The sequence below is a fragment of the Oncorhynchus keta genome, chromosome 2, assembly GCF_023373465.1.
Source record: "Oncorhynchus keta strain PuntledgeMale-10-30-2019 chromosome 2, Oket_V2, whole genome shotgun sequence".
Lineage (NCBI taxonomy): Eukaryota > Metazoa > Chordata > Actinopteri > Salmoniformes > Salmonidae > Oncorhynchus > Oncorhynchus keta.
Genome location: NC_068422.1, coordinates 11,861,386 through 11,965,779, shown reverse-complemented (window position 1 = coordinate 11,965,779; position 104,394 = coordinate 11,861,386). Strand labels below are relative to the sequence as shown.

At 47.6% G+C, this 104,394-nt stretch overlaps 3 protein-coding genes, 1 long non-coding RNA gene and 1 pseudogene across 5 annotated transcripts; 2 read left to right on the top strand and 3 right to left on the bottom strand.

The window, feature by feature from the left end:
• The first annotated feature begins 8,866 nt into the window (after window positions 1-8,866).
• Window positions 8,867-24,389, top strand: LOC118377720 (uncharacterized protein C16orf52 homolog B-like). 2 transcript variants are annotated; one of them, XM_052471920.1, is made up of 3 exons: window positions 8,867-9,724; window positions 21,576-21,788; window positions 22,761-24,389. In XM_052471920.1, the coding sequence occupies exons 1-3, from the start codon at window positions 9,610-9,612 to the stop codon at window positions 22,943-22,945; spliced, it is 513 nt and encodes a 170-aa protein (XP_052327880.1). In that variant the 5' UTR covers window positions 8,867-9,609; the 3' UTR covers window positions 22,946-24,389. The 2 variants fall into 2 exon arrangements, with proteins under 2 accessions (XP_052327880.1, XP_052327882.1); XM_052471922.1 differs by having other exon boundaries at window positions 8,870-9,715.
• An 8,852-nt stretch (window positions 24,390-33,241) lies between these two features.
• LOC118377724 (transmembrane protein 235-like) lies at window positions 33,242-46,770 on the bottom strand. Its single transcript, XM_035764670.2, has 4 exons — window positions 46,516-46,770; window positions 46,281-46,341; window positions 45,984-46,121; window positions 33,242-33,602 (listed from the first exon to the last, which is right to left on the bottom strand). Exons 2-4 carry the CDS (start codon window positions 46,291-46,293, stop codon window positions 33,406-33,408), a joined length of 348 nt encoding a protein of 115 aa, XP_035620563.1. The 5' UTR covers window positions 46,294-46,341; window positions 46,516-46,770; the 3' UTR covers window positions 33,242-33,405.
• On the top strand, window positions 46,637-47,947 carry LOC118377725 (uncharacterized). The gene is made up of 3 exons (XR_004824309.2): window positions 46,637-46,782; window positions 46,931-47,064; window positions 47,401-47,947. It is a non-coding gene; the product is annotated as an uncharacterized LOC118377725 (long non-coding RNA).
• Window positions 47,948-48,044: 97 nt separating this feature from the next.
• birc5a (baculoviral IAP repeat containing 5a) lies at window positions 48,045-51,210 on the bottom strand. Its single transcript, XM_035764668.2, has 4 exons — window positions 50,790-51,210; window positions 50,459-50,568; window positions 49,119-49,236; window positions 48,045-48,272 (listed from the first exon to the last, which is right to left on the bottom strand). The coding sequence occupies exons 1-4, from the start codon at window positions 50,895-50,897 to the stop codon at window positions 48,180-48,182; spliced, it is 429 nt and encodes a 142-aa protein (XP_035620561.1). The 5' UTR covers window positions 50,898-51,210; the 3' UTR covers window positions 48,045-48,179.
• A 9,732-nt stretch (window positions 51,211-60,942) lies between these two features.
• On the bottom strand, window positions 60,943-81,764 carry LOC118377723 (fascin-2-like; annotated as a pseudogene).
• Window positions 81,765-104,394: the final 22,630 nt, after the last annotated feature.

Sequence of the window (104,394 nt, the reverse complement as noted above, 5' to 3'; positions counted from 1 at the left end):
AAAGAAGCAATAAAACTGACCTTCAAAACAAATAGTCTATCAGGAACATCGGCAATTGTGGGTTCAATTACAGGCTCAAAATGGCCAGAAACAAAGACCTTTCTTCTGAAACTCATCAGTCAATTCTTGTTCTGAGAAATGAAGGATTTTCCACGCAAGAAATTGCCAAGAAACTGAAGATCTCGTACAACGCTGTGTACTACTCCCTTCACAGAACAGCGCAAACTAGCTCTAAGCAGAATAGAAAGAGGAGTGGAAGGCCCCGGTGCACAACTGAGTAAGAGGACAAGTACATTAGAGTGTCTAGTTTGAGAAACAGACGCCTCACAAGTCCTCAACTGGCAGCTTCATGAAATAGTACCTGCAAAACACCCGTCTCAATGTCACACACACACACACAAACAGTGAAGAGGCGACTCCGGGATGCTGGCCTTCTGGGCAGAGTTGCAAAGAAAAAGACATATCTCAGACTGGCCAATAAAAATAAAAGATTAAGATGGGCAAAAGAACACAAACACTGAACAGAGGAACTCTGCCTAGAAGGCCATGTTGAAGTTGAGATTGGTGTTTTGTGGCTACTATTTAATGATGCTTCCAGTTGAGGGCTTGTGGGCCGACCGGGCTCTCCTCCAGGTACAACGACAGCGGCGGACAAACATCTGGGCAGAAGTTATGCCGACCTCCTCTTCTTGCTCGGGAAAGAGCGGGACCTGATACCCCAGGGAACACTCAGATGGCGATAGGCCCGTGGCAGAGCAGGGAAGGGTGTTGCGGGCGTATTCCACACACACAAGCTGCTGGCTCCAGGTGGTGGGGTTGGCGGAGACCAGGCAGCATAGAGTAGTCTCGAGGTCCAGGTTGGTTTGCTCCGACTGGCCGTTGGACAGGGGATGGAACCCAGAGGCAGGCTGCCCGACGACCCAATGAGGGTGCAGAACACCTTCCAGAACCGGGACGAGAACTCAGGATCCCGGTCGGAGACCATGTCCACGGGTAATCCATGGATCCAGAAGAGGTGCTGCAACATGAGCTGGGCCGTCTCCTTGGCCGAGGGTAGTTTGGGGAGAGGAATGAAGTGGGTGGCTTTGGAAAACTAGTCGATCGCAGTCAGGACGGCAGTGTTTCCCTCAGACGGGGGAGACCCGTGACGAAATCCAGGGATATGTGGGACCAGGGATGGTGAGGGCAGGCAGAGGTTGAAAAATACCAGCCGAAGCTTGCCGAGGAGTCTTGTTCTGAGCACAGACCGTGCAGACTGTGAAAAACTCAGGACTTTAAATGGCCTCACAAACCGCGGACCCAGCTTCTGGCAGGGCAGGCGAAGGGGCAGGTGTCGGGTCGAGAGCCAGACCCGATCAACCTGGTGCAAATACCGGGGCCGCACTGCGGTGACGGTCTGCACCAACTTTCTGGTGCAGCATGGCACGCTGAAGATGGACATGAGCAGCGTCCCATGTCTCCTCCTCACACTGGAACCAGTCGTCCACCATAGGAGCCTCGGTCTGACTCTGATGCCAAGGAACCAGAACCGACTGATAACCAAATACACACTGGAAGGGGGTGAGGTTTGTGGAAGAGTGGCGGAGCGAGTTCTGGGCCATCTCTGCCCAGGGCATGAACGCTGCCCACTCCCCCGGCCGGTCCTAGCAATAAGACCTCAGAAACCTACCCACATCCTGGTTATCTCTCTCCACCTGCCCTTTACTCTCGGGGTGAAAACCTGAGGTAAGGCTAACCGAGATCCCCAGACGTTCCATGAACGTCTTCCAGACCCTTGAAGTGAACTGGGGAGACCTCGATCAGACACTATATCCTCAGGCACCCTGTAGTGCCGGAAGACGTGTGTAAACAAGGCCTCCGCAGTCTGTAGAGCCATAGGGAGACCAGGCAGAGGGAGGAGACGGCAGGATTTAGAGAAACGATCCACAAGGATAGTGGTGTTTCCCTGTGAAGGAGGAAGATCAGTCAGGAATTCCACTGACAGGTGCGACCATGGCCGTTGTGGAACGGGTAAGGCTTGTAACTTCGGGGCGGCAGGGTAGCCTAGTGGTTAGAGCGTTTGACTAGTAACTGAAAGATTGCAAGTTCAAATCCCCGAGCTGACAAATCTGTCGTTCTGCCCCTGAACAGGCAGTTAACCCACTGTTCCTAGGCCGTCATTGAAAATAAGAATTTGTTCTTAACCTGATGACGGGGTAGGGTTCCCTTTTGGGAACGACCCCTCCCACGTTCAGCTGGAACGGTGGCGCATGGAATGCAAAAATATTCTTAGAACTATTTAACCTCCACACATTAACAAGTCCAATAGCTCAAATGAAAGATAAACACCTTGTTCATCCAGCCAGCAAGTCAGATTTCTAAAATGTTTTACGGCGAAAACATAGCACATATTTATGTCAAACCACCACCAAAGACCACCAAAATAATTCACTAACCTTTTGAAAATCTTCATCAGATGACAGTAATAGGACATGTTACACAGTACATTTATGTTTTTTTCAATAATATGCTATTTATATCCATAAATCTCTGTTTACAATGAATCGATGTTCAAAAAATGCTACTCAAATGTCCGGAGAAATGATGATAGCTCCGGCAGATAACGTCAGATAACAAGCAATACACATCATAAACTTTAACTAAATATACATATTCTACATATAGATAGAAAGATACACTTCTTCTTAATGCAACCGCTGTGTTACATTTATTTTTAACGTTACCGAATTCGTTCACTAGGCTATAATATGAGACGGCGCTCACACATTAGCATTATGTCTCCTCTATGTTGGACTCCACAGAAACACAAAAATAACCACATAAATATTCCCTTACCTTTGATGTTCTTCGATCATAAGCCGTGGAAGTAGTCATACTTACCAAAAACTGCGTTTGGTTTTCAAGTCTGTGTCTTTGGGCTATCAAACACGACAAATTCCGTCTGAAATGCAGCCAAAATTCTAGTGGATGCGCATCAAAACTTCAAAATTGCATATTATATGTCGACGAAACTGGTCAAACTAAGTGCAGAATCAAGCTTTAGCATGTTCGGAACATGGAAAACAATCCTTAGCTCGAACAGACAAACAGACATCTTTTGGTCAACCCTGGAAGAAAGAGAGCTCTGGACCCGACGCGCGCATCAAAGTGCCTGTATTTTCGCGTGACCTGAAGGTTTCAGCCCGCCAAAAGTGGAGGGAGCATGCGATTCTCACAATGACAGGCCCCACTGAAAGCAGACATCACGCTGAATAGATAGAAACTGTTCCCAGATCTGTAGCTGGTTGGGAAGGGTGGGGGCGATGACGTCAAAGTTGGCCCAACTTTCATGATGACAAGAGAGAGTTTGGGAGAATGGCTGCCCTGAGAGTTCTGCTTTACATACAGACATAATTTGAACGGTTTTAGAAGCTTTAGAGTGTTTTCTATTCAATTATAATTATTATATGCATATATTAGCAATTTTGGACAGATTTTCTTTCTGTTTACTATGGGCACGCAATTCCTCCAAAGGGGGCAGTAGTCAGCCCTATCTTTAACAGGTTTTAACTGACTTGCCTAGTAAAATAAAGGTAAAAGAAAAAAGAAAAAAATAACTTACCTCTGGGCAGGTGTCTAGGAGCATTGCACTGGGTGCACACCGAGCAGGAGGTAACATAAACCCTCATATCCTTAGCTAAATTAGGCCACCAGTACCTCTCACTAAGACAGAGCACCGTCCGACCGATACCATGATGACCAGAGGAGGGTGAAGTATGGGCCCAATAGATTAGCTGGTCGAGGGCAGCAGATGGAACGTACAGACGCCCAGCCAGACATTGAAGGGGAGCGGGCTCTGTACGCAACGCCTGCTCAATGTCCACGTCCAGCTCCCACACTACCGGTGCCACCAGGCAAGAGGCCGGGAGTATGGGAGTGGGATACATGGGCCGCTCCTCCGTGTCATACAGCCGGGACAATGTGTCTGCCTTAATGTTCTGAGAGCCTGGTCTGTATGAAAGGGTAAATACAAAATGGGGGAAAAACTTGGCCCACCTTGCCTGGCGAGGGTTCAGTCTCCTCGCCACCCGGATGTACTCCAGATGATGGTGGTCAGTCCAGATGAGAAAAGGGTTTTTAGCCCACTCAAGCCAATGTCTCCACGCCTTCAAGGCCTTGACGACAGCCAACAAGCTCCCGGTCCCCTACATCATAGTTTCGCTCTGCCGGGCTGAGCTTCTTCGAGAAGAAGGCACAGGGGTGGAGCTTCGGTGGCATGCTGAGAGAGCACCACTCCTATCCCAGCCTCGGACGCATCCACCTCCACTATGGACGCCAAAGAGGGATCCGGATGGGACAGCATGGGAGCTCAGGTGACTAAAAGCCCTGTCCGCCTCATCTGACCACTGCAAGCGCACCGGGCCCCCCTTCAGCAGTGAGGGGGGGCCCCGACCAAAACCCAGGATAAACCTCCAGTAGTAGTTGGCAAACCCTAAGGACCGCTGCACCTCCTTTACCGTGGTGGGAATCGGCCAATTACGCACGGTTGCAATGCGGTCACTCTCCATCTCTACCCCTGACGTGGAAATGGGATACCCTAGGAAGGAGACGGACTGTTGGAAGAACAGGCATTTCTCAGCCTTGACGTACAGGTCATGCTCTAACGGGCGACCAAGCACTCTGCGCACCAGGGACACATGCTCAGCGCGTGTAGCGGAGTATATCAAAATGTCATCAATATACACCACTACACCCTTCCCGTGCAGGTCCCTGAAAATCTTGTCTACAAAGGCTTGGAAGACTGAGGGCGCATTCATCAACCAGTACGGCATGACAAGGTACTCATAGTGCCCAGAGGTGGCACTGAAAGCCGTATTCCACTCCTCTCCCTCTCGGATACGCACCAGGTTGTAAGAGCTCCTGAGATCTAGTTTGGTGAAGAAGCGTGCCCGGTGCATTGACTCTATCGCTGTAACTATGAGCGGTAGCGGGTAACAATACCTCACCGTGATCTGATTCAGACCCTGATAGTCAATACACGGGCGCAGACCCCCCTCCTTCTTCTTCACAAAAAATACATTTGAGGAGGTGGGTGAAGTGGAGGACCGAATGTACCCCTGACGCAGGGATTCGGAGACATATGTTTCCATAGCCTCCATCTCCGCTTGTGAGAGGGGATACACATGACCCCTGGGAAGTGCAGCATCTACCAGGAGGTCTATCGCACAATCGCCCCGTCTATGCAGTGGTAATTGAGTCGCCTTCTTTTTAGAGAAGGCGAGAGCCAAATTGGCATATTCAGGGGGAATGCGCATGGTCAAGACCTGGTCTGGACTCTCCACCGTTGTAGCACCAATGGAAACCCCTAAACACATACCTGAGCACTCTCGTGACCACCCAGTGAGAGCCCTCTGTGGCCAAAAAACAGTGGGGTTATGAAAAGCTAACCAGGGTAGGCCCAGCACCACGGGAAACGCAGGAGAGTCAATGAGGAAGAGACTAATTCTCTCCGTATGACCCGTCTGCGTCACCATACCCAACGGAGCGGTGAACTCCCTAATTATCCCTGGCCCTAATGGTCAAATATCTAAGGCATTAATGGGGAACTATTATGAGCTAACATTCAATCAATGAAATTCCCAGCCGAGCCTGAATCTACGAGCGCCTTATGCTGGGAATACGGAGAAAAATCAGGAAAAGTGACAGACACAAACATGTGTGAAACAGAGGGCTCTGGGAGAGAATGGTGCCGGCTCACCTGGGGTGACACCAGAGCGCCCTGCCTGCTACCTCGATTGCCAGAGGAACCAACCCGGCACCGACCGGCAGTGTGACCTCTGCGGCCACAGATGGTGCACGAGCGGGAACCCCCTCCGGTCTCCCTGCGCACCGCCCCTCCCAGCTCCATAGGTATCGGAGAGGGGGTGCGGGAGGATGGAACCACCAGACCCTGATCTGGACGTCCACGAGTAGCCAGCAGGTTGTCCAGCCAGATAAACAGGTCCACCAGCTGGTCGAACGTGAGGTTGGTGTCTCTGCAGGCCAGCTCCCGATGGACGTCCTCGCTCAGACTGCAACAACAATGTTCGATCAGGGCCCTGTCGCTCCATTCTGCGCCGGCAGCCAGGGTCCTAATCTTCAGGGCCAACTCCTGGGTGCTCTTCGTCTCCTGCCTCAGATGGTAGAGGCGCTCACCCGCCGCTCTACCCTCGGGTAGGTCGAAGACTGGGTGAACTCCTCAAACTTGTCCAACGCCGCATCTCCCTCTCTCCATGCGGCGTTGGCCCACTCCAGGGCTCTCCCGGTGATGTTCGAGATGAGGGCAGACACACTCTCACGATCCGATGGAGTCGATAAAGGTTTAATTGCAGTAAAAACCCCTGGCAGTTCGAAGCCCTCCCATCATACTCCTGGGCCAAGGAGAGACGGATCCCACTGGGTTCAGGTGGGAAAGAGGCGCTCAAGAGAGACCCCGGTTGTGCTGGTGGAGGCGCTGGAAGAACTCCCCGTCTCTCCCAGCAGTCCATTGTCTGGACAACGCGATCCATGGCAACACCAAGATGGTGAAGCATAACTGCATGCTCCTGGATGCGCTCTTCCACCTCAATGGCCGGGGTACCCTCTCCTGCTGACTCCATAGTATGGTCGGAGATTCTGTAATGTGGTGCGTGCTGGTGGCAGGGAAGTCAGGCGCAGGAGAATGTACTTGGAAAAAACGGAGCTGTTTAATAAACATCAAAACCTCCAAAACCTCCAAAGTATACAAAAATAACAAATAGAGGGTGCAAAACCCATCGCACACCAGAATTAACAATAAACACCTACAATAAACACCTACACAACCATCTCCGACAAGGACATGAGGGGAAACAGAGGGTTAAATACACAAGATGTAATTGATGGGATTGGAACCAGGTGTGTAGGAAGACAAGACAAAACAAAAATGAAAAATTGATCAATGATGGCTAGAAGGTCGGTGACATCGACCACCGAACACCGCCCGAAAAAGGAGAGGGACCGACTGTCGTGACACATTTCCTGGCATCAAAATTGGAATTCCCCTCCATGACATCCATGTGCTCCACTGCCACTTTTCATATCTATGGTAACCGTGTACACAAACTTTTGAAAAAAGGTTATTATCATGAAATTTGCTTGTCATGGTGGTAATGACAAAATACTTAGAGATGACTTTATTTTGGGTTTTAAAAAAATCAAATGGTTTATGCACATCTAATATGTATATAGTTTCCATTTATTTGACTCTTTTTTTTAAACAGCTACATTAAATATTTTGTAATTAAGACTCAAGACTTTTGTAAGTGTAATACATTAAAAAAAAGTCAAAAGTCTGCGTGTGAGACAGGACAAAAACAGTGCAAAACGGTGACATCCAGACATGAAACGCTTTAGAAAAAAAAATCTAAAAACATTTTGAAAGCTGAAAATGAGAGTTTAACGTTATTTTAGTAAATAATTAATGGATGTGAAATAAACAAATCTAAATGAAAATTTTATCTTAAAATTCGAACCCCGAGACACATGTTTTACAAACATACATTGTCTACGTGTGCTTTGTTGTCGGTAGCTAGGTTTCAATCCAATTGGCAACAGGTTTTCATGCGAATATTCAAAAAAATCCGCATAAAAACAATATGCGCATTTTCCCACCAGAGATGTTTCTATCAAATTTACTTGTTGCAGATAAAATAATGTGTGCGATGACATAGTGTACATAAAATAACTTTTGTGGTTAAATACCAATGCACCGAATAAAATATACAAGTTAAATTGGTTTCCATCATATTTTCAACTCTACTGATGGTTTTCCCACCGAAACATATTGCTTTATATAGCGAATGTGCCCACTCTGGTATTGGCAGTGTGCTCTAGCAAACAGCTCGCAAATACAGTGCGGGCAGGCCAGCCTACATTATGAGATTATTATAGACAAAAGAGTGAGAATTTTTATTTGTCAAAGAGCAACCACCAGAATAAGACCCTCTGTATTTATTGGAAAGGAGCATCAAGCTCATCACTTTGCACTTTCAACACCCTCTGAAGCCATCATAATGCATTTAATCTGTATCCTAATAAACAGCATGCTTTCCCGATGAGTTGTTGTGGGGTGACTGCATAAAATGTAATCGTGTGAACAAATTTACTTCTATATGATGGTTATTATATTAATATTTCTGTGCACGACATATATCGCATAATTAATTTTACATAGACAAAAAGATCCCACATTGTCTAGCGTATTTTGTTTTGTCGTAATTTGAACAGTTTACCGAAAAATGTTCTGTTTCCATCAGGCCTGTCATGACATGTTTTATCCGACATGTCGGCTACTTCACGCGCATGAAAAGGTTGGAAACCTGGTTAGTATAGCAGAAATATGAGGCAGAGATTTAGGGCGCGTTCGAGCAGATCACTTTTGTCAATTTGCATTATATAAAACATTTCGACTGTAAGTTTCTGCAATTGCTCTTTACAAACTTCATCCTGCAACCCATCACCTGCATTGTGGGAGGCTCTATTGTCAACCAATCATTTTGAGTGTTTTTGTTTGGCCCAACTTTACCACAAATCATGTCCAGCCAACAGTGAATGAATCAATGTGATTGAGGCTCTGTCTCACTAATTAATTGTATATTGTACACAGATATAATTTCAGTTTGTGAGTAGGTGTTGGAGACACGTTTTTTTTCTCGAAATTATAAAGAAAACCTTGGAAACACTGTCATGCTGATCTGAGCCTTGTTGTTGGAAAACCACATTAGTGTCCCCCTCCGTCCCTCCTCGACTTCCGCCGACATTCAGTTGCTTCAGCCTTACTACTCAAACGCGCCCAAAAACGTGGTTCTCTATTTGACAGAGTTGTACAGAATCTCGCGAGAGTTGACGTCTGCTAAAAATACTTGAGTGAACAACGATGTTTTTTTAACCACTGTTTCCTACCTCGAATGCATTAATCTGACGGGCATTTCACGAAGGATAAATAACGGTATTTCTATTGAAGGGAATATTGGCATATTATATGAAATTAGACAATTGCTCTCAAGATATGTATTTTCTGGAATTTGTTTGCAGCGAATAAATCTCAGATGGAGAAGAGAAAGGAACACAGGAAATAAGCGGTACAGTGTGCACGCTTGCAAGAATATATTTAATGTCCTAATAACGGCGAAATAGTCGCAAAACTTTTGAATTTTCCTTCCATTACTTTTTCAAATATATTTTTCCTCCTACACCATAAGCTACCAGGTTGCAATACTGGGCGAATATGGGTGGAACAGCGGGCGTTCATAGCCAGGGCCATGGTCGATATTTATAAGTCAATGGGAAGGCAGTTTGCAAAGGCAACTTTTCACATAACGGAAACGGCTTTGCATAACTCCTACACCAGGACTGCTGCGTACGCGCCGTAAAGATGAGAGGCTTTGCCCTTCTCCCCCAAGAGGACAACGACAATGCTTCCACAGGGCAAGACCAAAACATTGATATTGGACGTTGAAATCCATGCCTGAGTCTCTTCAGACCTATTTTCCTTTGTAGGGCGAGATAAAGGAGTCTTTCCTCATTGACTCAATGTAAAGGAGAAGAGAAGAGAGCATCCACGTCTGAGAAATGGATAAACTCACCGTCATATCAGGATGCCTCTTTCTAGCGGCAGATATCTTTGCCATCGCCAGTATTGCTAATCCAGACTGGATCAACACCGGAGATGCAACTGGTAAGTTAGGTGAGGGCATTTAACTTAATTCATATATTTCCACACGTTATCTGTCTAGTGTCTATCATCTGGCTGTAGGCTGCTACAGCTGGCTGTCACCCTGTGTGGCCCCGAAGGGGCTTTGTTGACAATGATCAATAATGTGCATTATAAACCGGGTGGTTCATCACAGAATGCTGATTGACTGACAGCTGTGGTATATCAGACCGCATACCACGGGTATGACAAAACATTTATTTTTACTGCTGTAATTACATTGGCAACCAGTTTATAATAGCAATAAGGTACCTTGGAGGTTTGTGTTAAATGGCAAACATACCATGGATAAGGCCTGTATCCAGGCACTCTGCAATGCGTAGCCATAGTATATTGGCCATATACCACACCCCCCCCAGGCCTTATTGCTTAATCAACCTCTTTGACACACTATTCTTCTAGGATTTCAGTTCACGTAACCCAACGTTTTTGAATCATTCTCTTTCCACTCTACTGCATCAGCCACACAACACCACCACCCTCTTCCAAATATAACACTTTGGCATTCTGGTGACCTTTCTCTTGAGCTTCAGAATCTTATAATGTGGCATCATCAAAGAACTTCTACATGATCTGTTACACTTTATACAAGCAGTCCTGCCCTCTTTCTCCCCACATCCACCCCATCCCTCCAAAATACAGTGAGCTACTTTGGCATTCTCTCTCGCTCTCGTCCTCTCGGGGCTTGGCCTCTTGGGGCTTGTCCTCAAACCACCAATCATCATCCTCCACAGCTGGTGATAATTGAACTGCCCTCTACTGTTTCACCCCAACATCCCCTGATACCCCATGTCCCTTCAAGGCATATAAGCTACCCTGTACCAGCTACAAACTCACCTCCCTGATACCCCATGTCCCTTCAAGGCATATAAGCTACCCTGTACCAGCTACAAACTCACCTCCCTGATACCCCATGTCCCTTCAAGGCATATAAACTACCCTGTACCAGCTACAAACTCACCTCCCTGATACCCCATGTCCCTTCAAGGCATATAAGCTACCCTGTACCAGCTACAAACTCACCTCCCTGATACCCCATGTCCCTTCAAGGCATATAAGCTACCCTGTACTAGCTATCAAACTCACCTCCCTGATACCCCATGTCCCTTCAAGGCATATAAGCTACCCTGTACTAGCTACAAACTCACCTCCCTGATACCCCATGTCCCTTCAAGGCATATAAGCTACCCTGTACCAGCTACAAACTCACCTCCCTGATACCCCATGTCCCTTCAAGGCATATAAACTACCCTGTACCAGCTACAAACTCACCTCCCTGATACCCCATGTCCCTTCAAGGCATATAAGCTACCCTGTACTAGCTACAAACTCACCTCCCTGATACCCCATGTCCCTTCAAGGCATATAAGCTACCCTGTACTAGCTATCAATTCACCTCCCTGATACCCCATGTCCCTTCAAGGCATATAAGCTACCCTGTACCAGCTACAAACTCACCTCCCTGATACCCCATGTCCCTTCAAGGCATATAAGCTACCCTGTACTAGCTATCAATTCACCTCCCGAGTGGTGCAGTGGTCAAAGAGCAGGGTGACTGTTGACAAATAGTGTGTCAGACTCAGTGGTGAAGTGAGGGCCACATTTCCGGCTATGCGCTTGGAGGTCTGTTCAGCTTTGCACTCACTCTCTGTATGTTTTATGCATCTGACACAGACATACTGGGGCATTTGTATTTAATCTACAGTATCCAGCCTGAGGACATGGTCAAATTAAGTGCAACAGTAAAGGCTACGACTAAACGATAGGTCACTTAGAATGAGCTAATGCCTTTTAGATACATCTGTAGCCAGCAGATTGTAGTTCCATGCTGTGGCCTACTGCATAAACAACCGGGATAGGTGACATTTTCCCCTTGTAATTGTGAGGTAGGTGCCAGGATGGAAAAGCTAATTTATGAGTCCTATGTTTAGATTTTAATGGTCTCATTTGTGATCATTCTTTTCTTTTTTTATACAAAGAATGAAAACATAGGAGAGACCAAACCAGACATGACATCCCACAAGTCCTCTCTAGCCCCTGGCCACCAACATCACAGACTAACCCCTGGCCACCAACGTCACACTCTAACCCCTGGCCACCAACGTCACACACTAACCCCTGGCCACCAACGTCACACACTAACCCCTGGCCAACAACGTCACACACTAACCCCTGGCCACCAACGTCACACGCTAACCCCTGGCCACCAACGTCACACGCTAACCCCTGGCCACCAACGTCACACGCTAACCCCTGGCCACCAACGTCACACGCTAACCCCTGGCCACCAACGTCACACGCTAACCCCTGGCCACCAACGTCACACACTAACCCCTGGCCACCAACGTCACACACTAACCCCTGGCCAACAACGTCACACACTAACCCCTGGCCAACAACGTCACACACTAACCCCTGGCCACCAACGTCACACACTAACCCCTGGCCACCAACGTCACACACTAACCCCTGGCCAACAACGTCACACACTAACCCCTGGCCAACAACGTCACACACTAACCCCTGGCCACCAACGTCACACACTAACCCCTGGCCACCAACGTCACACACTAACCCCTGGCCACCAACGTCACACACTAACCCCTGGCCACCAACGTCACACACTAACCCCTGGCCACCAACGTCACACACTAACCCCTGGCCACCAACATCACAGACTAACCCCTGACCACCATCATCACACACTAACCCCTGGCCACCAACGTCACACGCTAACCCCTGGCCACCAACGTCACACGCTAACCCCTGGCCACCAACGTCACACGCTAACCCCTGGCCACCAACGTCACACGCTAACCCCTGGCCACCAACGTCACACGCTAACCCCTGGCCACCAACGTCACACGCTAACCCCTGGCCACCAACGTCACACGCTAACCCCTGGCCACCAACGTCACACACTAACCCCTGGCCACCAACGTCACACACTAACCCCTGGCCACCAACGTCACACACTAACCCCTGGCCAACAATGTCACTTAATAAATCTAAGGTGACATGATTCTAATCATGTTATAACTCTTATTATATGCTCAGCACTTTGAGAATGAATGGGAACCTGAAAATGTACATATTAATGACAATTTATAGCCTCCATTACACTGTTACAGCACAGTCCAGGAGCGTTCAGGTAGAACATACCTCCATTACACTGTTACAGCACAGTCCAGGAGCGTTCAGGTAGAACATACCTCCATTACACTGTTACAGCACAGTCCAGGAGCGTTCAGGTAGAACATACCTCCATTACACTGTTACAGCACAGTCCAGGAGCGTTCAGGTAGAACATACCTCCATTACACTGTTACAGCACAGTCCAGGAGCGTTCAGGTAGAACATACCTCCATTACACTGTTACAGCACAGTCCAGGAGCGTTCAGGTAGAACATACCTCCATTACACTGTTACAGCACAGTCCAGGAGCGTTCAGGTAGAACATACCTCCATTACACTGTTACAGCACAGTCCAGGAGCGTTCAGGTAGAACATACCTCCATTACACTGTTACAGCACAGTCCAGGAGCGTTCAGGTAGAACATACCTCCATTACACTGTTACAGCACAGTCCAGGAGCGTTCAGGTAGAACATACCTCCATTACACTGTTACAGCACAGTCCAGGAGCGTTCAGGTAGAACATACCTCCATTACACTGTTACAGCACAGTCCAGGAGCGTTCAGGTAGAACATACCTCCATTACACTGTTACAGCACAGTCCAGGAGCGTTCAGGTAGAACATACCTCCATTACACTGTTACAGCACAGTCCAGGAGCGTTCAGGTAGAACATACCTCCATTACACTGTTACAGCACAGTCCAGGAGCGTTCAGGTAGAACATACCTCCATTACACTGTTACAGCACAGTCCAGGAGCGTTCAGGTAGAACATACCTCCATTACACTGTTACAGCACAGTCCAGGAGCGTTCAGGTAGAACATACCTCCATTACACTGTTACAGCACAGTCCAGGAGCGTTCAGGTAGAACATACCTCCATTACACTGTTACAGCACAGTCCAGGAGCGTTCAGGTAGAACATACCTCCATTACACTGTTACAGCACAGTCCAGGAGCGTTCAGGTAGAACATACCTCCATTACACTGTTACAGCACAGTCCAGGAGCGTTCAGGTAGAACATACCTCCATTACACTGTTACAGCACAGTCCAGGAGCGTTCAGGTAGAACATACCTCCATTACACTGTTACAGCACAGTCCAGGAGCGTTCAGGTAGAACATACCTCCATTACACTGTTACAGCACAGTCCAGGAGCGTTCAGGTAGAACATACCTCCATTACACTGTTACAGCACAGTCCAGGAGCGTTCAGGTAGAACATACCTCCATTACACTGTTACAGCACAGTCCAGGAGCGTTCAGGTAGAACATACCTCCATTACACTGTTACAGCACAGTCCAGGAGCGTTCAGGTAGAACATACCTCCATTACACTGTTACAGCACAGTCCAGGAGCGTTCAGGTAGAACATACCTCCATTACACTGTTACAGCACAGTCCAGGAGCGTTCAGGTAGAACATACCTCCATTACACTGTTACAGCACAGTCCAGGAGCGTTCAGGTAGAACATACCTCCATTACACTGTTACAGCACAGTCCAGGAGCGTTCAGGTAGAACATACCTCCATTACACTGTTACAGCACAGTCCAGGAGCGTTCAGGTAGAACATACCTCCATTACACTGTTACAGCACAGTCCAGGAGCGTTCAGGTAGAACATACCTCCATTACACTGTTACAGCACAGTCCAGGAGCGTTCAGGTAGAACATACCTCCATTACACTGTTACAGCACAGTCCAGGAGCGTTCAGGTAGAACATACCTCCATTACACTGTTACAGCACAGTCCAGGAGCGTTCAGGTAGAACATACCTCCATTACACTGTTACAGCACAGTCCAGGAGCGTTCAGGTAGAACATACCTCCATTACACTGTTACAGCACAGTCCAGGAGCGTTCAGGTAGAACATACCTCCATTACACTGTTACAGCACAGTCCAGGAGCGTTCAGGTAGAACATACCTCCATTACACTGTTACAGCACAGTCCAGGAGCGTTCAGGTAGAACATACCTCCATTACACTGTTACAGCACAGTCCAGGAGCGTTCAGGTAGAACATACCTCCATTACACTGTTACAGCACAGTCCAGGAGCGTTCAGGTAGAACATACCTCCATTACACTGTTACAGCACAGTCCAGGAGCGTTCAGGTAGAACATACCTCCATTACACTGTTACAGCACAGTCCAGGAGCGTTCAGGTAGAACATACCTCCATTACACTGTTACAGCACAGTCCAGGAGCGTTCAGGTAGAACATACCTCCATTACACTGTTACAGCACAGTCCAGGAGCGTTCAGGTAGAACATACCTCCATTACACTGTTACAGCACAGTCCAGGAGCGTTCAGGTAGAACATACCTCCATTACACTGTTACAGCACAGTCCAGGAGCGTTCAGGTAGAACATACCTCCATTACACTGTTACAGCACAGTCCAGGAGCGTTCAGGTAGAACATACCTCCATTACACTGTTACAGCACAGTCCAGGAGCGTTCAGGTAGAACATACCTCCATTACACTGTTACAGCACAGTCCAGGAGCGTTCAGGTAGAACATACCTCCATTACACTGTTACAGCACAGTCCAGGAGCGTTCAGGTAGAACATACCTCCATTACACTGTTACAGCACAGTCCAGGAGCGTTCAGGTAGAACATACCTCCATTACACTGTTACAGCACAGTCCAGGAGCGTTCAGGTAGAACATACCTCCATTACACTGTTACAGCACAGTCCAGGAGCGTTCAGGTAGAACATACCTCCATTACACTGTTACAGCACAGTCCAGGAGCGTTCAGGTAGAACATACCTCCATTACACTGTTACAGCACAGTCCAGGAGCGTTCAGGTAGAACATACCTCCATTACACTGTTACAGCACAGTCCAGGAGCGTTCAGGTAGAACATACCTCCATTACACTGTTACAGCACAGTCCAGGAGCGTTCAGGCAGAACATACCTCCATTACACTGTTACAGCACAGTCCAGGAGCGTTCGGGTAAAACATACCTCCATTACACTGTTACAGCACAGTCCAGGAGCGTTCGGGTAGAACATACCTCCATTACACTGTTACAGCACAGTCCAGGAGCGTTCGGGTAGAACATACCTCCATTACACTGTTACAGCACAGTCCAGGAGCGTTCGGGTAGAACATACCTCCATTACACTGTTACAGCACAGTCCAGGAGCGTTCGGGTAGAACATACCTCCATTACACTGTTACAGCACAGTCCAGGAGCGTTCAGGTAGAACATACCTCCATTACACTGTTACAGCACAGTCCAGGAGCGTTCAGGTAGAACATACCTCCATTACACTGTTACAGCACAGTCCAGGAGCGTTCAGGTAGAACATACCTCCATTACACTGTTACAGCACAGTCCAGGAGCGTTCAGGTAGAACATACCTCCATTACACTGTTACAGCACAGTCCAGGAGCGTTCAGGTAGAACATACCTCCATTACACTGTTACAGCACAGTCCAGGAGCGTTCAGGTAGAACATACCTCCATTACACTGTTACAGCACAGTCCAGGAGCGTTCAGGTAGAACATACCTCCATTACACTGTTACAGCACAGTCCAGGAGCGTTCAGGTAGAACATACCTCCATTACACTGTTACAGCACAGTCCAGGAGCGTTCAGGTAGAACATACCTCCATTACACTGTTACAGCACAGTCCAGGAGCGTTCAGGTAGAACATACCTCCATTACACTGTTACAGCACAGTCCAGGAGCGTTCAGGTAGAACATACCTCCATTACACTGTTACAGCACAGTCCAGGAGCGTTCAGGTAGAACATACCTCCATTACACTGTTACAGCACAGTCCAGGAGCGTTCAGGTAGAACATACCTCCATTACACTGTTACAGCACAGTCCAGGAGCGTTCAGGTAGAACATACCTCCATTACACTGTTACAGCACAGTCCAGGAGCGTTCAGGTAGAACATACCTCCATTACACTGTTACAGCACAGTCCAGGAGCGTTCAGGTAGAACATACCTCCATTACACTGTTACAGCACAGTCCAGGAGCGTTCAGGTAGAACATACCTCCATTACACTGTTACAGCACAGTCCAGGAGCGTTCAGGTAGAACATACCTCCATTACACTGTTACAGCACAGTCCAGGAGCGTTCAGGTAGAACATACCTCCATTACACTGTTACAGCACAGTCCAGGAGCGTTCAGGTAGAACATACCTCCATTACACTGTTACAGCACAGTCCAGGAGCGTTCAGGTAGAACATACCTCCATTACACTGTTACAGCACAGTCCAGCAGCGTTCAGGTAGAACATACCTCCATTACACTGTTACAGCACAGTCCAGGAGCGTTCGCGTAGAACATACATCCATTACACTGTTACAGCACAGTCCAGGAGCGTTCGGGTAGAACATACCTCCATTACACTGTTACAGCACAGTCCAGGAGCGTTCGGGTAGAACATACCTCCATTACACTGTTACAGCACAGTCCAGGAGCGTTCGGGTAGAACATACCTCCATTACACTGTTACAGCACAGTCCAGGAGCGTTCGGGTAGAACATACCTCCATTACACTGTTACAGCACAGTCCAGGAGCGTTCGGGTAGAACATACCTCCATTACACTGTTACAGCACAGTCCAGGAGCGTTCGGGTAGAACATACCTCCATTACACTGTTACAGCACAGTCCAGGAGCGTTCGGGTAGAACATACCTCCATTACACTGTTACAGCACAGTCCAGGAGCGTTCGGGTAGAACATACCTCCATTACACTGTTACAGCACAGTCCAGGAGCGTTCGGGTAGAACATACCTCCATTACACTGTTACAGCACAGTCCAGGAGCGTTCAGGTAGAACATATCATACAAAGAAGGAACAGAAACAGGCTTGAGGTCCACCCATATTGTGTTTTCAGTCATTACTAGCCAGACTTCCCTTGTGAGACTTCCCCTCATCCCATACAGAGAAGGTATGAAATCAAGCAGGGTTAAAAGCCTTTTGTTCCAGCCTAATAGTAATTACCAGGTGGAGAGAAGCATTGCTTGTAAATGGTAATGTGTGGAGTCTTTCCTGATGAGGTCTGCTGGGAGGGAGAATTCTTTCAGATGAAGCACTCACAGCTTAATTATCAAGGAAATTGTCTTGACTGGAAGGCCCTGTTTGTGTATCTGAAGTCCAACATATTGTTTTGTCCAAGTGAAATACATAAATGCTTAGACCTACACTCTTAGAATAAAGGTTTCCAAAAATATTATTCGGCCGTCCCGATAGGAGAACCCCTTTTGGTTCCAGGGAGAAACCTTTTGGGTTCTGTGTATAACCCTCTATGAAAAGGGTTCCACATAGAACTCAAAAGGTTTCTACCTGGAACCAAAAATGGGTTCTTCAAACGGTTGTCCTATGGGGACAACTGAAGAACCATTTTAGGTTCTAGAACGGCACCTTTTTTTCCTACAAGTGTAGTTATTCCTGCAAATGAAGTTAACTTGCAGGTCTAACTTATGCTCTTTCTTATGGTATCAGTATTTTGGCAGCACCAGATGATGCTTATTGCTTACAGATAAACAGATGTTGACAATGACTCCATCAGATTGGCAGATGTTGTTATAAACACAAATGTCTCTTTCACCACCTCAAGTTTAGCCTGGAAAGGAATCATTATGGTTTATTTGTTTACAGCAAACCTCTCTTGTAGTTATCCAGGATGTGAAGCTTTATAAAAGTTTATAGAGGTGTGTGTGTCTTAGACAAGCTAATTTCCTGCTTGTTACGCAGGTATTCTGTAGTCGGAAACAGCAGGGGACTGACTGGGGCTGCATGGGGAAGTGTTTACTAACTACAGACATTGGCATACACACACACACACACACACACACACACACACACACACACACACACACACACACACACACACACACACACACACACACACACACACACACACACACACACACACACACACACACACACACACACACACACACACACACACACACACACACACACACACACACACACACACACACACACACACACACACACACACACACACACACTCTCTGTCTTGACGCCCTGGCTATTAGACAAGCTTGATGTCTGATGTGTTACACACTTAAAACAGCTGCTGAACAGTCCCACGAATTAGAAATGTCCCCCAAGAGTCCCATTGAACAAAAAGTACAATTTACACCAATGACAAGTTATGGACTGGGTGTGTAAGCTTGCTTAATAAGAGAGGGAAATATTGTGTTATGATAGGATATACTATGTCACTCTTTTTAACGTTTTATCAGTATTTTTGATTCTTTGACAGTGGCATATGTGACATATTCTTCTGAGGCAGGACCTTTTCATAAAGGATATGAAGTGGTTGGGATGTGAAGTCCTGGTAGCTTATGCCTATTTCTGTTGTGCTCTTCACTTAGATAAAATAATGTATAACGAATGAACAGGATATCCTGTGTAGAAAATGGAGGGGCTCAGAGATCATGGAATCAACATAGTATGCATGCAGTATGTTACACTTCAGTGTGCTCTCTCGCTGCAGACTCATACAACCATTCATAGGTATGCTACCTCATAGTTGACACATCTATCCTACTGTATATCTATCTAAACTGTTGAAGGGGTATAACCTCAAAATAATCAGCTGAAGTAAGTAAACCCTGTTGAAGGGATGTTTTCCACTGAGATCTGTCTGGTACTATAATATGATATGTATCAGAGTTGGTAGCATAACTTTCTACCATTAATTTGTGATTCTGGTAATTGGGAAGCAAATTTGATCACTATAATGGATGAGGAAACAGGACACAGCAGTTTGGTTTTGTTATGAGTATTATATTAGGGTGCCATGTCAATAGCCACGACATAACAGCTTTGATCAGCATTAGATCCACATACAGTAGGTCTATATGTGGCTTCAAATCAAAGGAATCCTGAGTGGCGCATCGGTCTAAGTCAGTGCTAGAGGCGTACCTACAGACCTGGGTGTGATCCCGGGCAAGATCACAACCGGCCATGATCGGGGGTTCCATAGGGCAGCGCACAATTGGCCCAGCGTTATCCGGGTTAGGGGAGGGCCATCATTGTAAATAAGAATTTGTTCTTAGCTGACTTGCCTAGTTAAATAAAGGATAAATAAAGGGGGCTGGTGGCACCTTAGTTGGGGAGGACAGGCTCATAGTAATGGTTGAGGCAACAGGGATCTGGATCCGGGAAGGGGTTGAATGTCTTGCTGCAAACAAGAAGCTTAATCTTGACATGTAGCCACTGAGCGAGCAAGTTGGCAAACCACATTCATAGCTGGATATAATTTATTTGACTGATCTTACATTTCTTATAGTTATACTTAACTTATAGTTATGAGCAGTGTGATAGCCCGCAGCCCCTGCAAGTCGGTGGTGCCCCCAACCCTAAAAAATTAAAACAGTAAAAATCATAACATCGGTATTTTGAAATACCCAGTATACAGTATATCTCACAAGCCTTGCCCACTGTTCGTCTCTCCTCTCTGTCTCCAGCCTCTGGAAGACACAACGTGCTGGCTCAGGGATAACTCCTCATCTCCTGAGAGAGAAATGGAAGAAAGGGGTCGGAGGATTTAATTTCACATTTCTCTCATTCAAATCTATACCGTTGAATTGTCCTTTGTAGCTGGATGGATGAGGGGGTTGAGTGTATCTGAGTTGGCACGTTCTGTGTTGGGTTAGGGAGGGTGGGGTTCATATATGCTCTTATTGTTGTTGGAAGAGTTATGTGTTCAGCAGGCCTAGCTTGCTGACTTAATTGGACCCAGCAGGCTTTGGGGCAGGAGAGGGGAGGTTCTTTGACAGTGAGTGACTTTCTGATGTGAATTCTTATCTTCTCCCTCTCTCCTTTATCTCATCTCTCTCTGTGGTTTCAGAGGCTCTGGGTCCCCCCTCTGCTTTCGTTATCCTTCCATCCCTCTTTCTCTCTCCCCCTCTTCCCTCCAGCTCTCTTCCTCTCTCTGGTGTCAGGGGCTCTGTTCCTGAGCCATCCAAGTCTTACGTCATTGATTGATTCCTCAGGGACCCCTGCCATTGGTCCAGGGCCTAAGAGTCCCACTCTTCAGCCTTGTTACCATACCAACCTTCCTTGAGCTCTACTTTGTGTGGTCACAGGGCACTGGAAGTGGAATCCAGTGTCACCAGGGAGGTCATTAGTCCAGATGTGATGTAATGCAGTGATGCCTCATACAGATCTTAGCTTTTCTAATGGTGATACCGTCACAAGTTGGGGGATATTTTAGAACTGATGCAATCTACTGCTCTGGGTTAAGTTTCTTCTAATAAAACAAGGTGTACAGAAAATGAAAAGATTCTGCTGAAAAGTGACACATGTTGTTGTGGTGTGTGAGAGCACAGTTGACCTGAACAGTGAGAGTATGCTCTGTGTGATGAAAGATATTCTTCCTCCGTGGGTGTATGTGATCAAGCACTCTGTCTGTAGCAGTGCAGGCTGCTGAGGGGAGAACGGCTCATAATGATGGCAGGAACGGAGCGAAAGGAATGGCATCAAACACATGGAAACCATGTGTTTAATGTATTTGATAATATTCTACCTATTCCACTCCAACCATCCCCAATTAAGGTGCCACCAACTTCCTGTGTTCTGTAGATGCTCTGACAGTGGGACTGCTGCTGTGTGGGATCTAACCCTGACTGATCTATCTCTTCTCTCTCCTTCTCCTGTCTCTCTAGGTTCCCTGACGGTAGGCCTGGTGCGGCAGTGCCAGACCATCCACGGTCGTGAATGGACCTGTATCCCCCCGCGGCTGCCCCCTGAGTGGGTCACCACCCTCTTCTTCATTATCCTGGGCATCATCTCCCTCACGGTGACCTGCGGCCTGTTGGTGGCATCACACTGGCACCGCGAGGCCACTCGTTACGCCCGCTGGATCGCCTTCACTGGGAGTACGTTTCATTTGGACTTATGTAACGGTTATTTAACCAGACAGGCCAATGGGGAACCAGTTCTCGTTTACAGTGACGGCCTGGACAAGAGACCAAGACTGCAATACGATAAATACAGAAACATGGCCAACACTGTCACCATTTAAGTCATGACTGGGGCCAGACAGACTCCTGTTAATCCCCTATTCTGGCTAAAGTAGTACAGTAGACTAGGGAATAGGCTGTGATTTGAGGGAAAGCCATTAGTTACAGCGTTGAAGCACCTTGAAATTCTTGTTATGTCACTAATGGATGTTAGCAAATTGATTTGAGTAAGCCGAGATGAATGTCACTTTGGTTTCATTTTAGTAAAAGCTTTTGTGTGGTAACTGTGTGGGCGGCAGGTAGCCTAGCGGTTAAGAGTGTTGGCCAGTAACGGAAACGTCGCTTGTTTCACATCTCCATGCCGAATAGGTGAAAAATCTGTTGATGTGCCATTGAGCAAGGCACTTAACCCTAATTGCTCCTGTAAGTCACTCTGGATAAGAGCGTCTGCTAAATGGCCTAAATGTTCAAATGGAACTGTGCTGAGTGGCTCCTTGAACACCTAGAGTAAATGGGGTTGCTATGAGTGGAGCTAAAACCAGGAGGAGGGATTTTTAGTGGTCCAAGGGATATGACGGAATAACATTCCTTTGTTATTATTATAATTCCAGAGGTCATTTTATCCTAATCATTATTGGGCTAGAATTACCTATTGAGGTATAATAATACCCAAGTAATGACAATTTAATATGACAATGTAAATTGATTTATTTTCAGCTCTGTCAGGTTTCCACGACGATGAAAACGCAAATATAGAATTTAGCCTGAGATCATGTTGCTGCCTACTCTTTAAATGTTGTAAGATATATTGCTCCCTAAATATGTTGTACTGTGAATAGTGTTTTTAAGAAGACTGTTTCTAAACTTTGTTTCCTCTCTCCTCCATAGTGATCCTGCTCTGTATGGCAGCTCTTATATTTCCTATAGGATTTTACATCGATGAGGTCGGGGGACAACCTTATAAACTACCCAACAACACAGTGGTGGGGTCCTCATATGTACTCTTTGTCCTGTCTATATTTTTCACTATAGTGGGACTACTGTTTGCAGGGAAGGTCTGCTTGCCTGGGTGACATATCGGGCACTTTGGTTTTTCTAAACATTCTTGCGCTTAGAGAAATGCCTTTGTAGAAGCATTTGCTAGGCCTGACATTTGAAATTGCCCAGCTGGAAGGGAAGAAGACGAACTGTGAGAACCACTCTTTCTCTCTGACGTACCTTTGGATGACAGGAATCTACGGCACCTAGCTCTGGGTCAATAGGACAGGTAGTAGGCACTAGTCTGTCTGTGTTCATAGATCTTGGAGGAATGGACACCTATCCAGCCCCCTCACAGATCAGTGAACACAGAAGTGTCCTTCCACAAATAGAGTGCCTTTCTGGGTAGTGTAACTTTCTTATTTCACCAAATTTGAACATTCTGTCAAAGAGCACATGTTAACTTCATAACAAATATGATTTCCCCATCTCCTCCTTTTGATATTTTATTTTTATTTCAGGAATAGTTTAACCATATTAAAACGAGAGTTCAGTTCACATAACTGGTTGACATGAGAGACAAATGTAAATGTAAATGAATCACTAATCACATGAGATCAATAATAATTTCCAGAGATTATGTTGTCAAGGCAACAAATTATATTACAATGATGGTGAAAACTTTGGGAAATTTGAAGGTTAAGTCGGTTAAAATCTTCAAGTCGGACAAACATGACGTGGGACATGCCAAAATTGGCATTTTCAGAGAAAACGACAAATGTATTTTAATGTAAAACACACTACTTTTGGATTTTTTAAATGTTTAGTTAGAGTGTAGATTTGTGATCCAATTGTTAAATTGAGTGTTTTATCAAAATGTGCACACAATGTCACCAGGACATAAAAGGCACTTTCTTCATGGATCGACCCAGAAGGGGGAGTGGCTAGAGCCTTAAACTGACATGAATCATCAGGACAGGGAAGACTGTCACCCATGGCCATGACAACAGAAAGTCAAGTCACTCCGCCCCATAAGAAGCACAGTGGTAGAAAGGCTGAAGCCGGCAATAAGAATGATGAAGCCATCATTTTGTAGATTATGCATATATGGTTGGAAGTTGAGTTAGACCTCAGAGCTATTGTCTTGGGTCCTATGAGTGGAGCTGGCCTCTAGATTCATGATGAAACTATGAAAAGCAGGAAGTCTGTTGGATCACATGATGATGGAAAACAATTAGAACTAATTCAATACAATTGTAAAGTATTTCATGAAAGAGTAAAAGTATTTATTTGTTTTCATGAATGCATTATTTTCCCAAGATGGAGCATTTATAGTACTTTTTTATGGTCAATGCACTGTATCATGGAATTCCTACATGTCTGTTTTCTTCGCTTTTACGTCTGTCAATTTGTTCTCATGACTGGCTGACTTGCTCATGTAGGCTACATAGACAGCATGGCTGTTGTTTGAGGAAGCACTGTGATATACATGAACTACTCTGGAAAACCATCTCATTAAAAGTTACACAACATGACAAATGATCCAATCTATTAATTTAGACTGGGGAGAACATTCTGTATCATATAAGCAACTACAGAGAACAAAAATCTAAACGCAACAATATCATGCAGCACCACTCATCTCCTTTGCATAGAGTTGATCAGGCTGTTGATTGTGGGCTGTGGAATGTTGTCCCACTCCTCTTCAATGGAAGCTGAAGTTGGCAGGAACTGGAACGCGCTGTCGTACATGCCGATCCAGAGCATCCCACACATGCTCAATGGGTGACATGTCTGGTGAGTCTGCAGGCCATGGAAGAACTGGGACATTTTCAGCTTCCAGGAATTGTGTACAGATCCTTGCGACATGGAGCCGTGCGTTACCATGCTGTAACAACCAGGGAGCAGGTTTTGAACCCTCAACATTCTAGCCGAAGTTCAGCATGCTATCGACCTTGCCCAAATGTATTAATTGGGGTTGGGGCCGATTGTGACGAAAAACACTTTATCAATTGGAATCTTTAACATGTGGAAAGGGGAAAAAGTATTATTATTTGTTTTTCACAAGCGTAGCAGGATGGGCTCTTAGCTGAACAATAGACTATTCAACCTTTACTAAAGAATTGTCTGATAGCCGAGCTAGGTGTGAACCTCCCCAACGTGCAACAAATCATTTGTATCTATCTTTCCACATCTACCTACACACGGTTAATGTTATAAAAATATATATCTATATTTATATATTGGTCATGGCTCCCGAGTGGCGCAGCGGTCTAAGGCACTGCATCTCGGTGCAAGAGGCTTTACTACAGTCCCTGGTTTGAATTCAGGCTGTATCAGTGCCATAGGGCTGTGCACAGTTGACCCAGCATCATCCGGGTTTGGCCGGGGTAGGCCTTCATTGTAAATAAGAATTTGTTCTTACCTGACTTGCCAAGTCAAAGGTTAAATTTAAAAGACAACTGGCGGCAACCACAGCTAAATAGCCCAGTACTGTACTGCCGACCGTCAAGTTGCACATCACCATATTTTCCATTCCATCCTAATGGAAACCCAGAGGGTTTTTCTTGGAATAGAACAAACATAATATTGATCAAATGAATTAAGCAAGTACCAGTCAAATTTTGGACGCACCTACTCATTCCAGGATTTTTATTTTTTATTTTTACTACTTCTACATTGTAGAATAATAGTGAAAACATCACAACTATGAAATAACACAGGCCTCCCGCGTGCCCTGCATTCTGTAGTACAGACATGGCCTGCTCTCCGTTATGTAAGGAATTAGGCACTTTCCCATGTCTACTACAGTATAGATTGTAGCCTGCACAGTAGCCTAATAAACAAATAAACACATTTCATTAATAAAATAATGATAAAAAATACTCTTTCAAAATGCAGATGTAGATTTAGTTATGGACTCATAACGAATTACTGTGGGAATAAATATCACTGATTTATAGAAATATTGGAACAAAGTTGTCTAATGAGGGCAAACCATTTAGAATCCTCCAATCCTGTAGCCTACTCCCGACCGTCACGTTGTACAGCGTCATATTTTCCATTCCATCCTAATGGAAACTCTGGGGGTTTAGTTTTTTGTTTATCTCTGAATAGAGACACAATAATATTAATCAAATTAATTAAGCCAAATTTCTTAAAATCAATACTATATACTGTGTTATTACAAAAAAAAATGGTAAATTCTCTGGTAATGCCAATACGGAATACAATCAAATGCTTCTCAAAGATGCCCTCTGGTGGTCAAACTAGCAATTACTTGCAGTAACAGAAGAAATGGATGACAATGAAATTACTTGCCACAGTATGCTGTGGCAGCATGCAAGGTGTGCTGCAGTATGACGCAATTTTTAAATGAGGAACCACTGTATCTCTGCATTGAAATTGCCATCACCAGTAACCGAAAGGTTGCGTGATCGAATCCCTGAGCTGACCAGGTAAAAATCAGTCGTTCTGCCCCTGAATAAGGCAGTTAACCCACTGTTCCTAGGCCGTCATTGTAAACAATAATTTGTTCTTAACTGACTTGCCTAGTTAAAAAAAGTTGAAATAAAAAAATGCAATTGTGTTCGTTGTCGGTAGCTTATGCCTGCCCATATCATAACCCCACCGCCACCAAAGGGGACTCTGTTCACAACGTTGACATGCCCGGTACAGTTGAAATCCCATAACATTTTCACATGGAAATAACTTTTGATTTCTGTGCTGTAGCCTACAGTAGCCAGGCATACATTACATGACACTTTTAATAAAGCTTTTACATGATGACATTAATGAATGATTTATCTACTTGGTCTGTAACACCAGGGGTGTTACTGTAAATTGCATTGTATTGTGTTGTATGATGCAAGAAACCACTTTACAAAATAAAAGTCATTATTATTACCATATAAAAAAATAGACAATATAGGCTACCCCTCTGCCTATTGGCTTATTTGCACATTCAAGCTTGTCTCAAAATACAACACTGCCACTTTTAATTAAGACATAAACTTTTTACCGGACTGTCTTTTCAAAGCCCATTTGAAATGTAGCCTACACTTCTTTGTGCTCTTGTAGGAAGCAGTAACTCCCCATTGCTGACCTATACTTATCTAAAACTGGGCTAATAACTCGCTAACTAGCAAAGAAGATCAACAAATGTGCACAGGCTTGGCACTGATCTGAAAGAGGCATTCACTCGCGGGTGATTGAAAGACAACTAGTAAACTACCCCTGCCAGTAGAATTCTACTCCGTTGCGCTCTGGCTCTGCCTACAACAAAATCCCAGACTCAATCCTGAAAATTTAGATCTGTTTTGGTTTGTTGCATTGAAAAAGGATTGATATAATGTTGAATGATCACAGAAGAAACGTTGATCTATATAGTGCAAGTTAAAGGGGTGAACTCAGTGAAGTTCAATCTCTTGCATGGCATTTCTTCTGTACTGCAGTCCTGGAGGAGGTGCGTGGTCGCGCATACCTGCAGTTTAGAAGGAACATTGGTCATGATCCCGAACTGCAGCTTCCCTGAGATGGTTTCTGACAGTTTGTTCAGAAATTCTTTGTTTGTGCAAACCCACAGTTTCATCAGGTGTCATGCTCCCTCAAAACATGAGACATCTATGGCATTGTGTTGTGTTACAAAACTGCACACTTACAGAGTGGTCTTTTATTGTCCCCAGCACAAGGTGCACCTCTGTAATGATCATGCTGTTTAAAACTTCTTAGGGCTGCAATCCCATTAACGGGATGATATGACAACAGCCAGTGAAAGTGCAGGGCACCAAATTCAAAACAACAGAATCTCATAATTAAAATTCCTCAAACATACATGTATTTTATACCGTTTTAAAGGTAATCTTGTTGTTAATCCCACCACAGTGTCCGATTTCAAATAGGCTTTACAGCGAAAGCACCACAAAGAAAAACACAGACATTTTTCCAGCCAAAGAGAGTCTCAAAAAGCACAAATAGAGATAAAATTAATCACTAACCTTTGATGATCTTCATCAGATGACACTCATAGGACTTCATGTTACACAATACATGTATGTTTTGTTTGATAAAGTTCATATTTATCTAAAAAAATCAGAGTTTACATTGGCACGTTACATTCATGTAACGATTGTTGTCTTCCTCTTGTGAGGAGGAGTAGGAAATATCGGACCAATATGCAGCGTGGTAAGTGTTCGTCATATTTATTACACTGAACACAGGAAACAAACGAACAAGCGAATAAAGAAAAACCGAAACAGTCCCGAATGGTGAAAAACACTGAAACGGAAAATAACCACCCACAAACAAGAGTGGGAAAATAGGCTACTTAAGTATGGTTCTCAATCAGAGACAACGATTGACAGCTGCCTCTGGTTGGGAACCATACCAGGCCAAACACATAGAAATATAAACACAAGAACAAAACATAGAATGCCCACCCCAACTCACGCCCTGACCAACCTAAAATAGAAACATACAAAACGAACTAAGGTCAGGACGTGACAGTTCACTAGTTCCAAAAACATCCAGTGATTTTGCATAGCCACATAAATTCAACAGAAATACTCATCATAAATGTAGATGATAATAAAAGTTATACACATGGAATTATAGATTTACCTCTCCTTAATGCAACTGCTGTGTCAGATTTCAAAAATACTTTACGGAAAAAGAAAACCATGCAATAATCTGAGATGGCGCTCAGAAAAATAATAAAATTAGGCGCCATGTTGGAGTCAACAAAAACCAGAAATCACATTATAAATATTCCCTTACCTTTGATGATCTTCATCAGAATGCACCCCTAGGAATCACAGTTCCACAATAAATGCTTGATTTGTTCGATAATGTCCGTTATTTATGTCCAAGTAGCTACTTTTGTTAGGGCGTTAGGTACACATATCCAAATGCTTGTGCAGGTCGAGTGGGATGCGCGTGCAGGTCGATGTGGAATGCGCATGACCAGGAAATTGCTCTCTGCCAGTAACCTGACTTATTCAGCTCTTATTCAGTCCCACAACACAGTAGATGTCACGTTCTGACCTTAGTTCCTTTGATTTGTCTTTGTTTTAGTATGGTCAGGGCGTGAGTTGGGTGGGTTGTCTATGTTCCGTTTTCTATGTTGTGTTCGCGTTTGGCCTGTTATGGTTCTCAATCAGAGGCAGGTGTCGTTAGTTGTCTCTGATTGAGAATCATACTTAGGTAGCCTTTTCCCACTTGTGTTTCGTGGGTGTTTATTTTCTGTGTCTGTGTGTTCCACATGGAACTGTTTCGGTTGGTTATTTCACGTGTCGTTTATTATTTTGTTTCAGTGTTCGCTTGTTTTAATAAAGAGCATGAACACGTACCACGCTGCGCATTGGTCCTCCGATCCTTACTACTCCTCCTCATCGGAGGAGGAGGAAGATAACCGTTACAGTAGAAGCTTCATTCAAGTTTCTAAAGACGGTTGACATCTGGTGGAAGCCTAGGAAGTGCAACTTCATTCATATCCCACTGTGAATTCAATAGGGCCTGGGTTGAAAATTGACCAGCCTCAGATTTCTCACTTCCTGTTTGGATTTCTTCTCATGTTTTTGCCTGCCATATGAGTTCTGTTATACTCACAGACATCATTCAAACAGTTTTAGAAACACCAGAGTGTTTTCTATCCAATACTAATAATAATGTGCAAATGTTAGCAAGTGAGACTGAGGAGCAGGCCGTTTACTCTGTGCACCTCTGGGCACCTTTCATCCAAGCTACTCAATACTGCCCCTGCAGCCATAAGAAGTTTTCCGTTTATTGATATGCCACACTTGTCAGATAGATGGATTATCTTGGCAAAGGAGAAATGCACAAATCAGTGCCAACATGTTGTGTTTTATTACAAAGTAAAAAGTAGGCTATGCTCTGTTGTTTTGGATATTATTTACCAAAAAGGTGGCAAAAAACCCTGGACAACTTCACAGAACAAGCACAATAAATGTTACCATGGATACCAGAAAGAAAATTGGTTTGTTGTGTGTTTTTTACATTTTGGTACCACACAGCATGTTGAGCAGCAAATCACAGCTCACAGCCAGCAACTGGCAGGCAGGGACACAGTTGGGCTGCTGACAAGGTCACCTCTCTCTCCCACTGGCCCATTGTTGATAAAGGTCAAGCAGCAGTCAGCACCCCCCCACACACACACACACACACACACACACACACAACAACCACTGCGATTGCCAGTCCTGTGGAACAACCACTGCTATTGTCAGTCCTGTGGAACAACCACTGCTATTGTCAGCCCCGTGAAACAACCACTGTTATTGTCAGCCCTGTGAAACAACCACTGCTATTGTCATCCCTGTGAAACAACCACTGCTATTGTCATCCCTGTGGAACAACCACTGCTATTGTCATCCCTGTGGAACAACCACTGCCATTGTCATCCCTGTGGAACAACCACTGCTATTGTCATCCCTGTGGAACAACCACTGCTATTGTCAGCCCTGTGGAACAACCACTGCTATTGTCAGTCCTGTGGAACAACCACTGCTATTGACATCCCTGTGGAACAACCACTGCTATTGTCATCCCTGTGGAACAACCACTGCTATTGACATCCCTGTGGAACAACCACTGCTATTGTCATCCCTGTGGAACAACCACTGCCATTGTCATCCCTGTGGAACAACCACTGCCATTGTCATCCCTGTGGAACAACCACTGCCATTGTCATCCCTGTGGAACAACCACTGCCATTGCCATCCCTGTGGAACAACCACTGCCATTGTCATCCCTGTGGAACAACCACTGCCATTGTCATCCCTGTGGAACAACCACTGCTATTGTCATCCCTGTGGAACAACCACTGCTATTGTCATCCCTGTGGAACAACCACTGCTATTGTCATCCCTGTGGAACAACCACTGCCATTGTCATCCCTGTGGAACAACCACTGCCATTGTCATCCCTGTGGAACAACCACTGCTATTGTCATCCCTGTGGAACAACCACTGCCATTGTCATCCCTGTGGAACACTTAAAGCTTGTGTATATAGGCTGATGTGTCCTTGCCCAAGTTTCAATCTGATTGCTGTTTGTCAGCTATGCACCTTTTTTAAAGCAATTTTATTTCAGATTCCGCGGAGACCACATTCATGGTAAACGTGGCATGTCTGCTCAATGAGAAATTACCTTTTAAATGTCAAGTGTGCTATAACACAGATATACACTACCTTTCAAAAGTTTGGGGTCACTTAGAAATGTCCTTGTTTTCCATGAAAACATACATGAAATTAGTTGCAAAATGAATAGGAAATATATTCAAGACATTGACAAGGTTATAAATAATGATTTTTAATTGAAATAATAATTGTGTCCTTTGCCTTCGTCAAATAATTCTCAATTTGCAGCAATTACAGCCTTGCAGACCTTTGGCATTCCAGTTGTCAATTTGTTGAGATAATCTGAAGAGATTTCACTCCATGCTTCCCGAAGCACCTCCCACAAATTGGATTGGCTTGATGGGTACTTCTTACTTACCATACGGTCAAGCTGCTCCCACAACAGCTCAATAGGGTTGAGATCCGGTGACTGTGTGCTGGCCACTCCATTATAGACAGAATACCAGCTGACTGCTTCTTCCCTAAATAGTTATTGCATAGTTTGGAGCTGTGCTTTGGGTCATTGGCCTGTTGTAGGAGGAAATTGGCTCCAATTAAGTGCAGTCCACAAGGTATGGCATGGCGTTACAAAATGGAGTGATAGCATTCCTTCTTCAATATCCCTTTTACCCTGTACAAATCTCCCACTTTACCACCACCAAAGCACCCCCAGACCATCACATTTCCTCCACCATGCTTGACAGATGGTGTCAAGCACTCATCCAGCGTAATGTCATTTTTTCTGCGTCTCACAAATGTTCTTCTTTGTGATCCGAACTCCTCAAACTTAGATTCATCTGTCCATAACACTTTTTTCCAATCTTCCTCTGTCCAGTGTCTGTGTTCTTTTGCCCATCTTAATATTTTATTTTTATTCGCCAGTCTAGGATATGGCTTTTTCTTTGCAACTCTGCGTAGAAGGCCAACATCCCGGAGTCGCTTCTTTACTGTTGATGTTGAGACTGGTGATTTGCGGGTACTATTTAATGAAGCTGCCAGTTGAGGACTTGTGAGGTGTCTGTTTCTCAAACTAGACACTCCAATGTACTTTTCCTCTTGCTCAGTTGTGCACCGGGGCCTCTCACTCCTCTTTCTATTCTGTTTAGACAGTTTGCACTGTTCTGTGAAGGGAGTAATACACAGCGTTGTACGAGATCTTCAGTTTCGTGGCAAATACAAAGTGTAATTTTTAAGAAAAAAAATAGGTAGTAGGTAAACAATAGATAAGTAAATAAATAATTAACGTGGAAATGTGGAGAACAAGAATAGTCTGATAAGTTTCAGAAGAAAGTTTCTGGACATTTTGAGCCTGTAATCGAACCCACAAATGCTGATGCTCCAGATACTCAACTACTCAAAAGGCCAGTATTATTGCTTCTTTAATTAGCACAACAGTTTTCATCTGTGCTAACATAATTACAAAATAGTTTTCTAATGATCAATTAGCCTTTTAAAATTATAAACCTGGATTAGCTAACACAACATGCCATTGGAACACAGGAGTGATGGTGGCTGATGATGGGCCTCTGTTCGCCTATGTAGATATTCCATTAAAAAATGTGCCATTTCCAGCTACAATAGTCATTTACAACATTAACGATGTCTACATTGTATTTCTGATCAATTTGATGTTATTTTACTGGACAATTGTTTTTCCTTTTCTTTCAAAAACAAGGACATATCTAAGTGACCTCAAACGTTTGAACGGTAGTGTACTGCTGATTGGATTTAATCCAGGCCCTCGCCTTTTCATTTTCTCTTATGCGGGTGGATGTTGTGGTTTCCACAGTAATAACTGACCGTAACAAAGTAACATAAAGGGTCTTTAGTTCTTGCCTCTTTCATCATCAGGTGAACATTAACGTCCACTGACATGTCCACTTCATTGCTCTCAGCTACTTTCAATGTGCAGATCAGTGCAGATGAAGGACAGGGAGCCTCTTCAGACTATTGAGATGCACCTTCAGTCTGCTCTGGGCATTTCTACTATGGTTTTTGCTTTGAGGACATCTATTAATATAGCCCTTCACTTGCCAATGTTCTAAAATGCAACCCTGTGATAGCTAACAGCCATTCAGACTGATGTGGTTGAGGCCAGTAATTCTGGTGTTTCATTTCTCATCCTACATTATAGGACCACAATAAGCCATTTCATATTTGAGGGCCTTTGCCAATTGAAATGTAGTAACTTATCAGACCACAAGATGGCATTAAATGAGAGCTGTTTTACCCACAGACTATAAACCACATACTGCATTTAAGATGAATAAATATGTAATTAAGAACTTTATTTCTCCATAGGGAAATTCAATTGTGGTGCCAGAGACGAGCGCATAAAAATAATTAGAAAATTGAAGGTACAGTTCTTGTGACACTTCTGTAGGGCCTGGCTCTTGGGTTGCCGTGGCCCGGTGAGCCGCTCAGGAGGGCGGGGTGGGCAGCCAGCAGCAGGCCAGTGAGGACCTCCAGGCAGAAGGACAGCCAGGCCCAGGGACCAGCTCGAATGAAGTGCTGGCCACCCGGGCCAGACGCTCGGCCCCCACCAGACTCTCTGTCTCTGCCAGTGCCTGCTCGGAGTTGCTGATGTACAGGCCGACACCGGAGAGGGTCAGGACACCTGAGGAAACACACAAACCATAAATAAACACACACACCAGCTGGGAGTAATTGATGTAGCTGGGGCTCACTTTGAAGCATGTCAGCAACACCAGCTGGGAGTAGTTGATGCTCACTTTGAAGCTTTTCAGCAACACCAGCTGGGAGTAAGTTGACTGAGAACACAACCTGGGGAATAGTTACAGGGGAGAGAAGATGAATGAGCCAATTGTAAACTGGGGATGATTAGGTGGCCATGATGGTATGAAGGCCAGATTGGAAATTTAGCCAGGACACCAGGGTTAACACCCCTACTGTTACAATAAGTTCCATGGGATCTTTAGTAACCACGGAGTCATTTAACCCGTTGAACATCCCAGTCGAAAGACAGCGCCCTACACAGGGTAATGTCCCAAATCACTACCCTGGGGAATTGGGATATTTTTTTTTAGACCAGAGGAAAGGGTGCCTCCTACTGGCCCTCCAACACCACTTCCAGCAGCATCTGGCCTCCCATCCAGAGACTGACCAGGACCAACCCTGCTTCGCTTCAGAAGCAAGCCAGCAGTGGGATGCAGGGTGGTATGCTGCTGACAACATGTCAGCAAGCTCTTTGTTAAGTGTTGCAGTGATTTCACTTGCTGTAGTAACATGTTTATAGTGTTGAGTCATTACTTAACTTTTCTAGGGTAGGGGGCAGCATTCGGAATTTTGGATGAAAAGCGTGCCCAAATTAAACTGCCTGCTACTCAGGCCCAGAAGATATGATATGCATATAATTGGTAGATTTGGATAGAAAACAGTCTAACGTTTCCAAGACTGTTAAAATAGTGTCTGTGAGTATAACAGAATCCATTCAGGGAGTAGGATTTTGTTTTGTTTTTGTAGTTTTCTATTCAATGCCATTACAGTATCCATTGACTTAGGAATCAAATTGCAGTTCCTATGCCTTCCACTAGATGTCAACAGTCTTTAGAAATTGTTTCAGGCTTGTATTCTGAAAAATGAGGGAGTAAGGACAGTCTGAATGAGTGGACCCTGCCGTGTCACAGAGCTTCTTCATGCGCGCGACCGAGAGAGTGCATTTCTGGTTTATCTTTTATATTGATGACGTTATTGTCCGGTTGAAATATTATCGATTATTTAGGCTAAAAACAACCTGAGGATTGAATATAAACATCGTTTGACATGTTTCTGTGAACTTTACGGATACAATTTGGATTTTTTTTGTCTGCCTGTTGTAACTGCGTTTGAGCCTGTGGATTACTGAAGAAAACACGCAAACAAAAACAGAGGTTTTTGGATATAAAAGAGAGACTTTATCAAACAAAAAGAACATTTTTCTGAGTGCAACCATATGAAGATCATCAAAGGTAAGTGATTCATTTTATCTCTATTTCTGACTTGTGCAACTCTTCTTCTTGGCTGGTTACTGTTTGTAACTGTTTGTAATGTCTGCTGGGCGATGTTCTCAAATAATCTTAAAGTATGCTTTTGCCGTAAAGCATTTTAAGAATCTGACACCGTGGTTGGATTCACAAGAAGTTAATATTTAAACCTATGTCAAATGCTTGTATGTTTTCTGAATTTTTATAATGAGTATTTCTGTATTTGAATTTGGCGCGCTGCAATCTCACTGGATGTTGGCCAGGTGGGACGCTAGCGTCCCACATACCCTAGTGAGGTTAAAGCCAGAGGCATGTCATTAGTAAAAATTGAAAAAAGTAAGGGGCCTAGACAGCTGCCCTGTGGAATTCCTGATTCTACCCTCTGTGTTCTGTTAGACAGGTAACTCTTTATCCATAATATAGCAGGGGGGTGTAAAACCATAACACATTTTTTTCCATCAGCAGATTATGATCGATATTGTCAAAAGCAGCACTGAAGTCTAACAAAACAGCTCCCACAATCTTTTTATCATACATTTCTCTAAGCCAATCATCAGTCATTTGTGTAAGTGAAGTGCTTGTTGATAGTCCTTCCCTATAAGCCTACTGAAAGTCTGTTAGGATTTTACCTGGTTAAACACCATTTTTTCCCAAAGGTTTACTAAGGGTTGGTAACAGACTGATTTGTCTGATATTTGAGCCATTAAAGGGGGCTTTAATATTCTTGGGTATCAGCATTACTTTTCCCCCCCTCCAGGCCTGAGGGCACACACACACGTTCTATTAGGCTTAGATTGAAGACATGGCAAATAGGAGTGGCAATATTGTCCACTATTATCTTCAGTAATTTTCCATCCAAGTTGTCAGACCCCGGTGGCCTGTCATTGTTGATAGACAACAATACTTTTTTCACCTCTTCCACAATGCTTGTCATTCATAATTCGATCAGTTATACTTAGATGTGTAGTGTCAGCATGTTGCTGGCATGTCATGCCTATGTTTGCTAATATTGCCAATGAAAACATACATTTAAAGCTTTTTACTATTGGTATTTTGGTATTTGTATTTTATTAGGATCCCCATTAGCTGTTGCAAAAGCAGCAGCTACTCTTCCTGGGGTCCACACAAAACATGAAACATAATACAGAATGACATAATACAGAACATCAATAGACAAGAACAGCTCAAAGACAAAACTACATTAAAAAATGCAAAGGCACACGTAGCCTGCATATCAATGTATACACACAACTATCTAGGTCAAATAGGGGAGAGGCGTTGTGACACGAGTTGTTGCTTTATCCGTTTTTTGAAACCAGGTTTGCTGTTTATTTTAGCAATATGAGATGGAAGGAAGTTCCATGCAATTATAGCTCTATATAATACTGTGCGTTTTCTTGAATTGGTTCTGGATTTGGGGACTGACACCCCTGGTGTCATGTCTGCTGGGATTGGTGTGTGAATTGACAATGCAAACAATTTGGGATTAACAACACATTCATGTTTCTTATAAAAAGAAGAAGTTATGCAGTCAGACTCTCCTCAACTCTTAGCCTAGAGAGACTGGCATGCATAGTATTTATATCAGCCCTCTGATTACTATCATTCTTTATGTCAATTATCTTTGTTTCATAGTATAGTTTCTTATTTTAATTCTTGTGATTTCTCAATTTGCAATAAATTTGCAAATCGGTTGTGAGACCAGACTTATTTGCCATTCCTTTTTTCTCATCCCTCTCAACCATAACATTTTTCAATTCCTCATCAATCCATGGGAATTTAACAGTTTTTACAGTCATTGCATTAATGGGTGCATGCTTATTAGTAACTGGAATAAGCAATTTCATAAATGTGTCAAGTGCAGCATCTGGCTGCTCCTTATTACACACCACAAAACAACAAATATTTAAATCAACAACACTTCTTGTATGACCTCCTATACACTATATTAGGCACAGCCTTTAGAACTTTTCTTGAGTGGGCAGCTTGATGATAGCCAGTCAATATTGAAATCACCCACAAAATATACATCTTTTGATATCACATACATTATCAAGCACTTCACACGTTATCCAGATACTGACAGTTAGTACTTGGTGGTCTATAGCAGCTTCCCACCAGAATGGACTTTAGGTGAGGCAGATGCATCTGTAGCCATATTACTTCAACAGTATTTAAAGAGATCCTCTCTAATCTGTACAGGTATGTGGTCTGGAGTATATAAACAGCAACAGCTCCACCATTGCCATTTCTGTATTTTCTGTAGATGTTATAATCAGTACAGGAGCATCATAGCAAAAACTGACAATGGCCAATATCTTCTACCCACAGACCATCAGGCTGCTAAATAGCCACCACTAGTCAGCTATGCGCTCCTCCCTCCCTCCCCCACTTCTCCCCCTATGGACATTCCCCCCCCCCGCACCATCAACAGTCAAATCTTACCTGCTGCTCCCCCTATGGACATTCCCCCCCGCACCATCAACGGTCAAACCTTACCTTACCTGCCGCTCCCCCTATGGACATTCCCCCCCGCACCATCAACTGTCAAATCTTACCTGCCGCTCCCCCTATGGACATTCCCCCGCACCATCAACGGTCAAACCTTACCTGCCGCTCCCCCTATGGACATTCCCCCTGCACCATCAACGGTCAAATCTTACCTGCTGCTCCCCCTATGGACATTCCCCCCCCGCACCATCAACGGTCAAACCTTACCTTACCTGCCGCTCCCCCTATGGACATTCCCCCCCGCACCATCAACGGTCAAACCTTACCAGCTGCTCCCCCTATGGACATTCCCCCCCGCACCACCAACGGTCAAACCTTACCTGCTGCTCCCCCTATGGATATTCTCTCTCTTGCTGTCCTCCGTAACAGACCTTTACTCTGCCCCCCACTCCAACAACAATCATCACTGCTGCAGTTCTTAATATGTATATTACTTAATTAAGATTTTGTTTTATTGGACTTGGTCCCCACACCCCCCTCAATGGTCATGCTGCTCCCCCTATGGTCATTACCCCACCCCCTCAATCAATCAATACAATTTATTTATAGAGCCCTTTTACAACAGCAGTTGTCACAAAGTGCTTATACAGAAACTGAGCCTAAAACCCCAAACAGCAAGCAATGCAGATGTAGAGGCATAGTGGATAGGAACAACTCCCTGGAAAGGTAGGAACCTAGGAAGAAACCTGGAGAGGAACCAGGCTCTAAGGGGTGGCCAGTCCTCTTCTGGCTATGTCAGGTGAAGATTATAAGAGTACACAGATCTTAAGGCCAAATTGTTCTTCAGGATATCCATAGAAGACCAGCAGGGTCAACTAATAATCAGTGGTTGTAGAGTCAAATCAAATCAAATGTAGCCTTTCGTACATCAGCTGATATCTCAAAGTGCTGTACAGAAACCCAGCCTAAAACCCCAAACAGCAAGCAATGCAGGTGTTGAAGCACGTTGGCTAGGAAAAACTCCCTAGAAAGGCCAAAAACCTAGAGAGGAACCAGGCTATGAGGGGTGGCCAGTCCTCTTCTGGCTGTGCCGGGTGGAGATTATAACAGAACATGGCCAAGATGTTCAAATGTTCATAGATGACAAGCATGGTCAAATAATAGGTCTGGGACAGGTGGCACATCCGGTGAACAGGTCAGGATTCCATAGCCGCAGGCAGAACAGTTGAAACTGGAGCAGCAGCACAGCCAGGTGGACTGGGGACAACAAGAAGTCATCATGCCAGGTAGTCCTGAGGCATGGTCCTACGGTAGAGGGCGATTTTGGTTTGAGATCAGCACCTCGGGAGTTGATGTCAGTTGGCTTTTCATAGCTGAGCATTCAGAGGTTGAGACAGCATGCGTGTGGGAGGGTCCAGTGAACAGGTCAAGATTCCACGGCCGCAGGCAGAACAGCAGAAACTGGGTCAGCAGCACGACTAGGTGGACTAGGGACCGCGAGGGGTCATCAGGCCAAGTAGTCCTGAGGCATGGTCAACAGTCTTTACTCTGCCTACACCCCAAAGGACAGTACTTTATTAATTACTGCTACAGTTGTGTATAGTGCCATTTCTATAGTTTTGTTTATTATTTCACTAGTCCTGCATGTTGGAGCTCGAAGCCTAAGGTTTCACTGTACCCTGCAATCACAACTGCAACCCTGTACATATGACTATTAAACACTGAATCTGACACACACTAACAGTAAGGCATTGCTAATATACCAAATGTGCACACAAGGAGTTGGAGAGGGAGATGAAACATTCTGGTTCACATAAGCACAAAGTATGTACACGCTCTTATACCGTACACCTGGCTTGGAGAGCACTTTACAGGATCCCTTCAATGAAGGATAAAGATGTCACAGCCACTTAGACAGCATCTTACACATAAAAGCTTAGGCTCAAAAAATACAGCCAAGGAAAGAGGAGCCTTTTGATGTTGCATTGTGTTTAATCTTTAATGTAACTCTAGGCAGACTAGACATGAATACAACAGCAAAACTATAAAACCCACATATCAGAATGAGAGAAACAAGATGTAGACTGACGCAGGCCCCATCGGATGACATCAAAGTTTAAGAGCTCTCAGAGTCCCATTATGTTGCCATGGACAAACTGGTCTTTGGTTCCGGCTGAGAGGACTAGGCAAAGTCAATAAACTAGAACATTTTTGTATCCGGCTCCCTGCACCAAGCAGCCCAAATCACCACATATTGCTGGCAGGGGGGCTAGGTGAGGGTTGTTTTTCTTTATCCCTATATCACTCAAAGGTGTCATGAGCAGAGAGACAGGAGGAGTGGAAGGGGTGTGTGCTTGTAATTACACAGATGGTTTATTCACACAGGACTGAAATATTAAAGTGATCAGAATTACTACCCAAGAGGAGAAATACCCAGACAGCACCACAGGGAGATGGTGGAGATGATTTTGGGCGGAGATGTTAGAGACAACGATGTTCGTTAGCAGAAATGAACAGGACTTTCAAATAAACAAGTACTGGATATTCCCTGTTGACAATGAAACCGAATGACAGAGACTCATCTCATAGTTCTTGATTACTGATGAGGTGGTCGCTCAGGCGTTTATACCTACCGAAGCATCATCCAGATGGGTGCTACACTTTTAGTGGTGGATGTTCCAGTCTACCTAGCTGTGCACTTCAGAGACAGCCTGACGAAGAGCTCCGGGCAGGCCTGTCTGACTGATGCTTCTCCCTACCTGGCTGGACCATCAACGCCTCCACTCAAGCTTCTACTGTCCTGAACTACATCATCATCTAGCTGTGGAAGTCCATCTCTTCAAATGCCAACTCCATTAATTAATTTTTGTTTGTTTTTTATAGCGATTGAGACTCTGTAGCGCAATTTAAAATAAACCTATTATTACCACACTGCTGTAAAAGTACTTTGGCTCAGTCTGACCCTGAGCCCCTCTCGGAGCCCCTCTCTGACTCTTCCTGAGGGGATTGAAAAGACCTTTGTGTCATGTGGCACTCGCCCTCTTAGCCCTAATTTGATGTGATTTATTTATTTAACCAGGCAAGTCAGTTAATAACGAACTCTTATTTACAATGACGGCCTACCAAAAGGCAGAAGGCTGTGTGGACTGAGATTGGGATTAAAAATTTAAAATAAATATAGGACAAAACACACATCACAACAAGAGAGACAACACAACACTACATAAAGAGAGGCCTAAGACAACAACATAGCAAGGCAGCAACACATAACAACACAGCATGGTAGCAACACAAAACATGGTACAAACATTATTGGGCACAGACAACAGCACAAAGGGCAAGAAGGTAGAGACAACAATACATCACACAAAGCAGCCCCAACTGTCAGTAAGAGTGTCCACGATTGAGCCTTTGAATGAAGAGATTGAGATAAAACTGTCCAGTTTAAGTGTTTGTTGCAGCTCGTTCCAGTCGCTAGCTGCTGCAGTGAACTGAAAAGAGGAGCGACCCAGGGATGTGTGTGCTTTTGGGACTTAAGCTCTAAGCTCACACTAAGGGTTGTGTTTATTTCTGGTTTTTATTAAGCCCAAGGAATTTGTTAAATTGAGCATTTGGCAGAAGGTACAACACCCTCACACATACACAAAGAGACACGTTTTCCAGTAAATTGAAATTTACAAGAAAACATGCTTGATTGAGGAATTGAAGATCAAATCAAAGATGAGAATGACAGGGAGAAGACAGAAGAGCGATATAAAGAGAGAACTCAAAGAGCGACATAAAGAGAAAAGACAGAAGAGCGATATAAAGAGAGAAGACAGAAGAGCGATACAAAGAGAGAAGACAGAAGAGCGATATAAAGAGAGAAGACAAAGAGCGATATAAAGAGAGAAGACAAAGAGCGATATAAAGAGAGAAGACAAAGAGCGATATAAAGAGAGAAGACAAAGAGCGATATAAAGAGAGAAGACAAAGAGCGATATAAAGAGAGAAGACAGAAGAGCGATATGAAGCGAGCGAGAAGACAGAAAAGCGATATAAAGCGAGCGAGAGAGAAGACAGAAAAGCGATATGAAGCGAGCGAGAAGACAGAAAAGCGATATAAAGCGTGCGAGAGAAGACAGAAGAGCGATATGAAGCGAGCGAGAAGACAGAAAAGCGATATAAAGCGAGTGAGAAGACAGAAGAGTGATATAAAGCGTGCGAGAAGACAGAAGAGCAATATGAAGCGAGCGAGAAGACAGAAAAGCGATATAAAGCGAGCGAGAGAGAAGACAGAAAAGCGATATGAAGCGGGCGAGAGAAGACAGATGAGCGAAATGAAGTGAGAGAAGGCACCACACAATAGTGTAACACGGAGAGTGACCACAGCTGAGAAAGAAAGACACACGGCACAAAGACAAACCAAATTCACAGAGATAGAAAGTCAAATCAAATTCCAGCCTTGATCCCATTTCGCCATGTGCTGTTGATTAGGGCTAAAGGCATGAACATTTTGTTAACTCTGTTCTCTTGCATCACAAGGGTTTCTTTATCAGGGTTATTCCAGGCCTGACTGGGAGGGTCACAGGGTGAGAAGGGCAGCAGTAGGGAGGGACACGTCATAGAGTTAGAATTAGTAGAATCTAGAATGTCCGGTCCACTAATTCTAAGGCAACGCACATTGGTCAGGAGCTGAGCATTAGACGGGCTGTAGCCGCTGCATTGGTCATTCTTAATTGGAAAAAAACAGTACACAGCGCTCTACCTCAAGTCACTATTCTTTGAAAGGTAAGGAATCCTTGTAACACAGTCCATTAACAATGAATAGGACATTTTCCAGAGTGATGTCCAATTAATTTATGTTCAACTCAGGTTGTATTTACACAGGCAGCTCAATCTGATATTTTGCCCCGATGACTGGTCAAAGATCAGATCTGATTGGCCAAAAGATCAGATCTGGTTGGTCAAAAAAACAATTAGTGGTAAAAGTGAAGGTCTTTACAACTCCAGCTCCCAGTACCTCTCCATAAAGATAATAAACAATGTACTGTTCGTTCTCTCTCTCTCTCTCTCTCTCTCTCTCTCTCTCTCTCTCTCTCTCTCTCTCTCTCTCTCTCTCTCTCTCTCTCTCTCTCTCTCTCTCTCTCTCTCTCTCTCTCTCTCTCTCTCTCTCTCTCTCTCTCTCTCTCTCTCTCTCTCCTCTCTCTCTCTCTCTCTCTCTCTCTCTCTCTCTCTCTCTCTCTCTCTCTCTCTCTCTCTCTCTCCCTCCCTCCCTCCCTCCATACCCTGATCTCTCCATCTCTCTCGCCATCCCCTCAACTCTCCATGTTTTGGGACACTGTAAAGTCCATGGAGAATAAGAACACACCTCCTCCCAGCTGCTCACTGCAGTGAGGCTAGGAAACACTGTCACCACCGATAAATAAATCCACGATAATTGAGAATTTCATTAAGCATTTCTCTACGGCTGGACAATGCTTTCCATCTGGCTACGCCAACAGCTCTGCACACCCGCAGCAACTCGCCCAAGCCCTCCGCCCCCCACACTTCTCCTTCACCCAAGTCGAGACAGCTGATGTTCTGACAATCTGGACCCTCTCTTTCTAAAATTATTCGGCGCCATTGTTGCAACCCCTATTACAAGTCTGTTCAATTTCTCTTTCGTATCATCTGTGATTCCTAAAGATTGTAAAGTGGCCGCGGTCATCACCCTCTTCAAAGGGGGAGACACTCTAGACCCAAACTGTTACAGACCGATATCCATCCTGCCCTGCATTTCTAAAGGTTTTCAAACGCCATGTTAACAAACAGATCACCGACCATTTTGAATCGCACCGTACCTTCTCCGCTATGCAATCCGGTTTCCGAGCTGGTCATGGGTGCACCTCAGCCACATTAATGGTCCTAAACGATATCATAACCGCCATCGATAAAAGACAGTACTGTGCAGCCGAATTCGTCGACCTGGCCAAGGCTTTCCACTCGGTCAATCACCGCATTCTTATTGGTAGACTCAGCAGCCTTGGTTTCTCTAATGACTGCCTTGCCTGGTTCACCAACTACTTCTCAGATAGAGTTCAGTGGGGGGGCTGTTGTCCGGACCTCTGGCAGTCTCTATGGGGGTGCCACAGGGTTCAATTCTCGGGCCGACTCTTTTCTCTGTATATATCAATGATGTCGCTCTTGCTGCTGGTGATTCTCTGATTTACCTCTACGCAGACGACACCATTCTGTATACTTCTGGCCCTTCTTTGGACACTGTGTTAACAAACCTCCAAACAAGCTTCAATGCCATACAACACTCCTTCTGTGGCCTCCAACTTCTCTTAAATGCTAGTAAAACTAAATGCATGCTCTTCAACCGATCCCTGCCCGCACCGCCCGCCCGACTAGCATCACTACTCTGGACGGTTCTGACTTAGAATATGTGGACTATAAATACCTAGGTGTCTGGCGAGACTATAAACTCTCCTTCCAGACTCACATTAAGCATCTCCAATCCAAAATTTAATCTAGAATTGGGCTTCCTATTTCGCAACAAAGCCTCCTTCACTCATGCTGCCAAACATACCCTCGTAAAACTGACTATCCTACCGATCCTTGACTTCGGCGATGTCATTTACAAAATAGACTCCAACACTTTCCTCAGCAACTTGGATGCAGTCTATCACAGTGTTCGTATAATTTAATTATTCCAATATGTTTTCATTAATTGAATTTACTTAGTCTATTTTATGAGAATTTGTAAGATTCTTATTTGCATAAAATAGACAGAGACCAGTCTTATCAAAAATAGATAATAGTATTTATTCTCGGAGCTCGCTGCCATGTAACCACGAACAACAGTTTATATACAAAATATGACGTCACAGGTCATAAAATGTTCAAAAGTTTATTTGAGATAACTTCAGAAGGTTTTTTTATCCATCACCCTTCAGCAGACAGTTCCAGCTAATGGAAAACCTAAGAAAACACACAATGTCTTATCTAAACATTCCAGTGCTAAGTTGAGTCAGTTCAACCATAGGTTAATTACCCTTTCTGCTTACTTAAAAAAAACACTTCCAATCTTCTCCAACCTTGCTGGAATGGTATTTATTTAATTACCCCCTGTTTCAGGCTCCACAATCCCTCACTTATGAATTCATATTGTTAATCAGATATAATAAAACAGAGTATACATTTACTTAGTTACAGTTCTATTTGAAATGGGGATATTGTTTAGTCATTTATTCATAAAATTCCTAACACACAGTGCCATCCATTTTGTCACCAAAGCCCCATATACCTCACACCACTGCGACCTGTATGTATGCTCTCGTTGACTGGTCCTCGCTGCATATTTCGTCGCCAACCTACTGGCTCCAGGTCATCTAAAACTCTGCCTTATCTCAGCTCACCATAGCAACACCCACCCGTAGCACGCGCTCAAGCAGGAATATTTCACTGGTCAGTCCCAAAGCCAATACCTCCTTTGGCCACCTTTCCTTCCAGTTCTTTGCTGCCAATGACTGGAACGAATTGCAAAAATCACTCAAGTTGGAGACTTATCTCTCTCTCTCACTAACTTTAAGCATCAGCTGTCAGAGCAGCTTACCAATCGCTGCAGCTGTACACAGCCCATCTGTAAATAGCCCACCCAACTACCTCATCCCCATATTTATGTTTGTTTTTCTGCACACCAGCATTTTTTTTCTCTGCACACCACTTTTGCACACCAGTATTTCTACTTGCACTTCCTCATCTGCACATCTATCACTCCAGTGTTAATTGCTAAACTGTAATTACTTCGCCACTATGGCCTATTTATTGCCTTACCTCATTTTCACACACTGTACACAGATTTTATATTGTGTTATTGACTGTACATGTGTTTATCCCATGTGTAGCTATGTTGTTGTTGTTGTTTATGTCTCAGTGTCACACTTGGCCAGGTCGCAGTTGTAAATGAGAACTTGTTCTCAACTGGCCTACGTGGTTAAATAAAGGTGAAATAAATAAAATCTCATCTCTCCAACTCTCTCTCTGTCTATATACCCTCATCTCTCAATTCTCTCTCTTGCTCCCTCTCTCACCAGGGTTACTGAAGTTGGCCTACAAGGGGAGACTGGAGTTGGGCTATTGGGGTACTGGGGGAGTTGGGCTACCGCAGGTACTGGAGTGGGGCTACCGGGAGTAGTGAGGGACTGGAGTGGGGTACTGGAGGGGGGCTACCAGGGGTAGTAGAGGTGGGCTTCCACGGGTTAGTGAGGCACTGGAGTGGGGTACTGGAGGGGGGCTACCGGGGGTAGTGGGGGACTGGAGTTGGGCTGTTGGGAGTAGTGGAGGACTGGAGTTGGTTAACGCTGCTTTAAGAGGCTATATGGATGGTAGTACGCTGCATAGGAGTGCATTTTGGACTTGGGCCTGTAGGTGTTAGGTAGCCTTCCCCTTATCCCAGATCTACTTGTGTGCCATAATGTCAACTTCTTGTCATGCCAAACATGACAATAAGTAACAAGGAGTTGGCATGGCAGAACTAAAGACTTGGTGTTTGGGCCCTAAGACCGAGAGATAATGATGATGATGAAGGCCACACTTACTGCAGAAGAAGAGATAGGAGACGGTGCTAGTGAGGAAGGCGGGGCCCCAGGGCAGAGAACTGATCAAGCCACAGATTCCTCCAAACAGTAGAAGGACCAGGCTAAGAGGGAGCAAGACCACACTCACACTGTGCATGTCTGGTGAAACAGACACACAACATTCCAACTATAGGAGCATACTAGACACACAGATAGAGGTTTCATAAATAACATAATCAATTCAAAATGTCCCAAATAACAATAGCTGTTAGTGTTTTATTTTACAATGGTTAAGGTGATAATGGACAGGTAACTCACTCAACATGTGCATCGCAGTTTCGGAGTAGCTGGAGGAGTTCAATGTGAAACACCTTTTGACCTGGAAAGATGGATAATTCATTATTCCGTTTTCATTGTGACCATAAAACTGTCTTGCTACAGGAAAGATGTCGGATAACAAATAGGCCTAGCCTGCCTTATACTATAAAGTCATCCAACTAAGCAAGGCATTGGTTTCAAATGACAAAATACACACGCATCGGAATACACATACCTTCGTAAATTAACTTTACATCAATCAGGCAGGATGAAATTGGAATCCAAAACCTCTGTATTGGTCTGGTTGGTTCTGTTCACCTTAATAATGTACCAGTAGTCGCTCCCAATCGCTGCCGCCTGGAACGCAAAACTGAGCATACCGAAGATGCCCGCAGTGATCACCAGAGAACAACTTCATCCTGCCTGATTGATGTAAGGTATTTTTTGCTCCGAGATAAAAACACGTGCGCCGCTATTCAACTCCCCACGGATATAGGGACAGGTAACGCCCTATTTCTACACTATTTATGTTGTTGACGAGAGGGGTGAATGCCCGTAAAAGGCTAAAGTAATTCAGATTATATTGAAGTTAGTAAAATATCACAACTAATCAAAATCTCCGCTGGGAATCTTTATTCCCATATCTCCAGGATGACGTTCTTTCACGGTGTATCTTGTTCACCGCTCAAGAGCTTTAACAACGTTACGAGGATGAGGCGTGAAGCAGAATTGACCACTACCGTTGAGGAATAACATTTCCAAGCAGCGGCAGAGTACATAGCAGGTGGGTCCTCTTATTTTATGGGTTCCAGGCGTACAAGTGTCTCTCCCTTTTGTGGGATTCTGTGTTATATTATAGCCATTACCATATATATGATTAAATATTATTTGATGTTGGTTGTGTGAGGTATCTGCATTTGTGCACTGGAGCATCATTATGAGATTAAACAACTGCTTGCTTCTTGCCTGTTTGTGTGTGTGACAAGAACTGAGTAACATGGTGTGACCTGCATGTTGCAAAACTGTAGATAACAGCCCAGCAGATGCTTTGTCCTTGTGTTAGTATGTAACAATATTGAGCACATGGTGTGACTTGCTGTATCTTACAAATTTGTGATAGGGAGGGGTGGTCATCACGAGGTTTAACTGAGATGGAAAAATACTGAACATCACAATAGCAGGAACTGAGCAACTGTTATAACTTGGCTGCGATACCAGAACAGTAAGAATCTATACATCGACGGAGGGAGGACTCCATGAAGCGCCAAGAGGCGGGGACCCGCCTGAGCGCCTGCAATAGGCTGAGCAAGTTTAAACAACGCCCAGCCTCTGTGATAGGCCAACAGACGGGTTGGAACTATGTCCATCACAGTATAAGAACACTGTTTACATACATACATCCTGTCAGTTCTCTGTTCTGCCCTGCGTGGTATTACAGTGAGTGAAAGTTGCATTTGCCATTTATTACTTAGCTAATAAAAACGTATAACAATGAGTCACCGATTGTATACTATTTATCCTGATACCAGATTCGAATTTACACAACTAACACTTTACGCATGGCCATTATGGACAACTGGTGTCAAACAAATATTACAGCGACGTGTAGAGTGTTTGCCTTTCATGCCAGAAACCCAGGCTAGCTTCCCTACCCCACCATTCACTATAATATGCTAGCAGGTTTACCAGTAGATTCTCACATACCCAGTTTATATGTTCAATCAAATTAACACAATACATGACAAATAGATCACAAGAGTCAAATTGGGAAATAAAATATTTATTGGTAAAAACACCTAGCTAATGCAGACAGACAGAATATGTACATTAGGCTACTGCACTACCAGTGATTACTCCAGAGCAGAACATTTATAAAGTACTCAAACAGGTCCCTCCACATCACTCTTCATCCATGGCAGTCTTGATGATCTCACCTCTTCTGCTTTTTGCCGCCTCCTCAAACTTAGTGATGGCCTCAATGCAATACTTTTTCTGTGATAGGAAAATAGAAGCCATTTCAATCTGGTATATTCATAATTATCCACACACACATCTTAGAGATACAGTATGCCTATATTTTCCACTTAAGAGTCCTATATTTATAGGACACATTTGATCACCTGATGGATTGTCAGCACTAGTAGAGACCTGGGATGGAGTGTTTGATCTGCAGCAAAACCTGGCTTAATGTACTCCTATTAGTTTTAATACACAACACTGCATCAAAAGGTTGGTCAGTCTTCACTAAAGTCCTGGAGATCACTTCATTACTCCCCCTTTGTTTACAAAGCTCTACTATACAAGCTTCTGACTTACCTAACTTTGTTGTTAAAGTATAAAAAAGTGATACCAAACCCGTTCACAGGTTTGGTTAACTCTTGAAATTCCTCAGGTCTCCACCAAACTAGGTAAATCCACTTTTAGTTTAATGCTCCACCTTTTTGGATCAATTACAAAATTCACTACATTTGGATTCCCTGGTACCACTAGGGCAGTTTAAAACCAAGATGAGAAATTAGTTCACAGGTGTGCAATTGTTTTGATTGACTTTAATAAATATTTATGATGTCTGATGTTCTAATGTAATGCATTTCTTATTGTATCTTGTAGTTTTATCTTTTATTTTAGGTCCTCTGAGCACCATTAAAAAGGAGACCCTGGTCTCAATTGGGATCCCCTGATTAAATAAAAGTTTATAAAATATGTAATTGTTGATATTCTTGTTCTACCCATATACAGTAAATCACACAATAGGAGGAGCACTAAACCTACTTAGTTATCAATATTGGCAATAGGTATAATTGTTACGGGGATTTCCAAAGACTTAGCTCAACTTACAATGTGGAATTTCTGCTTCTCTTTCTGGAGTTTGAGGAACTCTTCCACAGTCAGGTCATTCACACTCTTCTTCAGGGAGATGAAGTTGCAGCTGGGTGAATGAGACGTATGCTCCTTCCTGAAACAAGAGTCATGCCATGAGGAGAACACTAGCAAGGGATCAATAGAAAAAACAATACTAAATTGTATCCTATTTCTAGTGTAGCAATTGAGGAGGTACAGCCAGATCTGAGCTTGAACTAGCCTCCGCTCCCAGTCTTCACTCACTGGGCAGAGGCTAGACATTCACGACCCATAGCCTGATTCATTATCTGGCGGTAGTGTGTCCAGATTTCTAGCACCTGAAACATGCAAAGATGTAAATACATGTATGCATCAGGTGATATTTTGTCTAAAATAAAGAAACTACTAGACAACCAGTAGAGTTCAAATTTTATTTTTAATCAACATTGTCTCGCAGAGGTCCTAAAAAGGACCCTTTTCAAATTATTGTATTGCTATATATCAGATGGTATGTTAGTGTTACCGAGTGATCACCGGCTGATGAATCAGGCTTAACAAGCAACCTTGTAGTTACACACAGACCTCTTCAGAGTATGTAGCTAGCTATCCCAATAATGTTTGCTTAATGAGCATAGTCGGGGTTCAAGGACCTTGTTATTTTCAGAGGTAAACTGGCTCTGGCAGACATTTTTAGCAGTTCATGTGCAATGCAATGTGTTGAATTTATTTAACATGGATGCTTATTATGGTAACAGAAAAATAGTGCAGTGTTTAATGACAACTGTTTTTAAGAACCGGTATTGCTGAAAGACCAATAAACTAAACTGCAATACGGTCCTAGAAACATACAACCCTTCACATTCATCTGAAAATGTAAAATATACACTGTTTTAACTGTCCTTATCACAGTTGTAGCCATAGATAATGAGAGGCCTCTAGTGACCAAAAGGTTGTTTTAACATGGGCAGCGTCATTGGGGTCTTGCACCATTTTAATGTAATCCTTCGGTTCCACGCAAGTGTTCGGTGCACGCTAGATGGCTAATTAGTAAAGGCGGTCACCTCTTTCTTCCGCCTGGGGTCTGAAAGCGCTGCGATGGACATATGGCCCCGTGGAAACGCTAACCCTAAAAGGTGCATAGTAATTTAACCGTTTATTTTCGGAAAATAACCTCTCGCTTATATGAACGATAACTACGTTCCTTATGTTTTTTCAGACCGAAAAGTAAGTAGCGTCTATGCATGTTGTAGTAACTAGCTTAAACACTTACCACGCGAGCCTACAATTAACCAATATAGGCTTCTTTAGCCATGATCATTGTCTTACAACTAACTCACTCTGGGTCATCATCTGGCTCCCAGCCCTCCAGTTCTTTGAGACAGAAGAAGCACTTGGCTATGTCCGGGCTGTTCTCTGTTGGTGTGTGGATGAATCCAGCTTTGGCCATCTGGAATGCACAGCAACAAACTTAATCGTGGTAACGTTTTCGCTAGTAGATTAGACCAGAGTGAAACAATTGCATACGTATAATTTAGTGTAACCTAACTGGGAAAAGTGAATCACCAACTAATGGACAACTTTGTGTAGTTAGCTAGCTACTACGTGCATTTCTGAAAGTCATGGCCGAGCTAGCAAACGTTAGCCAGTTTGTTTCGCTAACTAACTTACGTTCTCTGGAGTGCACGCGCAGCCCTCTTCGAACGGCCACCCCACGTAGGTATTCAATCTGGTTTCATAAAAGTACATTTTCGTATGGTCTTCACTAAAGGGATCCATAACGCGTTCAACTAATAGTTTAAAATAGCTAGCAAAAATGTCACAATAGCAGCAAACGAAAATGTTTTTGAAATTTCGGCGGACGTTTGCCTGCGATGTTTTGATTGGTGGGTGGCTAGTAGCGTCATGACATTATACGTCGGTCTTGGTGCTTGGGTAATGTAGTTTTGGACACTGATTTGTCAGAAACAACGTTCGCTTTTTTTGTATCCGTCAATAACTGGCTGATGCATTTCAAGCAAGCTACAGCGCCGAAACTACCTTCAGATAGTTATTATGGGCATAACTTTGTAGCAAATAAATTACTTGAAAGCGTCGTACTGTTTACCGATTATTCCTTGGTTCTGGACAGTTATTATTACAGCTAACAGTGATGTGCTGTTGAGACTTTGGCTGAGTTCGATGTCTTTCGACGGATACAGCTGCTAAAGTGATCTGGGCTGGAGCAGATGTGTTGATTTGTACTGGGTGCGACGAGCTGTATGTCTTCAACACACGAGCTGAAACTGACGGTAGGCTGAATCTCAAACCTTACACTTCGCCCACTTCAATTTACTAAAGGAGATTAAACGACAAGGAACTGATTATTAATGAACGCTGTTTACTCACAGGTGAATAGCAGGTGAACTGATTATGATAAACACAGATGAATAGGAGGTAATACAATTAACGGATTATTTATTAACACTGACACGAGTAGCAGCAGGTAAACATGACAAGGAACTGAGTATTGATGAACACTGAGGTGAACAGCAGGTGAACTGAGTATTGATGAACACTGAGGTGAACAGCAGGTGAACGGAGTATTGATGAACACAAATTTATTTATATAGCCCTTCGTACATCAGCTGATATCTCAAAGTGCTGTACAGAAACCCAGCCTAAAACCCCAAACAGCAAGCAATGCAGGTGTAGAAGCACGTGAACAGCAGGTGAACGGAGTATTGATGAACACTGAGGTGAACAGCAGGTTAACTGAGTATTGATGAACACTGAGGTGAACAGCAGGTGATCTGAGTATTAATGAAAACTGAAGTTGTAGTAAGGGTTTGAACATGGCTGTCAGCTGTATGTGATATTCTTAATGGACAAGAAACACTCCTCTTTGGTTGGTTCTTGTCTGTGTTATTCTGTGCTGTCCTTCAGTTCCTTAGTCCAGTGGATCATTTGGTGCGGAGTGAGGACAAGCAGTGTGTCTGTGCTGTCTGTGAGAGTGGTGGGGTGTACTGTGTCAATCTACCAACTCTGCACCCCAGGTATGAACCTCTTCATTTGAACTACTCAGACTGACCATTGTGACGGCCCTGAATTTTTCTGAACCGTCTCAGTGCAGCTCCTTCCAATAGGGCGCTTTCCCTTTAATTCCCAATTAAATAGCCAGTATCAGCTGCGCAAAAGTGGGGTTGTGATGGAGACGTGACTGCGGATGTGTTCAACCCTCAGTTCCCCTATTCTGTTTGTTTTGTTGCCGTTAAACGTGTGTTTTGTAGCCTAAGAGAGTTTACCCAGGATCGGATCCACTCTTTGCGTCCGTGGACTACACCTCTCCGTGGCCTTTCTCCGCTGGAGATCTATTGGCGGATTGGATTGTCTGACTGACCGACTGACTACAACCTTTTTGTATACGGTATTTCATTTGTTTTGATGTGAGGTGTACTGTGATGATTTATGTAGTTAGTTGTAGTTGAGGACTTAGTAAGAGTTGATACGCTTTAAAGTTCTGTGGTAAAATTATTGTTATATTGCTTGTATGTTTAGTACTGGGTTTACGCTACACTGAATGAACGGACAAACATCGCGTGACAAAAGTCACTTGAGTTCACTGAACTCCTTTACCAGGCTGGACTCTTTTTAGGCCCGAGGTACAGGACATTTCTGGAGGAACCAGAACTCATTGTGATATTATTATATGTTTGTGTAATCATTGTTGTTGCTAATCCAACCCACGCAACAGAATATAGTTGTTTTTGAAGTTCTTTCCAATGTTTTAAGGGTTTATGAAAAGTTTATTTCCATCCTGACTTTTACATAAGTCCTTTGTAGTGGTGTAGACTTGACGGACCAGATGGGACTCATTCCCACCCAAACTAAAAGGAGAAACCAATGTTTTCTCTGGTAGGCACAACCTACCTGGCACCCCTATAAATAATAACCTCAAGTCACAACTGTTACACCATGCAAAAATGAAATGTATATTTGATAAACCTCTCCCCCTTGTTATCTCTCCTTAGGTCTCCCACTCCCCCAGCTGACCAGTCCCCTGGCCCTGCTCTATTCAAAATGTTGTCTAATTTGCTGGCAGCCAGACACAAGGGTGTGTGTTCTCTGATCGAGGTGGAGGGTCCGTCTCCCTGCGAGATGCAGTCGGGGGTTCATTTTCTATAACGCTGCTGACCAACGGAAACTGACTGGAGTTTAGTCTGCCTGTCATTACTGTTGGTCACCATGATGACTCAGAGGAAAATGACAGCGCAGGAGTGGTCATGCAACCTGTGTTGGCTTGCGTTTACAGCAGCGATACACCAACATCTTCAACAACAACCACCATTTTCATCATTATCATCATCCTCACCTGGTGTTGGCCATTTTCTCCTGGAGCCTCTCCTCTTCAAGCTCCTCTTCGGCGTCGAAGCTGCCCTCATCAACTCCCCTATGATCCTTTGCAGCCTGCTTAATGGGCGTCTCTGCTCCCTCCCCTTACGTCTTCCGGGATGACCAGGCCTCCGTGTCAGAGTACTACACAGCCCGGAGCAGCCAATCACTTTTATTGTAACCTTAGCCAGGACAAATGGTGGTCCACAGTGTTTGGTATCATTGGGCGACAGGGCAGGGTGGTGCTGGTCAGGACCTATGAGGAGATGGCGTATGGGAGGAGTAAGGTAGCAAGCTTCACGGAGGGGTGTGTATCGCGGCCTGTGGTGTGTGTGTTTGTGCGCAGGCAGGAAAGGCCTGTACTATAGCACCGGCTCAGATACTCTAGCCCTGGATCTCCCAGGGGAGCGAGAGGCAGCTCCAAGCCCATGAGAGAGACTGATGGTAGGCCACTGTGAGAGGCAAGACCAGAGTCAGACCATGGATAGACCCAGAGAGTATGCTGTCCTGTCAGCCTGAATGTCTGCATGGTCATCACCCTGGCTGGGCCCCTCACATAACGCCTCAGGTTGTGTGTGTTACAGGCACAGTTCAGCTGGTGGCGTTGTCTCTCAGAGGGAGGCTCCAGCTGTTGAGGTAACTGTAGGGGACGCCAGTTTGAAGGAGGCCGTGGAGGTGCAGTGTGTGGACTACACATCAGCGGACCTGCCCTCCACAATCATAAGACCTCAACCCAATTGGGATGAGTTGGACTGCAGAGTGAAGGAAACGCAGCCAACAAGTGCTCAGCATATGTGAGAACTCCTTCAAGACTGTTGGAAAAGCATTCCAGGTGAAGCTGGTTGAGAGAATGCCAAGAGTGCAAAGCTGTCATCAAGGCAAAGGGTGGCTACTTTGAATAATCTCAAATATATTTTGATTTGATTAATGCTTTTCTGGTTACTACATGATTCCATGTGTTATTTCATAGTTTTGCAGTCTTCACTATTATTCTACAATGTAGAAAATAGTAAAAATAAAGAAATCCTGGAATGAGTAGGTGTGTCCAAAATTTGACTGGTACTTGCTTAATTCATTTGATCAATATTATGTTTGTTCTATTCCAAGAAAAACCCTCTGGGTTTCCATTAGGAGGGAATGGAAAATACGGTGATGTACAACGTGACGGTCGGCAGTACAGTACTGGACTATTTAGCTGTGGTTGCCGCCAGTTGTCTTTTAAATTGAACCTTTATTTGACTTGGCAAGTCAGGTAAAAACAAATTCATCATCCATAACATCCATAACTTCTTCATTCTCTGACACTGGTACCATCCCACATACACTCCTCATCCATAACTTCTTAATTCTCTGACACTGGTACCATCCCACATACACTCCTCATCCATAACTTCTTAATTCTCTGACACTGGTACCATCCCACATACACTCCTCATCCATAACATCCTCATTCTCTGACACTGGTACCATCCCACATACACTCCTCATCCATAACATCCTCATTCTCTGACACTGGTACCATCCCACAATCGCTCCTCATCCATAACATCCTCATTCTCTGACACTGGTACCATCCCACATACACTCCTCATCCATAACATCCTCATTCTCTGACACTGGTACCATCCCACATACGCTCCTCATCCATAACATCCTCATTCTCTGACACCGGTACCATCCCACATTACGCTCCTCATCCATAACATCCTCATTCTCTGACACTGGTGTCATCTCACATACGCTCCTCATCCATAACATCCTCATTCTCTGACACCAGTACCATCCCACATACACTCCTCATCCATAACATCCTCATTCTCTGACACTGGTACCATCCCACATACGCTCCTCATCCATAACATCCTCATTCTCTGACACCGGTACCATCCCACATTACGCTCCTCATCCATAACATCCTCATTCTCTGACACTGGTGTCATCTCACATACGCTCCTCATCCATAACATCCTCATTCTCTGACACCAGTACCATCCCACATACACTCCTCATCCATAACATCCTCATTCTCTGACACTGGTACCATCCCACATACGCTCCTCATCCATAACATCCTCATTCTCTGACACCGGTACCATCCCACATTACGCTCCTCATCCATAACATCCTCATTCTCTGACACCGGTACCATCCCACATACGCTCCTCATCCATAACATCCTCATTCTCTGACACCGGTACCATCCCACATTACGCTCCTCATCCATAACATCCTCATTCTCTGACACTGGTGTCATCTCACATACGCTCCTCATCCATAACATCCTCATTCTCTGACACTGGTGTCATCTCACATACGCTCCTCATCCATAACATCCTCATTCTCTGACACCGGTACCATCCCACATACGCTCCTCATCCATAACATCCTCATTCTCTGACACTGGTGTCATCTCACATACACTCCTCATCCATAACTTCTTAATTCTCTGACACTGGTACCATCCCACATACACTCCTCATCCATAACTTCTTAATTCTCTGACACTGGTACCATCCCACATACACTCCTCATCCATAACATCCTCATTCTCTGACACTGGTACCATCCCACATACACTCCTCATCCATAACATCCTCATTCTCTGACACTGGTACCATCCCACATACACTCCTCATCCATAACATCCTCATTCTCTGACACTGGTACCATCCCACAATCGCTCCTCATCCATAACATCCTCATTCTCTGACACTGGTACCATCCCACATACACTCCTCATCCATAACATCCTCATTCTCTGACACTGGTACCATCCCACATACGCTCCTCATCCATAACATCCTCATTCTCTGACACCGGTACCATCCCACATTACGCTCCTCATCCATAACATCCGCATTCTCTGACACTGGTGTCATCTCACATACGCTCCTCATCCATAACATCCTCATTCTCTGACACTGGTGTCATCTCACATACGCTCCTCATCCATAACATCCTCATTCTCTGACACCGGTACCATCCCACATACGCTCCTCATCCATAACATCCTCATTCTCTGACACCGGTACCATCCCACATACGCTCCTCATCCATAACATTCTCTGACACTGGTGTCATCTCACATATGCTCCTCATCTTCATCCCCAATACACTCTCCAACACCTCTCCTGTAAAGGAGAAATTAATGACTATTTGTCACCCTCTGCTGTTTTTGTACCCCAACAGCATTTATTTCTGTTAATGTTGAATGGTCAAGTCATGTTTGCAAATGTGTACATACCAAGTGCTGCTGTATATTTTACATGTGTTTTGTGTGCATTTATAATGTGGCCTACCTGTAAAATTGAAACATTTAATTAGGGGTGGAGACTTCACTTGTCTGGTTAGTATCTTATCTCATGCATCTTCCCCAGATCTTATCCAGCATCTGACGCAATTATTTTAGTTCTGGGTTTCAGAGATTCAGGCTAGGGTTAGGGTTGCAGCTGAAGCTAGGGTTAGGGTTGCAGCTGGGGTTAGTGTTGAGACTGGAGCTAGGGTTAGGGTTTCAGCTGAAGCTAGGGTTAGGGTTGCAGTTGGAGCTAGGGTTAGGGTTAAGTCTGGAGCTAGGGTTAGGATTGAGACTGGAGTTAGGGTTGAGTCTGGAGCTAGGGTTAGGGTTGCAGCGGAAGCTGAGGTTAGGGTTGAGACGAGTTAGGGTTGCAGTTGGAGCTCGGGTTAGGATTGCAGCTGGAGTTAGGGTTAGGGTTGCAGCTGGAGCTCAGGTTAGGGTTGTAGCTGGAGCTCGGGTTAGGGTTGCAGCTGGAGCTCGGGTTAGGGTTGCAGCTGGAGCTCGGGTTAGGGTTGCAGCTGGAGCTCGGGTTAGGGTTGCAGCTGGAGCTCGGGTTAGGGTTGCAGCTGGAGCTCGGGTTAGGGTTGCAGCTGGAGCTCGGGTTAGGGTTGCAGCTGGAGATCGGGTTAGGGTTGCAGCTGGAGATCGGGTTAGGGTTGCAGCTGGAGCTCGGGTTAGGGTTGCAGCTGGAGCTAGGGTTAGGGTTGCAGTTGGAGCTCGGGTTAGGATTGCAGCTAGGGTTAGGGTTGCAGCTGGAGCTCGGGTTAGGGTTGCAGCTGGAGCTAGGGTTAGGGTTGCAGCTGGAGCTCGGGTTAGGGTTGCAGCTGGAGCTCAGGTTAGGGTTGAGACTGGAGCTCGTTAGGTTGCAGCTGGAGCTTTAGGGTTGCAGCTGGAGCTGTTAGGGCTGGAGCTCGGGTTAGGGTTGCAGCTGGAGCTCGGGTTAGGGTTGCAGCTGGAGCTGGTTAGGGTTGAGACTGTTTAGGGTTGGAGCAGGGTGCAGCTGGAGCTCGGGTTAGGAGCTGGAGCTAGTGTTAGGGTTGCTGGAGCTGGAGGGTTGCAGCTGGAGCTAGGGTTAAGGTTGCAGCTGGAGCTAGGGTTAGGGTTGCAGCTGAAGCTAGGTTTAGGGATGCAGTTGGAGCTAGAGCTAGGGTTACAGTTGGGGCTAGGGTTGAGTATGGAGCTAGAGTTGGGGTTGAAACTGGAGCTAGGGTTAGGGTTGCAGCTGAAGCTACAGTTGGGGTTGCAGCTGGAGCTAGGGTTGCAGCTGGAGCTCAGGTTAGGGTTGAGACTGGAGCTCGGGTTAGGGTTGCAGCTGGAGCTAGGGTTAGGGTTGCAGCTGGAGCTCGGGTTAGGGTTGCAGCTGGAGCTCGGGTTAGGGTTGCAGCTGGAGCTAGGGTTAGGGTTGCAGCTGGAGCTAGCGTTAGGGTTGCAGCTGGAGCTAGCGTTAGGGTTGGAGCTCGGTTGGGTTGAGACTGGAGCTAGGGTTGGAGCTAGGGTTAGGGTTGCAGCTGGAGCTAGGGTTAGGGCAGCTGGAGCTAGGGTTAGGGTTGCAGCTGGAGCTAGGGTTAGGGTTGCAGCTGGAGCTAGGGTTAGGGTTGCAGCTGGAGCTAGGGTTAGGGTTGCAGCTGGAGCTAGGGTTAGGGTTGCAGCTGGAGCTAGGGTTAGGGTTGCAGCTGGAGCTAGGGTTAGGGTTGCAGCTGGAGCTAGGGTTAGGGTTGCAGCTGGAGCTAGGGTTAGGGTTGCAGCTGGAGCTAGGGTTAGGGTTGCAGCTGGAGCTAGGGTTAGGGATGCAGTTGGAGCTAGAGCTAGGGTTACAGTTGGAGCTAGGGCTAGGGTTGAGTATGGAGCTAGGGCTAGGGTTGCAGCTGAAGCTATGGTTAGGGTTGCAGCTGAAGCTACAGTTGGGGTTGCAGCTGAAGCTAGGTTTAGGGATGCAGTTGGAGCTAGGGTTACAGTTGGAGCTAGGGCTAGGGTTGAGTATGGAGCTAGAGTTGGGGTTGCAGCTGAAGCTAGTGTTGGGGTTGCAATTGAAGCTAGGGTTAGGGTTGTAGCTGACGCTGAAGATAGGGTTAGGGTTGCAGCTGAAGCTACTGTTGGGGTTGCAATTGGAGCTAGGGTTGGAGTTGCAGCTGAAGCTAGAGTTGGGGTTGTAATTGGAGCTTGGGTTAGCGTTGCAGCTGGAGCTATAGTTGGGGTTGCAGCTGGAGCTATAGTTGGGGTTGAGTCTGCAGCTAGGGTTAGGGATGAGTCTGCAGCTAGGGTTAGGGATGAGTCTGCAGCTAGGGTTAGGGATGAGTCTGCAGCTAGGGTTAGGGATGAGTCTGCAGCTAGGGTTAGGGATGAGTCTGCAGCTAGGGTTAGGGATGAGTCTGCAGCTAGGGTTAGGGATGAGTCTGCAGCTAGGGTTAGGGATGAGTCTGCAGCTAGGGTTAGGGATGAGTCTGCAGCTAGGGTTAGGGATGAGTCTGCAGCTAGGGTTAGGGATGAGTCTGCAGCTAGGGTTAGGGATGAGTCTGCAGCTAGGGTTAGGGATGCAGCTGGAGCTAGGGTTAGGGTTGCAGCTGGAGCTAGGGTTAGGGTTGCAGATGAAGCTAGGGTTTGGGTTGCAGCTGAAGCTAGGTTTAGGGTTGCAGCCGAAGCTAGGTTTCTGGTTGCAGCTGAAGCTAGGGTTAGGTTTGAGTCTGGAGCTAGGGTTAGGGTTGCAGCTGGAGCTAGGGTTAGGGTTGCAGCTGGAGCTAGGGTTAGGGTTGCAGCTGGAGCTAGGGTTAGGGTTGCAGCTGAAGCTAGGGTTAGGGTTGCAGCTGAAGCTAGGGTTAGGGTTGCAGCTGAAGCTAGGGTTAGGGTTGCAGCTGAAGCTAGGGTTAGGGTTGCAGCTGAAGCTAGGGTTAGGGTTGCAGCTGAAGCTAGGGTTAGGGTTGCAGCTGAAGCTAGGGTTAGGTTTGAGTCTGGAGCTAGGGTTGGGGTTGCAGCTGATGCTAGGGTTGGGGTTGCAGCTGTAGATAGCACCAACTGCAACCATAACCCTATGGTTAGGATTGCGGCTGGAGCTAGGGTTAGGATTGCAGCTGGAGCTAGGTGTTGGGTTGCAGCTGGAGCTAGGTGTTGGGTTGCAGCTGGAGCTAGGTGTTGGGTTGCAGCTGGAGCTAGGTGTTGGGTTGCAGCTGGAGCTAGGTGTTGGGTTGCAGCTGGAGCTAGGTGTTGGGTTGCAGCTGGAGCTAGGGTTAGGATTGCAGCTGGAGCTAGGTGTTGGGTTGCAGCTGGAGCTAGGTGTTGGGTTGCAGCTGGAGCTAGGTGTTGGGTTGCAGCTGGAGCTAGGTGTTGGGTTGCAGCTGGAGCTAGGTGTTGGGTTGCAGCTGGAGCTAGGTGTTGGGTTGCAGCTGGAGCTAGGGTTAGGGTTGCAGCTGGAGCTAGGGTTAGGGTTGCAGCTGGAGCTAGGGTTAGGGTTGCAGCTGGAGCTAGGGTTAGGGTTGCAGCTGGAGCTAGGGTTAGGGTTGCAGCTGGAGCTAGGGTTGGGGTTGCAGCTGAAGCTAGGGTTGGGGTTGCAGCTGAAGCTAGGGTTGGGGTTGCAGCTGAAGCTAGGTTTCTGGTTGCAGCTGAAGCTAGGGTTAGGGTTGCAGCTGAAGCTAGGGTTAGGGTTGCAGCTGAAGCTAGGTTTAGGGTTGCAGCTGAAGCTAGGTTTAGGGTTGCAGCTGAAGCTAGGGTTAGGGTTGCAGCTGAAGCTAGGTTTAGGGTTGCAGCCGAAGCTAGGTTTCTGGTTGCAGCTGAAGCTTGGGTTAGGTTTGAGGCTGGAGATATAGTTGGGGTTGCAGCTGATGCTAGGGTTGGGGTTGCAGCTGTAGATAGCACCAACTGCAACCATAACCCTATGGTTAGGATTGCGGCTGGAGCTAGGGTTAGGATTGCAGCTGGAGCTAGGTGTTGGGTTGCAGCTGGAGCTAGGTGTTGGGTTGCAGCTGGAGTTAGGGTTGCAGCTGGAGCTAGGTTTTGGGTTGCAGCTGGAGCTAGGTGTTGGGTTGCAGCTGGAGCTAGGTGTTGGGTTGCAGCTGGAGCTAGGTGTTGGGTTGCAGCTGGAGCTAGGGTTAGGGTTGCAGCTGGAGCTAGGGTTAGGGTTGCAGCTGGAGCTAGGTGTTGGGTTGCAGCTGGGGTTAGGGTTGCAGCTGGAGCTAGGTGTTGGGTTGCAGCTGGAGCTAGGTGTTGGGTTGCAGCTGGAGATAGGGTTAGGGTTGCAGCTGGAGCTAGGTGTTGGGTTGCAGCTGGAGATAGGGTTAGGGTTGCAGCTGGAGCTAGGTGTTGGGTTGCAGCTGGAGCTAGGTGTTGGGTTGCAGCTGGAGCTAGGTGTTGGGTTGCAGCTGGAGATAGGGTTAGGGTTGCAGCTGGAGCTGGAGCTAACGTTAGGGTTACCTCTCCGTGGCTGTAGTCTGGATGCCTCCATTGGCCACCAGGGCCCAGTATTTCCCCTCATTTGTCCGGAACAGACACTTCCTGCTCTCCTTGTCTATCTCCATCTGGAACGTCTCCAGGTCTGTCTCGTCCTCCTGATTGGCTGAGATGCTCACTCCTGGGAGGGGCCAGAGGTGTGACATCAGTTAAGTTATTTTTATTATATGTTCAGTCCGAAATCAATCCATCTGAATGTTTCATTGATCCCCTAATTCTCAGGGCATGGCCCCTATTTTCTCAATTTCCGCCTGAATTGCGTGCCCAAAGCCTGTTATTCATGCCCTGAAGCCAGGATATGCATATAATTGGTACCATTGGAGAGAAAACACTGAAGTTTGTGGAAATGTTACAATGATGTAGGAGAATATAGCACAATAGATATGACAGGATAAAATCCAAAGAAAAACACCCTGATTTCTTTTGTTGAAAGACCATCCTCTTAGAATGGCAAATATGAGGTATTTTTGAAAATTAGCTCCCTGGATGCAATTCCTATGGCTTCCACACGGTTTCAGCAGTCTATATTCAAGGTTCCAGGCTTGCAATTTCAAAAACAAGTAAGAAATATCAGTTTTAGTACAGAGACACAGTCTTGGAAATTCTTGTTTGCTTGCACCATTAAGACAGGACGCACCTGCTAAAATCCTATTGAACATTCCTCTTTCCGTAAGAAATATTATAGTTTGATTACATTTTAGGATATCTGAGGACTTGTTAAAAAAAATTAGGGGTAGATTTTCGAATTCCTTTCTCTGCATGTTGAACGAGTGGATTACGCAAATCGATGGCGCCAACTAAACAGACTTTTTGGGATATAAAGAAGGATTTTATCTAACAAAACAACACTACATGTTATAGCTGGGACCCTTTGGATGACAAATCAAAGGAATATTTTCTAAAATTAAGTGAATATTTAATCGCTATTTGTAAATTTATGAAACCTGTGCCAGCTGATTTTTTTTTTTGATGTGGGGCACCATCCTCAAACAATCGCATGGCATCTTTTCTCTGTAATAGCTACTGTAAATCGGACAGTGCAGTTAGATTAACAAGAATTGAAGCTTTCAACCGATATAAGACACTTATTAGTATAGTATAGTATATATGCCATTTAGCAGACGCTTTTATCCAAAGCGACTTAGTCATGTGTGCATACATTCTACGTATGGTTGGTCCCGGGAATCGAACCCACTACCCTGGCGTTACAAGCGCCATGCTCTACCAACTGAGCTACAGAAGGACCACATGTTTAATATCCATAATTTGTATGATTATTTATTTGAATTGTGTGCCCTCCAGTTTCACCGGAAGCTGTCCAGCTAGCGGGAAGCCGAGGCCTAAAAGGCCATCATTACAGGCTGTCTGAAATCTATGGGCACACACTCTTAAACACACACCTGTGGATGACCCACTATACTGTTAAAAACCTCTGTCCATTATGCCGAATGCTAATTGCATTAACATTAATTACATACTGAAAGAAAATATAAATGTAACATGCAACAATTTAAAAGATTTTACTGAGTTACAGTTCATACAGGGAAATCCGTCAATTAAAATACATGAATTAGGCCCTAATCTATGGATTTCACATGACTGGGAATATAGATGTGCATTGGTCAAAGATACCTTAAAAAATATATATATATATGTGTGGATCAGAAAACCAGTCAGTATCTGGTGTGACCACTATTTCCCTCATACAGCGTGACACATCTCCTTTGCATATAGAGTTGCTGATTGTGGAATGTTGTCCCACTCCTTTTCAATGGCTGTGCAAAGTTGCTGGAACATGCTGTTGTACATGTTAATCCAGAGCATCCCAAACATGCTCAATGGGTGACATGTCTGGTGAGTCTGCAGGCCATGAAAGAACTGGGACATGTTCAGCTTCCAGGAATTGTGTACAGATCCTTTCTCATAATTTCTATTGCCGCTCCCTCAACTTGAGACATCTGTGGCATTGTGTGGGTGACAAAATAGCTGATTTATATTTATATAATTTATATTAGAGTGAGAATGTGTCAGAATCCAGAATATAAATACATGGTATGTTTAGACAGTATAGAATGTGTCAGAATCCAGAATATAAATTCATGGTGTATATAGACAGTATAGAATCTGGAAAAGAAAGTGGTATGTACAATAGAAGGTATGTTAGGATGAGCTATGTTGAGAATACAGTATATACATTGGGGCAAAAAAGTAATTAGTCAACCACCAATTGTGCATGTTCTCCCACTTAAAAAGATGAGAGAGGCCTGTAATTTTCATCATGGGTACACTTCAACTATGACAGACATGAGACAAAAAAAATCCAGAAAATCACATTGTAGGATTTTTTTATGAATTTATTGGCAAATGATGGTGGAAAATAAGTATTTGGTCAATAACAAAAGTTTATCTCAATACTTTGTTATATACCCTTTGTTGGCAATGACAGAGGTCAAACGTTTTCTGTAAGTCTTCACAAGGTTTTCCCACACTGTTGCTGGTATTTTGGCTCCTTCCTCCATGCAGATCTGCTCTAGAGCAGTGATGTTTTGGGGCTGTTGCTGGGCAACACAGACTTTCAACCCCCTCCAAAGATTTTCTATGGGGTTCAGATCTGGAGACTGGCTAGGCCACTCCAGGACCTTGAAATGCTTCTTACGAAGCCACTCCTTAATTGCCGGGCGATGTGTTTGGGATCATTGTCATGCTGAAAGACCCAGCCATGTTTTATCTTCAATGCCCTTGCTGATGGAAGGAGGTTTTCACTCAAAATCTCACGATACATGGCCCCATTCATTCTTTCCTTTACACGGATCAGTCGTCCTGGTCCCTTTGCAGAAAAACAGCCCCAAAGCATGATGTTTCCACCCCCATGCTTCACAGTAGGTATGGTGTTTGGTTTCATCTGACCATATGACATTCTCCCAATCTTCGTCTGGATCATCCAAATGCTCTCTAGCAAACTTCAGATGGGCCTGGACATGTACTGGCTTAAGCAGGGACACGTCTGGCACTGCAGGATTTGAGTCCCTGGTGGCGTCGTGTGTTACTGATGGTAGGCTTTGTTACTTTGGTCCCAGCTCTCTGCAGGTCATTCACTAGGTCCCCCCGTGTGGTTCTGGGATTTTTGCTCACCGTTCTTGTGATTTTTATGTGGGAGAACTTGCACAACTGGTGGCTGACTAAATACTTTTTTGCCCCACTGTACATACACAGTGAGTAAACAACAGTATATGCACGGAATATGAGGTGACTATATACATTGGGCTTTAGTTTCAAGTTTTGATAGACAAAGGCACACATATGATACACACACACACACATCACTAGCCCTTTGTGACCAAAACAGGCAGTTTGATTTGGCCATGCTGTAACCAATTAACCCATGAATTAATTAATGTTCAACACAAAATGTTAGTCTTATTCGTGGTATCCATGTTGTGGTTTGTATTAGGAAACAAACAATAGCACAACACCACAACAAAGCCCCAGTGAAACAGATTGTGGAGGGCTCATGCCAACATTAGACGTATCCCAGAATATCCCTAAATCATTTTGTTAATCCTTTAATGACACAGATCCCTTACCCATCTATCCCCCGTCCACTCCTCCCATCTCTATCTATCCCCCTCTCTCTCTCTCCCAGTGGGGCCATGCTCTAAGCAGCCTTGGAGTGCCAATCTGCCAATCCATCCAATCACCAAATGAAAGAGGGAAGGGGAAAAAAAGAATAAGCAATAAAGAGCAGATTGTTTGGTCCATGCTCAGTGGGAGAGGCCGACGCTTCCACACCAACCACCGACACGCAAGCTTTAATTTGCATGCACACCAACGGACACAGGCATGCACACACTTAAGCATTGTATTCGGCGCATGTGACAAATAAAATGTGACTTGATTTTGGCAGATTCTGCCAGCCCCTTCACTTGACTAACCAGTCTCATACACTGGGGTCCTCCTAAGTTACACTGAGGTTTCTAAAGCAACTAGGCCTATCTATCCCCCAGTATAGGAGTGTAAAAACCTCTCCTCTATTTGTTTGAAGGGATTCTCATCTCAGCAGTGCGTCACGCTTTATTGTCCATTTCACAGCACACCATCACCATAACAGTTTACGGAGCTCAGCTGTGATCACACTACAGCCCATCTAGAGAGAAAGAGGACAGAAAGGAGGACCGAATGAGAGAGGAAGAAGACAGGAATCAGGGGCCATTAATAGAAGATGATATACCTATCTGATATCTTGAAAGGCGTTGCTGACACCACGGTTAGTCCAGCATACCAGATGCTGCCATTTGGATGGTGGCCTGGTGTTGCACACTGACTGCTACACAGCCCAGGGCAGTGGTTTCACACCTTTACTAGGGGATGCCCAGACGTTTAGCAATTTTGTTGTAATCTTGAACTAGCCGACCTGATTCACCTCCTCGAGGGCTTGATGATTAGTTGACAAGTTGAATCAGGTGTGCTAGCCATGGAATAGTTCAAATGGAACTGCTGGGGGTCCCTGAGGAGAGGTTTGAAAACCACTAGCCATTTCACACATCCCCTTGTGCTGTACTAGTGTAAGGTTGGGAACAGAACCCAGACCCATCTCCACTTTCCTGGTGTTGGCCTACCTGGAAGCCCGTCCACCTGCCTGCCCACCCTAAACTGGATCAGGGCCGACTCATCCATCAGAGAATTTCTCTGCCACCCATTATTAACGGTAAGGTGGCCCACTGTCCCCCTCTTCCTCTCTCAATCCCTCTCTCCATCCCTCTCTCCCCTTTGTATCTTTCTCACTTGCTCTCCTCCATGTCTGCTATTCTCATTTTTTCCACTTTATTTATGCATCCAGGATTGTGTGTGTGTGTATTTGAGCGGTAGTCTCGCTTTCATTTTCCGGCCAGAGCAGATCACTGTACCCCAGGGAGGATAGAGAGGTGATGACAGACATGATAACATATTTGATGCACACACACCACATGGACGCGTTAACAGAAAGAGAGAGGGAAGGCAGGAGAGAGAAGCCAAAAGAGAGGAGTTGGATTGAAGAGAGAGAAGTATAAAGTCAGTTTCTGAGAGGAGAGATAGATAGCTCTCTCTCCTCCTCTCTGCTCTTTCTCTCCTCTCTGCGATCTCCTCTGTGATCTCCTCCTACTCTCTGCTATACCGCCTCCCCTTTTCTCTATCTCCTCCTCTCTGCCGTCTCTCTCCCCCTCTCTGCCGTCTCTCTCCCCCTCTCTGCCTTCTCTCTCCCCCTCTCTGCCTTCTCTCTCCCCCTCTCTGCCTTCTCTCTCCCACTCTCTGCCTTCTCTCTCCCCCTCTCTGCCTTCTCTCTCCCCCTCTCTGCCTTCTCTCTCCCCCTCTCTGCCTTCTCTCTCCCCCTCTCTGCCTTCTCTCTCCCACTCTCTGCCTTCTCTCTCCCACTCTCTGCCTTCTCTCTCCCACTCTCTGCCTTCTCTCTGCCTTCTCTCTCCCTTCCTCTCTGCCTTCTCTCTGCCTTCTCTCTCTGCCTTCTCTCTCCCCCTCTCTGCCTTCTCTCTCCCCCTCTCTGCCTTCTCTCTCCCCCTCTCTGCCTTCTCTCTCCTCCTCTCTGCCATCTCTCTCCTCCTCTCTGCAATCTCCTCTCTGCCATCTCTCTCCTCCTCTCTGCAATCTCCTCTCTGCCATCTCTCTCCTCCTCTCTGCGATCTCCTCTCTGCGATCTCCTCCTACTCTCTGCTATACCGCCTCCTCTTTTCTCTATCTCCTCCTCTCTGCCTTCTCTCTCCTCCTCTCTGCCTTCTCTCTCCTCCTCTCTGCCTTCTCTCTCCCTGCCTTCTCTGCCTTCTCTCTGCCTTCCCCCTCTCTGCCTTCTCTCTCCTCCTCTCTGCCTCTCTCTCTCCCTCTCTGCCTTCTCTCTCCTCCTCTCTGCCTTCTCTCTCCTCCTCTCTGCCTTCTCTCTCCTCCCTCTCTGCCTTCTCTCTCCTCCTCTGCCTTCTCTCTCCTCTCTGCCTTCTCTCTCCTCCTCTCTGCCTTCTCTCTCCTCCTCTCTGCCTTCTCTCTCCTCCTCTCTGCCTTCTCTCTCCCCCTCTCTGCCTTCTCTCTCTCCCCTCTCTGCCTTCTCTCTCTCCCTCTCTGCCTTCTCTCTCTCCCTCTCTGCCTTCTCTCTCCCCCTCTCTGCCTTCTCTCTCCCCCTCTCTGCCTTCTCTCTCCCCCTCTCTGCCTTCTCTCTCCCCCCCTCTGCCTTCTCTCTCTCCCCCTCTCTGCCTTCTCTCTCCCCCTCTCTGCCTTCTCTCTCCTCCTCTCTGCCTTCTCTCTCCTCCTCTCTGCCTTCTCTCTCCCCCTCTCTGCCTTCTCTCTCCCCCTCTCTGCCTTCTCTCTCCCCCTCTCTGCCTTCTCTCTCCCCCTCTCTGCCTTCTCTCTCCCCCTCTCTGCCTTCTCTCTCCCCCTCTCTGCCTTCTCTCTCCTCCTCTCTGCCTTCTCTCTCCTCCTCTCTGCCTTCTCTCTCCCCCTCTCTGCCTTCTCTCTCCTCCTCTCTCCTCCTCTCTCCCCCTCTCTGCCTTCTCTCTCCTCCTCTCTGCCTTCTCTCTCCCCCTCTCTGCCTTCTCTCTCCCCCTCTCTGCCTTCTCTCTCCCCCTCTCTGCCTTCTCTCTCCCCCTCTCTGCCTTCTCTCTCCCCTCTCTGCCTTCTCTCTCCCCCTCTCTGCCTTCTCTCTCCCCTTCTCTGCCTTCTCTCTCCCCTTCTCTGCCATCTCTCTCCCCTTCTCTGCCATCTCTCTCCCCCTCTCTGCCTTCTCTCTCCCCCTCTCTGCCTTCTCTCTCCCCCTCTCTGCCTTCTCTCTCCCCCTCTCTGCCTTCTCTCTCCTCCTCTCTGCCTTCTCTCTCCCCCTCTCTGCCTTCTCTCTCCCCCTCTCTGCCTTCTCTCTCCCCCTCTGCCTTCTCTCTCCCCCTCTCTGCCTTCTCTCTCCCCCTCTCTGCCTTCTCTCTCCCCCTCTCTGCCTTCTCCTCTCTGCCATCTCTCTCCTCCTCTCTGTTCTCTCTCTCCTCCCCTCTGTTCTCTCTCTCCTCCCCTCTGCTATCTCTCTCTGTTCTCTCTATCCTCCTCTCTGTTCTCTCTATCCTCCTCTCTGCTATTTCTCCTCCTCTGCTCTCTCTCCCCTCCTCTCTGATATCTCCTCCTCTCTGCTCTCTCCTCCCTCTCTTCCTCTGTTCTCGCTCTCCTCCTCTCTACTCCCTCTTCTCTGCTCTCTCCTCCTTCTCCTCTCCCCTCACTTTCTTCCCCTGCAATCTCCTCCTCTGTGCTCTCGCTCATCTCCTCTGTTCTCTCTCTGCTCTCTTTCTCTCTCCTCCTCTCTGCTATCTCTCTCTCTGTTATCTCTCTCTCCTCTCTGCTATCTCTCCGCCTCTGTTCTCTCTCTCCTCTCTGTTCTCTCTCCCCTCCTCTGCTCTCTCTCTCCTCCTCTGATATCTCCTCTCTGCTCTCTCCTCCCTCTCTTCCTCTGTTCTCGCTCTCCTCTCTGCTCTCTCTCCTCTTCTCTGCTCTCTCTCCTCCTTCTCCTCTCCCCTCTCTTTCTTCCCCTGCTATCTCCTCCTCTGTGCTCTCGCTCATCTCCTCTGTTCTCTCTCTGCTCTCTTTCTCTCTCCTCTTCTCTGCTCTCTCTCTCCCCTCCTCCTCTCGGTTCTCTCTCTCTCCACCTCTCTGCTACCTCTCCTCCTCTCAGCTCTCTTTCTCCTCCTCTCTACTCTCTCTCCTCTTCTCTGCTCTCTCTCATCCTCTCTGCCATCTCTGCTATCTCTCTGTTCTCTCTCTCTCTCTCTCTCTCTCTCTTCCTCTCTGTTCTCTCTCCTATGCATACAGTCTATCCCTCTCTCACCAACCTCTCTCTTGCTTTCCCCTACAGTCTCTCCTTTTCTAACCCTCACCTTTACCCTTTCTCTCCCAACTCACCATGCCCCGTTTTTTCCTCCCTTACCCTTACCCTTCCCTCTCCTCCTTTATTCTCTTCCCAGTTCTCTCCCCGGGTTCCCCTCTCAACCTCCTTTATCTCCATCCCTGGGCTGGTGTCTGTGGCTGACTGACTGACCCAGCTGACTTTCTGATTTGTGGGCTGAGTTGCTACCGGCTGTGTGGTGTGGGCCAGAGACCCAGAGCTTGAATTAGAGCAGGGCTTGGATTTCTGAAACCAGAAACAGCCTTCAATGATCAACCGCCCTGGTGCTATAAATGATTTAATACACTCTACACCTCACCACTCACCAATACATGGTGTGTTGGAGAGAAAGAGAGAGAGAAAGCTTGTGTTTGTGAAAGAGTGTGTGTATAGTACATGTGTGTAGGTACAAGATGGAGTTTTTATGTGTGTGTCTGCGAGCGAGAAATCTTGTGTGTACCCCGTATGAGTGTCTGCCAGCACTAGTAAATCAAATCAAATTTTATTTGTCACATGAGCCGAATACAACAGTTGTAGACACAGTGAAATGCTTACTTCCAAGCCCTGAACAACAATGCTTTAAGACTTTAACACTTCAAAAAACAAGTGTTAAGTAAAAAATCAATAAGTAGAAAATATAAAATAAAAGTAACAAATAATTAAACGGCAGCAGTAAAATAACCAGCGAGGCTATATACAGGGGGTACCGGTACAATGTGGAGGTTATATACAGGGGGTACCGGTACAATGTGGAGGCTATATACAGGGGGTACCGGTACAGAGTCAATGTGGAGGCTATATACAGGGGGTACCGGTACAGAGTCAATGTGGAGGCTATATACAGGGGGTACCGGTACAGAGTCAATGTGGAGGCTATATACAGGGGGTACCGGTACAGAGTCAATGTGGAGGCTATATACAGGGGGTACCGGTACAGAGTCAATGTGGAGGCTATATACAGGGGGTACCGGTACAGAGTCAATGTGGAGGCTATATACAGGGGGTACCGGTACAGAGTCAATGTGGAGGCTATATACAGGGGGTACCGGTACAGAGTCAATGTGGAGGCTATATACAGGGGGTACCGGTACAGAGTCAATGTGCGGGGTATTGAGGTAATATGTACATGTAGGTAGAGTTAAAGTGACTATGCATAGATAATAAACAGTGAATAGCAGGGGTGTAAAAGAGGGGTCTGGGTAGCCCTTTGATGAGCTGTTCGCTAGTCTTATGGCTTGGGGGTAGAGACATGTAGTGGAAACAGGTGGGTGAACAGGTGGGTAAACTCTGATTGTTGAAAAAAAAGTAACACTCCTTATATTTTTTATGCATTATTCTGCAACAGGTGTGTAAACTGTGTTCATTTGCGTTTACCCTCCACTACACCACTGGTCATCGACATATCTTCCCTGATGTTTCCTGTACTCCTCAGGCCTCGAGGTCATCACTTTCTGCTCGTCTCACTCAGCCATTTGGTTGTTGCAGATAGTAGCACTAACCAGGAACAATGAACCACAGCTACTGTTCCAACCCTCAGGTTGGAGTAACACATCTTTACCTCAGAGCAAGAGGCATGGGCCAAAGACCCCAGCATCAAACACACAGACTGTACACTGAACATCAGATCAGTGGTATTCAAACTTCAGCGGGGGACCCCCGCAGCCCCACCCCAAATCTAATGACACAGTCACACCCTGATCTGTTTCACCTGTCTTTGTGCTTGTCTCCACCCCCTCCAGGTGTCGCCCATCTTCCCCATTATCCCCAGTGTATTTATACCGGTATTCTCTGTTTGTCTGTTGCCAGTTTGTCTTTTTGTCAAGCCAACCAGCGTTTTTGTGTCAGCTCCTGCTTTTTCCCAGTCTTTTGTCATCCTCCTGGTTTTTGACCCTTGCCTGTCCTGACCCTGTACCCACCCGCCTGACCACTCTGCCTGACCTGAGCCTGCCTGCACCTTTGCCCCTGTTGCTGTAATAAACATTGTTACTTCACACAGTCTGCGTCTGGGTCTTACCTTGATACCTGATTGTACTAACTGGCCATGACTGACCCAGCAGACCCGGGCCAGCTGCGCGACGCCATCTCCTCCCAAGAAGCCACCATAGGGAGGCACGAGGAACTGCATCGTGGCCTTATGGAGGGGGTCCAAACGTTGGCTGAACAGCATCACCGGGCATTGGACAGTTTGCTGGAGCAATTCAGCGGGTTGTCTGGGGGGCAGCCTACCACGGTGGTAACCCCACAGCCCCTCAGTAAAACCTCAGTAATCTATCTTCTGGCAGTGCCACTCCACCAACTCGGGAGCCCCGTTTACCCCCCCCCCCCCGGAACGCTTAAATGGAGAGTCGAGCACCTATCAGGCGTTTCTAGATCAGTGTGCCCTCATTTTCGAGCTTCAGCCATCCTCCTTCCCCTCGGATGGCTCCAAGATAGGCTATCTCATCACGCTGATGTCCGGGAGGGTTCTCACCTGGGCTACTGCTGTATGGGAACAGCAGCCGGCCATATGCCTTAGGCTGGAGGGATTCATGGCAGAGGTGAAGAAGTTTTTTTACGCCCCTTTCTCCAGGGAGAGAAGCTGCCCAAAGGCTAATCTAACTCCAGCAGGGTGTCTGCAATATGGCTGACTATGCGATGGATTTCCGCACGTTGGCAGCGGAGAGTGCTTGGAACCAGGAAGCACCGTTCGATATGTTCCTGCAAGGCGTCTCGGAGGTGGTCAAGGACGAGCTTGCTGCACTTTGACCATCCAAATCGATGGGCGACTACAGGAACGACGGTGGGAGAGGGAATTCGATTTTGCACTCATGCCCAGGGATCCCACCTTGCCTCCTCGTCAACCTGGAAGCTCCTGACGGTCTCGTTGCCAAGAGGATCTGAGGGTTCCTGACCTGCCCCGAGGGCTGCCGAAAACGTCCGAATCACCGCTTCCTGAGCCTATGCCACTAGGTAAAGCTGGGCTGTCGCCAGCGGAACGGAAATACAGGATCGACATGAACAGTTGTCTGTTTTGCAGGACTCTTGGTCATTTTGAGCAAGGACTTCTGCTCCACCGACCCTATTGACTGTGGGATTGACATTCTCCCTAGCACCACGTCGCCCGGGGACGTCTGTACCCTCTGTCGGGACTGGAGACTAATGCTATGGATACCTACATTGTGGACTCCCTAGCTGCTGGATTTATCCGTCCCTCTTTCTCCCGCCTGCGCAGGCTTCTTCTTTGTGGAGAAAAATGACAAGATCCTGCGCCCATGAATTGTCTACCGGGGACTCAACTAGAGGTTGACCGATTAATCTGAATGACTGATTAATTAGGGCCGATTTCAAGTTTTCATAACAATCTGTAATCAGGATTTTTGGACACAGTTTATGACTGATTACATTGTACTCCACGAGGAGACTGCGTGGCAGCCTGACTACCTGTTATGCGAGTACAGCAAGGAGCCAAGGTAAGTTGCTAGCTAGCATTAAACGTATCTTATAAAAAAACAATCAATCTTAACATAATCATAAGTTCACTACACATGGTTGATGATATTACTAGTTTCTCTAGCTTGTCCTGCGTTGCATATAATTGATGCGGTGCCTGTTAATTTATCATTGAATCACAGCCTACTTCGCCAAATGGGTGATTTAACAAGCGCATTCACAAAGAAACCAATGTCGTTGCACCAATATGTATCTAACCATAAACATCAACGCCTATTTTAAAATCAATACACAAGTATATATTTTTAAACCTGCATATTTAGTTAATATTGCCTGCTAACATGAATTTCTTTTAACTAGGGAAATTGTGTCACTTCTCTTGCGTTCTGTGCAACAGAGTCAGGGTATATGCAGCAGTTTGGGTCACCTGGCTCGTTGCGAACTGTGTGAAGACCATTTCTTCCTAACAAAGACAGCCAACTTCGCCAAACGGGGGATGATTTAACAAAGCGCATTTGTGAAAAAAGCACAATCGTTGCACGGATGTACCTAACCATAACATCAATGACTTTCTTAAAATCAATACACAGAAGTTCATTTTTTTAAACCTGCATATTTAGTTAAAGGAAATTAATGTTAGCAGGCAATATGAAACTAGGGAAATTGTGTCATTTCTCTTGTGTTCTTTGTACTCAGTCAGGGTATATGTAACCGTTTGGGCCACCTGGCTCGTTGCGAACTAAGTTGCCAGAATTGTACATAATTATAACATAACATTGAAGGTTATGCAATGTAACAGCAATATTTAGACTTCTGGATGCCACCCGTTAGATAAAATACTGAAAGAATAAACATTTTGTTTTCGAAATGATAGTTTCTGGATTTAACCATATTAATGACCTAAGGCTCGTATTTCTGTGTGTTATTATATTATAATTAAGTCTATGATTTGATAGCTCAGTTGGTAGAGCATGGCGCTTGTAACGCCAGGGTAGTGGGTTCTATCCCCGGGACCACCCATACGTAGAATGTATGCACACATGACTGTAAGTCGCTTTGGATAAAAGCGTCTGCTAAATGGCATATATTATATTATTATAGAGTAGTTTGACTGGGGGGCGTTGATTACCGGGTGTTCTTTCCCAACACCGTCCACTCCGGGGTCCTGGAGTTGGACCACTCCTCCAGGCTGGCCTGCCACACGGGCGCCCATCAGTCTCTGGCCTTTGTGCGACAGCACTTTTGGTGGCCTACCATGGTCCCGGACGTGTCCGCATTTGTCGCCTCTTGCACAGTTTGTGCACAGAACAAGACTCAACGGCAAGCTCCAGCTGGTCTCCTCCAACCTTTGCCTGTCCCCCACCGTCCCTGGTCTCACACCTCCCAGGACTTTGTCACGGGTTTTCCCCCATCTGAAGGCAACACCACCATCCTGACCGTGGTGGATCGGTTCTCCAAAATCGCCCACTTCATTCCTCTCCCCAAACTACCCTCTGCAAAAGAGACGGCCCAGCTCATGGTGCAGCACATCTTCTGTATCCATGGGCTGCCCGTGGACATGGTCTCTGTTTCGCCTCTCTTTGTGCTGTCTCCACCCCCTCCAGGTGTTGCCCATCTTCCTCATTATCCCCTATGTATTTTTACCTGTGTTTTCTGTTTGTCTGTTGCCAGGTCGTCTTGTTTGTCAAGCCAACCAGCGTTTTTGTGTCAGCTCCTGCTTTTCCCTTCTCTCTTTTCTCATCCTTCTGATTTTTGACCCTTGCCTGTCCTGACCCAGTACCCACCCACCTGACAACTCTGCCTGCCCCTGAGGCTGCCTGCCATTCTGTACCTTTGCCCCTGTTGCTGTAATAAACACTGTTACTTCAACATGGTCTGCATCTGGATCTTACTCAATTAAATTATATTTTTCTGATTATCTTTCTCAAAAATATTTGTGTATTGTCCCATGACTAAAAGTATGTGGACACCTGCTTGTCGAACATCTCATTACAAAATCATGGGCATTAATATGGAGTTGGTCCCCTCTTTGCTGCTATAACAGCCTCTACTCTTCTGGGAAGGCTTTCCACTAGATGTTGGAACATTGCTCTGAGGACTTGCTTCCATTCAGCCACAAGAGCATTAGTGAGGTTGGGCACTGATGTTAGGTGATAAGGCCTTTTTTTAAAGTTTAGTTTATTAATTCAACCATTAAAAGAAAACACAACGTAAAAGCCATACATGCACATGAATAAAATCATGGAGGATAACACACAAAGTCTGGGATTTATTATCATTGTGGTCCTCTTGAGACAAGATGGAACACAGTATGGCAGTGAAATAATAAAACATAAACATAAAAGAAGAACATCTATCTCATCATTCCAGTTACATCATAGGGGTTATTCATATGGGCACCAGAGGACATCAAACATATTTTTACTTTATTTTTAAAGCTTCCCAGAGAGGACGTTGTTTTTATAGGCAGAGGCAACTCATTCCACTCTGAGGCTCCAGTATACAAGAAAGTACCTTTCCCAGCATTACCCAGTATAAGCACACATCAGCAACACCTGATCTGATGCTGTGATTGTGTGCATCCCTAACACGATGAAAGTAATCACTTAGATATCTGGGTGCAGGACCATAAATACTCCTGTAAAACAAACCTAGTCTAATCTGGGACACCCTAGCCTCAACAGACAGAACCATAAATACTCCTGTAAACCAAACCTAGTCTAATCTGGGACACCCTAGCCCAGAGGTGGGCAAACTTTTTGACTCGCGGGCCACAATGGGTTCTAAAATTTGACAGAGGGGCCGGGCCAGGAGCATTTGGAGGGAGTGTTTGGGCCGGATATACTAAAGCATTAAATGTAGTGTGTGCAAACCTCATAGCACAGTAAGAACACTACAACCCAATTTATTAACTGTCTTTCAAATGTGAAAAATAGCCCTTATCAGTTAATAAATTTGTCTCAAGGAATATGCAAGATATGGCATTTACATACTATTTCGCAGATACTGGGAGGAGGAAATGTAAATAGATTAAAATAACATACGCACTGTGATTTATCAAGATTGCGTCTGTTTTTAATAAGTTTCAATCGAAGGTGCACAGTTAAAGAAATCAACATTTATTGAAAAATGGAATCACTTTCAACATTCAAAACATATTATTACACAATGAAATACTCAAGCTCAATATCTACTCCGCAAAATCATGGATGGATTGTCCTGACCGCGCGCTCTACAAACTCGCCACGGACGCCCTCGCCTTCACGCGCAAACAGTACACGTGTATCGTTGCCAAGCACACAGACATAGGCTGTATTAAATATCCTACCTGCAGCTGAAAATTTAAATTTAAATTAAGAGCGATGTGCGGCGTGTTAATTAAGCTACTGTACCGCTGCTGTGCGTAAATGCGCATTGCTCTTAATTAAAAGACGCACTTCCAAACTTTCCATATGCATTTTTTCATAACACAGCAGAAAAACTCACCATTTCAGTGGGAACAGTGTTGTTGGTCTCCCTTTTTTGCCAGTGCATCAAAGTCTGGAGTTAGTTTTGTTGTGGCAATTCTCAGGACAGATCTGAGGTGTTGGTCAGTTAACTTGGATCTGTGATGGGCTTTTGTTGAGTCAAGTTCTGTTGACTCTGTAAATTAGCTGCCAACCTCTGAGCAGTAGCCGCCCGTTCTTGTGTTGACTGCTTGCTAGCATAGTTTGCATGCTTCGTGGCAAAGTGACGGCTGATATTGTACTCTGAAAACCGCAACAGCTTCTTGGCATATCAGACATACAGCCGTTGATCGGACTTCAGTGAAGAAGTATTTTGTTGTCCACTCCTTATTAAACACTCGGCATTCGCTGTCCACTTTCCTTCTCTTTGGTCCGCTCATTTTCACAGAAGGGCTTAATGGTGACGTGAAACGAAGTGAAAATTAAAGTGAAATAAAGATAAATACGCGCCACTCCAACAACGGTCAATGTGTTTTGAGTGCGCCATTTATTGGGGAAACGTGGGCATTGCAGGGAAAGGGGGAAAAAGGAGGTTTTTACTATAATTTGGACAAATTCGGCAGGCCGGATTAAAAAGCCTAATGGGCCGTATGTGGTCAGCGGGCCGTAGTTTGCCCATGTCTGCCCTAGCCTCAACAAGCAGCCAGTTTAGTTCCTGAAAGCAGCTCCTGCCTATGTGAATACATGGACTCACAGTCAATACTACCCTGAGCATCTTATTCTGGCCTATCTGGAGCTTCCCCTTCATAAATTTAGATAAGCCCCCAAAACAGGAAGTACTAGCATAGTCAAAATGGCATTGAATGAGGGCAGTAGCTAGCACTTTCATGGCGTCCTTATCAAGCAGCTTGGACTTCCTAGCCAAAAACTTACTCCTGGCATTAACCTTCCCTAGCACCTTATTGGCCATACTCACACCTCCCAAGCTTCCATCAAGGATACATTCCAAGTAGCTAACAGAGGTTTTAGTAGTCAGCACCTCACCCCCTAACTCCACCCTGATTTCAGACGACCTACACAATTTATGTCTGAATCCAAAAATAATTGCTTCAGTTTTCCCTAAGTGAAGAGATAGCTTATTATCTCCAAGCCATTTGCTAATGTTAGTAAGCTCTGTGCTAAGTATGCTCTCCAACATAGTTTTACTTTTGTGAGACACCAGAAGTGTAGAGTCATCCTTATAAAGACAAATACGACAAGAACAAGCATATTTCATATCATTAATATACAATAAAAACAGCAGAGACCCAAGCACGCTCCCCTGTGGAATGCCACAACTCATTGGTTTTTGCCTGAGACAGTTTATTTTAAATGTTTAAACGTAACCTTTATTTAACCAGGAAGGGCTCATTGAGATTTAAAATCTATTTTGTCCTGGCCAAGATAAGCAGCACCAAGTCATTACAAAAATTACAGACAAACAACATGAAAAACTACAAGTATTCTCGTAAAAACCATAGAATTCACAAGAGTATAACAAAATCAAAAACAGCAAATTAAAAACATTGACAGGTCAGGGAATCAGTCTCAAGATCATTCATCAGTGATTTAAAAATACCAATCGGGACAAGTTCTTCCAGTTTTAAAGTATTTTGTGCATGGTGCTCTTAGGCTTGTGTGCGGCTGCTTGGCCATGGAAACCCATTTCACGAAGCTCCCGACTAACAGTCCTGCTGATGTTGCTTTCAGAGGAAGTTTGGAACTCGGTAGTGAGTGTTGCAACCAAGGACAGACAATTTTTACGAGTTACGCGCTTCAGTTCTAGGTGGTCCCGTTCTGTGAGCTTGTGTTGCCTACCATTTCGTGGCTGAGCCGTTGTTCCTCCTAGATGTTTCCACTTCACAATAACAGAACTTACAGTTTACCGGGGCAGCTCTAGCAGGGCAGTAATTTGACGAACTGACTTGTTGGAAAGATGGCATCCTATGACAGGTGAGGTTGAAATAGACTAATCCACTAATTTGAAGGGGTGTCCACATACTTTTGTATATATATATATAGTGTATGTCCTCTTAATTTTTAATTTTTAATTTTAATTTTTTGTTCCAAGATTTATTTTAATTATTTGGCGACCCCATTACAGTTTGGGTCACGACCTCGACTTTGTATAATACTCCTGCTCTAGATCCTTGTAAAGATTTACTCTAGATTAGAGGTCGACTTTTTTTTATTTTATTTTATTATTATTGATTTTTTACATCTTCATTTAATCTTTATTTAACTAGGCAAGTCAGTTAAGAACACATTCTTATTTTCAATAACAGCCTAGGAACAGTGGGTTAACTGTCTTGTTCAGGGGCTGAACGACAGATTTTTACCTTGTCAGCTCAGGGATTCAATCTTGCAACCTTACGGTTAACTAGTCCAACGCTCTAACCACCTGCCTCACAAGGAGCCCGCCTGTTACGCAAATGCAGTAAGAAGCCAAGGTAAGTTGCTAGCTAGCATTAAACTTGATCAATCATAATCACTAGTTATAACTACACATGGTTGATGATATTACTAGTTTATCTAGCGTGTCCTGAAACGGGACCGTCATTGCTTCAACGTGTACTTAACCATAAACACCAATGCCTTTCTTAAAATCAATACACAGAAGTATATCAATCCAGGTTAGCAGGCAATATTAACCAGGTGAAATTGTGTCACTTCTCTTGCGTTCATTGCATGCAGAGTCAGGGTATATGCAACAGTTTGGGCCGCCTGGCTCATTGCAAACTAATTTGCAAGAATTTTACGTAATTATGACATAACATTGAAGGTTGTGCAATGTAACAGGAATATTTAGACTGATGGATGCCACCCGTTAGATAAAATACATCTTGTTTTCGAGATGATAGTTTCCGGATTCGACCATATTAATGACCTAAGGCTCGCATTTCTGTGTGTTATTATGTTATAATTAAGTCCATGATTTGATAGAGCAGTCTGACTGAGCGGTGGTAGGCACCAGCAGGCTCGTAAGCATTCATTCAAACAGCACATTCGTGCATTTTGCCAGCAGCTCTGCTGCTTATGACTTCAAGCATATCAACTCCCGAGCTTAGGCTGGTGTAACGATGTGATGTGAAATGGCTAGCTAGTTAGCGGGGTGCGTGCTAATAGCGTTTCAAATGTCACTTGCTCTGAGACTTGGAGTAGTTGTTCCCCTTGCTCTGCATGGGTAACGCTGCTTCGAGGGTGGCTGTTGTCGATGTGTTCCTGGTTCGAGCCCAGGTAGGAGCGAGGAGAGGTACGGAAGCTATACTGTTACACTGGCAATACTAAAGTGCCTATAAGAACAACCAATAGTCAAAGGTATATGAAATACAAATGGTATAGAGAGAAACAGTCCTATAATTCCTATAATAACTACAACCTAAACCTTCTTACGTTGGAATATTGAAGACATTCAATATTCCATATGAAACCACCAGCTTTCATATGTTCTCATGTTCTGAGCAAGGAACTGACACGTAGTTTTCTTACATGGCACATATTGCACTTTTACTTTCTTCTCCAACACTTTGTTTTTGCATTTTTAAACCAAATTGAACATGTTTCATTATTTATTTGAGGCCAAATTGATTTTATTGATGTATTATATTAAGTTAAAATAAGTGTTCATTCAGTATTTTTGTAATTGTCATTATTACAAATACATTTTAACAATCGGCCAATTAATCGGTATCGGCTTTTTTTTGTCCTCCAATAATCGGTATCGGTATCGGCGTTGAAAAATCATAATCGGTCAACCTCTACTCTATATTCAATCTCGATTTTAACAGATGAGATACTAATAACATGGTAGATTCTGGAATCAGTTACCGGGTCTATGATAATGCAGTTGTTTGTCGCTTGGGCAATGGGAAAGAGACATTATTCTGTAGTGGGTTTCAAAAGCACTCTATAGTTGGGGCAGCAGGGTAGCCTAGTGGTTAGAGCTTTGGACTACTAACTGAAAGGTTGCAAGTTCAAATCTGTCGTTCTGCCTCTGAACAGGCAGTTAACCCACTGTTCTTAGGCCGTCATTGAAAATAAGAATTTGTTCTTAACTGACTTGCCTCGTTAAATAAAGTTAAAGAAGAAGGGATACTTCAGCATTTCTACTTCCCCAGTGTCAGATGAACTTGTGGATACCATTTTTAAAGTCTCTGCGTGCAGTTTGAAGGAAGTTGCTAACTAGTGTTAGCGCAATGACTGGAAGTTTTTATGTAACTGCTAGTTAGCATTGGCTCACGAAACTACCTCTAGCTTCCTTCATACTGGATGCAGAGAAATAAAAATGCTATCAATGAGTTCATCTGACTCTGGGCAAGTATATAAAGGGCTTCATTGCCAACATCCTAAAATATTCCTTTAAGCTACTGTAAGGAAGCAGTGGAATTTTACTACTAAAAGCCCTATAACAACACAATAATAAAATGTTAGAAACAGAACAATCAATCAACGCATGCACACTCGCACGCACACACACACATGACACCATATCAACTGTGTTCATCTGGTCTTCGAGGAAACACCCAACCTCAGGCAATATGACAAGGTAAGGAACCTGAAAACTACATTACCCATAATTATGGAACAGTCCCTATCGGCTGTCAAACATCCCTATCGAGTGGCAGTGGTATGAGTCCATGCATATTCATTACGGCCACTAATGTTTTTCCTGTACATCTGAAAGCTCAGTTACCACAGTAGGTATCAAGTGGTACGAGAATTATGTGGGAGTAGTAGTAGCAGTAGTTGTAGTAGTAGCAGTTGTAAGAGTAGTTTTAGAGAGGAGAGAGAGAAACTAAAAACAGAAAGACAATGTAAGAGGTGTGTACTGTTTATTTATGTGTGTGTGATGCACATGTTCATACTGTGTTTCCTCTACTGTGTATGTGGTGTAGGTCTTACCTTGCCGTATAGACACATATTTACTGTTGGCTGCCATCAGCACCACCTGAGGGTGGCTCTCCTCCAGGTCGAACAGCTCGTCCTTCCCCGACTTGCTGCACCTGCCAGACCTCAGTGTCCCCGTGGGGCCCATGGGACTCAGGTACTTCCCCTCACAGTCCTTAAACGCCAGCTTCCCACACTTCAGCTCCAGTGTGTACCCCGTGCCCCTCCCACTCTCCGCTGACAGCTTCCCATCGTTGACTAGGTAACGGCTGTCACATGAGCCGGTACTTCCCATCCCGGTAGACAAGTGTCAGGAGCGCTGCCACCCCCCTCCCCCCCCGAATGTTCCGGTCCACAGCGATCTCACCATTGCTGGGTGAGAGGTGGGCGTAGCGCTTGCGGGCTATACTGAGCAGGTTGGCCTGCGGGTGGAGTGCCAGGTGTACTGTCCATAGCTCTGCCTCTGTCATCACCTGGGTGAAGCAGGACAGGTAGTCACAGGAACCTCCAAAGAACCTCAGATAGGGTTCAGACTGCAGTGCCCCGCGGCCGTCTGATTGGGCAGCGATCAGGAAGCGGCAGTCTCTGTTCTGGACCTCTGCCTCGCAGGTGACCTTGCCATCCTTGTCGGAGGCCAGGAAGTAGACCACCTGGGGGTCCGCTTCTAACATCCACACCTGCTTCCTCTTCAGACTGGGACCAGTCTAGACAGGACACAGTAAGACTAAACTGTGTCAGATGACGTATCTCACCTTGAAGCCAAAGGCCTCTGCAGTGAGGTAGCAACTCTCATGATTGATCAGACCAAACTGCAGTTTCAGTGGACAGTTTGACCTGTTAGTGGGCATCCTGACCTGGAGAGGGTGAGAGGGGAGGAAGGGAAGAGGGCGGAGGTTATAGGGGAATGACAAGTATGGCGAGAGGTGAGGTACGAGGGGTCGGCAGAATGAGGCAATGAAATATGAGAAGAAATCAATGAAGAAGGTAGGTACAGTGCCTTGCGAAAGTATTCGGCCCCCTTGAACTCTGCGACCTTTTGCCACATTTCAGGCTTCAAACATAAAGATATAAAACTGTATTTTTTTGTGAAGAATCAACAAGTGGGACACAATCATGAAGTGGAACGACATTTATTGGATATTTCAAACTTTTTTAACAAATCAAAAACTGAAAAATTGGGCGCCTCCCACTCAATCATTCCCTTAGTCTCTGTTTCACTCAATGACTTTCTCCCTCAATGTCTGCCTCCCACTCAATCATTCCCTTAGTCTCTGTCTCACTCAATGACCCTCTCTCTCAATGTCTGCCTCCCACTCAATCATTCCCTTAGTCCCTGTCTCACTCAACGACCCTCTTCCTCTATTCTTCACTCACTCTGTCTGCCTGTCTGCCTGCCTGTCACCAGTCTCTCTCTCTCTCTTTCTCTCAGCCAGTCTCTCTGTTTCTCTAAATCCCTGTTCTTTCCTTCTCTCCCAGTTCCTGTCTATGAGATTACTGAGCCACTGGTCTCATGACCAGTCTCCAACTCTGGCCTTAGTGATCAGTCACCCAACCAGTCAGCCAGACAGTCAGTCCGCCAGTCAGTCACCCAACAGGTCAGCCAGTCAGCCAGATACACCCAGCTTTACGGTCCTTACCTTCTCATTCACCTCTTCATCTCTCTCCCTCTCTTCTTACCGCTCTGTCACTTTCTGCCTCCCACGGTCTGTCACTTTCTGCCTCCCACGGTCTGTCACTTTCTGCCTCCCACGGTCTGTCACTTTCTGCCTCCCACGGTCTGTCACTTTCTGCCTCCCACGGTCTGTCACCTTCTGCCTCCCACGGTCTGTCACTTTCTGCCTCCCACGGTCTGTCACCTTCTGCCTCCCACGGTCTGTCACTTTCTGCCTCCCACGGTCTGTCACTTTCTGCCTCCCACGGTCTGTCACTTTCTGCCTCCCACGGTCTGTCACTTTCTGCCTCCCACGGTCTGTCACCTTCTGCCTCCCACGGTCTGTCACTTTCTGCCTCCCACGGTCTGTCACCTTCTGCCTCCCACGGTCTGTCACTTTCTGCCTCCCACGGTCTGTCACCTTCTGCCTCCCACGGTCTGTCACTTTCTGCCTCCCACGGTCTGTCACTTTCTGCCTCCCACGGTCTGTCACTTTCTGCCTCCCACGGTCTGTCACTTTCTGCCTCCCACGGTCTGTCACCTTCTGCCTCCCACGGTCTGTCACTTTCTGCCTCCCACGGTCTGTCACCTTCTGCCTCCCACGGTCTGTCACTTTCTGCCTCCCACGGTCTGTCACTTTCTGCCTCCCACGGTCTGTCACTTTCTGCCTCCCACGGTCTGTCACTTTCTGCCTCCCACGGTCTGTCACTTTCTGCCTCCCACGGTCTGTCACTTTCTGCCTCCCACGGTCTGTCACTTTCTGCCTCCCACGGTCTGTCACTTTCTGCCTCCCACGGTCTCACTCTCTTCCATTCTTTTTCTCCTTTTCTTCCTCTCCTTTCTCACCTCCCTTTATTCACATTCGAGATTCCTTCTTGGCCAGGAGCACGTTTGATCAGCACGTCCCTTAAACAGACACATCTTTGGTTTAAAAAGGATCAACCCTGAGGTCACAGTGAGGTCCTAGGGCTGCGCGACATCATTTTTCTTCTCCAATTCCTAAATACCCAAACATTACAGCAAAGCCATGGAACAAACATGAACCTTTCAACTTTATGCTACAGCCAAGCCATGGAACAAGGAGGGAGGGAGGGAGGTGAAAAAGTTGACAGAGAGAAAGAAAGATGAGGAAAGAGAGGGCAACAATGTGTCTTGGTGCTACTACTTTTCTTTTAAACAAATTTAAAATTCACCTTTATTTAACCAGGTAGGCTAGTTGAGAACATGTTCTCATTTACAACTGCGATCGGTAAGCTTCTTTGACAGCTGACGCTATTAGTGAGAGTACTAATCATGACTTCATCTTTTCTCCCCTGTTTTAGAGTAGGGCCCTTGTGTATATAAAGTGGATTTGGAAAGTAAAGAGGCGTGTCTATTCCTTAACCCTTCTTCTCCCAGTGATCCCAACCTGGCTAATCTACTACCAGGTACCCCTCCCCCTGACCAGTCACACACACGCACGCACGCACGCACGCACGCACGCACGCACGCACGCACGCACGCACACACACACACACACACACACACACACACACACACACACACGTAGCCTAGCGGTGAAAGCAAAAAGGTTGCTGGATCAAATCCCTGAGCACACTTGTCTATGTGTGAAATAGGACAAATACATTCCCCCACACATACCACTATGTAGTGGCTTCCTTTCGTCTTTACCATAGCCACTGCCCAAGCCTGAAGCGGGGTTGTTTGGTACGCATACAGTCCACACTCAAGGTTTCCAAACGGCCAAACATTCAATGACATCCAGGGATATGGTGCAACAAAAATGTTTATTCTTCTTATATCTAACAAATAAATGATTCTCCAATCAACTTAAAGCATAGATGACTTTATATGGAAAATACATATTATGACCTGTCTGTATGGTCAAAAAACTATACCGCTCCCGCATCTAGCAAGGACTCTCCCTCTCCCGAAGGCCCAACTTCCTGCCTTTATCCTAACACACTTACCACAATACAATGAATAGGCAAGAGGGGGGGCCAAAAACTAAGTTACACTAACAACAAATGAATATATCTCAATCAGGTAAATATAAATCATAAAGGTACGTACCTAATATTTCATCATTTACATTAATATTTAATATATTTACACAAATATACATGGAGCTCCATTATACAAATATGTCCAAATCGGCTCTAACACACTATGAGGGAGCTAGAAGCACAAAGCATATGAACCATGTCATGGCAGATAAGGTGCATGATCTACCTACCAGTGCACTATTTTTGGGAGATTCATTTTTGAATGATTTTTCAGGGAGGGCTGCTGCACCCTAACCCCACGTTCAGCTGGAAGGTGGCGCATGGAACGCAAAAATATTCCTAAAAATATTTAACCTCCACACATTAACAAGTCCAATGGCTCAAATGAAAGATAAACACCTTGTTTATCTACCCAACAAGTCAGATTTCTAAAATGTTTTACGGCGAAAACATAGCACATATTTATGTCAAACCACCACCGAAGACACAGCTAATTTGCATAGCCAAGTTGAAAAAAATATGCAATCAACAAACGCAGGATTAAAAGAAAAATAATGCACTAACCTTTTGAAATCTTCATCAGATGACAGTAATATAACATGTTACACAGTACATTTATGTTTTTTTCAATAATATGCTATATATATCCATAAATCTCTGTTTACAATGATGCATCGTTCAAAAAATGCTACTCAAATGTCCTGAGAAATGACGATAGCTCCGGCAGATAACGTCAGCTAACAAGGAATACACATCATAAACTTTGACGAAATATGCATGTTCTACATATATTTAGTTAGATACACTTCTTCTGAATGCAATCGCTGTGTTACATTTATTTTTAACGTTACAGGTGTCGTTCACTAGGCTATACTATGAGTCGGCGCTCAAAAAGTAGCATTATGGCTCCTCTATCTTGGAGTCCACACAAACCCAAATTTACCACAAATATTCCCTTACCTTTGCTGTTCTTCCATCAGAAGAACTGGAAGGAATTATACTTACCAAAAACAGCTTTTAGTTTTGCAGTCTGTGTCTTTCGGTTCTCAAACACGACACATTTCGGTTGAAATGTAGCCAAAAGTCAAGTGGATGCGCACCAAAACATCAAACTTACATATTATATGTCGACTAAACTTATCAAACTAAGTTCATAATCAAGCTTTAACATGTTATAAAGGTGTACAGCAATCGTGAGGACGAACAGAAACGCATGCATTGTATAATCGATCTTGGAAAAAAGACAGGACCGGAGCAGAGCCCGCATAAAAGTGACCTGTTTTTTCGCGTGACCGAAAGGTTTCGGCCCGCCAAAACTCTCGTGAGCGCACGATTCTCACAATGAGACGCCCAATTGAAAGCTGAGATCGCGCTGAAGACAGAGAGACTGTTCCCAGACCTGTAAGTGCTTGGGAAGGGTGGGGGGCGATGACGTCAAAGTTGGGCCAACTTTTCTGATGACAAGAGAGAGTTTGGGAGAATGACTGCCCTGAGAGTTCTGCTTTACATACAGACATAATTTAAACGGTTTTAGAAGCTTTAGAGTGTTTTATATTCAATAATATTTTTTATTTGCAAATATTAGCAACTTTTGACAAAAAAAAATTATGTTTACTATGGGCACACAATTACTCCAGCGGGGGCAGTAGACAGCCCTATCCCCAACGCCCCTACTTCCAGCGGCTACGCTCCCACTATCATATTTGTTGATGAGAAAACGTTCTGAGGATGCTTCAGCTTTATAGCCCCTGTGACATGTCTGTGTTACCCCCTTCTGTCTGTGGACGAGTGATCGGTCACTGAGACAGCAGATAAAACACTGGTTAGCGCCAAACAAGGCCAGCAGAGGGAGCTCTTGCTACACACACTTGAAGGCTTGACACAAATTGCCTCAATCCATTACAAGTATGGACAAACAGATGACGTTTCTGGAAGTTTTCACAATATCTTTTTTTAGTAACATCTGTCTATTTAGATCAAACTGTTGTTATCAATATCTTGTGACAGCATCTATTTATTCTACTAGTGCATTATTTACTTATGGCATTAATCACAAATGGCCCCACTTATGGCATTATTCACAAATTGCCCCACTTATGGCATTATTCACAAATTGCCCCACTTATGGCATTATTCACAAATGGCCCAACTTATGGCATTATTCACAAATGGCCCAACTTATGGCATTATTCACAAATGGCCCTACTTATGGCATTATTCACAAATGGCCCTACTTACGGCATTATTCACAAATGGCCCAATTTATGTAATTATTCACAATTGGCCCGAATTATGGCATTATTCACAAATAGCCCAACTTATGGCATTATTCACAAATGGCCCAACTTATGGCTTTATTCACAAATGGCCCAACTTATGGCAGATAATATAGAATAGGAAAACATTAATAAAAGACGACATCCATCTGATAGCATCTGATACACCAGACTAGATTCTAACTAGCAGTCATCTGCTGTTGCAGACTGGAATGTCCAATTTCTTTGTTCTATTTGTAGAGCCGCTGGGTTCTCCTTCCTGGACAAGTCAATTGGTCCTCTTGGTAAGGAGATCTGGAGTGCTTGTATGTGTGTCTGTGTGTGTGTGTGACAAGTCTACACAGGGTGAACTGAATACTCCTTATCTCGGAAATAAAAGAGATGAATTGGAAATCAGAACCTTACATTAGCATACCTGAGCCCTCATCAAGGAGAAGAAGCAAACACACACACACACACACACACACACACACACACACACACACACACACACACACACACACACTTGAATAACAATAAATATTATTTAATAAAAACAATGCTTCTATTTACTATATTATTATAATTCTCCCCATTATATTTCCTCCTCATGTGGACCATATCCCACGCGTCATCAGCTCTTCTCTGTGGCGGGGGGGGGGGTCATCGTCTTCTGATGTTCCGTAGCTCTCGCTGCCGTTGGCACGGCAACGGCTGTCGATGGCCAACCAGATGTTATTGTGGGATGGCGGCTGTGCCAGGTTCACTGTGGCAACTGGAATGGTGCTTTAGAAGCCATTAGAAGCCATAACTGTGCTCCTCTGATGACACTCAAATAGCTATCATTACACCTCCTCCAAGGAGAGAGGAGGGAGGGCTGAAGGGAGGGAGGATTATGGAGGGAGGAAGAGGAGGAGAGAAAGGGGGGAGAAGGTAGAGGGATGGTGAGAGAGGATATGAGAAATTACAGGGGAAAAGGAGAGAACATGAGAAAGGAAAGAACAGCTCAGATAGAGACGGAGAGAGATGGGGAGAGAGACGGGGACGGGGAGAGAGATGGGGATAGGGAGAGAGATGGGGATAGGGAGAGAGATGGGGAGAAAGACGGGGACGGGGAGAGAGATGGGGATGGGGAGAGAGATGGGGAGAGAGACAGGGACGGGGAGAGAGATGGGGACGGGGAGAGAGATGGGGATAGGGAGAGAGATGGGGAGAAAGACGGGGACGGGGAGAGAGATGGGGATGGGGAGAGAGATGGGGAGAGAGACAGGGACGGGGAGAGAGAGGGGGACGGGGAGAGAGACGGGGACGGGGAGAGCGATGGGGACGGGGAGAGAGATGGGGACGGGGAGAGATGGGGACGGGGAGAGAGATGGGGAGAGAGACGGGGAGAGGGATGGGGAGAGAGACAGGGACGGGGAGAGAGATGGGGACGGGGAGAGAGATGGGGACGGGGAGAGAGACGGGGACGGGGAGAGAGACAGGGACGGGGAGAGAGATGGGGATGGGGAGAGAGATGGGGACGGGGAGAGAGATGGGGACGGGGAGAGAGATGGGGAGAGAGACGGGGATGGGGAGAAAGATGGGGAGAGAGATGGGGACGGGGAGAGAGATGGGGAGAGAGACGGGGACGGGGAGAAAGATGGGGAGAGAGACGGGGACGGGGAGAGAGATGGGGACGGGGAGAGAGATGGGGACGGGGAGAGAGATGGGGACGGGGAGATGGGGAGAGAGACGGGGACGGGGAGAGAGATGGGGACGGGGAGAGAGATGGGGAGAGAGACGGGGACGGGGAGAGAGATGGGGACGGGGAGAGAGATGGGGAGAGAGACGGGGACGGGGAGAGAGACGGGGACGGGGAGAGAGATGGGGACGGGGAGAGAGATGGGGACGGGGAGAGAGATGTGGACAGGGAGAGATATGGGGAGAGAGATGGGGACGGTGAGAGAGATGGGCAGAGACACGGGGACGGGGAGAGAGACGTGGAGAGAGACGGGACGGGGAGAGAGATGGGGACGGGGAGAGAGATGGGGAGAGAGACGGGGACGGGGAGAGAGATGGGGACGGGGAGAGAGCTGGGGAGAGAGACAGGGATGGGGAGAGAAAAGGGGACGGAGAGAGATGGGGAGAGAGACGGGAAAAGGAGAGAGACGGGGAGAGAGATGGGGGAGAAAGATGGGGACGGGGAGAGAGATGGGGGAGAGAGATGGGGACGGGGAGAGAGATGGGGACGGGGAGAGAGACGGGGACGGGGAGAGAGATGGGGAGAGAGACAGGGATGGGGAGAGAAAAGGGGACGGGAGAGAGATGGGGAGAGAGACGGGGAAAGGGAGAGAGACGGGGAGAGAGATGGGGAGAGAGATGTGGACGGGGAGAGAGATGGGGAGAGAGACGGGGACGGGGAGAGAGATGGGGACGGGGAGAGAGATGGGGAGAGAGACAGGGACGGGGAGAGAGATGGGGACGGGGAGAGAGATGGGGAGAGAGATGGGGACGGGGAGAGAGATGGGGAGAGAGACGGGGACGGGGAGAGAGATGGGGACGGGGAGAGAGATGTGGACAGGGAGAGAGATGGGGAGAGAGATGGGGACGGTGAGAGAGATGGGGAGAGACACGGGGACGGGGAGAGACACGGGGACGGGGAGAGAGACGTGGAGAGAGACTGGGACGGGGAGAGAGATGGGGACGGGGAGAGAGATGGGGAGAGACACGGGGACGGGAGAGACACGGGACGGGGAGAGAGACGTGGAGAGAGACTGGGACGGGGAGAGAGATGGGGACGGGAGAGACACGGGGACGGGGAGAGAGACGTGAGAGAGACGGGGACGGGGAGAGAGAGATGGGGACGGGGAGAGAGATGGGGATGGGGAGAGAGATGGGGAGAGAGACGGGGACGGGGAGAGAGATGGGGACGGGGAGAGAGATGGGGACGGGGAGAGAGATGGGGAGAGAGACGGGGACGGGGAGAGATGGGGACGGGGAGAGAGATGGGGAGAGAGACGGGGACGGGGAGAGAGATGGGGACGGGGAGAGAGATGGGGACGGGGAGGGGAGAGAGATGGGGACGGGGAGAGAGATGGGGACAGGGAGAGATGGGGATGGAGATGGACAGGGAGAGATATGATGGGGGGACGGTGAGAGAGATGGGCAGAGACACGGGGACGGGGAGAGAGACGGGAGAGAGACGGGGACGGGGAGAGAGATGGGGACGGGGAGAGAGATGGGGAGAGAGACGGGGACGGGGAGAGAGATGGGGACGGGGAGAGAGCTGGGGAGAGAGACAGGGATGGGGAGAGAAAAGGGGAGAGAGACGGGAAAAGGGAGAGAGACGGGGAGAGAGATGGGGGAGAAAGATGGGGACGGGGAGAGAGATGGGGGGAGAGAGATGGGGACGGGGAGAGAGATGGGGACGGGGAGAGAGACGGGGGACGGGGAGAGAGATGGGGAGAGAGACAGGGATGGGGAGAGAAAAGGGGACGGAGAGAGATGGGGAGAGAGACGGGGAAAGGGAGAGAGACGGGGAGAGAGATGGGGAGAGAGATGTGGACGGGGAGAGAGACGGGGACGGGGAGAGAGATGGGGACGGGGAGAGAGATGGGGAGAGAGACAGGGACGGGGAGAGAGATGGGGACGGGGAGAGAGATGGGGAGAGAGATGGGGACGGGGAGAGAGATGGGGAGAGAGACGGGGACAGGGAGAGAGATGGGGACGGGGAGAGAGATGTGGACAGGGAGAGATATGGGGAGAGAGATGGGGACGGTGAGAGAGATGGGGAGAGACACGGGGACGGGGAGAGACACGGGGACGGGGAGAGAGACGTGGAGAGAGACTGGGACGGGGAGAGAGATGGGGACGGGGAGAGACACGGGGACGGGGAGAGAGACGTGGAGAGAGACGGGGACGGGGAGAGAGATGGGGACGGGGAGAGAGATGGGGATGGGGAGAGAGATGGGGAGAGAGACGGGGACGTGGAGAGAGATGGGGACGGGGAGAGAGATGGGGATGGGGAGAGAGATGGGGAGAGAGACAGGGACGGGGAGAGAGACAGGGACGGGGAGAGAGACGGGGACGGGGAGAGAGATGGGGACGGGGAGAGAGACAGGGACGGGGAGAGAGATGGGGACGGGGAGAGAGATGGGGAGAGAGACGGGGACGGGGAGAGAGATGGGGACGGGGAGAGAGATGGGGACGGGGAGAGAGATGGGGATGGGGAGAGAGATGGGGAGAGAGACTGAGATGGGGAGAGAGACTGAGATGGGGAGAGAGACAGGGACGGGGAGAGAGATGGGGACGGGGAGAGAGATGGGGAGAGAGACGGGGACAGGGAGAGAGATGGGGACGGGGAGAGAGATGGGGAGCGAGACAGGGATGGGGAGAGAAAAGGGGACGGGAGAGAGATGGGGAGAGAGACGGGGAAAGGGAGAGAGACGGGGAGAGAGATGGGGAGAGAGATGGGGACGGGGAGAGAGATGTGGACGGGGAGAGAGATGGGCAGAGAGACGGGGACGGGGAGAGATGGGGACGGGGAGAGATGGGGAGAGAGACAGGGACGGGGAGAGAGATGGGGACGGGGAGAGAGATGGGGAGAGAGACGGGGACAGGGAGAGAGACAGGGACGGGGAGAGAGATGGGGACGGGGGAGAGAGATGGGGAGAGAGACGGGGAGAGAGATGGGGAGAGAGACAGGGACGGGGAGAGAGATGGGGACGGGGAGAGAGATGGGGACGGGGAGAGAGACGGGGACGGGGAGAGCGATGGGGACGGGGAGAGAGATGGGGACGGGAGAGAGATGGGGACGGGGAGAGAGATGGGGAGAGAGACGGGGACAGGGAGAAAGATGGGGAGAGAGATGGGGACGGGGAGAGAGATGGGGAGAGAGACGGGGACAGGGAGAAAGATGGGGAGAGAGACGGGGACGGGGAGAGAGATGGGGACGGGGAGAGAGATGGGGACGGGGAGAGAGATGGGGAGAGAGACGGGGACGGGGAGAGAGATGGGGAGGGGGAGAGAGATGGGGAGAGAGACGGGGACGGGGAGAGAGATGGGGACGGGGAGAGAGATGGGGAGAGAGACGGGGACGGGGAGAGAGACGGGGAGAGAGATGGGGACGGGGAGAGAGATGGGGACGGGGAGAGAGATGTGGACAGGGAGAGATATGGGGAGAGAGATGGGGACGGTGAGAGAGATGGGCAGAGACACGGGGACGGGGAGAGAGACGGGAGAGAGACGGGACGGGGAGAGAGATGGGGACGGGGAGAGAGATGGGGAGAGAGACGGGGACGGGGAGAGAGATGGGGACGGGGAGAGAGCTGGGGAGAGAGACAGGGATGGGGAGAGAAAAGGGGACGGGAGAGAGATGGGGAGAGAGACGGGAAAAGGGAGAGAGACGGGGAGAGAGATGGGGGAGAGAGATGGGGACGGGGAGAGAGATGGGGACGGGGAGAGAGATGGGGACGGGGAGAGAGATGGGGAGAGAGACGGGGACGGGGAGAGAGATGGGGACGGGGAGAGAGATGGGGATGGGGAGAGAGATGGGGAGAGAGACAGGGACGGGGAGAGAGACGGGACGGGGAGAGAGACGGGGACGGGGAGAGAGATGGGGACGGGGAGAGAGACAGGGACGGGGAGAGAGATGGGGACGGGGAGAGAGACGGGGAGAGAGACGGGGACGGGGAGAGAGATGGGGACGGGGAGAGAGATGGGGACGGGGAGAGAGATGGGGATGGGGAGAGAGACTGAGATGGGGAGAGAGACTGAGATGGGGAGAGAGACTGAGATGGGGAGAGAGACAGGGACGGGGAGAGAGATGGGGACGGGGAGAGAGATGGGGAGAGAGACGGGGACAGGGAGAGAGATGGGGACGGGGAGAGAGATGGGGAGCGAGACAGGGATGGGGAGAGAAAAGGGGACGGGAGAGAGATGGGGAGAGAGACGGGGAAAGGGAGAGAGACGGGGAGAGAGATGGGGAGAGAGATGGGGACGGGGAGAGAGATGTGGACGGGGAGAGAGATGGGCAGAGAGACGGGGACGGGGAGAGAGATGGGGACGGGGAGAGAGATGGGGAGAGAGACAGGGACGGGGAGAGAGATGGGGACGGGGAGAGAGATGGGGAGAGAGACGGGGACAGGGAGAGAGACGGGGACGGGGAGAGAGATGGGGACGGGGAGAGAGATGGGGAGAGAGACGGGGACGGGGAGAGAGATGGGGACGGGGAGAGAGATGGGGACGGGGAGAGAGATGGGGAGAGAGACGGGGAGAGAGATGGGGAGAGAGACAGGGACGGGGAGAGAGATGGGGACGGGGAGAGAGATGGGGACGGGGAGAGAGATGGGGACGGGGAGAGGGATGGGGACGGGGAGAGACGGGGACGGGGAGAGCGATGGGGACGGGGAGAGAGATGGGGACGGGGAGAGAGATGGGGACGGGGAGAGAGATGGGGACGGGGAGAGAGATGGGGAGAGAGACGGGGACGGGAGAAAGATGGGGAGAGAGATGGGGACGGGGAGAGAGATGGGGAGTGAGACGGGGACGGGGAGAAAGATGGGGAGAGAGACGGGGACGGGGAGAGAGATGGGGACGGGGAGAGAGATGGGGACGGGGAGAGAGATGGGGAGAGAGATGGGGAGAGAGACGGGGACGGGGAGAGAGATGGGGACGGGGAGAGAGAGGGGGAGAGAGACGGGGACGGGAGAGAGATGGGGACGGGGGAGAGAGATGGGGAGAGAGACGGGGACGGGGAGAGAGACGGGGACGGGGAGAGAGATGGGGACGGGGAGAGAGATGGGGACGGGGAGAGAGATGTGGACAGGGAGAGATATGGGGAGAGAGATGGGGACGGTGAGAGAGATGGGCAGAGACACGGGGACGGGGAGAGAGACGTGGAGAGAGACGGGGACGGGGAGAGAGATGGGGACGGGGAGAGAGATGGGGAGAGAGACGGGGACGGGGAGAGAGATGGGGACGGGGAGAGAGATGGGGAGAGAGACAGGGATGGGGAGAGAAAAGGGGACGGAGAGAGATGGGGGAGAGAGACGGAAAAGGAGAGAGACGGGGAGAGAGATGGGGGAGAGAGATGGGGACGGGGAGAGAGATGGGGACGGGGAGAGAGATGGGGACGGGGAGAGAGATGGGGACGGGGAGAGAGACGGGGACGGGAGAGAGATGGGGAGAGAGACGGGGAAAGGGAGAGAGACGGGGAGAGAGATGGGGAGAGATGTGGACGGGGAGAGAGATGGGGAGAGAGACGGGACGGGGAGAGAGATGGGGACGGGAGAGAGATGGGGAGAGAGACAGGGACGGGAGAGAGATGGGGACGGGGAGAGAGATGGGGAGAGAGATGGGGACGGGGAGAGAGATGGGGAGAGAGACGGGGACAGGGAGAGAGATGGGGACGGGAGAGAGATGGGGACAGGGAGAGAGATGTGGACAGGGAGAGATATGGGGAGAGAGATGGGGACGGTGAGAGAGATGGGGAGAGACACGGGGACGGGGAGAGACACGGGACGGGGAGAGAGACGTGAGAGAGACGGGGACGGGGAGAGAGATGGGGACGGGAGAGACACGGGACGGGAGAGAGACGTGGAGAGAGACGGGACGGGAGAGAGATGGGGACGGGAGAGAGATGGGGATGGGGAGGGAGATGGGGAGAGAGACGGGGACGGGAGAGAGATGGGGATGGGGAGAGAGATGGGGAGAGAGACAGGGACGGGGGGAGAGAGACAGGGACGGGGAGAGAGACGGGACGGGGAGAGAGATGGGGACGGGAGAGAGACAGGGACGGGGAGAGAGATGGGGACGGGGAGAGAGACGGGGACGGGGAGAGAGACAGGGACGGGGAGAGAGATGGGGACGGGGAGAGAGATGGGGAGAGAGACGGGACGGGAGAGAGACGGGACGGGGAGAGAGATGGGGACGGGAGAGAGATGGGGATGGGGAGAGAGATGGGGAGAGAGACTGAGATGGGGAGAGAGACTGAGATGGGGAGAGAGACAGGGACGGGGAGAGAGATGGGGACGGGGAGAGAGATGGGGAGAGAGACGGGGACAGGGAGAGAGATGGGGACGGGAGAGAGATGGGGAGCGAGACAGGGATGGGGAGAGAAAAGGGGACGGGAGAGAGATGGGGAGAGAGACGGGGAAAGGAGAGAGAGACGGGGAGAGAGATGGGGAGAGAGATGGGGACGGGGAGAGAGATGTGGACGGGGAGAGAGATGGGCAGAGAGACGGGGACGGGAGAGAGATGGGGACGCGGAGAGAGATGGGGAGAGAGACAGGGACGGGGAGAGAGATGGGGACGGGGAGAGAGATGGGGAGAGAGACGGGGACAGGGAGAGAGATGGGGACGGGAGAGAGATGGGGATGGGGAGAGAGATGGGGCAGGAGAGATATGGGGAGAGAGATGGGGACGGTGAGAGAGATGGGGAGAGACACGGGACAGGGAGAGAGACGGAGAGAGACGGGACGGGGAGAGAGATGGGGAGAGATACGGGGACGGGGAGAGAGATGGGGATGGGGAGAGAGATGGGGAGAGAGATGGGGACGGGGAGAGAGACGGGGACGTGGAGAGAGACGGGACGGGGAGAGAGATGGGGACGGGAGAGAGACGGGACGGGAGAGAGACGGGGACGGGGAGAGAGACAGGGACGGGGAGAGAGATGGGGACGGGAGAGAGATGGGGAGAGAGACGGGACGGGAGAGAGATGGGGACGGGGAGAGAGATGGGGATGGAGAGAGAGATGGGGAGAGAGACTGAGATGGGGAGAGAGACTGAGATGGGGAGAGAGACAGGGACGGGGAGAGAGATGGGGACGGGGAGAGAGATGGGGACGGGGAGAGAGATGTGGACAGGGAGAGAGATGGGGAGTGAGATGGGGACGGTGAGAGAGATGGGGAGAGACACGGGGACGGGGAGAGAGACGGGGAGAGAGACGGGGATGGGGAGAGAGATGGGGACGGGGAGAGAGATGGGGAGAGAGACGGGGACGGGGAGAGAGATGGGGACGGGGAGAGAGATGGGGAGAGAGATGGGGAGAGAGATGGGGACGGGGACAGAGACGGGGACGGGGAGAGAGATGGGGACGGGGAGAGAGACGGGGACGGGGAGACAGACGGGGACGGGGAGAGAGATGGGGACGGGGAGAGAGATGGAGACGGGGAGAGAGATGGGGAGAGAGACGGGGACAGGGAGAGAGATGGGGACGGGGAGAGAGATGGGGACAGGGAGAGATATGGGGAGAGAGATGGGGACGGTGAGAGAGATGGGGAGAGACACGGGGACGGGGAGAGAGACGCGGAGAGAGACTGGGACGGGGACAGAGATGGGGACGGGGAGAGAGGAGCGGGGGGACAGGGAGAGAGATGGGGACTGGGGAGAGATGACAGGGAGAGATATGGGGAGAGAGATGGGGACGGTGAGAGAGATGGGGAGAGACACGGGACGGGAGAGAGACGTGGAGAGAGACGGGGACGGGGAGAGAGATGGGGAGAGATACGGGGACGGGGAGAGAGATGGGGATGGGGAGAGAGATGGGGAGAGAGATGGGGACGGGGAGAGAGATGGGGAGAGAGATGGGGACGGGGAGAGAGACGGGGACGTGGAGAGAGATGGGGACGGGAGAGAGATGGGGACGGGGAGAGAGATGGGGAGAGAGACAGGGACGGGGAGAGAGACAGGGACGGGGAGAGAGACGGGGACGGGAGAGAGATGGGGACGGGAGAGAGACGGGGACGGGAGAGAGACGGGGACGGGGAGAGAGATGGGGACGGGGAGAGAGATGGGGAGAGAGACGGGGACGGGGAGAGAGATGGGGACGGGGAGAGAGATGGGGATGGGGGAGAGATGGGGAGAGAGACTGAGATGGGGAGAGAGACTGAGATGGGGAGAGAGACAGGGACGGGGAGAGAGATGGGGACGGGGAGAGAGATGTGGACAGGAAGAGAGATGGGGAGAGAGATGGGGACGGTGAGAGAGATGGGGAGAGACACGGGGACGGGGAGAGAGACGTGGAGAGAGACGGGGATGGGGAGAGAGATGGGACGGGGAGAGAGATGGGGACGGGGAGAGAGATGTGGACAGGGAGAGAGATGGGGAGAGAGATGGGGACGGTGAGAGAGATGGGGAGAGACACGGGGACGGGGAGAGAGACGTGGAGAGAGACGGGGATGGGGAGAGAGATGGGGACGGGGAGAGAGATGGGGAGAGAGACGGGGACGGGGAGAGAGACGGGGACGGGGAGAGAGACGGGGACGGGGAGAGAGATGGGGACGGGGAGAGAGACGGGGACGGGGAGACAGATGGGGATGGGGAGAGAGATGGGGACGTGGAGAGAGATGGGGACGGGGAGAGAGATGGGGACGGGGAGAGAGATGGGGAGAGAGACGGGGACAGGGAGAGAGATGGGGACGGGGAAAGAGATGGGGACGGGGAGAGAGATGTGGACAGGGAGAGAGATGGGGAGAGACACGGGGACGGGGAGAGAGACGTGGAGAGAGACGGGGACGGGGAGAGAGATGGGGACGGGGAGAGAGACGGGGACAGGGAGCGAGATGGGGACGGGGAGAGATGGGGACGGGGAGAGAGATGTGGACAGGGAGAGATATGGGGAGAGAGATGGGGACGGTGAGAGAGATGGGGAGAGACACGGGGACGGGGAGAGAGACGTGGAGAGAGACGGGGACGGGGAGAGAGATGGGGACGGGGAGAGAGATGGGGAGAGAGACGGGGACGGGGAGAGAGATGGGGAAGGGGAGAGAGATGGGGAGAGACAGGGATGGGGAGAGAAAAGGGGACGGGAGAGAGATGGGGAGAGAGACGGGAAAAGGGAGAGAGACGGGGAGAGAGATGGGAACGGGGAGAGAGATGGGGACGGGGAGAGAGATGGGGACGGGGAGAGAGATGGGGACGGGGAGAGAGATGGGGAGAGAGACGGGGACGGGGAGAGAGATGGGTAGAGAGACAGGGATGGGGAGAGAAAAGTGGACGGGAGAGAGATGGGGAGAGAGACGGGGAAAGGGAGAGAGACGGGGAGAGAGATGGGGACGGGGAGAGAGATGTGGACGGGGAGAGATGGGGAGAGAGACGGCGAGAGAGATGGGGATGGGGAGAGAGACGGGGACGGGGAGAGAGATGGGGACGGGGAGCGAGATGGGGATGGGGAGAGAGATGGGGACGGGGAGAGAGATGGGGACGGGGAGAGAGATAGGGACGGGGAGAGAAACGGGGATGGGGAGAGAGATGGGGACGGGGAGAGAGACTGGGAGAGAGATGGGGAGAGAGAGGGGGACGGGGAGAGAGACGGGGAAAGGGAGAGAGATGGGGACGGGGAGAGAGACTGGGACGGGGAGAGAGATGGGGATGGGGAGAGAGATGGGGACGGGGAGAGAGACGGGGACGGGGAGAGAGATGGGGACGGGGAGAGAGATGGGGACGGGGAGAGATGGGGATGGGGATGGGGACGGGGAGAGAGATGGGGACGGGGAGAGAGATGGGGATGGGGAGAGAGATGGGGATGGGGAGAGAGACGGGGACGGGGAGAGAGATGGGGACGGGGGGAGAGAGATGGGGACGGGGAGAGAGATGGGGATGGGGAGAGAGATGGGGACGGGGAGAGAGATGGGGACGGGGAGAGAGATGGGGACGGGGAGAGAGATGGGGATGGGGAGAGAGATGGGGATGGGGAGAGAGATGGGGACGGGGAGAGAGATGGGGACGGGGAGAGAGATGGGGACGGGGAGAGAGATGGGGACGGGGAGAGAGATGGGGACGGGGAGAGAGATGGGGACGGGGAGAGAGATGAGGACGGGGAGAGAGATGGGGATGGGGAGAGAGATGGGGACGGTTAGAGAGATGGGGAGAGAGACAGGGACGGGGAGAGAGAATTGGAGAGAGACTGGGACGGGGAGAGAGATGGGGACGGGGAGAGAGATGGGGAGAGAGACAGCGACGGGGAGAGAGATGGGGACGGGGAGAGAAACGGGGATGTGGAGAGAGATGGGGAGAGAGAGGGGGACGGGGAGAGAGATGGGGAGGGGGAGAGACGGGGGAAAGGGAGAGAGATGGGGCAGGGAGAGAGATGGGGAGAGAGACGGGGAGAGAGATGGGGACGGGAGAGAGATGTGGACAGGGAGAGATATGGGGAGAGAGATGGGGACGGTGAGAGAGATGGGGACGGGGAGAGAGATGGGGAGAGAAAAGGGGACGGGAGAGAGATGGGGAGAGAGACGGGGAAAGGGAGAGAGACAGGGAGAGAGATGGGGACGGGGAGAGAGATGGGGACGGGGAGAGAGATGGGGAGAAAGACGTGGACGGGGAGAGAGATGGGGACGGGGAGAAAGATGGGGAAAGAGACGGGGACGGGGAGAAAGATGGGGAAAGAGACGGGGACGGGGAGAGAGATGGGGAAAGAGACGGGGACGGGGATATAGACGGGGACGGGGATATAGACGGGGACGGGGCGAGAGATGGGGACGGGGAGAGAGATGGGGACGGGGAGAGAGATGGGGACGGGGAGAGAGATGGGGATGGGGAGAGAGACAGGGACGGGGAGAGAGAATTGGAGAGAGACTGGGACGGGGAGAGAGATGGGGACGGGGAGAGAGATGGGGAGAGAGACAGCGACGGGGAGAGAGATGGGGACGGGGAGAGAAACGGGGATGTGGAGAGAGATGGGGAGAGAGAGGGGGACGCGGAGAGAGATGGGGAGGGGGAGAGAGACGGGGAAAGGGAGAGAGATGGGGCAGGGAGAGAGATGGGGAGAGAGACGGGGAGAGAGATGGGGACGGGGAGAGAGATGTGGACAGGGAGAGATATGGGGAGAGAGATGGGGACGGTGAGAGAGATGGGGACGGGGAGAGAGATGGGGAGAGAAAAGGGGACGGGAGAGAGATGGGGAGAGAGACGGGGAAAGGGAGAGAGACAGGGAGAGAGATGGGGACGGGGAGAGAGATGGGGAGAAAGACGGGGACCGGGAGAGAGATGAGGAGAGAGACGTGGACGGGGAGAGAGATGGGGACGGGGAGAAAGATGGGGAAAGAGACGGGGACGGGGAGAGAGGTGGGGACGGGGAGAGAGATGGGGAAAGAGACGGGGACGGGGAGAGAGATGGGGACGGGGATATAGACGGGGACGGGGCGAGAGATTGGGACGGGGAGAGAGATGGGGACGGGGAGAGAGATGAGGACGGGGAGAGAGATGGGGACGGGGAGAGAGATGGGGATGGGGAGAGAGATGGGGACGGTTAGAGAGATGGGGAGAGAGACAGGGACGGGGAGAGAGAATTGGAGAGAGACAGGGACGGGGAGAGAGATGAGGACGGGGAGAGAGATGGGGACGGGGAGAGAGATGGGGATGGGGAGAGAGATGGGGACGGTTAGAGAGATGGGGAGAGAGATGGGGACGGGGAGAGAGATGGGGATGGGGAGAGAGATGGGGACGGTTAGAGAGATGGGGAGAGAGACAGGGACGGGGAGAGAGATGGGGACGGGGAGAGAGATGGGGACGGGGAGAGAGATGGGGAGAGAGACAGCGACGGGGAGAGAGATGGGGACGGGGAGAGAAACGGGGATGTGGAGAGAGATGGGGAGAGAGAGGGGGACGGGGAGAGAGATGGGGAGGGGAGAGAGACGGGGAAAGGGAGAGAGATGGGGAGAGAGATGGGGACGGGGAGAGAGATGGGGTGAGAGACGGGGACGGGGAGAGAGATGGGGACGGGGAGAGAGATGGGGAGAGAGACGGGGATGGGGAGAGAGATGGGGAGAAAGACAGGGACGGGGAGTGAGAGGGGGACGGGGAGTGAGAGGGGGACGGGGAGAGAGATGGGGACGGGGAGAGAGATGGGGACGGGGAGAGAGATGTGGACGGGGAGAGAGAAGGGGACGGGGAGAGAGACGGGCATCGAGACGGGGACGGGGGGAGAGACGGGGAGAGAGACAGGGACGGGGAGAGAGACGGGGACGGGGAGAGAGACGGGGAGAGAAATGGGGAAAGAGATGGGGACGGGGAGCGAGACAGGACGGGGAGAGAGATGGGGACGGGGAGAGAGAGGGGGACGGGGAGAGAGATGGGGACGGGGAGATAGACGGGGACGGGGAGAGAGACGGGGACGGGGAGATAGAGGGACGGGGAGAGACGGGACGAGAGAAATGGGGACGGGGAGAGAAATGGGGACGGGGAGAGAGATGGGGACGGGGAGATAGACGGGGACGGGGAGAGAGATGGGGACGGGGAGAGAGATGGGGACGGGGAGAGAGACGGGGACGGGGAGAGAAACGGGGACGGGGAGAGAGATGGGGACGGGGAGAGAGATGGGGACGGGGAGAGAGACTGGGACGGGGAGAGAGATGGGGAGAGAGACAGGGACGGGGAGAGAAATGGGGACGGGGAGAGAGATGGGGACGGGGAGAGAGATGGGGAGAGAGACGGGGACGGGGAGAGAGATGGGGACGGGGAGATCAGCCCGTCCCTCTTTCTCTGTTTTACAATGGAGATCAGCCCATCTCTTTCTCTGTTTTCCAATGGAGAGCAGCCCATCTCTTTCTCTGTTTTACAATGGAGAGCAGCCCATCTCTTTCTCGGTTTTCCAATGGAGAGCAGCCCATCTCTTTCTCTGTTTTACAATGGAGAGCAGCCCATCTCTTTCTCTGTTTTACAATGGAGAGCAGCCCATCTCTTTCTCTGTTTTACAATGGAGAGCAGCCCATCTCTTTCTCTGTTTTCCAATGGAGAGCAGCCCATCTCTTTCTCTGTTTTACAATGGAGAGCAGCCCATCTCTTTCTCTGTTTTACAATGGAGAGCAGCCCATCTCTTTCTCGGTTTTCCAATGGAGAGCAGCCCATCTCTTTCTCTGTTTTACAATGGAGAGCAGCCCATCTCTTTCTCTGTTTTACAATGGAGAGCAGCCCATCTCTTTCTCTGTTTTACAATGGAGAGCAGCCCATCTCTTTCTCTTTTTTCCAATGGAGAGCAGCCCATTTTCCAATGGAGAGCAGCCCATCTCTTTCTCTGTTTTACAATGGAGAGCAGCCCATCTCTTTCTCTGTTTTCCAATGGAGAGCAGCCCATCTCTTTCTCTGTTTTACAATGGAGAGCAGCCCATCTCTTTCTCTGTTTTACAATGGAGAGCAGCCCATCTCTTTCTCGGTTTTCCAATGGAGAGCAGCCCATCTCTTTCTCTCTCTTTTACAATGGAGAGCAGCCCATCTCTTTCTCTGTTTTACAATGGAGAGCAGCCCATCTCTTTCTCTGTTTTACAATGGAGAGCAGCCCATCTCTTTCTCTGTTTTCCAATGGAGAGCAGCCCATCTCTTTCTCTGTTTTCCAATGGAGAGCAGCCCATCTCTTTCTCTGTTTTACAATGGAGAGCAGCCCATCTCTTTCTCTGTTTTCCAATGGAGAGCAGCCCATCTCTTTCTCTGTTTTACAATGGAGAGCAGCCCATCTCTTTCTCTGTTTTCCAATGGAGAGCAGCCCATCTCTTTCTCTGTTTTACAATGGAGAGCAGCCCATCTCTTTCTCTGTTTTCCAATGGAGAGCAGCCCATCTCTTTCTCTGTTTTACAATGGAGAGCAGCCCATCTCTTTCTCTGTTTTACAATGGAGAGCAGCCCATCTCTTTTTTACAATGGAGAGCAGCCCAATGGAGAGCAGCCCATCTCTTTCTCTGTTTTACAATGGAGATCAGCCCATCTCTTTCTCTGTTTTACAATGGAGAGCAGCCCATCTCTTTCTCTGTTTTACAATGGAGAGCAGCCCATCTTTTCTTTCCATCTCTTTCTCTGTTTTCCAATGGAGAGCAGCCCATCTCTTTCTCTGTTTTCCAATGGAGAGCAGCCCATCTCTTTCTCTGTTTTACAATGGAGAGCAGCCCATCTCTTTCTCTGTTTTACAATGGAGAGCAGCCCATCTCTTTCTCGGTTTTCCAATGGAGAGCAGCCCATCTCTTTCTCGGTTTTCCAATGGAGAGCAGCCCATCTCTTTCTGTCTTTAGCCCTGATCCCTCTGCCTCCTCTTTCTCTGCATCCCTCTCTCCTGTCCATGGGGATACACTTTTGGGACAGACACGATAGAAGAAAGCAGATATGTGTTCTCCTCTGTCAGTCTTACCATATCAATAGTCTCTCTCTCTCTCTCTCTCTCTCTCTCTCTCTCTCTCTCTCTCAACCACGTCCAACAGCTGTAGTTCCACATGTATCCACTAAGAGGCAGTATTAAGCTATTCTACCAAAAAGCCAGACTGAGGAACCAGAATATGGTTTTAGAGAAAATAAAAAGATTGATGCTTGGTTTGTCAGACTTGGTGCCTGTGTGACTGAGCGGCTCAGGAAGGGAAGGCATCTCAACTATTTTTAATTGATGTTTTATTGCCCTCTGCTTTCTTAATCAGAAACATAAGTGAACTCAAAGATGTCAACAGGTGGTCGTTATCTGCCTTAAATCATCACTGCAATTAAATGGCAACCCATAGAGAGAGAGATAGAGAAAGCTGAATGACATCCTATCAATATGTGTCCCTTCCCTTCACAGTGAAAAGATTACTGTGAGGGATAAAGTGAAATAGCGTAAAAAGCTAAATCTGGCTTTGTTTTCATAGGAGACAAAAACACACTCAATTAGGCAACCTGTTCAAATACTAGCACACTTCCTTATCTTGTACCATCACCTATCAGGTTTCTCTCTTGTTTTACTTGCTTTTTCCTACTTGTTTAGGCTACTTGTTCATCACCTGCTTTCCTTCCTAGTAAGGAGAAAAACATCTGGGTTTGACTTGACCAAGGTAAGGCCAGATTGAATTTGTCTTCATTTTTTGACATTTTGTTGTGTCTAAGTTTGTTTAACTAACCACATTAATTCAAAGGATTTCATTAAGCCTACTAATAATTCAGTTTAGGCTGTAAGATCATTTGCTCACTATGCCATATTCCTGTGGTAGTAACGGGTTAACAAATGGTACAAACTGGGAACCAATCTGTACTGAGATTAACACCTGATTCTTCCCTGATTGGCCAGACCAGCTTCAATGCATGGTCGGTGTTATTTGGGACTCACACCCCACGTGGGACAAAGACCACTACTTGCCTTCTCATTGGTTAAATTCGAAGATCCGTTCCCTTACGACAATCTGATTTGTTTAACCGTCCACGATCCACTCCTCCTTTCCTTGTTTTCAGCTCGAACTGAAATATCCCTCTCCGAGCTCCAAGGCCCCTGTTTGTCCCTTCACACCTATCAAGAGGCGTGTGAAAAGAACACAGATCTGACATTTTGCTCCGGTCCTCGTAACAACCGCAATATGATTTATTTTAAAAACATGATTATTAGATATGATATTACCTCCGTATGGTATGTGCGATGCAAACGGCCGCTGACTTCACAATCTGTCATCGAGAGGCTGTTATTTGGTTTTATTGCCTGTTGCCTGAGAGATATTACCTTCTCTCTCGTTCCTTTTTTTCCTCTCTATAAAGCCAGCGGTAGTAGCTCCCTCACTCCCGCAACTAGGGCTACACAATAGCCATTTTACAGTGGAATCAAATGTTTGTCACAACAGCCAACGCGGACAGACAATCCATCA

What these genes read in the sequence shown, in the direction of transcription:
- LOC118377720 (XM_052471920.1), top strand. Translation starts at nt 9,610, where the DNA reads ATGGATAAACTCACCGTCATATCAGGATGCCTCTTTCTAGCGGCAGAT. An exon ending in AGATGCAACTGGTAAGTTAG is followed by an intron (nt 9,725 to 21,575) that starts GTGAGGGCATTT and finishes CTGTCTCTCTAG; the next exon opens with GTTCCCTGACGGTAGGCCTG. An exon ending in CTGGATCGCCTTCACTGGGA is followed by an intron (nt 21,789 to 22,760) that starts GTACGTTTCATT and finishes TCTCCTCCATAG; the next exon opens with TGATCCTGCTCTGTATGGCA.
- LOC118377724 (XM_035764670.2), bottom strand. An exon ending in CTCCTATCTCTTCTTCTGCA is followed by an intron (nt 33,603 to 45,983) that starts GTAAGTGTGGCC and finishes GTGTTTCCTCAG; the next exon opens with GTGTCCTGACCCTCTCCGGT.
- birc5a (XM_035764668.2), bottom strand. Translation starts at nt 50,897, where the DNA reads ATGGATCCCTTTAGTGAAGACCATACGAAAATGTACTTTTATGAAACC. An exon ending in GCGCGTGCACTCCAGAGAAC is followed by an intron (nt 50,569 to 50,789) that starts GTAAGTTAGTTA and finishes TGTGCATTCCAG; the next exon opens with ATGGCCAAAGCTGGATTCAT. An exon ending in GAGCCAGATGATGACCCAGA is followed by an intron (nt 49,237 to 50,458) that starts GTGAGTTAGTTG and finishes CTCTTGTTTCAG; the next exon opens with GAAGGAGCATACGTCTCATT.